General features: G+C 38.3%; 2 protein-coding genes across 2 annotated transcripts in view; one reads left to right on the top strand and one right to left on the bottom strand.

Annotated features, from left to right (window-relative positions):
* The first annotated feature begins 555 nt into the window (after window positions 1-555).
* LOC109398962 (hormone receptor 4) lies at window positions 556-82962 on the top strand. The gene is made up of 8 exons (XM_019671413.3): window positions 556-3172; window positions 51686-53988; window positions 62320-62472; window positions 62541-62796; window positions 62860-63563; window positions 63629-63821; window positions 63883-63998; window positions 78083-82962. The coding sequence occupies exons 1-8, from the start codon at window positions 3160-3162 to the stop codon at window positions 78161-78163; spliced, it is 3819 nt and encodes a 1272-aa protein (XP_019526958.3). The 5' UTR covers window positions 556-3159; the 3' UTR covers window positions 78164-82962.
* A 6926-nt stretch (window positions 82963-89888) lies between these two features.
* LOC109398993 (sortilin-related receptor) overlaps window positions 89889-121896 on the bottom strand; it is a 51913-nt gene continuing 19905 nt past the window's right edge. The window contains exons 2-14 of the mRNA XM_019671444.3: window positions 108509-108769; window positions 108289-108450; window positions 100424-100547; window positions 99965-100355; window positions 99623-99889; window positions 94801-97665; window positions 94579-94735; window positions 94205-94484; window positions 93432-94139; window positions 93100-93368; window positions 92699-92967; window positions 92466-92634; window positions 89889-92323 (exon numbers count right to left, since the gene is read on the bottom strand). Coding sequence (XP_019526989.3) covers window positions 92009-92323; window positions 92466-92634; window positions 92699-92967; window positions 93100-93368; window positions 93432-94139; window positions 94205-94484; window positions 94579-94735; window positions 94801-97665; window positions 99623-99889; window positions 99965-100355; window positions 100424-100547; window positions 108289-108450; window positions 108509-108769 — 6237 coding nt within the window. The 3' untranslated portion in view covers window positions 89889-92008. The remainder of the gene's footprint in view (window positions 92324-92465; window positions 92635-92698; window positions 92968-93099; window positions 93369-93431; window positions 94140-94204; window positions 94485-94578; window positions 94736-94800; window positions 97666-99622; window positions 99890-99964; window positions 100356-100423; window positions 100548-108288; window positions 108451-108508; window positions 108770-121896) is intronic.

Genomic DNA, 121896 nt, shown 5'->3' with positions numbered 1-121896 from the left:
TGAGAGATACCTTCCGTGGTTCATTCCGATATTCTTTTTAGGGTTTCTCCCGGGAATTTTTCCTGAGACTGGATTCCTGCAGATAATTTTCCCGAGATTTCTGTGCTGATTAATCTCAGCTGAGGTTGGAAGAGGTGGTGGATGAGTAGTGGGGGAAGCGGATTGTTCGAGTCATGAATAAAGTAGTGAAAAATATGCTTCAAGGGCCAGGAGAATGTCAAAAAATGATAAAATGAAATGCAACGCCATTTGTGGGGGATACCATTACGAAAAAAAGCCTTGAATCGGTCAGGAATCGAACCCAAACTCTCTCACCATAGTCTTACTGAATAAAAATTAAGTTTGAATTAGATCAAATAAGAGTGAAAGCGTGAAAGAGAAATAAGAGAAATTTTTGAGGTTGGTAGACCTTCAATATTAGAAAATTACGGGTAGGACTTATAAAAAAAACAATGTCTTCCATCTGAATTCTACACATCGTCCACCTCTTCCACATTAGTACATAAGTTTTCCCACTTTTCCGCAGCAGCCAGCAAGTCGTCCATCGTGACACGAACCCACTGAGTGCATCGTGGTCGTCATCATCGTCGGTAAACTGCATTGCCCTTAACGAGACAGAAAAGCAAACATGCAGTATATAGAACATTTCTCTCTTTCCCATCGAATTTCGCTTCCTGATCCGCACACTCTCACTGTCGATCGCATCGAATCGCGAAGCGCGCGCGAACCGGCTTTTCGCCAGTGCACCAACACATAGGAGCGCACTTGTCGGAGCGTAGCATGTGCTTTGCTCTCGCTCACTGCACCGCACCGCCCGCAGAGCACTGGGTTACACGCGAGTGGGTGGGTGGTGCCGGCGCGGAGAAATTTCCTCGCGCTTTGGGAAAACTCTCTCCCGAAAGCTCGCCCGTGTGCCCTCTCATCGCTCTTTCTCACGCGAATCCGTATCGCGTGAGCGTCGTCATCATCGCGTGGCGACAGAAACCGACGACGACGACGACGACGACCAGCACAGCATAGAAGCATAGAGCGTCGCCTTCTGCGGCGCGGCACAACGCTTTCAGACACGAGTGGCGAATGTTGTTGTTATTGGGTGGCTCTGTTCGGTTGTTCGGGCCCCGGTTGACTCAGCTTCGTTCAGTTGGTAACCTACTTTGCTTCGATTAGTACACGTTTTTTCCGACTCGCTCCGACGAAGATTCTGCAATTCCGTGCGCACGTTTTCTTAGTTTTCCCTCTGTCTGTTCCGTGAGGGGTCGTCGTCGTCGTCGCGGTTGTGGCAGTCCTTCCGGGATCCTCCTCAGGCTGACTTTTCGAGCTGAATCGAAAATTTTGGCGAACTATTCTCCGTCTTCATCATTTGGTGTCCTAGTTTCCGTGCTTCCCGTATCGTACTTGCAAATAGTGTTTTTTTTTTTTAAGTTTTGCCGCTATCTGACGGATTCTATAACTAGTGGTCCTCCGATTTGAATGCATGCGAAGATGGAAGGAAGTTCCAACGGATTTGGTTTGCAATGCTGATTCGCCACCCGAAAATTGAAATCCGGAAGTGGCAATGCTAATGTATGTTAATCATCGGATACGTATTGCAGAAAGCAGAAATCCTTGATGGTCGAATCTCGAGACCGATTCTACCGTTGGGGTTTTGATCGACATTGACCTTAAACCATCAGTCTCTTCTTTAGTGTTATTGTGCTTTACGGGTGTGGGATGAAAACAAAAAAATACTATCCCGCCTATGAGAAGTGCAGTTTACGAAAACAACATTATTTACAGTGAGTGTGCAAGTGCATCAAAGGACTATATCTACCGAGAAGAGGAAAACAAGCTGTGATGTACGGCGTAGAATATAAAAGTGTCTCGCAAGCGAAGGTAGCTCGTTAAAGTGCCAGCAGCTCGACAGCGGGAAGAAATTTCAAAATATGGATTAACATGAAGCAAACGGAAAAACTCAGCAAGATGCCGGAAACTTGTTGCAGGCCAGTGGATTTCTGGCCGCCGTTGGGAGCAGATCAACGTCGTTCTCGAGAGATGAACACCTAAATGTCTAGCAGATCTCACCAAGAAGACTGAATCCTGAATGTGATATACCAGTGCATCAAATATACATCACTAGAATGAAATAGTTACAATCCACATCTGCATCTATCAACAATCACTGCCAGATATTCAATGTGATCTTAGTGAAATATAATAAAAAAAAAAAGTGTCTTGTTATCCTGAAGAACCGTCCACCGTTCTACTTTTGTATTCATCACTGCCGACGCATCACTTCGACCGTAGCAGAATAGTGAAAGTCGCAAGCTTAAGTTCAGCATTTTACACACTAAGGATACCACAGAAAGTGATTCATCAACTACTGAGATCCCATCGACGGATGAAGAAACAGTGTTGAAAGAAGAAGTGCATCGCACTAGAGTATTTTTATCAGTTGTTGAACCTTGGAAGAAGCAACTGCATGTATGATTGTATAATGAGTAGTGAAGTAATCAAGAAGAAAACTGTCTATGTTTCTACATAGTAATATTTATTAGCGAGTGACCTTTCAATCGTACACAGTATCAATTGTGCGCCCTGGGAAACAATCATGAAGAGGGTAGAACTCAGGCGTCCGCGCGATAAGTGATTCCTCTCAAGTTTATCAAAATATTTACAAAGTGACTGCGCGAGTGCAAGGAAAATGTGCTTCCTGATACAGAAGAGAAAACGTACCAGAGAAGAGCCAATTAACCTTACTCCTCTTGCAGTGCGAAGTGAACGTATCAATTGAAGGTGGTGCAAACGGCGAGAGTGGAGTACATCTACACTTCACCCATTCGATTCGCCACACTTAACCTGTCGCGATACAATCCGCGGTGGATTAATACGTCGCCCTCTCCTTTGTGCTTGCAAGAAAATGACGTTATCGCAACTGTTTGAACCTGATAAAACTATGGAAGCGGAGACCAGCGCGGCGTACTAACGTGTGTGCAATCTCGGTTCGAAACGGTGTGTTACGATAGCTGCTGAACCTCTCCACTTTCAACCCGGAAGAACTCAGACGGAGAAAATCAGCGGAACTGTTCAAACCGTCGTTCGGTCGTTCGGTCGCTAGTGACCTGTTTATAATTTACACTTTCTTCGACTCTCGCGGTTAGAAATCCAGAATCCCAAGCGAAAATGACGTCTCTAGGTAACCAAATTTCAAATTAAAAACTTTCATTCCGTATTTCGTTTCTAATCCTTTTGCGTTGCTCTTTCCGTCCTTCTATCTTCTTCTTTTCCATCCTATGTATATATCAGAATTATTTCCGTAATTATTCCAATTGGCTTCCACTATTTTGGCAGTACTTTCTTATCTTTTCTGCATTTTTGGTTTTTGTCTTATGTTGTACTTTATGTTTCCTGATTAATTCCGGTTGATGGGTCTGGTTTTCTCACACTGGACAAGGAACCCCGCAACGATAGTTTGGACACAAATGTACTAATAATAACGGTAGAGGAAGTTGGATCCAAAGAAAATTCAAGTTACTATTAGCCTGGCATACGTTATCCGTACGGGTAGAAACATTGTTGAGTGCACAGAAGGGCTAACATGTAAGTTGTCGTTTATTTTTATGGTTGTTTTAATCCGTAAGTTAAGTTAGTTGGTATATAAACAATCATTTGTTTCGTAGTTACAGCTGAAGGCCGGGATATGGCTTGGATTGGATAGACTTTTCACGCTTGGTAATTGCTGTTATATTGAATGCGTTCATTTAAGTTTTTTTGATTTTATTTCTGTAATAACCGTATACTGAACTCAGAGTTGAAGTGAAAAAAGCATTTGTGCAAATTTAGCACATTTTCGGGTTGTTTTACTATAGATCTTGGATGTATTTTCTAACTGAATTTGTATTGTTTCAGAAGTTGTGTTTAAGTAATCAATCTTAACAAAATGGATGGGTTTGATTGGTGTATTTCTATGATTTAAAAAAAAATCTACAAATAGCGTGCACTAAAACCTTTTTAAGCGCACATAAATTATGACTCAGACATGAAAATATTTTGGAGGTCTTCAAAGAGTTCTACGCTAGTGATATAGTTTTACACTGCCATGATGGAGCCTCGTAGCCGTGCGGTTAGGGTCACCAAGCTTATAATCGCACCGTGCTATGGGGTGAGGGTTCGATTCCCGCTTCGGGCGTTGAAACTTTTCGTGAGAATAGTTTCTTCCCCGTTTCCACTGGTGCATGCTCCGTTGTCCGTTGTCTAATGTTAAGTTTAAAACAGTCTGTGCAGCCGAAAGCTGAAGACGTTGTCCTTGTCTTTTGATATAATAATACATGGACCTAACCATTTTTTAGACGAAATCATTTCAATTCTAATCAGTACTGAAAATGTCATTTCGGTATATCTAAATCCAACCACACCCAGCTCATTTTAGAAGCGCAACCAGAGAATATGGTATATGAAAAACTTGTGTGGCTAGACCAGCTCTACAAGAAAGTCATGGAAAAGCCTATCTTTTCCGAATATGATAAACTAGCTGTCTCCGGAAAACTTTGTCTTGCCTACTGCGTTTTTTGACGTTTCAAGTCCCTAGCCAAGTCCAAATCCCCATTCAACATGTATGAAAACCCGATTTTCAAAAACTCAATGTTTCCATGTTTTTTTGCCTCATAAACCTTCCTTGGGTGAAAACTAACAGAACAAAACTCAGACGACCCAAATCGGACCAACTGTTCGCAAGTTATGCATTTTTATACATATAGAAGATGTCATGGTGACTATCAATTGGCATTTTTCGAAGGCAGTTTGTGACATTCTGATTCCAACTAACAGGGCCTTGCAATTTTACCCCTTCTGACCCAATTGTTCACCGGAATTGAATTGTCCACGTGGTTCCAAATTTTCAATCCGTAATGTTTCATCTAAAATTTCATGAAATATTTCAATAAGCAGATAATCATGCCTTACACAGTTTAGTGAATCCCTATGTTGAATTTTGCGCACATGCGAGTGCACTATGTTTTATTTTGTGCATTTCTAACGCTGTTTTAGTAACCGATCGTTTGTTTTTGCAATATGATTGACTTCGAAGAAGTATCTTCAAAAGATGAAGCGTATCTTTTGACATGAAGAGTTGGACGATCAATTCATCTATAAAGCCTGTATCCGCAATAATCGGGACACAGAAGTACGGCTGCAGCTATGTAATAAATCGGTAAAATTGCCCAAATAATTGACTGGGAACTCTTTGGTGTATGTTTATTATCTGTGCCAAATTTCATAAAAATCGATGCTTTACTTTTAATTGTGGATAAACAACAAATAGAAGTGGTTTAAAGCATTTTGTACAATCATGACCAATTTTCATTCGCATACTAGATGGTTCTTTTACGCTACAGTTCAAAGTTCTGTGATGATAATTATGAAATTTTGTTAGCAGTAATGATACTTATAGAGACACTTTCTTTCAAAATTTCATCCTCTTTTATCAATTGGTTTGAAAGCTACTGGTGTTGATAGGAGTGAGTGTTAGTGAAATTTTTTCGTGTTTTTCATATGCGATGTTTGCCTATGCATAACTTTTGTATTTCTCTGCCATTTTTCATGAAATTTTCACAGAAGGTAGTTGATTATGTGTATATTATGTCTGCAAAATTTGATGATTATTGGTGTAGTACTTTCAATAGTACAATCGAAACATAAAAGGGTGCTTACTAATTGCTGTCTGAGGGGCTAAAATCACGTTTAGTCCCAATACATGTTTCGACTATACAATTGTTGATAGTGCATCGATTCTTTTTTAATTTTGCCTATGCTACGAATTTAGATTAGGAGGTTTGTGTTCAAAATTTCAGCCATTTCCTTTGCCAAATTCAAAAGTTAAAGCGCTGACAAGCAAAACTAGAGGCTGTACAAAATTCAATGGCGCACAGTATACTCTTTTATTGCTACAACAAAAAGTACTGCACCGATTCACATGGAATTTTGTAGGTGCAATTAACACATCTTAAGATGTTATGAGGCCGAATTTGAGCAACTTTAATGTATCTATTACAGAGTTACAGCTGCATTTCTGTGTCCCGATTATTGCGGATACAGGCTTTAAGTGAGATCAAATAATATTTAACAAAATGCTGGGAGATCTCTGATGTAATAGGCAAAGATGTGGAAAATCAAACTTTGAAAATTTTGTCGGAGACAAAGCAAATGAAATTTTGCTCATGTATGAACTTCTATTCAAAAATGTGTGCTATATTCTTCACCAAAGTGTTCAAAAGGGCATATGAAAAACTGAAGTTTCGTCTTGAAAAAATAACCTGAAACGGTGTTTTCGATTGAAAAGATGTCTGAAGATTTAAGGATATTTAAGGGACTTTTATTTAAAAAAAAACACTAAGAATAATACTCATCACTCTTTTATGTTTTGTATTCATATAATTTTAATTTTCCAAATACCTTATTTTTCTTTTTTTTTCTGTAAAATGTTATCTAAAAGTTTTGTAAAAGTTAAAATTTACTTAAAACCCTTGGATGGACAAATACATGTAACTATTTTTTTTATCTAGTTTTAGATTTTTATCAATTTTTAAAACAAGCTGAACTAAACAATTCTTTTATGTTTTTGATTTCAAAAATGGATTCTACACACAATTTCCAATGAAAAAAGTATATTCTTCCACACCGAACCGTTCTTAAGTAACAAAAAATTTAAAAAAAAATGAACCATGTCAAACATTATTCGAGACGGTAATTGATCATTTTTAGATAAAACAATAAAACAATAAAAAAAATCTCGAATCACACTTCACTAGGTCTCATATATTTTTCTTAATTTATTTTTCGATGTAGCTGCAACTTAAGTACAGTTGGATGCAAGAAAATAAAATATGCATACTTTTTCATTGAAAATTGTATGTACTTTTGATATCAAAAATCATAAAAATTGTTTCCTTTTGCTTGTTTTAGACATTGATGCAAAACAAATTTCGAGAAATAATAGTTTGAAGCATTTGACCATCCTAGACTACTTAGCAAATTTTTTAGGCTAAAAATCAGATTTCTACAGAAAAATAAAAAAAACCGAATGGTTTTTGGAAAATTGAAAGTATATGACATCTAACACAGGTCCGCGATGAATATTACTTTCAGTGTATTTTTACTAAGAGTCCTTCAAATATACTGAAATATCCTCGAACACATCATTTCAAATCCAACAAACCGTTTCCGAGACACAATTTTTGGAAGCAGAAAATAAGGTTTCTTTCATACGTCCTTCTCAAAATGATGAAGCAAAAGAAAATGATTCGCAAAATCCAGCGCATGAACAAAATCACATTCAAATTGAAAAATATCGAGTCAAAAATAACATATTTTTTTCGTAGTTTAAGCTTTACATTGAAAATCACTCAAAACTCGTTTTTATTTTTACCAATCATGTAATTTTCAATTGCGTAAACTTCGTTCTAGTTGTCGGATTACAAATAACATATGTATTTTGCGCAAATGAGCGACCTAGTTGGGAATTTCGATAAAAAAAACTTGGAAAAACCGGGGATTTGTAAATATAGTAAAAAAAAAAAACAAGAAACCTAGGGTGCCTGTACCAATTATGGCACTACCTAAGGAAGGCTATTTATACAAAAATAACGAGAAGACCAACGAATGTCATCAATAAGTTAAAAGACAGCTTAGTTTTCATACTTCACATGAAAAATATAGAAACGGAGCCAAAATTACTTTTAGTATTTATTACAGCGTGTGCCAATGATAGGAACCCTGTACCAGTTACATTTTTTAACTTCAGTTCCTATTCGCACTATTTGCATGCATTCCTTATGGGGTTAGCCATGACTGGTACAGTATGGCGAAACAGGGTGCAAGGAAGCTGAAATTTTAAGGAAAATGATTTATTTCTACCACGATTTGAGCAAAATGTGGAGTTTAAATGTGTGCGATCATCTTTTGTGAACGTGATCTGTTGTTCACAATTTTTTTCTTGTTGATTTACATCGTTAAAGGGTGAAAATCAACTATGGCGAATAATTGGTACTATAGCCATAATTGGTACACTTACCCTATGCCTATTAGTGTTAGCGATAAAAAAATAATCTGCTTTTTCCGCAGCAAAATTTATTTGATTTTTATAAAAACTTTTGAGAAGTTATAATAAAAACTGTTGGGGAATAGTTTGAGCATTTTTGGATTTCCTCTTTTTACTTTTTAAAATTTCTGATTGATTGTTAGGATCGTTATGCATATTGCAAAAAGGTTTCTAATATCGTTTTCACCTACCTACAACTGTTTCTTGAGAAATCACAAGAATTTACATACGCATTTAAAAATCGTCCCAATCCATCACAGTAAGGAGTTCCATTATTTTCTTAAAGGTCTCACGAAAAATAAAATTTTTTATAGAAAAAAAATCGAAATATTACAAGAACAATCACCAAAATTTAAAATGTTTTCATCTCAAAAATCAGAAACCCAAATATACTTTAAAGAATAACATAAAAGTATAGAGAAGTTCAACAATAAAAATTAGACAAACTAAACTTAAAAAAGTCGCGAATAAAAAAAATCAGCGTCCACAATTAATGGAAGGGTATCAGAAGAATATAAATGGAAGTGGTGTAAGACTGACGGAATTCCAGGATGGATATTTTAAGCTGCACTCATGGCAGAATGGCTGCTACTATTTCAGCGACTGGATGTGGCATTTGCAGTGCAATTGAATTTCGTCTTTTATTGAACTGCCGTTCTACGCCCAATTGTCTCATGTTATAAGGAAATCCCATATACCATGCCTTCCTTGCATGTGTTTTGCTTGCAACGTACAATATTTCAATAGGGCATAACTGCTCCTCAAATCACTACCTTCACAAAGCACTATCGAAAAGAGGCGGGTTTTATCGATATACTAGCTGTCCCGGCAAATGTCTTACTTCCTGCAAACTATAGTTTTTGAAAAGGCAGCTCCATAGATAAGTGTCCGCTAAATTCAATTGCCAAGAGTATGCAACACTTCTGAAAGTGAAGCTTCAAAGGGTCCTGTAGGAAGCTTTGGCATAGATTTCTTCAGAAATCCATTAAGGTTGTTGGAAAAACAAAAGTAATCATACAGAGGCTAAGCAGGAGTATGTTGAGGTCTTAAGAACCAGTTTGAAACTTGTGGCAAGAGTTTTTCAATGAGCCTGTTCAGGGCCTCACATGAAAATTTCCAGAAATAATATCCCCAGCAAGAAAACATTCTGCGTCACTCGAATGAAACTCCGACATATAATAAAAACAAAATGCAAGTCAAAGTCAGTATCACATCTGCGTGGGAACAACTATTTCAAAATCGAGTGCATGCACATCAGAGTCGCTTTGAAAAATACGACAACTTTTTTTTTATCAAATTCGACATCTCACTCTGAACAATAATTACCAGGTGCACCGCGTAGGGATTTATCTAATCTAATCTAATCTAATCTAATGCAAACGCAGCCAGTACGAGAAAGCATCCTGGAAAATAATAGGGTTAGATTACGCCCAATTATTTTTCTTATCAGTATTGATGTTTGCGGCATATCAAAAATATGACACAAGCGTCAAAGCGGCCAGGCCTACTGCGTTGCATTTACCGCAGAGATGATTCTTTGAAATGCGTGGACATCAGAAGGTTACGCCTTGAATGGCTACATCATTCGTCAAAGCAATTCTCGAATCTACAGGGGTGGAAGGAATGCGTGGACATACCGTACCAAACGCTCCAGATTCAAATATAATTGGTAATGTGGTGAATATCAAATGTTTCATATTGGAAAGATCTCACCCATGTGTAGTGCAACGTATGCAATCCTTTGATGTGCTGCCGGATCTGTTGACAAGTGTTTCCTCCGCCTGGCTTCTTGAACACAAATATTACAATTCTTACATTCCAAAACACGCCGCTTTTATAACTTCAAAACGCTTTTCCCGGCTATGCGCTGCACGAATCAAGTCGAATCCGCTCCATGTAACGGTATTTGGTGTGGTTTGCGACAACTCAATACACACACTATCCCTAGCAATGGGACACTTCGAACAAAAAGACTTTTCTTCTTCGATTTTTTTCTGTAGTCACATAGTTAACTACTCACATAACACAATAGTTTCGGAATTATTTCAGATTATATTTGTACTTTTTTTAACTTCAAATAGTTTAAATTCTTCCAGATTATCGCGAAAACAAGCGGAGAAAAAATTTGCTGTCACGAAAACACGTCCACTCGCGAGCACCGCGTAGGGATTTATATCCAAAAAGTGCACCACGAGCCAAAAGGTCTGAAAACCCCTGACTTAGGCAATCTTCGATTATTTCATTCGGAATTTCATGAAGTATTTCAATATTCAGATAATCATGGCTTACGCAGTTATTTAATATGTTTAGTGAATACCCTCCAGTGTGTTGATTGATTGGAGAAATTGAGAGATAAGTTTGCGATGGTGTAGGATCGAATTTAGTTTGGCTTTCTATTCTATTCTATTTCAAGCTGTTCTGTGGTTTGGTTCGCTAAAGCGCTCCTCTATCGAATACGGAGCGTTTGGTTCGAATCCCGCTAGAACGCGATTTCTTTTTTCGCAAGTTTATTTCTCAATATGCTAAAATTTGTCGAGTTCGTTATTAAACCCAAATTGAAACGGGATCGGCATAAAACGCGTAAGCAAACGTGAAACAAAATTCAGCTCAATCGATCCTAAGCTGGATTAATATCGAAAATAACTAGTGTACGCAGAATATGCCACCGCAAGCGAAAAATAAGCAACAAAGAAGGCACGGCAAAAACGCTTTGTTTTCTCGTTAGCAGATAATGACAAAATCGCTCCTGAGTTTGTTCACAACAAAAACGGTAGGAATATTTATCTCGATCTATTCACATCGTGATTTTCGCATTGTTTTACATCTGAAACTCGGCTCTGAGGTTTGCAAGGGTCTTATTTCGTCCAAATACTTATGAATTCGATAATGTATGTCGAAAATTTCAGCAGAAAAGCCGGAATATCAGCACACGCACAGCAAGCGATGTTTGTTTTATTGCTCTCATCGCCTGACATGCGTTTGTTGCGGAACGCCTTTGTTACCAACATGCACCGCTTAGGACAAAGCGTTTGTTTTTCGGCGTAATCCGTTTTTCGAACCCTGAAAATAACATTAATCTTCTAATTACAGGCAATCTTCGATATAACGTACCCTCGAATATAGCCAATTTGATATATAGTTATTTATGCAACAAGTTGCAAAATGTTTTCTTCAGCACGAATCGAGTACTGAAAAAATCGAGTTTTGCAATGAGTTGCATACAAAATGTTTTGTCATTGCGAATTGAGTGGATAACTGACACTGAGGAAGATTACAAGTGGTAGTCGAAATACGCGCATCTGTCTAAAGATAAGCAATTAGGGCGGAATTAAAAGGTACGAAACTGATTACACTCATTCGAAGAGGGTATTCTGCTTAGAGGGTTCGAAAAGTCGGTACAAGAGCTTTCATATATCTGCCATTTTTACCGCAAGAGTAATGCATATGACAGTTCCATTATCCAAAACGACGCTTCCAAGAATTACACGCTTACTGGAATGATCAATCTCCCGCAACGCTATTTCGATGTCTTAACAAATAAGTTTATGTTTCCTACCTTCCTGTAGGTGTTGCTCCACAAGTTTTGTTCTGGGATTCCTCCAGGAAATGCTATAGAAATTTCTTCTGAGATACTTTTAGAAAATCTCAAGGTTTGTTTTCAATGCTATTACTTGAAACTTCTCCAGAACTTATTTTGGGATTCCCCAAGAAGTTCATTCCGGTGTTCTTCTAGGTTATCATGTATCATTCCGCTAGGTTATCTCATTGAATTCGATGAAAATTTTTCGAAAACCTTCTTCAGGAATTCCTACTTATATTAACCCTGATGTGCCTTTTTAAATTCCTTATGGAATTTCTTTGCGAATTTCTTTGCGAATTTCTTCAGAAATTCCATCAGAAATCGGCACTCGCTAAGAAAATCTGAGTTTTAGAAGATATCCTTTTGAAATTCATCCAAAAGTTGATTTTGAGATTCAAGACTTTCCTTTCAAAATTCTTACAGGAGTTTTTTTTTCAATTTTCCAGAATCTCTTACGGGAATTCTTCTAAGATTATTTTCTGAAATCCCTCTAGAAATGGTTTTCGAGATTCTTCCAGATTCTGTGGTTCCCCCAGAATTCCTTCCTGAGATTTTTTCAAAAGTTTTCCTAGGATTTCATGAAGAGTTCCTTCTGGGATTCTATAAAGATTTTCTTCTGGTGTTTTTCCAGAAAATCCTTCTGAGACTCATCCAAACATTTCCTCACTAGTTCTATGTAGGTCTCCTGCAGAAATTCCTTTTGGCATTTGTGGATCAGGAGTTCCTTCGGGAACTTTCATTCCCGTCCCGTCATTCGTCTTGAGAATTTCTCCATGATTTCTTACTGCGTCTTCTTCAAAAACTCATTCTGGGAATCTTCCAGGAGTTTATTCTAGGAATCCTGAAGGAATTGCTTCTGGCAGTCCGGGAGTTGCTATTGAGAATCCTACAGGAGTTCCTCCTGGGAACCCTCCCGACAGGCCTTATTGAACCTTCCAGGAGCTATTTCTGGGAATCTTCCAAAAGTTTGTCTTGAAATTCCTTCAAGAGTTCTTTGTGGAAATCGATAAGAAGTTTTTTCTAGGTAGGAATCCTGCAGGAGTTCTTTAAACAAATCCTCCGAAAGTTCCTTGTGGGAAATCTTTAAGTTTGATGTAATTCCTTTGAGATTTTTTCAAGGAATCCTTCAGGAGTTCATAGAGAAATTCCTAGATCCCAAACTAAACTACTGCTTTTTCAAAGGAATCAATTCCACACAGACTAAACTCTCACTCCGTGAAAAGTCGCCTTCGTAGCTCTCTCACGACTTTGGTTTGCGTATGCTACACTTACCGCAAAGTTTTCGACAAAACTACAAAGTAAAAGTCCTCACAAATGTGAGTTTTTCCTTTGCTAATCGACATTTCAAATGTCGACGTCTTTTGACATATATCCTTTTTTCTGAACTGAGGTAGCACCTATTATGGAGCTAGTGTGGAGGTATAATTCGTGCAAGTGATTTATTATCGAAATCTGAGATAAACGATAGATTTAATGCTTTTCCAAGCAAATTGAAATAAAAAACTAACGTCTCGACGCGACGCCTCGACACTTATAATATACAAATCTCAACATTCAATTATCTGATCTAACTGAAAACTTAGTCGAATATTCACTGCATGTAAGCATACAAATGAACAAGTTTACAACACATTTCATACAGTAGAACATGAGATTTGCACCCCGAGTTTAAGGCTTTTACGGCATCATCGGCATCGCCATCCATGTCGGATATGTAAGATTTTTTGAAACTCCAAATATTTGTGTATGACGCGTAAGATTTCTCCTCCCTTCATGGTGACCACATTTATGGCGATTACTGTATGGTAAACAGGTATAATATGCCCCCCTTAAGCAGAAATGGCAATATATCTAAAACTGGCGCCTTATTCCATCTATTGTCCACTGCAAATCGTTGTTCCTAAAGTCAGTGAAGTGTTGCATGCGAACTTTGTCTTTGGTAGGGCAGCTAAGGAAGCTTTGAAGCATTTTTTGAAAACGTTCCAAAATTTGCCTTTTCAAAACAAACGGGGCAATACGCCCCCAAAAGAAAAACGTCCAGCCTCGTGATAAAACTGTGCCAGGGGATAATTCCACCACATGCTTATCCTAGGAGGGTCTTTTAACAAGTGCTTAACTGCATAAAAGTTGCAAAATAACACAAGCGAACACAACTAGCTCCGTTTACAAAGAAGTCAGCTCACAAGAGGTAAAATATTACGCCTAAAAAAAGCCTCGATTTCAGACTTTTTGATATTTTTATTGCTTTTCTGTACCAATCAACTAACGGTCCAGATTGATGGCAACTATTCTTCAATATTAAGGATTTCTAATCGATCACGCATGCGAAAAGCGCTTGAATCGCTAGAAAATGAAAGGGGGCGTTTTGCCCCGTTGGGGCGCATTATACCCTTTTACCCTACTATAAGGACCGATACCTAATCCTATTATCCGGACGCGGAAAAATCACTGTTTTCTCAGAGTCTCTTGTTATAATAATCAACTGAAAGACGAGGGGAGCTTTTCATCTCTGTGTTTGGGATGCAATCAGCAAATGTTCGTGTTTCCGAGCTTTGCTATCGCGAATTTTGAACGATCGCTCCCCTTCGGATTCGGAACCACTCGGCTCGACACTTGTCGGCTATTCGTTTTCTCTCCCCCGTTCAATTCGCTCTTTCGCTCTCTCGGCCTCTCGCTCGTCGTTACATCAGCTGCTCGTCGGCGTCGTCACGACTCACGACGACTGAGGAAAGCTTTTATGCTTTTTTATTATTTCCGACGACAACAACCCCCACCCCCGAAAGCACGTGAGGTAGAGCTTGTCAGCATCGGAGTTCATTGAACCCTCGTGCTCGTCGTGCCGTGCGCTGGCTGGGTTCGCTCGAACGTTCGTCTGTTGTCGTAATAAGCGTCGCCGTCGCCGCCGCCGCCACTGACTCGATTACTCCATTCAAGCTTTTCATTCCTCTAGTGCTATTTTTCACCCTCACCCATACAGTCTCGCGTACGCGAGAGCTTGCCGTGAGAGGGATGGAAATTATTTGTGAATGGGAAAAGCGTTGCTGGCTCGTCACGTCACTATGCTGCGGCGCGCTGCCCACCAGATGGGTGTGTGCGGAAGAGACTGAGTTGAGATCGTCTGCCCGAGACTGCGGCGGACTGGGGGTTGAGTTGAGTTGAGACTCCGATGGGAAGCTCTGAGCATCGCGCAATCGGATGGTTAATGTGAACAATGTACGACCCACGAAGATGTGGGAACATAAAATATCGGGAGAGGATTGCATCGAAAAAGCGACAATACGACACTGAGGCAACACGGTTGGTTGGATGATATTGATTGCGTAATTCCTAGTGTGATGTATATCTATGCATCTCCGATGAAGAGCGAACTTGGTCATTGCCCTCGATTTTTCCTATTTTTTTTTATTTCCGTCATTGCAACACTTGTTGAATTATGTTTATTGATTTTCTCAGAAACGAGCCAATGTTTGCTCGATCAATGCAAAATAAAAAGAGAAGGAGAATACATATTTATTACTAGCTTACCATGCTACATTCGTAGGTACGTTTTAGGGCATTTTTAGTTATTCAACTCAGGATAAGCCTTAGGATTCCTTAGGCTAGCTCATCCTATGTTGAACGATTGTCGCTTATTGTTGAACGATTCAAGCTTTGTTCGTAATTGATGATGTAAACCCTACATTGGCCTGTTTATATTTTGGCCACCAAACCCAACATAGACCCAACAGTTATTCAATTTGGGTCCAACAAATTCGATAAAATTTGACCCGACAACCGAACATTTTTCTTTTTGGCGGTTTGTTTCGGGCTTTCGCGCTTTGTGTCCGGCAAGCTACCCATTTGCGTGACAATTCATTCAAATGACAAGGAATCGCTTCTCATTTAAACAGAGCTCTGGTTGACTGAAATCGTTTTAACCCTTATGCTGACAGGGTACCCGGGTACCTAGCGCCCATTTAAAAAGCATAGTGTAGAAAAATCAAAAAGTTTGTTGAACGCATAACGGTTAAACATGACTAGAAGCAAAAATGACCGATGAAAAGAACGCCTTTGAAAGCCCCTGGAACGCCCTAAATGGTACTCTCTCAACCCCCTTGAACACCGCTGGAACCCCTGGAAACCCCTAGTGCTGCTCCTTAACCCCCCTGGAACGCCCTGAAATACGCTTGGGACCCCCTTAACATTATGAATCCCTTTGGAACACCCCTGGAGCGCCATTGAAACCCCTTGGAATAAATATTATTCGGATTCAGCGGCCCAAAATCTGTTAAAGACACAAAAGTTTGCTCTTGAGACAAACAAATGTTGCTTAAGATTTCTGCATACATTTGGCCTTACTTCAAGCCTGTTGAGCGCCCCCTTAGGCTTGACCGATTTTAATCAAATTTTGAACGTAGCTTCTGGGAGTCCAAAACAACTGAATCCGGTGTAAATACTTGGTATTTTTCTAAATTTTTGTTTTTCAAAGTGGGGGCCACCCTAGGGGACATCTATTTCACAAATAATACACAGATATCTGTTTAATGTTATTCTGTCCTTTTATTACGCAGGTTATAATTCTGGCTACTCATACTGCTCACTCCATCTGAGATTTTTCCTTCTTTTAAAAATAGACTGTGCTTACACTATACAATGTTGCGTATTTATTTGACGGCCAAGCTACTAAAACCTTTATTAGAGATTTTACCTTATTATCACACACATGTATACATATTCAAGTGCACGAATGAAACGATCAGCGTGATTTTGACAAGGTGCAAATCGATTTCAGAGTGCGCCATGGCGGTATTTCAATTAGAAATGATTGCGAAAATTCTATGACATTTGAAAATTGTTAGAATTTTTTTTTATAATCACACCACAACCTCCCATGGGCAGTACAACGTTTGCCGGGTCAGCTAGCACAAAATAAAAATTATTTTCCACAAAATTTTCCGCAGTTGAGGCAAATCGGTTGGAAAAGTCGGAAAAACTATTTAGGAAGTTCTCCGTTGAGTTATGAACAATTTTGTGTAAATTGCCCAGATGTGCTATATGAACCGTTTGTTTAAAATAAAATCATAACTTAAGAATAAAGCATCGTAGACACAATGTTTTTTTTGTGAAATCGTAAGCAAATTTTCTCAGCAATAAAAAAATGCAAAATGAAAATTGGGTTCTACAAAAATTTTCCACTGTTGAGGAAAATTGTTTGGGAATGTCGGAAAAACTATTTAGAATATTTGCTCATGATTTTACAAAAAAAAAAATGCGTATACGATGCTTCGTTCTTGAGTTACGATTTTTCAAAGTTGGTGGTGTCTGTGGAAAATGTTTGATTTCCACTGGATTTTTCCGGAAAATTAGGCGACCCTGATTTTTTCAATTTAGTTTCTGTTCATATATATGTGAACCCTACCTGTGAAAAAAATTCTGAGAACCTTCGTACCAATTTGTACGATAATAAAAAAAAATCCCCATATGGTAATTTTTCTACAAAAAGGATCGAATTTTCGAATGCCGTTTTTCAGGATTTGAAATATGTAATACTAGGGATTTCACTATGCATCGATGTTATTAAAGCCTGTATCTGCAATAATCGGGACACAGAAGCACGGTTGTAGCTCTGTAATGAATCGGTAAAATTCTGAGAACTCTTTGGTGTATGTTCATTATTTGTGCCAAATTTCATGATAATCGATGCATTACTTTTAACTGTGGATGAAAAACAATGAGACGTGGTACAGGTCGGACTCGATTATCCGGGGGTTCAATTAACCGGGGGCCCGATTATCCGGGGCTCGATTATCCGGCAAAAATGGCTCGATTATCCGGGGAAAAGTTTGTTTATGCTTTGTTTATAAGATTTAAGGTTATAATATGTCAAAAAATGTGATAAACATCAAATACAACACCTGTAAATTGTATTTAACCTATTTGAAAATTGTTTTTATTTTTTCACATTTTTCAGCTAAAATTTCATTTTCAAAAAACATGGTTATAATAATACCTGACGTTAAGTTTAGGCACTAAAACGTAATTTATGTTAGCTTATATGTTTAACGAACAGTTTTTGATTGAAGAACATCAAAAATAAAAGAAAAGAAGCATGGCTCGATTATCCGGGTGATTCGATTATCCGGGGTGAAATAATTTTGGAGTCACCCGGATAATCGAGTCCGACCTGTATTAAGCATTTTGTACAATCATGACCAATTTCCATCCGCATAATAGATGGTTCTTCTACGTTACAGTTCAAAGTTCTGTGATAATAATTAAATTTAGTTTGAAAGCTACTGGTGTTGATAGAGGTGAGTGTTAGTGAAAATTGTTCGTGTTTTTCATGTGCGATGTTTGCCTAATCATAAATTTTGAATTTCTCTACCAATTTCCATGAAATTTTCACAGAATGTAGTTGATCATGTGTATATTATGCCTGCAAAATTTGATGATGATTGGTGTAGTACTTTCAATAATACAATCAAAACAATAAAGGGTGATGACTAATCGCTGTTCAAGGGGCTAAAGTCACGTTCAGTCCCAATACATGTTCGACTATAAAATTGTTGATAGTGCATCGATTTTTTTTTTTGAAATTTTGTCTATGCAAGAAATGTAGATTGAGAGGTTTGTGTTCAAAATTTCAGCAATTTCCATTGCCAAATTCAAAAGTTACAGTTCTGTCAAGCCAAACTAGGGGCTGTACAAAATTCAACTGCGCGCATTCACTCTTTTATTCCTACAACAAAAAGTACTGCACCGATTCACATGAAATTTTGTAGGTGAAATGAACACATCTGAAGATGTTAAATATTAGGTCAAATTTGAGCAATTTTAATGTATCTATTGCAGAGTTACAGCTATATTGCTGTGTCCCGATTATTACGAATACAGGCTTTAGTGGATCGTGGTGGATTCCTTGTGAAGTATTACATTGTATAATACTTTTTTTTATGGAAATTCACATTTTTTTTAGGTTTTTGGCTGTTTACTAGGCCTGTATAAAAATGTTCTCAGATTCTCAAGTCCACCCTCATATATTGATTAGCATCCAAAGAGAAGTAACTGGTCAAAATTTCAGCCAAATCAATTTGAATTAAGAGATGCATCAAATCAGTTTGGTGTTTTACGATTAGTTTCGAACTTCAAAAAATCATAACTACACTAAAACTTGTCATAAATGAATTATTTTTCCAAAAAAAAAATGAAAGGTAAAGGTGCTACAAGTTCTCCGAACAACGTATGCCAATCAAATTAAAGGAAACATATGTAATTATCACATTTGTACTCCGATTAACCTTGAAAAGTTTAAATTTTGATAACATTTTTCCATTGTAAAACTATTGCAGCGACACAGCACCATTATGTTGGTTCGTGCCGAAAAAGCTATTACTCATAAATTTCGACAAATGTTCAGCTTTTTTATTTATTTGTCGTGTTTAGTCACAATTTGGTCACTTTTCGGCATTCTCTATTTGGCGACTATTTCCAAAAACTTGGTCCCTAAAACAATTATCACTTTTACCCACCAGTCCAGTATGTTATGTTCTATGTGCACTGAAAACCCCGGAACCATAATATGAAAACAAAATACTGCAATACTATGCCTACTAGTGTGGGTCATCGGAAGTGTTTGCTCAAATCAAAGCTTTTTTGGTTCCGTTTCAGGTCCTGAGTATCTGTGCAAAATTTGAGCACGATCGGTTGTGTCTACACTTTGCGCATTGCAATTGAAATTTGTATGGGATTTTGTATGGGAAAACATACTTTTTTTGCATTTTAGCCATAAGTTGAAAAATTTTGTCTGAAACTTTTTAACCGATACTGTAAAATAATAGCCTAGGATGTTCTGAAAAACTTTGTTGAAGACCGCAAAGCGATCCGATGCTTGTGAAAATAGTTATAACCAACGAATCGCATGTATGTGTTTATGTTTTAACATGTAAAGGAATAACAATAGCAACAAAATCATGCTGTTTCGCTAAGCAATGCCAACGCTATAACTTTTTGCATAAGCATCAGATCACTTCGCGGTCTTCGACAAAATTGTTCAGGACAGCCTAGGCTATGTTTTCACTTTAAGGGTTACACGGTTTTAGAAAAATTCGAGCTTGTTATGAGAGAAATGCAAAAAAGTGTGTTTTCCCATGTAAAACCCCATACAAACTTCAAACGCGATGCGCAAAACGTAGACATAACCGATCGTGCCCAAATTTTGCACACTTATTTGGGTCCTGAAATGGAATCAAAAAAGCTTTGATCTGATGGGATACCATTGAATTTTTCACTTTTCCATATAAACGATGATCCACTCTAATGCCTACTCTGAATATATGTCCAGAAAAGATGCTGCATTGCATCACAGACATTCTGTAATGCTTAATAGGGCACTGCATTAAATTCTCTCCTTCTCTTTCATTCTTACAGAAATTTTGTAAACAACAAGGCCAAGAAACGTCAAAATCTCATACAAAATCTAAACAATGCTGCACCCTATTACATGACCTTGATATACAGTAGACATTCGACAACTGCAACATGTCTACGTTTCGCTCATCGAATAAAATTTGAAAATTGCAACAATCAACAGACATCGGTAAACTATCAGGTGCTGCAAAATGTTGCCAAAGTGCATTCTGTGAGAGCATCGCTGTACAACAGTGCATGTGAATGCATCGCATCGCTGTTGACGTTTTATTTTGAAGGATAGCGATACGACCCGAGCAGAAGAGAATAACAACAGCATAACAAAATGCGTTATTTTGGCAAAATAACTGCATAATGGAATTAGTTATTTTTATGTTATTAACATAACATATTGAGTTATAAACTTGTCTGTCATAAGCGGCAAAATAACAAGTCACATAACAAAAAATTGTTCCTGAAAAATCAATTTAATAACATATTTTGTTAGTGGCAATAACAACTTAATAACAGTGAATTTGGGAAATATTTCAAAAACAAGTTTTGATATTAAAGAGTTATTGATAACATCCCGAAAGCAAAACTAGTTATGATATTAAACAATCGCACATGCTGTTGAATAGGATGCTAAAGTGGAGGCGATATGCGTACGCTTTACCCGTGGTTAAATGAAATCATGTACGCATATGGCCTAAACATTAGCATCCTTTTCTACATCATATATGTCTTCGTGTTGGCTGAGAATGCTACACATATGTAGACTAGCATGTGAGAATGGCGGAACAATCATTGCGAACTTCAGTTTCTCTCTTCCCTCATAGGCGTATTTTCAACTATTCATGTAATCTTTTACCACAAACAGGTAGATCCGACTTCATCCTCTGGAACGACAGGGAAAACATGTGAAAATATAAAATATTTCTCTTATATTTTCAGCATTCGAATTTCGGTCCCCATACAGAGTACCTCGGATAATTATCATCGTTTGACGAATTCTTTTCAAGATTACGGCTCAGCTATGGATTATTTCCGGAAGAGCCTTTATTTAGTTTTAAATATTGTTTATAATGTTTTTCGAAAAGATAAAGAGGTTTTGTGCCTTTTTGAGAACGATTTCACGCATAGTTTTCGAAATCACTCAAAGGGGTTTTTCCCTCTTCCCAAATTTAGAGTTAAAAATAAATAAATAAATAAATAAATAAATAAATAAATAAATAAATAAATAAATAAATAAATAAATAAATAAATAAATAAATAAATAAATAAATAAATAAATAAAATATTTCTGAAGCATAACTCGCGAAATACTGTAAATAACGTTGTTGAATGACGTATCAGAAGGCCGGCTCCAGAGGCACGTTATCCTCCATTTGGGACATTTGTGCCATTAAAAATATACATTTTAAATACATTTTTGCTGTATAAGAAGGGAATCAACCATTCTTAAGCAAACTTTAGCTTAAGAAACTGTTGTTCAGTTACTTCTGTTCCTTGGGATAGCATAAAGTATTTGCACACTCTCAATAATACAATAATAATCAAACTTGTTCCACAACAAAATGTAATATTGAAATGATATTTAATGGCTGTATACCAATAGCTTGGTCATAACAAAATAAGATTGTCCAACAAAACATGTTATGGAAATGTAATGCCTTGATAATACAATAATAACAAAACGAGATATAAAAACAGTTTTTGTAATTTCGTAGTTATTAATTTGATATTCCCCTCTGCTCGGGGATAACTGCAAAACTGTTGCTCAGTTAAAAAGCAAACTCAGTTAAAAAGCATTGCACACACGCGTTAATGTGTACCGAGCGAACGTTTATTGTACACCTTTCGTTGGAACTTCTTCTTGCTCATTAATGAGACATAGGGTAACGGTCGAATTTTGGACCCCTAGAGGACATTTATTTGAATTTAAGCTAAAATCAAACAAATTCAGAGGGTGTTACACATAATGATGATGTTGGTATGACCGAAAAAGCCTCCACTGTCCGTTAAAAATACCACAAGGTCATTTCTGGCTGAAAATTTGATGAAAATTACTGATTTTTGAAGCATCAGTTTGCACTATTTTGGACACCCCAATTTATTTTGGACCCTCTTACGTATATATTTTGAACACCCGGTGTTTAAACCCACTTGCAACTATTTTCGAAGAATCTGCCACTTGAATATGCTGGATCACATCCTAATTACTTGATTGCGCTAGCATGATAAAAGTTTTTGTTTACATCTGCAAGTTTCCCCAGCACCACTTTCTCTTTTCGTAAACATGCCGCTACACTCGCACGGATGACGAAATTAACAAAAAATAAGTTCAAGGCAAATAATGATATTTCCAGTGAGGAAATGATTGCTGCTCTTGCAGAACAATTTTATTAAGCGAATGATGCTAAAAACTTTCGTCATCTCTTCATTAAAGCTGTGAAAATTATGATAATACGACCTAGGGGGTCCAAAATATATGGGGGTCCAAATTATATTGGTTACCCTATCGTACTCTAATATCATATTTCATTTGTTTTATGATTCAGTGCAGACTAGAAATTTCATTACAGTTAAAAAAATCTCAGAAATTGATACTTCCTCCAAATTAAAATAGCCAGGAATGTTATCAGCTCGCGCATCAAGCAAGGTGCCGATCTTGCCGCAAACAGTTGACGCTCATTCTCGTCACTGACTAGGTATGCGCAGGAATTCTCTACTAACCCTAGGCCACATTCACAACAATGATCATCGGTCAGTACAGCTGTGGAAAATAGCACGATAGCAGAAAGGCGGCGCTCGTTCGCACCTCTCCTCCGCGGCTTCATGTGTAATACACACATCGACCCGACGACGACGATCGCGGCTTACTCGTCATTGCACAAATCAGGAAGTAGGGGAACTGCGGCCATAACGCCCATAGGGGGCAAGTTGCGCCACCCTTGTTTTTGGCAAACCACGTTATTTTCAGTACTTTTTTCAATTGCAATCGCTAAAATAAGAATAAAAATGCTTTTTGAAATTTGAGTTTACATATTTTTACTAAAAAAATTGTACAAAAACTTCGAAAAAAGATTTTGGTTACTTTTGATGTAATTTTAGCCTGTCAAATGTTTGCACTTTTTTACATCATTTAAAAGATTTTTTTCTCGCTATCCCCACAAACTGTTTTGCACACTCCCATTGTTTGTGTACCAAGCGGAAAAAGTATCAAATTTGACCTTTACAACTTTTTTACAAGGGTCCAAACCTCTGAGCTATATGTGGGGTAAAATGCCCACCCCTAGTTATTTACATTAAAATAGTCATTTAGATCCAAATTCTGGCACAACTTATATAGAACACAAGTTGGAACTAAGCAACAGCACATTTTTACTATTAATAAGTTCACTAATTACACAGCCATGCGTCATTTTGTAGTAATTATTGATAAATCAGCTCACTATGACGTTTACATGGAATTGACCCATAATTACAGGTGATCCATAATTATGTAATGACTGTATACCCTTCACGAGCAATAACAGTTGACAATAAACCAGGCGCGCAAGTATATGTACACAATTTGGCATCCTGGCGTTAGCTGTGGCTAGTGGCGCGTTTTACCCCGCATTAAAACTAAAATTCTGAAAATCAAACTTTTTTTCAAATTTGAATTTTTCAGTAGTAAAACATAAAACTGGTTTATGGTTTCATCCATTTGGAAGGAAACATGTTGGTGCTTCATGTTAGTGCCAAAAAAATGTGTATTATAAAGTGTTTCGAGATTAAAAATGGACTCTTCCTTAACGTGGGCGTCTTACCCCCAGTTCCCCTAGTTGAACGCCGTAGCCGCTGGCGATGCTGCCACTACATGCCTTCATTCGATCCATTATATGCAGCCGGTGTGGCCAAGCGAGCGACCAATAGAGTGGGGCAAACGCTTTCCATATGGGCATTTCCTTGTTTCAATCATACACCCTAGCACGACGACGATGGCGTCGACGGCTTACATACGTCATGCGATTATTGCAGCAGCTAGCGTTAGTAGTGCACCTTACACCAACGGTATACGTTAGGGAAGGTGGGGCAAAAATGTCGAACCTTAATAAACATTCTCCATAAAATGTAACATTTGAAATCATACATCGTATTATATTACAAGCCTAACTATTAAGGTGGCCCACACTTATATGAAAAACAAAAATTATGAAAAATGCCAAGTCTTACCTCCTAAATCAGTTGTTTTGGACTCCCAGAAGCTACGTTCAAAATTTGAGTAAAATCGGTTGAGTCTAAGGGGGCGCTCAAATCGCTTGAAGTTTGTATGGGAAAACTTGGCCAAATGTATGCAGATATTTGAGGTCTTCGAATTTTGCCGCTAGGTGGCGCTGTAAGCGTTCAATAATCAAACCCCTTGGTATTTTTGTAGGTGACTATATGCCAAACAACTTTGTCGAAGACCGCAAAGTGATCCAACGTCTATGAAAAAAGTTATACCCTTGGTGAAGTGAGGATAAACTTTATTGTTGTTTTCCAAATACATGTAAAGGAATAATATCAATAATTAAATCTCAATACTTTGCCTCACTTTGCCTAGGGTATAACTTTTTTCACAGCCGTCGGATCACTTTGCGGTCTTCGACAAAGTTCTTTGGCATATAGTCACCTACAATAATACCAAAGGGTTTGTTTATTGAACGCTTACAGCGCCACCTAGCGGCAAAATTCGAAAACTTAGAAAATTAGCATACATTTGGCCAAGTTTTCCCATACAAACTTCAAGCGATTTGAGCCCCCTTTAAACTCAACCGATTTTGCTCAAATTTTGAACGTAGCTTCTGGGAGTCCAAAACAACTGATTTAGGAGGTAAGACTTGGCATTTTTCAAAATTTTTGTTTTTCATATAAGTGTGGGCCACCCTACTAACTATGCAAAGCACTCTATGTAACAAACGTAAACAAAATTTAAATTTTCGTATGAAGAGGTGCATTTCGTTAAGAGACTCTTCATAAACCACGTGAATCAAATTTTGACTCTCTCAGACCCCCATCACCCCCTCGTATATTTGCTAATAAAAAATTTGTTTGAACATTTTCTTATCAGAATTTGGAAAATAGAATACAAACATATTTTGTCGCCATGAGTAATTTTATAATATAAAAATCTTACTCTCATGTTCTTGCTAAAACGTAACTGCAAAATTCTCCAAGAGTTTTGGTAGGTGATATAAATATTAACACTCTTAGAAATTTCTCCAACATTATCGTATAAAATAAGTATTTTTAGAGATTAACTTTGTAATTTCTTTTTAAATTTCCAGGATGTTTGCTAATCTATATATAAAAATGAGTTTGAAGTTCCTTTGAGGCAACAAAACTCAAGAACAGATGAACCGATCGACATGACTCTTGCACAGTTCGATTCGTATTCGTGATGGCTGTGTTTATATGTACAAAAAGTTACGAAAATCAACTAGAAAAGTAACAAAATTGATGTAGTACTGATTTTCCATGAGCTGGGAAGGAATTCAACACGACCGAAATGAAATCAATCTAGAGTGCGGTGCTATTTTGAGCTCAACAGTTGTCAAACCACCATAAGACGGCAAGACTAAGTTTGCCGGGACAACTAGTGAGTGATAAAAAAAAACTGTGAAATATGTCTGTAGTAGCATCAATTCAATGTTTTCTTGTAATTTTACGTAAAATTCCCCATAGAAATTAATTTACAGTGTTGGGCGAAGCAATACAAACCAGCTGATGGGCGAAACCAGCCTTTTTCATACGGCTTCATTTTTCATGTTCAATTTTTGAGAAATTACCACTTTTTATAATAATTCTCGGAAAACTCAATATCGAATATTCTTTCAACTTCCGAATTTCTCCAGTATTTTTGTATTTGTGGGCTTCGTGCCTGTGCCACTAGCGGCGTCAATCGTGGCTAGGCTTAGGGGGGTTTTAGGAAAAAATCAATTGTTCTTCAGGATATTCTTATTGACATTTCTCGAAGGATTCCTTTAGAAATTATTGCTGTGTGCATTCTAAATGCAAATATTAAATGCGGGAGCACCAAATTCTGTAAGGTTTTCTAACAAGCAACCCGATGTCATCAGGAGCTTTAGAATCCTAGGTTGGCGGTGATATTGACTATGGTTGCTATGTTGCCCTTGGAAGCATTGTGTTATCGCGTTTGAAGCGCACACAGCAATACTCCAGGGAGGCTTTCAGGAAGTTATTGAGGAATTTATTCAGAAATTAGTCTAAGGATTCTTTCCGATATTTTTCGAAGGATTTTATTGAACAATCTTCCATAATTTATTTAGAGTTCCAAAATTTTCCTCGAAATTCTTATAAAGATTCCTGTAAAAATATCTTCAAGGATTACCTTCTAACCCTTCAATAGAATTTTTCAGTAATTCCACCGTTTCCTCTGGAAATCCTTACAGGGATTCATTCAGAAATGGCTCTGAGTATTCCTTCTGACATTTTCCATGTCACAATCCATGTTCCATGTTCCATCTGACACAAATCTTCTATGGATAGATTTAGAAATTCAACCAAAGTTTCCTTCAGAAAATCATCCATAGATTCCTTTAGAAAAACGAAGTCTATCACATCGCTTAAAAAATCTTCCATTGATACCTCCCGAAATTGTCCATATGTTTCTGCTAGAATTGCACAAGAAAACCTTACATGAATTTCCCCGTAAAATTCCGGCAGAAAATCACATGTTTGGAATTTATTCAGAAATGTCCCCAGTGGCTCTTTACAAATTCTTGCAGACATTCTCCTCGAACTGCTCCAGAAGTTCCTGCAAGAATTACTCAATGAATTCCCTTGGAAATTCTTGCTAAAATTTCTCCAGGATATTCATCAGGTTTTCCTCCAGATATATTAGCAGGATTTTTTTCCTGAGATTCTTGCTCAATTTCATCCAGTGATTTCAACAGGAATACTTCCAGAAATTCCAACAAAAACTCATGTACAGATATCTTTAGGAATTCTTTTATGTCCATGGTTCGTCTAATGATAACTGAAAATTTTCTTACGGATCTACTGAGAAATATATTGACTAAACACTGGTATATGTTGCCCTTTACTATGTATGTCATAAACATACAAAAAAACTTTTGAAAAAACAACTCTCTCTCTCATTTGTAGTTATTGGGCACAAACGCGGGTGTGTTGTGGACTAGCATCTAAGCCGAAAGAGAGATGGTTTGTGAAAAATGGAGTGTTCATGGTGTGGGCCCGGGTTCAGTTTGGCTTTCTATTCCGCAGAACCATTGTTCTGTGGCTTAGTTGGTTAAAGCGCCGGTCTAGCGAATATGAAGTCGTGGGTTCGAACCACACCATAACGCGTTTTTTCACAAATTCATCTCTTAATTTGTCAATTAGCAACATTCTTTGTCTTCTTATTACAAGTTTGTCTGTATTTTGATTAAATCTCGAAAGAAACTTTTGGTAAATGTATTAGACAATTCTGGTAAAACCAGAAAAAAATAATGCATAATTAATGTTATATGACATGTCATATCAAATTAAGGTGCTGGGCTTAGTGAAATTCTTGAATGAGGGCATCCATTAAGTACTTAATGGAAACTCAATGTAAAATATGTTCATACTTATATCAGTATAACAGAAATAAATTACGGATAACTTTTACGCGACTCCCATTGAAATTCCTAAAGAAATACACGAATGAAAAACACTATAAAAATTGGGGGAATTTGTTTCGTCGAAACACCAAAACACAATTTTTAGACAAACCTTGAAAAAAAATTAATCTAGTCTAGTCTAGTCTAGTCTACACATACACAGCCATTCATTGAAAGAATCCTGGAAAATGATAAGATCGACTAATCCTATCATTTTTCTTGTCATTATTAATGGTTGCAGTGCATCAGAGATGCATTACAAGCATTAAAGCGGCCAGGCCTACTGTGCAGCGTTGTTATTGTTATTGAAATCAGAAAACGGGGACATCTCGTACCAACCGTTCCTTAAAAAGTGATAATAATGTACCGCATCGTTGGGAGTGACTATGCTAAGAATGTTAGTGTCACTCCATGTCCTTTGGAATCCAGGGATGGGGCAACGGTATTTACCCCGTATGCCCTGGCTTTTAAGCCTAGGCTTAAGCGCCTTTACTCGCTCTCTGAAACGAGATCAAAAGTTATGGTATCCAACCCTCCCCTAATAAACATTTAACTCTAATACTTGAATGTTACTGATATGGGTATAAATAAAAAAAAATCAGAAAGATCTCACCATATTGATTCTTATTGGAGCCCTGAGCATTGTCCTTTTATCATGGACAATCAGTGGGTTTATCCTCGGCAATACGGCAACATTTTTTCAATCTGCTTCAGATAGGATCAGCATCAGTAACACACTTTAGCAATTTCACCTTATTCAAACTCATCCAAAGACTTTTGTGGATGACAGATTCCTCTCATCAACCAAAATGATCACTTTGAAGTCCCCGTGCACTCAAACTTGCAACATTATTCAGTTTATAGGGATCCGGTAAAACTATCACAAATTTCGATAAACCACAAAATAATACACGGAACAGGATCACTTTTGTACGGGGGAAAAATACACGGTGTTCAATAAGTTCGGATACACAATTAAATTGAATTTATTTCCCATCTGTAATTCAGATTTTTAAAGTGAATGTATTAATTGAAAGCTCACATAATACTGATCAAATACAGCATATGTTTTGAAATATTATGTCCTTTATCCTTATAATAATAATTGTAAATGTGTCTCAAGTTCCTTTCGGCCGGCACGCAGGTCTTTCATTGATATTTCGTCTAGTTTTCATTAAGTAATGGTGTTAAGTTAAATCAAACTAGGTTGTTGTCCTCAGCATTAGTGGTAGCAACTATGGCCATACGAAATAATTTATAAGATTCAGATTGGGTGAAGTACGGAGTCATTTTTTCTTGATCCTTAAAATTGGTAAAATTGTCGCTATACCTGTTTTAATGATTTTTGTTTTGTAAAAAAGCAAGGCTGCGTCATATCTCAGTTTAATCCATGAATATCTTTTCCAAAACTTGATTTTATTCCTATTGTGGCAAATTTTGACCAAAATTGGCTTTATATAATGTATTTATGCATTTTTTCATAGATTTAAGCACATTTTGACTAAACTTGCAAATTTATCGCCATATCATCACTGAAATAGCAGTGTAAAATTTTTGTCTATTAATTTAGTTATTTTTATTTAGTATAGTGAGATGTAAACTCAAAAGTCAACGTTTTAGACTTCTGTAGCATGAGCAACTTTTCGAAAATTAATCCAGCGTGCCGGAGCTAACAAACTTTAGATACATCTAAGGCTAATAAAAAAAAGTAGAAAAAGACCTTATTCAAAATTATATGCATTATTTAATCACTGTTATATGACCTTTCAATAAATACATTTACTTTGAAAATCTGAATTACAGATGTGAAATTAATTCAAGTTATATGGTGTATCCGAACTTATTGAACACCCTGTATAAGCTTGGCATCAAACCGTAGCACCACCAGCCAAATGACAAAGAAAAAAAAACACTTCATACCACTGCCGCATAAACTCTTCTCAAAATCCACCGGGCAGAATCACTTCTTGGAGTAACAATTTTTTCTCTGCCGGATGGCGTAGCACCACCACAATTTTTTCTCATCTTTACTTCTTCACGGTTTGGTCAAAAACTTGAATCGGAAAACCACACGCACTATTGAGTCCTCCAATCATTTCAAACGTAATTCGCGAGTCTTTTTTTTTCTTTTCGGTATTCACAAATGCACTCAACATCAAATAAATCTTTCGAATTCCAGCACAACTTTTCGTCTCCAAAACACGTTTTGTTTCCAGCGCACACAACAGTCCATATCTCGAATATCATTTAGATCACTTTAACTACTCTTCCCGCAGGAGAATCTATCCGCTTTTTGATTGAATGCATCCCCAAAAGGACAACGGCACTGATCACAGCGAAATTATTGGTAAATTATATTTCACACCAGCCATTTCGTCGGCCGAATCACACGCGGATACGAAGTAAAACTTGACAAGCGTTTTCAAAACACATCCAACCGCGCGCGCGGCCTACTGCGATCTTCCACAAACCTTGAAATAAAATTAATGAATATAAACTTTAGCAAATTAGCAATGTCTAATTGTCGTGGAACCTCAACATGGATACTTGTCAAGGGTGCCAAAGGGACCAAGCTACAGCTCTGATCACAAGTTGTGTTACTTTGGAATACTTCTTCTTCTTCTTCTTGGGGCAACATTTCCAGTGGGACAAAGCCGGATCATCGGATTTACACAAATTGTTCAATGTTGTATCCGACGTAAAAAATGGGGAATCAATTGGTGAAGTTGATCAAACTGTAAAATGCCTAATGTTGTGAAGTCTAGTATCTCTTAAGCATACCTAATTACACCACAAATTAGGTGGAAGAATTTATATATTGCTGTGTGCATTCAAAATGCAAAATGCGGTAAGATTTTCTAACAAGTAACCCGATGTTAGTAGGAGCTTTTGAATCCTAGGTTGGCGGTGCTATTAACTATGGTTGCTAATTTGCCTTTGGTAACACTGTGTTACCGCGTTTGAATCACATGTGGGCACCGTTAGCATCTTGAATGTACACAGCAATAGGGCTCTGCACGAAATTCTCTCCCTCTCTTTCGCTCTTATTGAGATTTTGTAAACAACAAGGCCAGGAAATGTCAAAAACCCATACAAAATCAAAACAGTGCAGTGCCCTATATAGAGCAGCGTTTCGCAAACTATGGGTCGCGACCCACTGGTGGGTCGCGAGCTGATTTTTGGTGGGTCGCGAAGACTTTATTAACTTATGTCGAATGTTATTGCTAGCCATTTTCTAATTTTCAAATACTTTCTTGGAGATTTATTTTCTAGAATTTCGGTTTCCCCTTAATTCTATTCAAAATTTTGTATGTCTTATAAGTCATGTCTGGAGTGTATTGAATATTTATATTGAACGCAGACATTAGCGTTCTGAAATCTATTCTAGAACTATGAGTTTTCAATAGGAAATTTAAAGATTAGAGTAAAATTATAGATTTTGCTTGTGTTCTGGAAAAAATGAGTTTAGGCTGTTGCTTGCATTCAGCATTTTTTGTTGGACTTACATGCCAGTTTGAGCAGTTAAAATATCAAATAATTTAGTAATATCAAAAATCATCAAAAAGTTACTAAACTTCAAAAAGAAACCTTAACTTTGCCGAACATCAGTAAAGGTAAACTTCTGTGAAATTCAGATGAATGTTGATAATCTAAACTTTAACGGAACAACTGAAAAGTGATTTGGATAAAAAAAGGAAATATAATAAGTGTGTATGAAGGATATCATTAAAAAATCAAGAGAACTGATCTGACCATCCAGCCGTACTTCAATTCTAAAAACTACTTGATGTTCACCCACTTGCTGTGAATATCTATAGCATTTTCAACCGACGTTTAATTTTCAAGTAGATTTTGAAGTTCTGCGGAAGTATAAGACTACCACTATATCTGGAGCCAGACTGGTTAAATATACTAGAAACTTGGAATCTCATCTCAAATTTTTAAAACATAGAGTTAACTGGTGTTGCAAACTTAAGCACCTTAACCTTTCTTAGACTTTTCCAAAATCTAAAAGAGCACTATAAATAAACAAAACTAACTTTTTTTATGTTTGAGGGCTACGTAACGTAAGTTAATTACAACATATGAAAATGATAAAATAATTTACAAATTTGCAAAAAAAATGACTTATTTAATAAAAATATGTGCTGATGGGTCGCCGAGTTCTTTGAAAATCAAAAGTGGGTCGCATGCTCAAAAAGATTGAAAACCCCTGATATAGAGTATCGAAAAGATGATAAAAAAATTATATGTTTTGCTCCAAAAGTTATTTTATTTTTATAAACAAGATTATTAATCCAGTGCTAGTTCACTCGGGACTCATGGCTTTACTTCCCTTTCGAAGGAAGAACCCACAATTATGTGAGTATGTCGGCATTTGGATTCGATCCCAGGTCCTCGGCGTGTTAGTCACGGGCTTTAACCATCACATCAAGTCCGCTCCACATGCTCGAAAATCTCTCAAAATCCTCATCAATATATATTCAGAAATGGTGGATAGAATGATTTTTATTTATGAAAAGTAAGCAGCATTCTGTGCGGAAAAAAAACTATGATTTCAGTAGATAAACTTTGCTTGGCCCACTCGAACTTTTGCCCCACCTCACCTTACATTTCTTTGGACATAGATACCGAGCTACATCCTAATAAACTTTTGCCCCTTCTACTGTATAGATTATTCGATATTGGTGCTGATCGAATCAAAAAGCTTCCAAAGTACCTAGATCGAACATACCAGAAGGAGGGATTTTCGCAAGCATTTCTACCACTTATTATCGCATGTCAGACTACCCGCGAACCGGGTGGAAAACTTTTTCCACACATCCTCTCTCTCGCGTGTGGTGCATTCGATCTGACGCCACTACTGACTGGCTGACTGCTGCCGTTGCCGTTGCTGCAGGCCCAGCCAGCCAGGAGCTGATTCGAACGCTCTGTTAATGCTGGGCCTGGGGTGGAAGGAGGTGCCGGTGGTTGTGTGGAAAAACGTGTGAAACTGGCTGAAAATGTCTGCCGACAACCAATCGTCCGTCTACCCGCCCGGTCTCTCGCTCTCTCTCTCTCTCTCACTGTGCTCTGGCGTGAGGTGAATGTAAGCGTTATGTAACCGAAAAAGGTGAAATCGCGGCCGTGTTTTGCGCGAAGTTTATGGTTGAATTTAAGCGGGGCTCCACAACAGTCAGTGATGTAACCGAACCGTGCTTCGCACAGCCAGCAAAGTCAATGACCGAGATGATTTCTGTTTGGCGTTCGGTTTTTATTTTGCGTGGCCCGTAGCATTAGGTATCTGTTCCGTAGCTGCTTGCTGCACCAGAGGAGCACCATCAGGGGAAAGGGTTGTTCAGAATTACATCAAACTTCGAACGGGTCATTGACTCCAGGAAGGAAACTCACAGTGGTGAATGTGTTAGCAAATGACAACTTCTCGATAGTTCAAAGTTTCTGCAAGATTCGAGCGGTATAACTAAAATGAAAGACTTATTATTCTTTTTTTATGTAACGTCCCCACAGGAACTCAGTTACTAACTGAGAGCTTTCTCTGTTAATGACCATTTTGAATGAATATATCGTATGACAGGCACAAAGATACTCTATGCCCATTTGGCCGTCCCTTATTTTGCATAAATTGGAAATGTTATAAGTTCGTTGTTGGAAAATGATCCTTTTAGCTAAGAGATGATCGTGTCTTCAGTTATTACTCCTTTTTCTGGTTTCGAAGGGTAACATCAGGGCCGGATCTAAGGGGGGGGGCCGGGAGGCCCGGGCCCCCACATTTTAGGGGCCCCACAAAAACCTGTTTTGGTTGCTACACACTTAGCCAAAATCACCGACTTCGGTAATATTTTACCGAAATCTCAACCGTTATGTTTTTTACCGGAGAAATTCGGTGACGTTTACCGAACTTCGTTAAAATTTGACAGATAAACGATAACATTTTACCGAAATTTGGTAATTTTTACAGAATTTCGGTAAAAAACCATAACCGAACGTTCAGCTGTTGAGATTTCGGTAAAAATTACCGAACGCGGCTAGCTGTGTAGCATTAGCTATATGTTTCATTTTGCTCAAGTACTGTTCCTGTTCGAAAATAAGGAAAAACATTTTTGGTCATCTCTCCGAGAGGCCTCTACGATTTTAACAGCCTTTTTAAGGTACATTGCTGATTATTTTTATGATGTTTGGTGTTGAAGATGTAGGGTCTAGTACCATTTGGGCAGGTGTACCTATTTTGGGCACTTACCGCTATAACTAAGTCAATTTCAAACCAATTGAATTGAAATTATGTACAGAGTTAGGCACGTACAGTATCTAACTCTGTACAAAAATTCAAATCAATCGGTTTGAAATTGACTTAGTTATAGTGGCAAGTGCCTTAAATAGGTACACCTCCCCAAATGGTACAATACACTACTTTACCGTTTTTAATACTTTTCGTGTTCCCGTGCTAAACTAATCCATGGATATTTTTTATATTTATTAACGAGATTTTTAACCCGAAGCTAGTTCATCTCAGGACCCACGTTTTACTTCCCTTCCGAAGGAAGGAATATCCATGGATTAGTTTAGCACGGGAACAGTGTATCAAACAATTGTCCGTACAGCAATTTTTTGGTCAAAATAATGTTTCATTCAAATGATCAAAACTTTTTTACACATCAATCAAGTACACTGAAATTTTTATCAATCATGAACCATATATCAAAGCTCCATTGGTAAAATTTTGAGCGAGATCGGATAAGTTTTCTGAAAGTTATAGAACTTTTAGTAAAATTTATAAGATTTTAGAACACATTTTTAAAACATTATATCTCAATATGAACTCGATGAAATTTTTTCATTTTTTTGTGATACAGCTTATACCTAAGGCTTTCATATGCAGCTTCGTTTGAGGTTTTATATTCACTACAAAAAATATGAAAAATCTGTATATGTTCAGAGTGCCATTTGGAAATTTACCATATTTGGATCAATAAAAGTGCCAAGTGTTTTCAGCGATTTTAAACTCTTTTAATGTAATATTTTTATACAGGACCTACTAAACTACATATGAATAGTAGGTCCTATGTATTTTTCATTCAGTTAATACACTTTTATTGGTGGAAAACGTTTGGCAGATTATATGTGCAAAATATGGTAAATTTTTAAATATCGTCAACTGCATAAGCACATCTATCTATCTATCTATATATATAAAAATGCAGTGGCATACGTGGGACCGCGCATAACTTGCGAACGGATGATCCGATTCGGGTCGTCTAAGTTTTGTTCTGTCAGTTTTCACCCAAGGAAGGTTTATGAGACATAAAACATGGAAAATTCAAAGTTTTTGAAAATCGGATTTTCATACATTTTTAACGGGACTTGGACTTGGCTAGGGACTTGAAACGTCAAAAAACGCAGTAGGCAAGACAAAGTTTGCCGGGGACAGCTAGTTATTCATATTTTTTGTAGTGAATATAAAACCTCTAAAGTACCTGCATATGAAAGTCTTAGGTATCAGCTGTAACACAAAAAAAAAGAAAAAGTTTCATCGGGTACATACTGCGATATAATGTTTTAAATATGTGTTCAAAAATCTTATAAGTTTTTCTAAAAGTTCTATAACTGTCAGAAAACTTATCCGATCTCGCTCAAAATTTAACCAATGGAGCTTTAATATATGATTCATGATTGATCAAAATTTCAGCGTTTTTGATGGACGTATAAAAATATTATAAATATTTGAATGAAAAATTATTTTGACTTGCTGTACGGACAATTGTTTGATACACTGTAAATAATAATTGATCATTGTTGTTAGGGGTTGTTCATAAACCACGTAGACTTTCTGGGGGGAGGGGGGGGTCTGGCCAAAGTCTACGCTCTATACAAATTTTAAAATTTTTGTATGGACAAAAGTCTACGAGGGGGGAGGGGGGGTCTGAGATGACCAAATTTTGGTCTACGTGGTTTATGAACAGCCCCTTAGTCAACAGTAAAAAAATGTCAAATAACATTTTACATGGTCCCATATATTTTTCTTTTTTTTTTTTGAATCCTTAGTAGTAACTTAAGAAAAATGAAAAGGATGGGTAAGATTTTTGAAAAAAATAAATTATATGACGTCTAACATAGATCCGTGATAAATATTACTCTGTGTTTTTTTTCTAAAATTCCTTCAAATATCTTGAAACATCTTCAAATGCATCATTTCAATCCAACAGTTCTATTATTTCAAAGCAAATCAGTGTTTAAAATAAACAAGGATTCAAAAGAATTCAAAACGTTCACACACATTTGCCGAACCTCGGCACTTTTCTGTGCTTTTATTCAAGATTGGCAAGGCCTAGCGGTCAGCGAGCGTTTAGTTTGTTTGCTAAGATTTAGAATTTGTTTTACTTATTCGTTTATTTTTTGTTAAAAAATAGCAAATGATTTAGGCTCAGTTATGCCCTTTGGGCGCTCGAGCCTTTCAATCGAGCGGCAAAAGGGCATAACTAAGCCGAAATCATTTGTTATTTTTTTCGGAAACGTCTTGCCGAAAAACACCCATAAACATATTTTTTCCGAGATTCTGTTCATAATTTTGCAGATTACACAACTTGCGTGTACCCCTAGTAAAAACAACAGGGTTCGTAATTTTCATTTCAGCGATACGAAATATGCTATTCTCACGGTGACGGGAGAGCTTATTTTCATCATTTTGCTTGACAGCCACTTTTCCTCTGCACTTCTTTCACTAGTAGCGTATAGTGATAACTGAAAATCGCTTTAAACTGCGGATAATTTCTTTTCGTTCTGTTAAATTTTCACTCATTAAATTCTCACGAAAATCTTTTCAAAGCATAATTTGCAAAATTGTGCCCGCGACGGGATTTGAACATCCGCGATACGCGCACTCTATCCACACCACCACGCCAACCACAAAGAGGGAGGAGAAAATTTACTTCATAAAACCAATCATCGTCGGCGTCATAGGAGTCAAGAAAAGACAAACGAAATTCTCGCAGCTTGGGCAGTGAGTGAAAAAAAAAATTCACTCTCCTCTTTGTGCGGAAGTTTTCTCAAACCAGATTTTCGCTGAAAATTGGCGTGAGAGAGAATTCTATTTTCGTGAGAATGAGCGAAAATTCCGAACGCTGAAAAACAATATATTGAAGACCCAATTTTGTCTGCCCTTAGTAGCATTTTGGGATGACAAAAAAGGATGCCTGACAGAATCGGGACATTTTTTCAAATCAGTTTTTACGCATAAAAATTGTTCTGAGCTTGTCAACCATGATAGTTGCCGGAGAAGTATGCGAGAGATCATCTGGCTCTGTTCTCGCTGCTTTTCCGCCTTTGGTTTCTAGAGTTCTAGCCGAAAACATTACCTGCCCAGGTGTCCATTACACACACTTAATATTGGAACTGGTCATGCCAGATATTCATAAATGAAGTATATCTGTAAAGGAATCCCTAGAGAAACCTCTGAAAAATACGAAGGGGAATCACTGAAAAAATCCTTCGTGAACTCAGTGGCGATTCCCTAACCTCAAATCTACCTGTTCAACAAATGTAAATTCTTGTATTTTCTCAACAAATTAGCATGTAACTTGTAGAAAATGACGAGAATAGCCGTTTCCATCAAATTTCAATTCGATTCAGCACTTGAACTCGCCGCAATTTCAAGTTTTAGGGTCGTTGAACAGGTAAAAAGTGAGGTTACGAGACGCCACTGCGTGAACTTCAATTTTTAATTTCTGGAATTCCAGGAGATATTTTTCGAGATATTATTTAACGAAATCCTACAAGAATTTCTGAAGAAATCCCGCAAGAGTCTCTAGAAGAATTCCCGGTTAAGCCCTTGAGTAATTTCTTAAAGAATCATTATAATTTCCGAAGAAAATGATTTGACGAATTCCTATTGAAATCTCTGAACTCCTGTCTGGATTCCAGATAAAATTCCTGTTGGGATTCCAGACAATTTTCCAAGAAGTAATTCCTGCAAAATGTTCTGGGGGATACCTGGAGCAATTCCTGGAAAATGCCAGCAGAAAAGATTCGAGAAATTCTGGCATGAATTCCACGAAAATTCCCACTTAAGGACACGATTGTTAGGAGTTCAAAAATGATCGCCACAATAACCGCCTTGCAATTCATTCCAATTTTCAAGAGCACAAATATGATTATCTAGTCTAGCAGTAGCAGTTAAACAAAACTGAGAATGCTACTTGTTGTTTACTCACTTACAAAGAGCATTAAGCAACATTTTCAGCGCGCCTCGTTCGACGGATCTCTAGACTTGTGCTCGCAAAAACGTGAGGCAAAATGCAATATTTAGAAAAAAAAAACTCCAAGGACCTTAAGGAATTCTGGAAGAAAACACATGAGACATTCCTAAAGCAATAATAAAATACAAAGCACTAGTAAATTTTTATCTGTATTAACGAGATTTTTAGCCCTGGGCTAGTTTATCTCGGGACCCACGATCCCTTCCGAAGTAAGAACTCACACTTTGCGAGTTTGTCAGGAGTGGGATATGATCCCAGGTCCTCGATGTGAAAGTTGTGTGTATTAACCATCACACCAGGACCGCTCCACTCCTGGATGAGTCCCAAGAGGAGCCCCCAGGAAATCCAAAAAGAATCCCTATAGGGAAATCAATATAGGTATCCTGGAGAAATCACCTTAGGAGTTCCGGGATAAATTGTTTGAGTAATTTTGGATGATAATACTGAAAGCATCTATTACCATTTTTTTAGGAAATCCCTAGAGGTATCCTGGCAAAAACCCCTGAATGAATCCCCGGTACGATTTCTAGAGGATTCCCAACAGGAATTCTTGAAGAAATCCTAAGAAGAAATTCTGGAATCCCTAAGTTTTCCGCCTTAGCGAAAATACCAACAAGAATATCTAGAGGATTTTATTAGCAGTTTTTGAAATATCTCAAGAAAAACATATGGAGGATGTTGGATCATGAGGATTGCCTTGAAATAGTTCCCAAGTAACACACTTGTCACCGAAGAGTCACAGCGGCGCAGGTTTTTGTTACGCAGAAGTTACTATGACTTACTTCTAACAAATAAATACTAACTTGCTAAAAGTTAGTCGCAGTAACTTCTGCGCAACAAAAACCTGCGCCGCCGTGACTCTTCGGTGACAAGTGTGTTACTTGGGTTATTTATGTAACGAGTTGCATAAAGTTGATTTTTTCAGCACGAGTCGTACATACGTCGTAAATACGAAGAGTGCTGAAAAAATCGTGTTTTGCAACGAGTTCCATACAAAATTTTATGCAATGAATTTTTCATAATGCAATCCATTTGAGTTGCATAATGTTCATAATGCAATCCAATTGAGTTGCATAATGTTCATAATGCAACTCATTATAGATGCATAATGAATTAGTTCGGATAAATTGGTCATTATGATACCAAAATGAGTTATATAAAATATAAATTATGATACTGAATTGCATAAAATTATTTATGCAATTCAGTATCATATATATAACTTTAATATTAATATTTTTATATAACTAATCATAATGGCCAATTTTTCCCAACTGGCTCATTATGCAACTGAAATAAGTTGGCAAGCTCGTTGGATAAATGTACGACTCGTGCTGAAAAAATCAACTTTTTGCAACTCGTTAGATAAATAACTATTATGTCCTTACCATTTGGGCACTTGCTGCTATAACTAAGTGAGTTTCATATCAATTCAAGCCTAACTTTACCAAACACCGTATGCAACATATGTAAACAAAATAGAGGTTTCCCATGAGGCGCTGAATTTCATTAAGGACTTCTTGTATCACTTACCTTTGGGGTGATTTGTGAAAAAATAACCGGATTTTTTACGTTTCTGAAATGCTCAATGTATAGGTTGCTATGGGAACAGCGAAATTCTCCTTCGATTTTCTCCGTTCGTGGATTTTGTTAGATACGGTGTTTGGTAATGTTAGGCTAGAATTGAAAGTATCAATCCACTTAAAAGCGTGTACTACGGTAGGGTTAGGTACTGTACGTATCTCACCGTGTGCCAAAAATTGAGTTATTTTATAAAATTGACTTAGTTATAGCGGGAAGTTTTCAAAATAGGTACGCCTGCCCAAATGGTACAATACCCTATCTGAAGGAATTCTGTAAAAAAACAGAGGAATTCCTGGAAGAACCCCAGTAGATATTCCTGGAAGAATTCCAGTAGAAAATTCTGAAAGAATCACAGCAAGAATTTCTAAATGAATGTTACAACGAATTCCTGAAGGGTTTCCAATGGGGCCTCTGGGAGAAACCCTAAAAAGAATTTGAGATGTAATCTCTAAGAAAAAACCCTGCCAGAAATCGTTGGAAGAAGTTTAGAAGAAATCCCTGGTAGAATCCCGGCAGCAACTCCTAAAGCAACCGCAGCAGGAAATCCACCACATAAACCTATCATAAATACCTGTAACAATACCAGCAAAAGGACCATTTTTAAACCTGTGGATCACTTTTATTGTAACCTCAGACACACTTTCAATTTCCTTGTTCAAAAAAGGCTGACAAAATTGGGTCACCACTATATAAAGACTGATTTTTAAGAAATGTTTATGGTATTAGCTACGCATAATGTTTCCTGGACAAAAATCAGCTGTTTTTGTGCACGCAATCAAAAGTTATGCATTATTTTGTGTGTATCATTTTTTTTTCGAGTCCAGTCTTTGCATTTGTTTCATCACAGAAATTTGTATGTTTTGTCACACTTAATCTATACTTTATTTGTTTTGTTAACCAGTGAAAATGTTTGTGTTTTTTTTTTGTTTTCAAATGAAACAAAATACTTTCGAGTGCAATCTACCTCGCCATTGCACTGCACTAAGGGCCAGAATCACAATCTAGCGGAGTTAAATTAATTACTCCAAAACGAAGCATTTCCGACACATGGTGTCTTCGACAAAGTTTTTTGCCGTCAGCAGGGGCATCTATTGCTTAGAACGTAATAGTTCGCAACTCGTCCGCATAGGTGGCGCCACCATCCAACTTCTTTATTTTACGTCCTAGAGACTTGGCGTCTTCAGCAAAGTTGTTTATTTTGGCAAAATAAACAACTCTTTCTTAGACGTCAAAATTCCACAGCCTACTGTTTTCGAGTTATTTAAAAAATAAAAACCAATCAATGAAAAAACCGTTTTTTAAGCTTATTTTGACATTTTTACTAGAACCCACGTGAGTTTAATTTTTTTCCTAATGCATGTGTGTCAAACCAAACACATTGTATGGGAATATGTTGAATATTATCATTAAAAACTCAAAATAAAAATACAAATTCGTAAAAATAGTGTGAATTTCAAGCCTTAATATCTCACAAAGCGCAAAAAATCGCAACTTCAAATTTTCAGCAAATACGAAGCAATACTAGGTGAACATACTGTAAAAAATTTGGAGAGGTATTTTTTGGTGTTTTTGAGATAATAGCTTTTTAGTAACAGTATAAATATAAGTAGTATCAGCATGTAACTTTTTACTGTTACACATTAGAGAGTTCATGTCTTCGAAAAAGTTGTTCATTTTGACTAAATAAACAACTCTTTCTTAGACGTCAAAATTCCATGGCCTACTGTTTTCGAATTATTGCATATAAATTAGATTATATTGAGAAAAAATGACAAACACATTTTGATGCCAAAGTATGAACTATTTTTATTGTTTTTACTTTTACGATACATAGTAGGTCATGAACATGTCAGTTTCGTGGAGCTACAGTTTCACAATCTTCGACCAACGTCCTTTCCATCCAGGAACAGATCCACGAGCTTTTGACAAGATATTTCGCGCTCTAAAATTTAAAAAGGTTGACAAAATTGGTTAAGCATAAAACATTTTGAAAAAGACATGCCAAAAATTAAAAGATATCTTGACCTATGCTGAAATAGTAAACTGACATTTGCTTGACCTACTATGTATCGTAAAAGTAAAAACAATAAAAAAAGTTCATAGTATTGCATCAAAATGTGTTTTAATATAAGTTTTTATCAATAAAATTTAGGTTATATTCAATATTTCGAAAACAGTAGGCCGTGGAATTTTGACGTTTAAGAAAGAGTTGTTTATTTAGTCAAAATTAACAACTTTTTTGAAGACATAAACTCTCTAATGTGTAGCAGTAAAAAGTTAAATGCTGGCACTACTTATATTAATACTGTTACTAAAAAGCTATTATCTCAAAAACACCAAAAAATACCTCTCCAAATTTTTGGCAGTATGGTCACCTAATATTGCTTCGTATTTGCTGAAAATTTGAAGTTGCGATTTTTTGCGCTTTGTGTTATATTAAGGCTTGAAATTTACACTATTTTTTTAAATTTTTATTTTTATTTTGAGTTTTTAATGATAATATTCAACAAATTCCCATACAATGTGTTTGGTTTGACACACATGCATTAGGAAAAAATTTAAACTCACATAGTTTCAAGTAAAAATGTCAAAATAAGCTTAAAAAACTATTTTTTCATTGGTTGGTTTATATTTTTTAAATAACTCGAAAACAGTAGGCTGTGGAATTTTGACGTCTGAGAAAGAGTTGTTTATTTTTCCAAAATAAACAACTTTGCCAAAGGAACCAAGTCTCTAGGACGTAAAACAAAGAAGTTAGATGGTGGCGCCACCTATGTGGACGAGTTGCGAACTATTACGTTCTAAGCAATAGATGCCCCTGCTGATGTCAAACAACTTTGCCGAAGACACCATGTGTCAGAAATGCTTCGTTTTGGAGTAATTAATTTAGTTCCGCTAGATTGCGATTCTGGCCCTTAGTGCACTGTCCTATTTCCCTTACCTACATTAAATATTGCAAAATATCGGATAAGTCTACACAACACTGAGAGTGCTTTCAATCTCGCGCCCGCCCGTTACAACCGATATTTATTCAAGCCCTTCCGTCACACTTAGAACGGTTCACGATCACGCGTGTGTGGTGCATTCACTCACACAGTTGGTAGAGGTATGCATTGCACAGGCGCACCATCTATTTCCCAATCGACAAGTTGCCTTGAAATAGTTAAGTGGGTTTAAGTTTTTATTAGCATTATTACACTACTGCTCTGATGTGCCATGCCAGCTAGTCACAACATCACTTCGTCCGCACCGGATTACGTTGACTATAGGGATAGTGCCGGCAGCGACCGGCGAGACGAAAAATCATAGTCTATTCTCCCCTCATGGTACATTCATTGCACAATTATGGGTCACACACAATTATTAGTCACTTTCCACTTTAATAGATAAATACTAATTAATTGCAAGCTTTTGTTAGCTATTATTATTTTTCGCACATAAGTTGATTTGTTTTGTGTCACTATACGTATCGCACACGGGTTTATACATCAAAACATACATATTTTCAATATTTTTTTGTTTGGCGCAAAACTAGCTGTCAAAGTAACGCTTCGATTGTGAATATCGGACAGTGCGTGCGATTCTTTCGTAAGCTCTGTTAAAGCGAGATTTAGTGATTTTCAAGTGCGAAATGGTATAATTTACGTTCTAAATGTAGAAATTCATGTAACTGCAGCTAATTAAAGTTTATTTCAGGCAAAATTTAAGTGACTCATTATTGTGCCAAGGAACACCGAAAATCACACAATTATGGGTCACTTTTTGTGCAGCATAATATTGACAGTTCTGCGTACATGGACATTGCATACTTTTAGGCGTTTATCGGTGGTTATGTTGGAGAATGTGTCCCAATTTTGAAAAATTGATTTCAAATCGTGAAAACACGCTTCGTTAAGAGGTTTGAGAGCAGTTTTGGATTCTACTATAGTTGATATATCGAGAATAAGTGATCATTCATTGAAAAAAAAATAGACAAAGCATTATTTTTGAGACGATTTCTCTTGGGTGACCCATAATAGGCAACAAATTGACCCATAATTGTTACACAGCCAATTTTGACCCATTATTGTGGTTTTCATTATTCCCCAACATTTTAGTAATTTTCACCGCCTAAAGTGAATTTTACAAGCAGATTTTTATTTAAAACAATAAAAAGGGGTTTCAATGAAGAGAATATAAAATAAAAATAATGAGAGTGTTATTTTTGTATGAAAAACGATTTATATTATGAAATGGTTATCCCTTGAGTGACCCATAATTGTGCAATGAGTGTACCATAACTCATTTGTTCAACAAGGAATGGTCCATGGAATTTAGTTAGATTCGCATGAAGAAGTGAATTCAATGATTGCATACTGTGAATCTCAATCAACCGATTTCGAGTTTTCTGATCAAAAACCGCTTTCGAAACAAAAGATAGCATTTATTTGAAGATTTTTTTTTTATGTTAACGTTATTCTTTGAAAATTCTTCTAAATAATGGTCCACTGCACAAATTTATTCTGGCCTGCTTACTCTCATCGAAAATTTTGACGTTTGAGCGGTGCCGCTCCTCTCAAACGTCAAATTTTCTGTGAGAATAAGCAGGCCAACATAAATTCGTGCAGTGCACCATCTGAGCCAAATTTTCAGAATATCATAGAGTGATACTCTAGTCGGTTTTAGTTGAAATGTATCTAGCAAATCTCTTGAATTTCAGCTTTTTAAGAATGTTTGTGTAGTAATTTAACGACAACTGGAAAAATATGTGCGGGTATTCAACAAGACCATGCTGCAGGTGATCGGTTCGATTTCCAGTCGAACCACTTTTTTTTTTCGAAATAGAAATTTCCTTGATTTCCTTGGGCAATATCCTCGTGCCTGCCTTTACGATGTATACATGCAAAATGATCATTTGCAGAGGTAGCTGTCAGTTAATAACTGTGGAAGTACTCATAGAATACTTAGCTGAGAAACAGGCTTCGTCCCAGATGGAGCAGTACGCCCTTATAAAAAAGTTCTTGCACCGCTTTACTATCAATTACGATTTTAAAATACATTTATTACTAAGTGAAGTGAAATTAAACATAGACCACTCACTCGTCCGGTCGTAAACTATGTGATCAAATTTCAGCCTTCCGGTTATGACCAACCTCAATTTTAGTGCCAACAACAGAAACAAAACCCCTCAACTCGTCGCAGTAATGGCACGCCAGTTTATAATATTGGTGGTTACGGTTTGGCCAAACAAACATCACTGCCATAACCGCGGCCGTAATCCACTACGTACCGCCAACGAATACAGCCCCAATGTTCTAGCTATGTGATAAATAGATACAATCTTGCCATGGTAGTTTTGGGGGAAACTGGAATGAAATGGGCATTATGGGTAAATAAGGTGAATAACGGATGACTTGTAGGATGACTAGTGTTATGTCCGAAATGAGGAAAAAATCATGGCAAGGTTGGTCGAAAAATCCAAAATCATTTCGCATTGTCAATTGACCTAGATACGCTAGTGGCTACCGTTTTAATTCGTATGTAAAAGGTCCTGGGTTCAATCCTTGACCTGTTCCTTTCCTTCTACTACTTTCTCCCTCTTCTCTACATATACAAGTCATGTATATTCATATGTTCATAGTCATCGCTAGAACCTTAAATGTGTTGAGAAAAAAACCGCTTCCCTTCCTTCCAGCTTCGCAGCACAGTGTCAATTTCATATCAACAGACAATCAACCTTTACATCTAGCATCCATGCACTAATGTGAATCCTATGCCATACAATCATTTCCCAAAATCACTTCGATATCCGGTTTAACTTATGCAGACGCAGTGATATATATAGTCTGCCGTGGGCAAGCGATTGCAATCTTCTCCTTCCTCACATCGACCTGCACTTGGTATCAGGTATCAGTAGGTCGGCTCCAGAGGCACATTCTCCTTCATTTGGGAAACATCTACTTGAAGGATAGGGAAAGGAATAAAGGAAGAGATGGGTAAAAGGGAAGGATCATCACCTTTAAAGAGGGCACTAACACGTAAGCTTACCACAATGTGTTGAAACAGCGTCATGAAAAGGGCACTGTAATAACGCAAGAGAGTCCCGAACAACAGAACGTCCTGAAGATTCAGGTTTCTGAAGTCAGTTTCTTTTAATAAGTGTGCAAATACTGGACAGTTACATCACAGACAAACAGACGTAACACCTTGAACGATTTTCATGGAAATCCATCGTCCAGTTCACACTACCATCACCTGTTGGAAAAGTTGCACGAATCACTATGTTGTGCAATATCGTCAATAGAAGGCGCTAGTGTGAAACGTCAAACGCATATAAAAACGATGCGCGCCCCTCTGGTTGTGAAAGCCACAACTTTGAAAATTTAAAACGATCGTTAAACGTGTGGTCGATGGAAATTTTGCAAGTGTTACGTCTGTTTGTCTATCAAATGATACGAAGTTCAATCATTTGATTCACAGTTATCATCACATACAAATGAATCAGCCTGCTGAATATTTGCCATGTGATGACTGAGTCGGTAGGGTAATTGTTCCCTTCGTTGTGGTAGTACCTAATGTTGCGGTAGTGGCAATTGAGCACTTTTTCGACTGACATGTTACCAAAAGGCATTTTTAATTTTTTAATAGATGTATTATGCTTAAATTATGAGATTGCACCATTTGTGTGCTTAAGATTTGCCCAAAAAACTATTTAAAATAATTATTTTCCTAAAAATTTTTGCTGTTGTGTTCCTATTGTTGCGGTAGTGTTCCTAATGTTGCGGTATCCCATATGATTTCAATGGGATACCGCAACAATAGGAACCAAAATTAAATTTTACCTCCATAATAGGAACAGTGTGCCTAATGTTGTGGTAAGCGATTTATGATCGAAAACAGAGAGAAACGATAGTTTTTATATTTTTCCAAGCAAGTTTAGATAGAAAACTACCAACTAACGTTTTGCAACCCTTTATTAGATGGCACGATCATTGTTTTTTAAATGAATTTACCTAAATACCACAACGATGGGCACACTTACCCTAGTAGCCAGTCAATGCATTGACTAGTGCTGCAATTGTGCAACTGGCAGCTCAGGTATCAATCTGGAGCTTTACCCTACACTTCGATACCGGAACGGCAGGCTCAGGAGCAATAAAGTCATGTGATGCTCCAGTACGAGCTATCTCAGCAGCCAATTAGCGATAGAAGAATAGCATTCCGCATATAAGAGGAAAGATTTCAGCCTGAAAACGGTGCAGTGTCTACCAAGTGCGTAAGAACGATGTAGCCTTAGCTCACAAGAGTAGGCACCAGCACCGGCTCGACTTTCGAGAAGGGAGCCATCAGCATAACATACGATGCCGTCTGAAACACTGCTCTCCAGATGTTCAATCTTCCCGGGAAGGTAATTTCGTAGAAAACATCCTATAAGGAAATTACAAGCAATTGTGAGATCACTTTGCCAAAGGACAACTTTGTCATTAAAAGTGGAAACAACGAGGTGTGTGTTGATTTGCGGATCACAGGAGTTTCCTCTAGTGAACCGAGTACCCGTAGACGGTAAGTGCAAGAAAGTGCTCCTTTCCAGACATCGCTTTTGATTGGATTAATCTCACTTCACCCTTTTAACACCACGCCAGACATCCATAATGGTCGAACAGCAGTATTTTAAATCTATTTGATATACATATTTGGGTTTAGACCTCAATGATTCAATGTGAGATGTCCATGAAAGCTTGGAATCAATAATAACTCCAACGTATTTTACCTGTTCAGTCACATCGGTTTCAGAATCAAAGAGACGCAAAGGTCAAACGCCATCACGGTTTCGCCTTTTCTTGAAAAGAACAATAGATGTTTTACTCGGATTAACCGAAAGGCCATATTGGCAACACCAACCCACAACTACCTGAAGGGTGCTTTGCATCAGGTCGAAAAGGGTGCTGATGCACATACCAACTAACAATGTTAGGGAGTCGTCGGCAAAACTATAAGTAGGAAAACCGCCATTATTGAATTGCCTAAATAGCGTATCTGCTAGGAGATTTCACAAAAGCCGATGTGTGTCTCCCCCTTGGGGGCATCCACAAACACTCAATTTCCTAATCGCTGCTAGACGCAATGTCGAGAAAAGATATCGGTTTTTGAACATTTGGTGAATTCAATTGGAAATCTTTGGAGATAAACCATGACTCCTTGCGGCTTCCGAAAGGCACATTGTCAAAGGCACCCTCAATATTTAAGAAAACACCCAAACAAGATTGTTTTTGAGTGAATGCTTTCTCGATATCGTATACAACCTTGTGTAAAAGAGTCACAGTGGAGTTACTAGATTGGTAGGCAAGTTGGTTCACATGAAGAGGCACGTTGGCCAGATGAACATCACGGATGTGTTGATCCACAATGCGTTCCAAGCATTTCAGAAGAAAAGAGGTCAAACTGATAGGTCTGAAACTCTTTGTTTCTTCATACACCGCACGATCCACTTTCGGAATAAACTTCACTGTAATATCCCGCATGTTTGAAATAATCAAATCCTTTCTGAAGCAACTCTGCCACAAAAGTTCAGCCTATTGGACGCAGTGGCTTAATTTCCCCAACAGGGGAGGAAAAAAAAGCAAAATAGGATAAATCCCATCTGCCCCAGGAGATTTGAAAGGAGCAAAGCTATTTAGTGCCCACTCAATCGATTCTATAATTACAATACTCCGCGCCGAAGCCAGAGAATCATAACTACAAGAAAAAAAATCTGGTTCATCCGAAGATGTAATATCGACACATCCGGGGAAGTGTGTACTGAATAAACATTCCAAAATATCCTCATCAGAGGTAGTGAAATCGCCATTTGGCAAACGAAGTTCGTTCACTCGAAAATCGTTAGATTTTGCAAGGATTTTGCTTAACCGACTGATTTCACTCAAACTGGAAATATTAGTAGAAAGGTTTTTCCAGCCGCGCCGTTCAGCAGACCGGAGAGCTTTCTTGTAGGCCTTGCGAGCCGACCTGAAAGCCTCCGAACCAGCCGAAAGTCGTCTGTTCAAACTCTTTCTACATTGTTTCCTGAGCTTCGCCAGATCAGAGTTCCATCAAGGGGTTCCTCTTGTGGACTTCACAGACCGCAGAGGGCAAGCTTCTTCAAAAGCTTCCATGATGAAGGTCGTTGTAGTATCAACGGCATCAATCACTTGGAGTGCCAATGGATGGTGAGTATCTATGAAATTTATCCGCAACCAAATCAGCAAAGAAATCCCAGTTTGTTGACCGGGGATTCCTGAAACTTTAAGTTTGCGAAGTAACATTTAAGTGTTCAAAAAAGATGTGGCGATGGTCACATAAAGATTCTTTATCTGACACATGCCAATCGGTCAGCTCGTGACTAATTCTACTAGAGCAAAGCGTTATGTATAACACTTCCTCTGTAGCAGATACTATTAAGGTTGGGCGGTTGCCTATGTTAAGCAATCCAAGATCTGTAGTACAGATTCTGTACTACTTAAATATTTCATCATACTGGAGCCTCTCAAGTTAATGCCTGAGCTGTCGCAGATGAAATAGTGAGCATTAGCATTACTGCCAACAATCAGCGGAAGGCCTTTTGAAGTACAGTATGTGATTACTTGTTTGAAAGCATCCGTAGGGGATGGTTCATCATACGATAAATAAACCGAACAATAGACGTAGGTATTTTCTGTTGGGGTTTTCAACGGATACAGTTAAGTTGGAGTCAACGGTCAATGGTCAACGGATCAAGTTGGATACTAAAGAAGGGCAGCTGGTTGTCTCGGAGAAACACAAGGTCCACTGCACCATTGCTCCGGTTAGCGCAGTAAGGGCAAAATACTGTGAAGCCCTAGTACTCCACAGGCTCCTTTGGGGTTAGGTTTTTATTAGACCCCCATAACCATTCATTCCATATAGCCCATAGGGCCCATATAGCCGAGGCGGTAAACGCACGGGTATTCAGCATGACCATGCTGAGGGTGACGGGTTCGATTCCCGCTCAGTCCAGGATCTTTTCGTGAAGGAAATTTCCTTGACTTCCTTGGGCATAGAGTATCTTCGTGCCTGCCACACGATATACACATGCAAAATGGTCATTGGCAGAGGAAGCTCTCAGTTAATAACTGTGGAAGTGCTCATAGAACACTAAGCTGAGAAGCAGGCTTTGTCCCAGTGAGGACGTTACGCCAAGAAGAAGAAGAAGAACCATTCATTCCTAGTAACGGTAAGCATATAGCCGCAAAACACCATCAAGTAGGGGTCACCTGATTAGTGGACTCGTATTGTGGTGCTATTCTTAGCCAGTTGAACCAATCCAACCGATACTAAGTGGCTATCAAGGCTGATCTGGAAAAGAAGTTGATATTGATAATCAACTTCTAATGAGCCCGATCAGCCGCAAAAACATTCATAAAACCGATGATCTTCTGCAAGCACCTAAACTATTCAAGCAACGCGTGCTAAGGACGCTATGTGATGCGTGATTTGAAAAGCGTTGTGGATGACCAAAACATTGGCATTGCGACCGCGACCAGCACTGTATAGCGTAGAATTGTGACGAAGTCCAATCTTCCCAAAGATAAGGGAACCAAGAAATGTATGTAATAAATGTTCGGGTACAATTCACTTAGCCCCAATCTCCTCCTCCTACATATATTTCTATTTTCCTGGTGCATTCTTGATAGTTTGTATTGATGGGGCATGTTGACGAAACGTCGTGACCGCATTACAGCGCTCGTCACACGATAGAACGAAAACATCACCACCTCGCAGACTGTATGAGTAGCCTAGTCATTCGGTGCAAAGAGTGCAAAAATTTAAAAATAAACACATTCTCCTTCACATGGTGTAGTAGTCGTGAATGTGGTCAGAAACCTCTCGTAACGTGATTCCCGCTCCCACCAGCAGCCACTGTCTACTAACAACAATCGCCAGACATGCGCCATTCCCACCGACTGTGTGTATATGGGTTAAACTTTGTGGTAGGTTAGGGTTCTCAAGCAAACAAACATTTAAAACTTCGCCCGGCAATTATAATGCCACATTATCGCACATGTCTGCATCCCAGTACAACTGCGAAAGTCAGCACGAAGAAAGGGAAACTGCCGTTCCGCAGACAGAAGCGCAAACATGCTTTTAAGTATACCCGTATACACATCTATACTAATCAAACGATTCGCGACTGCGGTGGCTGCGGTTTACACTATAGTGCACTATAGTGCCTATAGGCAGGGCTTGCATTCAGTGCAAAAACGTATTACGACACCTCGTAACAGCTGCACTCACCGTTCACGTCGTCTCTCGTCGTCGTTACTTTATAGGCGTGTGTGCGCCGAACGAATCTCAACTGCATGACCTTCTCCCGCCAAAGCGAGACATTCTTGTTGAGGTAGGATTCGGTGTTATCATTCTTCAAAGTTCGCAATGCTGGGTCGGTCGTTGGCTACAGTGGATCATCGCTGCGCTGACACAGCAGGGGAACGTGGTCAATAATGAAGCAGAGTGAAACCAGAATCAACCAACCTTTGACAAAGAATGTTCGACTTCAAAAACCTTCAAGTTTGTCAGGAACATCACAGTTTTCCTTATGGTACAGGTCTGAACTTCTCCACATTGTAGGTCAAGAAACTGAAGTAGATGTAGCTTTGTTGCAGCTTGTTAAGGTTAATTTTACTTAAGGTGACGATATGACGAAGTCACATCTTGAATTTTCAAAAGCACACATCTGAAGAACCAAGTAAAAGTTTGCGCTGAAAAGTTTGGTTACATATTTAGATCAGATTGTTGAGATCCGCACAGCCAAATAACCAATAACCAGTCGATTTAGCGCAATAAACCTGAATACTTGGGCACTGCATTTAGCATTAACTCACCCGCCGGCTTTTTCCCATTGTATTCTTAATCTATCTCATTATACCTATAAGTCGCAACAATCGCACTAATGTGAACAACAGTTCAGAACATGCACTGTGGGATGAGACAGGCTGTTATAGTAAAGCATGGCATTGAGGATAATCACTTGTCTTATCAAATGTCAACAAACGCGTGACGACGCGAATCGTTCTATCGAGCGATGCTACATTTCCGCTTCTCAGTAGTACTATAAGCTTAACACCTCATACCGATTTTTAAAGCAATCGACTAACGGAAAGTTTGTATCTTCTCTCTGCTTCCTCCACAGGAATTATGACACTGAGCCGTGGACCTTACAGCGAGCTCGATAAAATGAGCCTTTTCCAAGATTTGAAGCTGAAACGAAGAAAAGTCGACTCAAGATGTAGCAGCGATGGAGAGTCTATAGCGGATACCAGCACTTCATCACCAGACCTTCTGCAGCGTCTGTCACCTAAGATGTGCGACCAGCAGCAGTCGGCAGGCCAATTGGAGCTGGACGATCCCACCGAACTCGAGGATGGCTCTCCAGCTCCAACGGCTGCTGCAAATCACCACCACCATCTTCAGCACCCCCCAAGTCATCACCACCTGCATCATCACCATCATCACCCCCATAGCAACAATATGGAGAATAACAACACGTTAACAAGTAACAATAATAACAACGACTGTTTGACGTCACCAAAGCTAGAGCATGATGGCAGCCGCATGATGAAGGACGATGATGGCGACAGTGAAAGGGCGTCACCGGATTCACCGGGTTTGCTGATTGATGAACGTCCACCTTCGAGACTGAAACCTTCGGATCCTGGTGGTTGTACGCCGGGAGCACTTCCTAATTCCTCCAATTGCGGTGGGGGCGCTAGTGTGATACGTTCGGTGGCGGATGAGCGTCCCCGGTCTTCAAGTCCGCCAAACAGCCATAATTTAGCGCTAATGAATTCCATTCAACTCCTGCAGCAACACTACAGTGCGAGCGGTAACGCTGGTAGCAGCAGTAGTAGTGGTAGCTCTGTTGGTGCTGCCCATAGTGTGCCAGGTCACCAGCAACAACAGCACGTGACCGTACTTGTCACCCCATCTCGAATGAAACCAGATCAACCGACAACGCTGGTAACGCTAGGGATGCGAAAACAAGCGCCACCGTCAATTAATCTAGCAAATACCAGCAACAACACCAACAGCAGTAGCACTAGTAGTAGTAGTAATTGTAACGGTAGTAATAGCAACGTCGGTAGTAATAAGAACGAAGAGCCTAATAGACTTACATCGACACCGCAGAGTTCAACATCGTCATCACCTTCATCTTCGTCGTCATCTTCGAACTCATCATCGAATTCGTCATCAACATCTGCTGTATCGCCAAATCAAGCAAACCAACAACCAGTCCACCTTCAGATGTTTCAACAGCCTCCCGTTGGCGGCATGTCTAAATTTTCTTCTAGTCAATCGTTGTCAAACAATTCGAATATCCAACAGCAGCAGCAACATCTCGCCCAGCAACAAATGCTGCAAGCAATGCAACAGCAAATTCGGATAAAAAAGGAACGCATGCCCCAATACACGATAGTGAACCAAAATCCCAACATGTCAATGATGCCTGGTAGTCAACTCCGGCAACAGAACATCCACATGATTCCTAATCCACAACAACAGCTGTATGTGAAACGTGAACGATCGTTACCTGGCCAGAGTCACACAATCGTCAACATGCCGCCAGTATCAATGGCTGGTCCTGCTAATCACCAAAGGCAACCTCCAAGCAGTCCTGTCCAAGTCTGTAATAGCACATCGCCGATGCAGCCACCCATGTCCCCAAGTCAACAACATCAGAACCGACAGCAAAGTCCTGTGCATATGGGATCCACCAACATGGGTCAATCACCACATATTATCATCAAACGTGAACGGCATGCACCTAATCAAAGTATGACGAATGTTATGCAACTCTCCCCAAACAACCAGCGGTTACCAAGTCCTATTCAAGTCAGTCCTACCACATCTCCGCTTAATCCCGCCATGCAGATACGTCACCCCATGCGGGACGCTGCCATATTATTTCGTGTAAAAAATGAAGCACAAGTACCAAATCTCATGCAACAGCAACCCCCCGGTATGGCTCACAGGATAACCGTTTGGCCCGGTGGCCAGCAGCGCATCAATGGCGTCAAACCGGAAGTGATCGGTGGCCCTTTACCGCCGCTACGAAGCCAAATGTCCCCACAACAGTCCCCGCAGCACCATCAAAGCCCCAGTCCAATCGCCTCGCAAACACCACCCCGCAACACTCCGACGGTCATCATGGGCGAGTCGTGCGGTGTTCGGACCATGGTCTGGAGCTACGACTCTCCACCGCAAGTACAAACCACTACACCACCAATAGCGCCATCGTCGGCGACAAACACGACCGTAGGCTCGCAGGGTCCGCTTGGTCCTGGGTCGTCGCTCGGGATGGGCACCATTCCGCCTTCGCCGGGCAACCACCATCACCAGAACAGCAACAGCAGCAGTAGCAGCAGTAGTACCAACAACAACGAGGAGGCGGCGCATCTACTTCTAAGCTTAGGACAAACCGTAAGGCAAAACGAGGTAAACTTCTTCTACTCGGGGGCACTGAGGCCCATAAACACATGTTGAATCCCATCTGTGACAAGCATATTTCCTTTAAGGAGTTTTAGCAAATGTTATTGCAAGTTTTATAATATCAAGCCTAACTTTACCAAACACTGTATCTAACAAAATTCACGAACGGAGAAAAACGGACTTCTCGCTGTTCCCACAACAACTCATACATTGAGCATTGTAGGAACGTGAAAAATCAGGATATTTTTTCTCAAATCATACCCAAAGATGAGTGATACAAGTAGCCCTTAACGAGATTCAGCGCCTCATTGAAAAACTCTATTTTGTTTACATATATTACATACTGTGTTTGGTAAAGTTAGGCTTGATATATCAAATCTCTGAATTATTTCTAGCCTGATGAATTTTCCGTGGACGATTGTTTTAATTTTCTTGGAGGTCTTCTTGGTTCCACAGTTCAGATACGATGAATTCTAAAATGAAGGCAGAATTTTCCGCTAATGGTTTCATCAGATATTCCTTCATAACCATAACCAAAAAAATATAGATTCAAACATTTTGAAAGTTTTGTCTAGATACTTCACCGTAAATTTCTCCAAGTCTTAAAAACTTCTTTCGAGTATTTGCCAGAAAGTTTTTTGCAAGATTGTTGACTGTCGCAGTTTCTACCAGAGGATAACGAAAATATTTCCTAGGAGTAAAATAATTTGTATGATTCTTTGGAGTTTTTGAATTATCATATCAATTAACTTCTAATTAGGGGTAGGTGGGGCAATATGGACACCCTAAGGTTTTTGCCAACTTTACCTGGCAAGATGTCAAAAAAGTTTATTTCTTTGCTACATGTATCCTTTTAAAGTCTATTTAACATCTATTGCATAAGAATGCTTACGAAGAAAAATGATTTATCCACTTCAAAAAATGTTATGAAAAATGTTAGTTTTTTATGACCGTCTTCGAGCATACGGGGCAGAATGGACACCCCCATGGGGCAATATGGACACCCTCATGGGGCAATATGGACACCATGAGACTTTTACGAATTTCGTACATTATTTACACCTATAAAGTCATTTCATTACAAAACAACTATTATGGATGAATAATACGCCGAAGTAGTTCATTTTTGTTTAGTTAATTTTAATTCAGGCTGTTTTGGATAAAGCTCCGTTTTTGTCGGCAAGTATACCTGCGCCTAGAACAACTATTTTCCACTGCTGTCGTTTTTTGACCAATTTGTTTCACCCTATGTCTACTATAGTGAACATTTAACCGAAAATATACTGAAATCGAAGAATTTGGTTAGTTTGTGATTTAGGTTATATTTTTCCCTTGCCACTTCTTTAAAAAAGGTGAGTGTCCATTTTGCCCCGCCAGCAGAAGATAATTCCAAACTTGATTTTTGATATAATAAAGAAGAAAATATAAACATGTTAAGCATGTAGATACAGCAAAACTACTTGCATGTGTTCTAGAAATATCAGGTTTCAATCGACCTGCAATAAATTAATCACTAAATCTTATTTTAGATGGTGTGAAAATTATAATTTCCATGCACAAAAAACGAAGGACGCAACTTTTTCGTGTAAAATCAAGTATAATTTTTATTTCGAATGTTTTTTTCCTGAAACTAAGTTTTAGACAAATGGACTATATTCTCCATTCAATAAAAGTTCTAAAAAGTTCGCATATTTCAAAACATTGAGGGTGTCCATTCTGCCCCGGGTGTCCATATTGCCCCGCCTACCCCTTACTTCTGTTTTTTTTTTATCAGGAATTCATTGGGTGAATGATTATACATTATCACAAGTTTGTTTAGCAAGAACTTAACTTTGGTACCTGAATTTATAGTAAATTGTTTTTTTCAATAACTTCTGTTATTTGTTGATATTTTTTCTTTGTATAAATTAAAAGTTTGAATTGTATAAATTAACAAATTTGATAAATTTCTTAATTCTAAAAAGAAAATGGGATTGAATATCAAGCATCTGAGCTAGGGGCAAGACACTGTGCAAACGAGAGCAGCTCTGAGAATTTCTGAGTAACTCTTTTTGTCGATGATCGACGAAATTTATTGAAAGACATCCCCAAAACTGCAATTTTCATTCAGCACACGCAACACTTTGCAGTTTGGCATTGGTGCCAGATCACACTTTGGTATAAATGGGAGAAATTCTGAGGAACTGGGAGGAATTGTGAGCAACACTTCGAACACAGATTTGCTCTCGTTAGATCTGTCCTGCCCCTAGCATCTGAGTAATGCTCGCTGAGACCGGCCCACTATTTACACCTTGTCTTCAAAAATGTTTCAGGTGGCGATATTCTGATAGTCCTTGCTAAAAAAATAAGGAAAATGAATTTGGTTACTCAAATTGATGGACCCCTCGTTAGTTAGAGCCACAACAATTTTTGCAGACCCCTCGATTTTGGTCAAATGGTGGCTCATTTAAATCGTTATAACTCGAAAGTTTCTCCAAAACCCACCTCAAAACAAATAGTTGTTGAAAAGAGGAAAGATAGAGCTACTTTTTACAATTATGAGAAGTTGGGTCGGACAATTTAGATTATTTATTTTATTTTATTTTATTTTATTGATGCACAAGGGGGGCATAGGGCCAAGTCTCCAATGCAAGTCCGAGAACTTGCATAAGTTGGGTCGGACAATTTAGATTATTATAGATTATTTAGATCATACCATTTTCAATGGTATACCATTTATGTCCCTTCAAAATAAGCATAATATCTCAAAAAATGGAAATGAATGAATGAATCATGATAAATAGCCAGTAGTGTGGGTCATCGGAACCGTTTTCTCAGATCAAAGCTTTTTTGGTTCCGTTTCGGGTCATGAGTATCTATGCAAAATTTGAGCACGATCGGTTGCGTCTACACTTTGCGCATTGCAATTGAAATTTGTATGCGATTTTGTATGGAAAAACATACTTTTTTGCATTTAATCCATAAGTTGAAAAAGTTTGTCTGAAATTTTTTAACCGATACTCTGCCCCTCTTTGCATGTCAGTCCCATGTTGTTTTTCAAAGTGCCTACGTTTTGCACTATAACTCCAATTGTTTTCGAAAAAATGTATACAATTCATGCATAAATTTTTCGTGGAACTTTGAGCTGTGAAATGCGGCAAGAAAAATATCAAATTTATTTTAAATGAGCTCGTGAGAGACAAAAATATGATTAGACACGCATTAGAAACGACATGAGACTGACATGCCAAGAGGGGCAGTACTGTAGAATGATAGCGTAGGATGTTCTGAAAAACTTTGTTGAAGACCACAAAGCGATCCGTTGCTTGTGAAAATAGTTATAACCAACGAACCACATGGATGTGTTTATGTTTTAACATGTAAAGGAATAACAATAGCAACAAAATCGTGCTGTTTCGCCAAGCAATGCCAATGCTATAACTTTTTTCATAAGCATCAGATCACTTCGCGGTCTTCGACAAAGTTTTTCACGACACCCTAGGCTGTGTTTTCACTTTATCGGTTACATGGTTTTAGAAAAATTCGAGCTTGTTATGAGAGAAATGCAAAAAATTGTGTTTTCCCATGTAAAACCCCATACAAACTTCAAACGCAATGCGCAAAACGTAGACATAACCGATCCTGCCCAAATTTTGCACACTTATTTGGGTCCTGAAATGCAATCAAAAAAGCTGACCCACTCTAATAGCCACGCATTATCTTATCTGCATACCTATATACTTAGAATTGGCAATAGTTAAAGTATTTTAATTTTGATCAGAATTCACTTAAAATTGCAAATTTGAGGTTGTAGTCGATTCGGGGCGAAATGAACACTGGCAATAACTAATGCATGAACGCGCATTGCATACTGTTAGGCGTTTGAAATAGTTCGAAAAAAAAAATCAATCCAATTAGCATATGATACTCCATCTTAGATAAATTAACATAACCACAAAGTTAATTATATAAACTTTATGCAATTCAGTATAATAATTTACATTTTATATAACTCATTTTGGTATCATAATGACCAATTTTTCCGAACTGGCTCATTATGCAACTGAAATGAGTTGCATAATGAGAAACAGTTGTATAATGTTCATAATGCAACTCATTTGAGTTGCATTATGAACATTATGCAACTCAAATGGGTTGCATTATGAAAAAATCATTGCATAATAGTTATTTATGCAACAAGTTGCAAAATGATGATTTTTTCAGCACGAGTCGTACATTTATCCAACGAGGCTTGCCGAGTTGGATAAATACGACGAGTGCTGAAAAAATCGAGTTTTGCAACGAGTTGCATACAAAGTTTTTTGTAATTGCATAAAAATACCCATCCAGTATAATCCTTGGTATAATCTTGCTACACATACATATATCAATACGAACCACGTGGCAGCATTCATGCGCGTCAGCGTGGTGCTTTTGTTTGATCAAATAGGCTATGATAGGGTAGGTGTCAGAAATTTGCAAACTCCCGTCGTCGTCGTCGTACCGCAACCGCACCTTGGGCAAGAGCAAAAGTAGCTTCAGCTGCTGCTTCTACGCCTGATCTGCAGTCTTAATCTGAATCTGGATAGTCCTGATTCAGATTCGAGCTCATTAGAGGATGTAGAAGTAGTAGCTGTAGCTACGGTAGCCTCAAAAGTTATCGAAAAGTGGGCTCTGGCAAAGGTGCCGAAAAGTGCTACTTTTCAGCACTCTTAAGAGTGCCGAAAAGTAGTACTTTTCGGCACTTTTGTTTTAGTGAAGAAAAGTAGGCCGTTTCAACGTTACAACCGCGAGTGAAAAGTAGGGGAAAACGCAACGCAATTACAAAAAATTTTGTATGGAACTCGTTGCAAAACTCGATTTTTTTCAGCACTCTTCGTATTTATCCAACTTGGCAAGCCTCGTTGGATAAATGTACGACTCGTGCTGAAAAAATCAACTTTTTGCAACTCGTTACATAAATAACTATTAATTAACTTTGTGGTTATGTTAATTTATCTAAGATGGAGTATCATATTTGCATTATTGATCTCTGTTGGCAAATTACTTAACTGGTCGGTGTAACACTATAACTACGCTCTATTGCTTGCCCTATTGCTCTATAGGGCACTGCACTGTTTTGAATTTGTATGGGATTTTGACGTTTCTTGGCCTTGTTGTTTACAAAATTTCTGTTAGAGTGAAAGAGAAGGAGAGAATTTCATGCCGTACCCTATTTCCTAAATCCCGCGAACTATTCATTAAGAGCGTGAAAATGGGAAAATAAACTATTGTGCAACGGCTGGTTCATCCCTGAGCTAGAATAGTTATTTATGTAACGAGTTGCAAAAAGTTATTTTTTTTTCAGCACGAGTCGTACATTTATCCAACGAGGCTTGCCGTGTTGGATAAATACGAAGAGTGCTGAAAAAATCGAGTTTTGCAACGAGTTCCATACAAAGTTTTATGCAATGATTTTTTCATTGTACAACTCATTTGAGTTGCATAATGTTCATAATGCAACTCAAATGAGTTGCATTATGAACATTATGCAACTATTTTTCATTATGCAGCTCATTTCAGTTGCATAATAAACCAGGTTGGAAAAATTGGCCATTATGAAACCAAAATGAGTTAAAATAGAAATTATGATACTGAATTGCATAAAAGCCTTTTGTATACAGTCGAACCTCCATGAGTCGATGTACCTTGACTCGATATCGACTCATGGAGGTAATTTTTTCCATACTGAAAAATAATTTCTGGGTTACCATGATGGCCCCCCAGAAAACTTCTCGAAGGATTTTTGTTCCACTACTCGATATTTCCTTGAGTCGATGGTCCCTTCACGATTGCCAGTGCTTGAAATCGAGTGAATATGAATGGTACGATCAGTTATCAGCGCCAACCATCACTACGAACGAACACGCACAGGGAGCAAAGAGAAACCGAACCAACCGCGACCACTATTCCTCATCGGTCGGTTGGCTGGTGAAGCATATTGACTGGTAACGATTATTTCTCACTTGCTGCTGTGAGGCTGAAGATGCGTAAATGATTCAGTGGATTTATTTTTTGCTCAAAACTAGTAAAAACAATCCATAAGAGAATGATGGACGTGACTATTATAATCGATTTAATTCGAGTTTATGTCATTTGCACTGTAATAAGGCTGATACAAATTATATTTTGACTTTTTGTCTCCCCCCCTTCAAAAAATTTTGGCTGGATTTTGCATTTTGAGGGGGCAGATGAAAAAATATTTATCAAAATTTCGGGGTTTGGTGAAAATTCTTTAACAAATCCGATGAGTTTTAAATATTTTTCAGATTAAATGCTTTATTATTTATATCCCCCCCCCCTCGACCAGCCAAAGAGTGGTGGGACAAAAAGTGAAATAAATATTTGTAACGGCCACGAGATAAAAAATAAAGTATATTCATTGCCGTATACACCGGCGAAGAGAGAGATTCAGAGAGCCGCACGGCGCTGAATCGTCGTTCCTCACTCTCACTCATATTTTTTATTGCTCCCGCTCCCACTTGCTCCAGAAGCATGTTAGCCAATTCGCCTTGACGGAGGCTCTCTGAGAGAATTGGGCTGCGCGTGAAAACATTTTTATGCAATTCGGCAAGCCTCGTTGGATAAATATACGACTCATGCTGAAAAAATCAACTTTTTGCAACTCGTTACATAAATAACTATTTTTTAACATGGGAAAGAATAGGAGCTGCATTTTCAAATGCTTCTAATTCTTTATAGGATTTTTTAAGCATTAAGCATAATGGACACCCGGGGCGAAATGGACACCCCTGTTTTTGCCGAAACCGTTGATTTTTATGTTAAATTTTTAATGCATTAGTGTAAAGAAACAAGTCATGGTTCTATTTTTCAAAAGTACCATTTATATTGCTCCAAAATAACCAAAATATCATTGAAATTGAAATATGTTCTTCATATGGTGAAATTCTTATAATTCCGGAGCAGCAGCAAATAAGATATTACGAGTGTTGGAGTGTGTCCACCATAAAAACAAATGAACTGTTACCTTATCTACATGTATACGGAGATTTAGCAATGGATGAAGTATTTTACAGTAAAACCTCCATGAGTCGATATTGAAGGGACCATCGACTCAAGGAAATATCGAGTAGTGGAACAAAAATCCTTTGGGAAGCTTTTTGGGGGGACCATCATAGTAACCCAGAAATTATTTTTCAGTATGGAAAAATTTACCTCCATGAGTCGATATCGAGTCAAGGAACATCGACTCATGGAGGTTCGACTGTATTTTTGATCAGAATTTACTTAAAATAGCAATTTTAATGTTGTAGTCGATTCGGGGCGAAATGAACACCGGCAATTACAAATGGATGTACGCGCATTGCATACTGTTAGGCGTTTTAGATAGTTTGGAAAAAATCAATCCGATTATTTTAGCCTAAAGTTTACTTAATTAACTTTGATGTTATGTAAACTCATCTAAGATGGAGTATTACATCTGTGGCATTGATCTCCGTAGGCAGATTACTTAACTGACCCATGTAACCAAAGAATTAGCATAAAATATGCAGGGGTGTCCATTATGCCCCGATGGGTGTTCATTTCGCCCCGTACCTTTCCTGCCAGCCCTAAAAAACACACGATTCAAAATTCGTTGTTTCTTCACAATAAAGACATTCTACCTGCTGTAAATGATTGAAATACGGAAGAAATAAGTTAAAGTTGTATGTCAACTGATAATATGTTAAGTTTTTCTTCGTTATACAGGTCTAACGTACTCATTTGCTTAGGGTGTCCATTATGCCCCTAATCCCCCTACTGTGCAGTTGTCACAATTTTTCAAAACTGCGTTCAGAAAGCATCAAGAAGTTGACCAAAATTGAAAACAGTGCTGTAATGGTTCATTACGCAACGCAAAGCAGTGCTGTTATGAACCATTACAGCACTGTTAATTTGGTGTGGGAAAGTAGGCCTTTTCCTGTCAGATTTGCGTGAGGTAAAACAGCCTATTACGATGAGAAATGTTTTCACGCACAGCGCAATTCTCTCAGAGAGCCTCCGTCAAGGCGAATTGCTACCGCTTTGGGTTGAAAAGCGCCGGTCAAAGAAGAGCAAATCTTGATTCGTCTGAGGTAAAACGCTTCAATTTTCAAGCGCTGGCGACTGCCAGAGCTTAGAAATTCCTGTTACGTGAAGAATCCACAATTGAATCCAGCACGTATGTTGGTTAAAAATATGGGATGTATAAGTGGTTATAGGCAGCGTTAATTTTTCATCAATTTCATAAGCAGTTCCAACCGATGCCTGATAAAGAAGTTACATTTTGCCAATTAATACCGCGTGTACCCTTCTTTATACGTTTCTTTCTCTCTTGAGGCTCAACCATGGACTCCCAATCGATCCGGTCTACCGCTGAACATGGAACGGTTGTGGGCGGGAGATTACAGCCAGTTCCCCACTGGACACCAAATGCATGCTCTCAATCTCACCTCGCAACAACCGTGGAATATGCCATCGGGTCCAAAAAAGGCAAGAAATTTCAAATGAATGTAAGGTTTTCCCAAATTTTAAATATTGAAATTTTTACTCTCTTCCAGGAATTGCTTGAGGACATGCCCCCCGATGAGGACGAACAACCGTTGGTGTGCATGATTTGCGAAGACAAGGCCACCGGGTTGCATTACGGAATCATCACCTGCGAAGGTTGCAAAGGCTTCTTCAAGCGAACCGTGCAAAACCGAAGGGTTTACACGTGCGTCGCGGACGGTACCTGTGAAATAACAAAGGCCCAGCGCAACCGCTGCCAGTATTGTAGGTTTAAGAAGTGTATCGAGCAAGGAATGGTGCTTCAAGGTTGGTTTTGAAGGGAAAGTTTAGGAGAGAACGGGATTTTAACTTTTAACATGTTTTTTACAGCTGTTCGAGAAGATCGCATGCCGGGAGGACGAAACAGTGGCGCGGTTTACAACCTGTACAAAGTAAAATATAAGAAACATAAGAAAAACAACCAGAAAGGTAACAACCACCAAAAGCTCGGCCTGCCCGGTGACAATCCAAAGTCGATGTTTTTGACGTCGTCGACGACGCCGCCGATCAAGTCCGAAAGTATTAGTCTGCCATCGCACCTGGTCAACGGAACGATACTGAAAACCGCCCTGACCAATCCAAGCGAAATCGTGCATTTACGCCATAGACTGGACAACGCCGTCAGCTCATCCAAGGATCGGTCGATCTCGTACGAGCAAGCCTTGAACATGATACATACCCTTATAGACTGTGATGCTATGGAGGACATAGCGACCCTACCGCATTTTAGTGAATTCCTCGCCGACAAGTCGGAAATTGGCGATAAGCTCTGTAATATAGGTGATTCGATTGTACATAAACTCGTTTCGTGGACTCGCAAGCTGCCCTTCTACATGGACATCCCGGTAGAGATCCACACCAAACTACTGACAGACAAATGGCACGAGATATTGGTGTTGACGACGGCCGCCTACCAAGCCCTGCACGGCAACAAAAGCATAGGCAGTCAACTGCAATCCTCGACCGGCGGGAACGGTCCGGGAGGTGGAACCGTTCTTGCGCCGGACAAACACGACGCAGAGTTTGTCGAAGAGGTAAAATGTTATTCAAATTTAAGTACATAATCCATATAATATAACCCCCTTTCTCTTCCCTACAGATCACAGCCCACCTGCATACGTTACAATCCTGCCTAACAACCCTGATGGGTCATCCAATATCGATCGAACAGCTAAAAATTGACGTCGGTCAAATGGTGGAGAAGATGACCCAAATAACGATCATGTTTCGACGGAGTAAACTCAAGATGGAAGAGTACGTCTGTCTCAAGGTTTACATTTTGTTGAACAAAGGTACATTTCTGGACAAAACAAAATTTTTTCTGAGATTTTACCCATTTTCGTCCGATTACAGAAGTCGAACTGGAAAGCATACAGGAACGGTACGTTCAAGTACTTAGGACCTATCTACAGCACACCGTACCGCACAGCCCGAACCGGCTGACGGATCTGTTAGCCCATATACCTGAGGTAGGTGAAAAATCCGACTTTTTCAAACACAATGTCCAGCAAATAACTGAATTTTTTTTGAAAATTGAATTTTTACTGACCTTGACGCCTTTCTGCCCGGAAGATCCTGGGAAAAGCACTTCTTCCATCACTTTTCACTCGCGAGTCGCGACGATCACTTCTTTCGATTAAATTGATCAAATTTATATTTTAAGAGCATTAAGAGACCATAAAGTGCATAATAGAAATTAAAATCAAACACTTTTCTTAATTCTTCACTCTTGCTAATTTTCTGCACAATGTCTTCACTTTTTTACGGAATAATTAAACTCACGAAGATATTTTCGCGTCCGGTTCTGTCAGGCACTCGATTCGAAATGGGCAAACTGAAATTTTCAAAGTGCTCGATTGCTTCGATCAATGCAACGCAACGGTGGAAAACGATCGCCACGTGGTCATGCGTTGTCATAGAAATGAGGAACCGCTGGAAATATCCTTGGGAACGGAGGGGAGCGATTTGTTTTTGACATTTTTGTTTTCTTTCGATTTAGCAATATTAGATTGCTTTGATAGATGAAAAAAAATGTGGTAGATGGTGGCTGACATCCTCCACGTGCTCGCAACAAAACTTCTAGAAATCACAAGTGACCATGCATTCTGCTTCTACCGAAACAAACTGGAAAATACCTGGGCTGAACAATGAAAAAGGATAAGAACCAATGGCCCGAGCAACGGCCAATAATGTTGAAGGGCAGGGCCTCACATAACACGTCGCTACGTAGCCACAGAACGGTTCTATCGTTGTATGCTTTGCAGTCATGAAACAGGTTTTGCACTAGGTCGTCCTAGAAATTGACTTAGACCTTTCCAAACAAATATTTTCATAATTCATTCATCCGACATGTGCACTATGTGACCAGCCCACTAGGGTCTGCCATATTTTAAATGCTCTATGATATTCTACTCATTTGCTAGCTGGGTAGAAATCGTAATTTACCTATCCTGATATCTGCACTATAGCGTAGATTTACTCCAGCGACGAGCATATAGTAAAGCATTCACAAGACGCGACGCGAGACAAGACAAACACTTATCGTTCTTACAATCGTCAAAGGGTTTAATATTTACCTTTTCTGTCGACCGGACATAAAAATGAGTGTTCATATAGTAAAGCCCTGCTTTCATCGGTCTTTGACGACGTTCCTTCAGTTTCCTTGGACTTTTGGGGTCGCCAGGTCCTCTACAACCGCGTTGTGGACAGCGGGCTCGCAGTCATCCATGAATTCGCTGATCTCTAGCTTATTACCTACAGAGTATTGTTCTTGCAATATTTCTTCCGCCATTCGCACTATGTGACCAGCCTACTGAAGTCTGTACTATTTTATACAATTCACAGTATGCGTTATTTTTTTTAGTTTCACACCATGAACTGCCTGCAGCACTTTACGCTCAAAAACTCCGAAAGCTTTTCGGTTTGCCTCTTTTAGCGTCGCCTCGTGACCAAAGAGGGAAAACTAAGCTTGTCTATGTGCCTATCTGCAATCATGTTGAGTTTTTTTGTGAAACCAATCCTCGCTGTCTCCAACTTTAGAGAAGCAATTGCTAGCTCCACTGCTATATTGTCCACCAAACCGAGGGGAACGTGGGATCGCGTGATACTTACTTACCGGTCAGACTAAAGCCTGAGTGTTCTCTGGTGTACGAGTCGTCTCCATTCTACTCGGTCCATGTCTGTGTGTCTCCAGTTCCGCACTCTGCGAAGGGTCCGCAGACCGTCCTCCACTTGATCGACCCACCTAGCTCGCTGTATCTTGTAGGCAGCGCTCAGTAGTGTGATCGCGTGATAGTTCCTACAATCCAACTTGTCGCTTTTTTTTGTAGATGGGACACACGATACCTTCCATCCATTCCTCCGGTAATGATTTCTCCTTCCAATCTTGGTGATTACTTAGTGTTGTAGTGCCACGTTTAGTGCTTCTCCGTCGTATTTCAGAAGCTCGCTTGGTAGTTGATCTGGTCCAGCGGCTTTATTGTTTTTCTACCGGTCAACCTCCTCCCCAATCTCTTAAAGGTTAGGGGCCGGAAATCTTTCGTCCTCCGCACGTACTTCTAGATCTGTTACCACGCCACCTTCGGTGCTTGCATAGTCGCCATTGGGATGCTCATCGTAATGCTGCCGCCACCTCTCAACCACCTCACGCTCGCTCATGAGAAGATTCCAGTGATTGTCTCGGCACATGTCGACTTGTGGTATAAAGCCTTCGCGCGAGCGATTCAGCTTCTCGTAGAACTTCCGTGTGTTCTTAGCGCGGTACAGCTCTGCCATCGCTTTGCGATCTCGTTCTTTCTGCTGGCGCTTCATTCCTCCGGAAGATTGAGTTCTGTCTATTCCGTGCCTGTCTATAACGTGGCTCATTCGTCTGGGATCGGGATTCGGGATCTTGTGATAGTTATGGTGCTTTTTCTATACACACCTTGTTTCGAAAGGCATTACTCCAGTTTAACAGCCCATTAGTTAGGTCATGTTAGGCCTCATTTCGCTCCGTTATACCCTCATCGGTGCGAGCTGTTTACATCCTTCTCCTAGCTCTTAGAGCGCTATCCATAAAATAGGGGGTTGTGGGGCAAGATGGCCACCCTAAGCTTAGGCGTCTTGGGAGCATATACTTTCAATAGAATATGGCTATTTATCACTCATCCCCTTTGTTTCATGTCTTTTCTATCTTATTAACACAAAAAATCATTTTATTATGTACTACGAATGCAAAATAAATTCATTTGAAAAAAATTACTTTCGACATAGAATTTTTGCCATATGGGGCAAGATGGCCACCCCATCGGGGCAAGACGGCCACAGAGCTAAATGTTTACAATTAGTGTGCTTTAATCCCTAAGCAACGTTCAATAAACAAGGTCGAATCATCCGCAACACTTTGCCTACGAATGGTGTGTGTGGAATTTGCCAACATTTTCTTTATGATAATGTTTGAAAGAAAATTGATAGAAATTTATTTGGAAATGTTCTATGATTTGGTCTATTTTTTCAGCAAACTTGTTTCTCTCGAAACGATTTAGATACATTACTACTCTTTTCATGCATTATACTGTAACTCAACGTCTCGTAACGAACCCTTATAGCGGTTTAAGCTACGATTTTCCATCCCTGTGCCAAACTATTCAATGAAACCAATCACCGTTCAACAGCAAATAACTTCAAAGTTTTTCTGAGGTATCATCTCCATCGTAGTTAATTTTAACAGCTTCAACTAATATGAAAAGCAATTTTCTGTGGTTTTGCAGTATCTCTAAACATCAATAACAGTTTTAAGGCAGCTTTAGATTGATTCTTGGATGGCGACATAGGCCTTACCACAGGTGGCCATCTTGCCCCGAATGATTACGATATGTTTATCATTTTTTATATGACATTTTTGATTTAAAACATTGACATTTTATTGTCGAGGCTCAACAACAGTCATATATAGACACCATTAAAAATTAAAAATAATATTTAAATCGATGTTATTTCATTACTAATCCTTAAAATCAGATGACCTGATACTATAAGAAAACACTGTTTTTGAACACTCAAACGTCAAACACTATTTTATAGCAGATTTTTCAAACTAATAGTAACTTTTTTGCACATTATAAACATAAAGCATTGTTTATAATCACAACCCATGTAGAAAATATTTTTATGTTGCGAATTAATGCTTAAAACACAGGGTGGCCATCTCATACACTCCCCCTCGTAGAATTTTGATCATACAAAATTTTTGGCAGACCTGTCTATGCCCCTTATGTCCCCTTATTCCGGAACACTCGTATTCTCCGATGTAAATGTCAATAATCACCATTCTAGTGACGACGCATAGCACATCGTGTAACACGGTATGGTACGCGCTCGCAACGTTCAGGCACATTAGCCTACAAGTAATTTCCAGCTTAACACACGTTCCTTACATCCATAGAAATCCAGAGTACTACTAAACAGTAGCGAAACTTCCACCTCTTACACTGGTGCGCTATCTCGGCGGGCTTTGTTATCGACCTCCCTTTCCGGAAGCCGAAGTACTTACTCGAGAGATCCTTCACTCGAGACTCGAACACTCTCCACCGTGCCCACCAAGCGCATTTGTCTATTATGCCGATCGTTCTTCTGGTAGTTTCCCCGCTTTTGGCAATAGTACCAGACTGCCGCTTCCTAACCTCTGAGAAAACTCTCTCGCCCAGGCATTTCAGCATAGCAGACCTGAATATCTCGGGAACCTCTGTGTAGGTGATCCCCTCCAACATCTCTAGAAACAACTCTGTAGGAGCCATTACACTTCTTGTCTCTTGTATTGGTCATCATGATCCTGTAGGGCGTAGGCATCACTTCACGGATTCGCATTGGCACTCTGGCAGTGACCCTCAAAGCAGGCCTTTTTGCTTGCCCTTATCTTGGTTTTAGAGCGACTTCAGCAGTGGCGAATGTGTTCGCCTTGGTTGAGTTTATTTGTCTAACTTATCCTAGCTGTCTTTCACTTCAGAGAAGCAAAAGCTTACTCCTCTGCCCTACGACCGTTACCGATGAGATCAATATCGTTCACCAAGCCGAGAAACACGTGAGATTGTGCGTTGATTGGGCTACTTCTATGCACCCCAGGCCCAGGGATTCGTGTTGCTGCCTGGAAGAGGTTATCGGAGAATCTCCTTGTTCTGGGACATTGTGCTCATGCTACGAGTCGAGTGGCGTGACCAAGGATTGGATCATTCATTTGCAAAGAATTACATTCACTTGTTACTATCTCAATTCAGAAGCATGCTATCAAAAAACAATGTATGGATGAATTTAACCTTGTAGTTTTATCTGAAAGTTTGCCGAATGACATTAGAGGAATTCCACGGAGTCATGTCAGTCGATCCTGAGCGACCATTTCAAAAATATCTGAAACTTTGCACAGTTTTTCAATTTCATCTAAATCGTCATTTTTCGATATCAAACCTTCATATTCACTCACGACTAACTTTTCAGAAGGGTGTATGCTAAAACAGCTCAAAAATATTCTAAAAGCTGTACAGCAAAAACGGATTTTTCGATTGTTATGAATTTTTCAGCTAAGTTAGATAACTAAATGATGATTCCTTAGAAAATATACACTGTAAAAAATTTCTTTTTTTACTTTAAAAAAATATGATCTTTGTCTCAAAAACTCAAATATCTCAAAACCCTATCTTTTTACCAACGTCAATTTTTTAGGGGAAATGGCCCATTATATCAGCTATCTACCATAAAATTTTGGTGATGGTAAACTGATAAACAAAAAAGTTATGACATTTCAAACATTTCACAATTTTTACATTTAGTAACAAAAAAAATTTTTTTTCTGTGTAAATTATTTTGAGAATTATTTTTTGATGCTGATTTTATTGTAAAGGCTACCGCCTGAATTAAACAAGTTGTTTTCATGATTCTTTTGTTTGATTATTCATAATTTCTATAGTATCTATTTGAAACTTAGACGCGATCCAGTGTTTTGATCAAAAATATTGAGAGTGTCATACTTTTTATTGTACGTGACTGGTGAAAAAATCCCTTGATAGTGTTGAAAAGCTGTTGATTATAAGAAAAATGGAATTAAACTTATTTTTAAGACAAAAGCTGTATAATAAAAGTTTTATATACGCGTATACGTCTAGTTTATCTTCAAAAAAATACCTCTTAGAGAACAGACTTTATGATCGGAAGAATGCGAGTAACTTCAACAACAACAAATGCATGAGAGTTACCTACCACGTGAAAATCCATCGCCCAGTTCACACTACCCCCACCTGGTGGAAATGTTTCACGAAATACTGCGATGTGCAATATCGTCATCAGAAGGCGCTAGTGTGAAACGTCAAACGCAAAGAAAAATGATGGGCACTCTTCTGGTTATGAAAGCCACAACCAAGATTCAAAATGATCGTTAAAGGCGTGGTCAATGAAAATTTCGTCAGTGTTACGTTTGTTTGTCTGTATACATACCATGACAATGCTCACGAAAAAGCAAAAAAAAGAATACTACCGCTATGGATATTAAATAGTAAATTTTTTCTTCAGCCAAGCAAACAACACCAAACTAGTCAGTTAAAACTAATAAGTGATTTTGTTTATTATAATCTAACGAACAACATGAACAGTCGCTTTCTCAAAGGTCTTCAACTCAACTCTCTCTTGTAGACCGTTTGATGAAAAAAAAAATGATCAAAGGAGTTACGAAATCTCACCGAAAGCACCATAGATAATCTGAAAGAGACTGGTTATGCCCAAATTGAATCCAAATTTACGCATTTGCACGTCCTGCCGTCTAGACTTTGACAAACGAGCCATCTGTATATCATCGGTAAAGCAGGGCGTAGGAAGTTCGAAAACGACAACAACTGAGAAATTGCCAGAAGTGCTAAGTGCAGAGAGTCATGTCACCGTACCATCAGCGACATCAGTTTAAACAATTAATCACGCCCCTTTTCAAAAATGCTTTGATATATACTTCAACATCTATACCCATTTCAATATTTTTAACGTTGCAAAACACGCTTTCAACATTCATTTTGAAGAAGAGGGAAAACTTGTCCTCAAATGTAACAGCAAATAATGAATAAACGACTAATGCGCGGAGGGCGTGATAAAATCGGAACATTACTGTACATATAATATACATAATACATAATAAAAACAGCTTGTTTTACTCACGCAAGGCCATTAACAATAAAATCAGCATCAAGCTGCGATTTCCGGCCGAAATAATAAAAAAAAATTATTACTAAATGTGAAAATTGTGAAATGTTTGAATTGTCATAACTTTTTTGTTTATTAGTTTATCATCACCAAATTTTTATGGTAGATTGCTAATACAATGGACCGTTTTCCCTAAAAAAATTGCGTTGGTAAAAAGATAGGGTTTTGAAATATTTGAGTTTTTGTGACAAAAATGATATTTTTTAATGTTAAAAAAGATTTTTTTTCACAGTGTAGGGTAATTCGCCAATTGTTGAACGGTTAGTACCGGCATTTTGGTTTTCGTTTGTTTTTCCGTGCATAATTCCACTTTAGTTGAAAAATATCCAGTGAACGTCTAGATCTACTTATCCCTTATACTGCCCATTTAATTTGTATTCCCTTAAATTCCATTTTTTAAGAGAAAATAGAACATTTGTATGGGAAGTCTGTAACCCAAATGTTGAACGCTTCTTTAAGCTAGCTCATCCTAATGTTGGACGGTGCTCGCCAATTGTTGAACGGTTGAAGCTTTGTTCGTAATTGATGACGTATAACCCGACATCAACCTATCATTCACCTGTTTTCATTTTGGCCACCAAACCCAACATAGACATGACAGTTACCCGATGTGGGTCCAACAGTGGTCCAACATTTGATAAAAATTGACCCGACTTTGACCCGACATCCGATATTTTTTCACCCTGGCGGATTTTTTCCGGGTTTTTTGTGTTTTGTGCCCAGCTAGTCCGAGCAAGTGACAATTCATTTAAATGACAAAGAATCGCACATTTGAAGAGAGCTCTAGTGGACTGAAATCGGTTTAAAGATGATTAGATGCAAAAATGGCTGAAAAGATTTGATTAGAAGCGAAAACGTTAGAAGAAAGTACGCCTTTCAAAGCCCCTGAAACTCTTCTGGAAACCCATGGGACCCACTTAACCCCCAAGAACATTCATGGAACGACCCTGAAATCCCTTGAAAACCTATGGATTGCTCTTAAGCCTCCTGGAACGCATTGAAATACTCCTGGGACCCTCTAACACTCTGAATTCCTCTTGAAGACCTCTGAAACGCCCTTGAAACCCATTGAAAACCACTGGAATCTTTCTGAAGCCCACTGGAACATTCCTAGAACATCCCTGGAACGCCTTTGAAACCCCACGAAATGTACGGTTAGGTAAACTGAAAAAAAATCTAGCAGTCATGCTAACATCGTAGGTTATGTCAGTGTTCAACAATTGGATCATGGATGCATAATGATAGTGTGATAAGAAAAATATTTTTTTCAAATTAAACTACAATGAAAATGTGATTTTAAACAATGTAAAACTGTTAATGACATCCTTCCAGTTCTTGTAACTATGGTGTGCCTTCGATATTTGTGGTCGATTTGCCCGCAAAGCTTAGTTCGTAACAGCAGTTTCTTAAAATTAATCTTAAGAATTGTGCAGTTTTCGTGTCATCACCAGTACAAAATTTTCAATCAATTTTTTTTGACGAAAAATATGTATAATTTTGTAACTTAATTAGAGCAATATAGTGACCCACATGTATATGCGTCTACATCATACGTTTACGTTGGATGAAAATTACTTAAGTAAGATTTATAATAAAATATTCAGAAACTGTTCAACATTTGGGTAGTGTTCAACAATTAGCGAATTACCCTATATTTTCTTAGGAATCACCATTTAGTTATCTAACTTTGCTGAACAATAAAATCAGCATCAAACTGCGATTTCTGACCGAAATAATTTACACAGAAAAAAATATTTACCAAATGTGAAAATTGTGAAATGTTTGAAATGTTATAACTTTTTTGTTTATTAGTTTACCATCACCAAATTTTTATGGTAGATTGCTAATACAATGGACCGTCTTCCCTAAAAAAATTGCGTTGGTAAAAAGATAGGGTTTTGAGATATTTGAGTTTTTGTGACAAAAATGATATTTTTAATGTTAAAAAAGATGTTTTTTTTCACAGTGTATATTTTCATAGGAATCACCATTTCGTTATCTAACTTTGCTGAAAAATTCATAGCAATCGAACGAACCATTTTGGCTGTACAGATTTTTGAATATTATTGAACCATTTTCACATACACCCTTTCGAAAAGTTAGTCGTGATTCAAAATAAAAATTTGATATCGAAAAATGGCGATTTAGATGGAACTGAAAAGGGAAGATTCAAATATTACGTCCATCGTTTTTCGGGATTTCTAGACCCCCCCTCCCCCCTCTGTCACGCACTTTTCCTATACCCAATACACGTACTGTCACACTTTTCTAGACCCCCCCCCCCTCCCCCAAATGTTGGACGTAATTTTTGAACGTTCCCAAAACTGTGCAAAGTTTCAGTTCAATAGAAAATCATGAATTAAAAAATTTCCTTAATTTTGATGCTGTTGCTTGGAATCGCTCATTAGGGTCGCACACGCATACCAGAGTCGTGAGCGAGCTGTGAAGGCGTTTGCTGGTTTCTGTTGACTTAATTATTGATGCTACGCTAGTACATTGTTCTACAAAGTTTTAGGTAAAATAAAAATGAAAATGTGTTCCATACATTGATTTTTGCTACGATGTTTCTGAAGCGAGTTAACAGTAGTAAGTGAATGTAACTGATTGCAAATGAATGATCCCATCCTTGGGCGTGACGCAGCAAGACTCGCACATCGAGATGAGAGAACTCGACTCGAATGAAGTGACTCGCCGTGTTAATCAAATGGAGAGTCACTTCATTCGAGTAGAGATTTCTCACCTCGATATGCGAATTAGAGCTGGGTCGACTCACCACCAGTGATGGGAACACTCACTTGTTATTTTCTCAGCTCAGAAGCGTGATATAAAAAAAAACAATGTATGGAGGACTTTTACCTTATAGTTATATCTAAACGTTTGCCGAACAGAGCAAAGGTCGCATACCAAAGTGTAATTTACATTCACCTCATGGAAAGTCGCCTTTCTAGCTTTCTCACGACTTCTGGATTCGTGTGCGACCCTTGCTCTATTCATACTTTTAGATATAACTATAAGGTAAAAGTTGTCCATACATTGTTTTTTTATGGGCATGCTTCTGAGCTGAGAAAAAAAGCCCTGCTCACCACTGTGCAGCATTTTTGCATGCTTCACCCTTATGGCCCAAAAATCATGGGTCATAAGGACCCCAAAGAAGACTTTTTTCAACTTTGCTTATTTTATCTATCGAACTGAAATGGAAGACTGCATTAGGAGATTTTTCGAGTGTTAACCCTCTCCTTCCCACGACTTTGAACGGATATTTCTATGCCAAGAAAGCGATTCCAAAACAAGTGCTTGAACAAAAGTTATTGCGAATTGGCCAAATTTTTCGAATTCAACGAAAGAATTTTTAGTTGTAAATCAATAGTATTTGATTGTTTATCAATATTTGCACTATTGAAACAAGTAGTTGGATGTGGGGTTCACCCAATGCGATTACAATCATATTCTAAAAACTATTGTATCATATTCATCTAATTCCGTTTGTCTCGAGTTCTTCGAAAATCGATGCTGCTCTAAAGCAACCGTGGCAGTCGGGGTATTTTGAGCACCACTGGGAAATCACCTAAAATCTAGTATTTTTGCAAATTCACCTTACAGCTCTATTACTGGTCTGATATTGGAGCGATTGAAACATTAGAGCGGAGTAGGGGTAGGCGGGGCAATATGGACACCCGGGGCAGAATGGGCACCCTCAATATTTTGAAATATGCGAACTTTTTTGAACTTTTAATCAATGGAGAATATAGTCCATTTGTCTGAAACGTAGTTTCAGGAAAGAAACATTCGAAATAAAAATTATACTTGATTTTACACGAAAAAGTTACGTCCTCCGTTTTTTGTGCATGGAAATTATAATTTTCACACCATCTAAAATAAGATTTGGTGATTAATTTATTGCAGGTCGATTAAAACCTGTTATTTCTAGAACACATGCAAGTAGTTCTGGTGTATCTACATGATTAACATGTTTATATTTTCTTCTTTATTATATCAAAAATCAAGTTTGGAAATATCTTCTGCTGCCGGGGCAAAATGGACACTCACCTTTTTGAAAGAAGTGGCAAGGGAAAAATATAACCTAAATCACAAACCAACCAAATTCTTCGATTTCAATATATTTTCGGTTAAATGTTCACTATAGTAGACATAGGGTGAAACAAATTGGTCAAAAAACGACAGCAGTGGAAAATAGTTGTTCTAGGCACAGCTGTACATGCCGACAAAAAGGAAGCTTTATCCAAACAGCCTGAATTTAAATTAACTGAACAAAATTGAACTACTTCGGCGTATTATTCATCCATAACAGTTGTTTTGTAATGAAATTACTTTATAGGTGTAAATAATGTACGAAATTCGTGAAAGTCTCATGGTGTCCATATTGCCCCATGGGGGTGTCCATTCTGCCCCGTATGCTTGAAGACAGTCAGCAAAAACTAACATTTTTCTTCGTGAGCATTCTTATGCAATAGATGCTAAATAGACTTTAAAAGGATACATGTATCAAAAAAACTAAACTTTTTTGACATCTTGCCAGGTAAAGTTGGCAAAAACCTTAGGGTGTCCATTAGAGTGGGTCAACGTTGTATGGAGAAACTTTAAATTTGATCGTACCAACCCGGAACAAAGCTTTTTCAATCAATATTATCGTCCAAAACAACTGTGCAAAAATTGGGAGCAATTGGTTTCGTCCCCGTATTCCGCATTGCGATTGAAATTTGTATGGAAGTTAGTGTGGGGAAACGTACTTTTTTGCATTATGCTTATATGTTGAATTCTTTTGTCTAACATCAGGTAACTAATGACGTTAAAGTATAGCCTAGGATATACCGAAAAAAACTTTGCCGAAGACCGCAAAGTAATTCGACGCTTGTGAAAAAAGTTTTTCGTCTGGTAACTTAGGCCAAAAATTGAGATTTTATTATTGATGTTATTCCTTTACATGTCAAATGTTAAGCACCACTGGGCAATCAATACGTTATAACTTGTTTCACAAATGTCGGATCACTTTGCGGTCTTCGGCAAAGTTTTTCGGCATACCCTAGACTATACTTCAACGTCATTAGTTAGATCATTTTATTCGAAAAAAAATCAATTTATGAGAAAAATGCAAAAAAGCAAGTTTTCCCATACTAAATGTCATACAAATTTCAATCGCAATGCGGAATACGGGGAAGCAACCAATCGCTCCCAAATTTTGCACAGTTGTTTTGGACGCTAAAAGGAATCGAAAAAGCTTTGTTCCGAAAAATCGACTTTGTTGACCCAGTCTAGTGTCCATATTGCCCCGCCTACCCCTACACTCTGAAGAATTTTCACGTCCGATTTACGTGAAAAGATGGGTAGTTTTCGTCCACCATATTTTTCACGTCGCCTTTACCGGAACTTCAGGTAGCTGAATAAATGTGAGCTTCGCTCATCGACGTGGTGAGTCAGGTAAAATTGACATGCATTGTACGTATCGTTTACGTAAAATGTGGGTGAGTGCTACCGGAGTCACAGGTAACTTTTACGTGAAAACATGACTAGCTCTACGTGAATTTCACGTAATTTGTGCATCATTTTTGAATGAAAATAAAGCAGCAGCACCAGCTTGCAACCTGAGACGAGACTCGCGAAGACGGTCTTCTTTTTCTACAGTTTGTTATTTTTTTCTTCTTCCTATCTGTGTTGACATTATATTTTGGGCTGGTGGTTCAAACACGTACGTGACTGCATCATCTCACATGCAGTGTGACTGAATCCCATTCACGCACAAAATCATGTTGAGGTAAAATTTTGCATCGCCAACAATCGCCAAGCAAAGTAATTATTGGAATATTTTGTTTTCAATTTTTTTTTTGACAGTACAGGAGAAGAAAATGCTGCTCGGAGTGAATTTTTGCTTCAGAATTTATCTCGGGTAGCAATACTTTTCTCGTTTTAGGTAACGTAATCAAACGAGCTACAACTGACAGCTCAGTTGAGCTACACTTGACGTTGCTTTTTTTCCTCTTCGCGAGTCTCGTCTCAGCTTGCAACGTATTTGAAGAGGCAAGAGAGTTTAAATTCTTACAAAATGCAATAAAAAGCATTACTTTTACCCGACCGTAAAATATATCATTACATCATATAGAGATTTAAGAACTCTTGCCTCCTCAAATACGCTACAATCTGGTATACATAACAATTAAACAAAAAATATTTCACAATCTTTTATTTTTGAGTATTTACTTAATCTATACTTACAACTGTGTCGCATACACATTGATGAATCATTATAACTATTTTTAAATGTACAAATTTCCAATACGGATGTCGTGAAAAAGTCTTGATACAAAATCTTCGTAGTCCAGTTGTTTAAAAACACTCGCTGAACTGGGTCCTTCGTCACCGTCAGGAGACAGCTGAAAATGTTTAAAATGAAAAAAGTTTACTGCTTATGTAATTATTCACAATCTATTGCTTTAAATAATTAATTTACCGTTCAATACTTGCAGCAACTTGCTCGGGAACTACATCAGCAAGCAGTTGTGGTATCAACTTATTTTTCGACGCCATATTGAATTTATTTTTGCACACCTGAAATTCACGTAGCTTTAGTTTCGCGGAAACTTCCAAGTCAGAAGTTCACTAACACAAACGCATTCAAACGATTAACGTGAAAATTGGGTGGATTTTACCAAACAGGGCGGTGTATACGCCGTGATTATCGGGTGATAGTTACTGACGTCAGGTAACATTTGAGATTTTGTGAACAAGGAGGAGCTACGTGATATTTCACGTAAATCGGACGTGAAAATTCTTTAGAATGTAATTAAATCCCATAGAAAATTAGAAAAATAAAATTTAAAATTGTTGGCCAAATTACACCGACGAGGGCTAACCAAAAACGCCACATAAGACTTCTCTTGTTTAAATACCTTAGATGACTTTCAAATTATTTTGTTTTCCATATACTTCAAGTCGATACTATATTATTCAATATCAAGCAAAGTAAACAAAGTTTCAATTACGTTAGACAATATAAATTCTTCATTGAAAATAGGGTGCTCTGCTCATATTACCCCTACGATTCAAAATCGACGCAAAAACAACCCTTTTTTAATCATTTTTTGGGCATACATATAAACACGATTGGACTATGATATTTTTATGCAACTAGTATAGTATTATCAGAACTATTCTGGCCATACGATGTGCGAGAAATTCAGAAAACAATCTTTAATCGACTTTTGCTTGAGGTGGCCAAATTACCCCGATTTACCCTAGAGGGTTAACGGATTAATATTTGCATGGGTCAATAATTTAATTGTCAATATTCTGCTAAAAAATATCCTATTCCACAATACTTTTCCAGATCCAAACCGCTGCCAGCTTACTTTTGGAGAGCAAAATGTTCTACGTACCGTTCGTTCTGAACTCGGCCAACATTAGGTAGCAGATGATCGAACAAGGAATGATTGAACCTTTCCAGCATGAGCTGCAGCAGCAGCACCAGCAACAACAACATCAACAGCAGCTGCAGCAGCAACATGACTCAGCTAATGAAGAACAACAGCACCAACTGCACGACATTGATTTCGCTAATCAGCCTCATGACCATCAGCAGCAACATCCGTTGACACAAGTGGCGCAGCTATCATCGCAGCACGTCGCGAAACGTCCACTGCCATCAACCACAACAGCAACAATCGTCAAACAGCAACAACAGCAAATCGTTCAGCTGCAGCCGCGGCAATCACACCATACACTGCCGAACTCCCCGAACAGCAACAACAACAGTGGTTCTGTGACGATTTTCGTCATCAAAACAGTGTTACCTGACGAGTGATTCTGATTTCCGCCTGATTACTTTTAAAACGTTATAAGTCCCCAGTGATGAGACTCAACTGAAATGTTTGTGTTTCATTTTTTTTACATTGAAGGTAGATTTTTTATTTGTTTTAATTTGTTTCAAAATCGAGTCGATTCTCGTTTTGTTTTTCATTTTTATATATGAACTGTTTTTACCTTTTACTGATTACCTTGTTCTTATTTTACGATTTCTCGTTGAGCGTTGAAAGTGTCGTAAAATAGAGAGGTGAAAACAATTTTTAACGTATAAACAGAGTAGTTATAAAGCATTATATACAAACACATACAAAACTGAAGTAAATAGAGAGAAAGTAAACATTTTTGCATATACACAAACACCCACTCATTATATATACAGAACAGAATAAAAATCTTGTCACTGATATGTAAATGGAAATATACCTAATGTAATGAACGAAAAAGTTTCACTCTAAACCTGAATGTTTTGTGCATTGATGCCTCGGGCGATTAAATGTAAATGGTCATTCTAAAGAAGTAGAGTTCGCTTGCGCGTGATGATTGCTGCAGAAAAAAACATCAAATTGAACACAATTAACTCACACAATAGCATGGATTCACATTCGAGGAAAATGCGAAATTTTCCGCTACTAGGAAGTCTGAAATTAAATGCCTTCTATATTATAAATAGAGAAAATGAAGAAAAAACACACGAACGTAGGAGTAAATGATAAGGGAGATAAATTCATCAGAAAATGAAAAAAAAACTGAAAGGAAAAATTCTCATTTCAGAAATATATTTGAACAACAGCAACAAATATTCGTATTAAAGACAAGAATAACATAGAACGCCCCGAAGATATGTCGTGCATAAAGTAAGCGTATATAAACACATATATTTTTATATATTTAATTGATCGATTCATTGTTGTTCTTCTTATCAATATTTTTATTAGCTAATTTTACAAAACCGAAAATAATAAAAGTGGAAGACGTAAATTTGGCCGTAGCAAGAGAGGGCAACGGATGTGTAAATGTATATTTGCCCTTTGAAATTCGTTCGTTTATCGGAAACGAATGGAGCTAACTTCAAATATAACCGATATAAATATTGGACTGTACATTGTCGAACCGGTTTGAAATGTTTGTATAGAAAATGTTTCACGAGAGGACGCACTGAACGCTAAATTTAACCTCTAATACATTGTAAATATCAGATATCCGTAAGCTATGCTTTTAGATGTTTTTTCCCTTCTCAATGCATATACCTTAGTACTGCTAGAACGGTTTAGTTGCCTAAGTAACTGGATGCTTTTAACGTTTTGTTTTTCATCATTGTAAAAAAAAACATCTCGGACGCGATTTCCCATGTAAATGCATCTCTGTTTAGGTGATAGCACTTTTCGGATAGTTATTTGAAAACGCCTTTAGTTGAGTGTTTCTCGAGAAAACGTTGCGCTTACTTTGCAAATGTTAATAACGTTCATTAATTCGTTACTAAATGGGTTTCAGTTAAATAAAGTAAAAATACATCATCACGATCAAATGGGGATTGTTACGGATTCGAGAATAAATTTAAACGCGAAAGGATGTCGCCATTCCACTCGTAATCCGTTTCGAAAAAATCGCCAAATTTGCAAGTTTCAGCATATTATTCTATTCCACGATGGACAACTGAATATTAGTTGGCATGTGTATTAAGCCTTCATAAAACAGGTGCCATTTTTTATCATTCTCAGGGTCTGGTCGAACAAAGGTCGAATAGACAAAATCCTTATTGACTCTTGAAAAAAGCGAAAAAGCTTTTTGTAAATAAAGCCTTCTCTCGATGAATCCTACACATGCCCACTACAATTTTTATTATCACCATGTAGATCAAAATTATCTTAAGAATTCAAAATTTCAAAGAATCTTAGGCCTGAAGTACACACACAGGGTCAAATATAAGAAAATAACTCGAGAAACAACATCAGTTTGACACTAATGAAAATTCGATCAAGTCAAACAAGATGTTTGAGCATTGCTTTTTTTGGACAAATATTCGACCCTGTGTACTGTGTACAGCTTAAGAAATCATCGAGAGCTTTATTCTTAAAAGCTTTTTCGCTCTTGTTAAGACTTAATGAAGAAATGTTACAGGGCCGACCAAAGGTGGTTTTAGTATAGAAACCAAATAAACCCAACTTGCGGTGCAACTCGAAAGCTCTTTATTTCTCTGTTGTTGAGCTATTTTATGGTGTGTGAACAACTTGCAGCTATCTTAAAATTCACGACTAAAAATATCAAAACAAGTCCGTCTGCTACCAAACGCATACAGTTTTCTTTTCTAACCAACACACATTTGAAATTTATACTATTTGTTTGAATTTCCACATCTCTGGTTTTAAAACCGAAATATTCTCTTCATACCTAACCGTTACAAAACCAACAATGATACTAGGGTTGTCCATCCTACATAATTTCGAGAAAATAGCCAGCCTGTTTTTGTCACTGAGCTGGCCGAAATGGCTGGCTTTTTGAAAGCAAGATAATATTATAATTCATCATAATTCAAGAAATATCCTAATTCGATATTGTATGCGTTTGTGTGGATTGATTTGCATTACATATTTACTTGAAATGATTAATTTATTATGAATCATTACAATAACTGCCGAACTAAATGGTCTAATTTTCTATGCAAGCCGATAACATTAAAGAAATTTGAATCTATTAACATTTGCGTAGTAGGCAATAACATATCTAAACTCGAGGAGGTTATTATTGGACGGTGGATTCTTTCGACTTTCCTCCATTGGAGCAAGTACACGTACTATTTACAGAAGACGGACGATAGTGGAGATTAAGGCTCCGCTTATCCGACACATCACAAATATAAGCAACGTTTGTTTTTATCTCGACTAAGATAATTTGTTTACTAGGTTAGAAAGTGAAGAAAACGACCAAAACTGATACAATGATCCTCCTTTTTAAAGCTAAACTAAGAGACAAGAAAATCCTCTATTTTTAGGCAAATTATTTATCCAAACTGTTTTTATATTATAGGTGAACAGGAGAAAAAAAAACATTAACAAAACGTACGAGAAATTTACTCATTTCGAAAAGTTTATGAGACTCGTTTTTATTAAAGTAACTTAAAATTTCTCTGATAAGTATTTATGCAAAAATATGTTTTGTTTTCGACGTGGATTTTTTTCCAATGCCAGAAGCTACATTTTTTAGCTAGTACGTGCGTTTATGGAACGATATGAAACCAAAAATTTAGGAAAGCTAATATTGTATTTGTAAAAAGAAACTGAGTAACATTAAAAAAAATTCTCATCACCGTTCGTCAGGAGAAGAGTAAATTGTTTTCGCATCATAAGCCTTTCGCCATCTCTGTTATCTCTGTAATAAAAAACAAATGCACACACCGGATTTAATGACACACATACATACTCTTTACATACTTACGAATCATGCACCACTTTACAACACATTTTCGCATCTATGCCACTCGCATTGTTTTCCACAACAGCAGACCACTACCAGAAACAAAAACAACTATTCGTACTATCCCATGTATGGAGCCAACCAGAACTCAATAGTCACGTGTATTTGACGGAAAAGAATCAAACTAACCTTTGTAAATGTGTCTGGACGTTTAATATTTCGTGAATGGAACGCAAAAATCAAAGTAAAATCCCCTTATTACGGAAACCATTGTTACCAGTGAAACCATATTACTTATATTAATTATTGTGTAATGCACGACGAAAGAACTGCAGAACCCTGGATGGTGAAACATAATAGATTTAAACGAACAGCTAATGCATTCATACAAAATAGTCCATAAAACGAAGCATTCAACACATAGCAAACAAACACTGGCACTGAGAGCAAGCTAAAAAACAGTTAATACAGAAAGACTAAAGTATACAACAGACATGTACACAAACACTGAAAAATAAACAATAAAAGTTACCCTCAAAGCAAACTAACATAGAAATACCGAACACTGCCACGTGCTAGGATAAAAACAGAAGCAAATAAAAATAATGTGCAGAAATGCATACAGGAAAATAAAACAAAAAAAATAGAAAAGTAAATGGACAACTAACGAAAATAGCCGTTAATTGTTTACCAGTTGTTGGTACAATCGCAACTCAGATCAAGTGTCAGTAATGTCAGTTAGAAAACACTCGTTTCCATGTGCTACATTTTCCCATTTCTAGATTTTATCGTTTCCCTTGTGATAGTAGATTAACGATGAGTTTTTGTTCCCTCGCTTCCCGTGAACTGTCTGGAACTGAAAACGACGTTTAGGATGGCTAGCCATTTGAGCAACGTAAAGATTGACATCTATTCGAGCAAAGTCCTATCATTCGGCCTTTCCCGAATAACATCTTTAGTAGTTTGACCAAATAGTCAGTTTTCTTGGTACGTTGTACACGTTGGAAAGGAGATGTGCGAGGTAGGGTTGATCAATTGAAATGTTTCTCTTGAAACTATTCCATTCTATAGAAACTTCCAAAAGTCCCAACAAACGGTGATACTATCAAAATTTCACACTTATCCATTAAATTTAAGCTCGTAAAAATTTCGTTGTAAGATTAATCTACATTTTAATACACTCATAAGTATATAGGTAGTTTAATATATTACTGAAAGCAAAGGTGGTTTAAAGTTACCAACAAGAAGATCATTAAAAATAACCATTGCAAACTTTTTAAAACTAGATTCCTCATTAGTGCGACCAGTAGAAGGATTTCCGTGTAGTTCAGGCCTTCAACGTATCACCGTTCCTCCACCTCTCCTATCCTTTGGCTTTTCACGAATCTAAAGACTTTTTCCGATTGACCTAACCGGACTCGAAATAGTTCAACAAATACACTGCCAGGAAACTACCTTAAAGTCCATTTACATCTAAATGTAACCATTTCCGTTACAAAATTCATCTAAGAGCACGCAACTTACTCGATACACACTGAGTTATGCCTTTTTATAACTGCAGCAAAACATAGAGGTAAACCACACGTAAAATCAAACCAAATACAACTGAAAACTGCCACCTGCACTCAGAATAGGAAGCTAGCAGAGCTTCGACCCACTCCAGAAAACTACATGTCTAAGTTTGTTGACTGCTATTGTTTTGTTTTCCATTCCTAGAAAAAACGATTTATATTCCTCCTAGAAGGATCATCGCAATCATCTTCATCTTTAAACACAACATTGTTGCCATCATCATCGTCATCGTTTTTTTTCTATTGTCATCATTCACATTCAGCATATACGCAGATATTTTCACAAACCGAAACCCATTTCATCATACGCATCGTGCGAAAACGTGTTATCTAGAAAAGAAAATGTAATGTGTAAATTTAGCCCGCAAAGCAAACACAACCATTATAACAACAACACTGCCGTTTCTCAAGTAGGGATAACCACGTGCCGCAATTGCAGCCGGGCTAATCCCCACAACACACAATAGGAGGTAATAGGACGAGAGGAAAGAAAATGATTATTGTAATTTGTAAGACCTATTGAATAAATGATGATAAAACAAGTAATTGAAAAAAAAGTATAAACTATAATTACCTAACTAATGACTAAGAGTATGCATACAACCACACACAGTAAGGCAAACAAACCGTTAGAAATTGTGTAAAAGAAAAATGAATGAAATAAAAAACGCAGAATCAGAAATGTATTTGTCATCGATATTTACTTATTGATTTGAAAGAATGCATTAAAAAAACGAGAAAATGGACGGTCCCCAAGATTACGATTTAGTCTACGATGGAAGGTATTCCCTCGAAAATTCTATGGAAAATCTTGTTGAAATCCGGATCATACTAGAACTAGAATATACCTTTCCAAAAAAAAGTACTCTTCAGGAATCACTCCAGAAGATTTTCTGAGATTCCTAAAGAGATTTCACAGAGTTTCTCTGGGAGTTCCATACGAAAATCTTGAAGCAACGCCAGAAAAAGTTCTTGGAGGATAGAATACAACGTGGAGCAATAAAAAAATAAATGCTGGACGGATACCACAGGGAAGTTTGACAGAATTGAGGAAAAAAAATCTGCTGATTCCCGGGAAAAAAATCCTCCAACAATTTCGGATAGAACTTGCACTAAATGAATCCCAAAGGAAACAACTCGTGGTGTAATCGCATCGGATGAATGCGGGAACTATGGGAGAAACCCTATAGAAGAATTCGAAAGACCCCCAAATGTAGAGGCGCTAGGTGAGATAAGGTAAAAATCGTTTGTTTACATCGAAAATTCAATTTTTAGTCTTCAAAATTAACTCATATTCTGCCTTGGTGTTGAGTTGCTATTTTCCAATGGCAATGGCTTATATTATCATCATTCTCGATGCCCACGCCGACAGACAACGGATTGGCTAACAAACAAAAAATCTGGAATATTGCCCGTCGGAGGCATAGCAAGAGTTCTTCAATTTAATCACATAATTAGTTCGTAAGTACTAACCGAATCTAAGCGCATCTGAGAGAGAGTTAAATTTTCTATCCAAAAAGTGTTCGTTTGGTTACGATGCTGAATTCGATGATAAAAAGCGAAAAAAGTGCACTTTGCATATGCTACGCCTAGCACTTTTTGGCGGAGACACTGTTTTCGTAGGGTTCTCATTCCTGCCACCAGGGATGCATTCCGCACTTAAAATGTGCACAGTGCAGATCATTTTCATATTGAAATCGGGTCCACTTGCACACAAACTGAGGAGCATGCCATCCCTGCCTGCCACCAGATGCGGAGGGATCGTTAGCTTCCGTCAAATAAGCCTATGTAGGAATCCTAGAAGATGTTAATGGAAGATTTCCTGATGAACGATCAAAAGTTTCTTCCTGAACTCCTCCAGTAGTTTAGCCTGGGATTCTTCTTCGATTATCATCGAAGATCAACCAGAAGTTCCTTCTTGGATGTTTCCAGGAGTTCTCTTCGTGAATTTCTTTGGGGTTTCCTCTAGGATTTTAGGCTCCTCTCGGGATTCCTTCAGAATCGCTGTACATGGCTGATTTTCTTCGGGATTTTTTTTTTCAAGATTTCTCTACACGCTAACATCGCTCAGCACTAAAGTGCATAATTTCCAGACTACACCAAAAATGTGTAACCCTTGCACATTCACAAAATCAGCTCCTGTGTCCGCAAAATCGTTAAATTCGCAAAAAAAATTGTACAGCAATCTAGTTAGGTTTACTAGTGACCTTGGAAAACAAAAAAATATCGACATTTCGCATCTAGACGAGTGTACGAGCTGTTTTTGAGAATGTGTAACTGTAACACATTTTTTGTGTGGTCTGGAAATTATGCACTTATGAGTAGGGCTTACACATTTTAGTGCTGAGCGGTTTTACTGTGTAGAAACTTTTTTTTATCTGTATTAACGAGATTTTTAGCCCTCGGCTAGTTCATCTCGGGACAGACGCTTTACTTCCCTTCCGAAGGAAGAACTCACATTTTGCGAGTTTGTCGGGAGTGGGATTCGGTCCCAGGTCCTCGGCGTGATAGTCAAGTATTCTAACCATCACACCAGGTCCGCTCCACAGGCTCTAGAAACTGACTGGTGGGATTTCTTCAGATTTCTCCAAATTTTTCTATTATTCCTTTGGAATACTTTCAAATGTTTCAAATGGAAGTTCTAGGAAATCCTCGAGGTGTTAATTACGGAACTTCTTCAATTCTTTATGGAATTCTTCATGAAATTATTCCAGAGTCCAGGCGTTCCGTATGGTTTCTTTTTTCGAGTTTGTCATGAAATTCCTTGGGGAATTCCTCCAATTTTTGAATGGTTTCCGTACACGAGTCCCAACTGAGTTTCCTTCGATAGTCGTGACAATTGGTAATCATTTTTCTAGTACAATAGATACGATTTACAACAGATCTCTTCCAAAATAACACTATGTACTGTAATTTTTCCTCACGTTTTCGAGCTCATACAAGACCTATAATACCTAGCTATGAATAATGTGCCGTATGAAACGCAATACCTTACTGGGAGTTGAAAACCATACTTCGAAGGGCTGTAAACCCAATATCAAAGAAAATCGCTCTTCAGGGCAGGACAAGGATGACAAAGGTGACATGCATACGTAAATTCAGTGTTTACGAAATACAAGATACTCTCTCAAGTTTTATGCCGCCGTCTATCACCCATTGCAAGAGAGTTCGTGGGGCAATATCAGGCTGGATTCATGGGTGAACGTGCTACAAAGGATCAGATGTTCGCCATCCGCCAGGTGTTGCAGAAATGCCGCGAATACAACGTGCCCACACATCACTTGCTCATCGAATTTGAATCAGCGTAGGGTGCGGACACCGATTTTGGCCAGTCTAAGAGAAATCATTTTTATAAAAATAACCAACAATCCTATGGAAACAACCAATGCGTCAAATATGAGGTTTATATCTATACTTCATAAGAAAAATGCAGAAATCAATCAAGCTAATACTTGATTTTTGTATTAAAAGTGGCACTGGTTAAAATAGAAGCATTGCCGCAGTTTTGGCCATATTGTCAACTTTTGTTTCTATTTTAGCCAATCACGTGTATTTCTTATGGGAGTGGCCAAATTAGAAGCACCCTGGCCAAAATAGACATGTGGGAGCTGATTGTTTAAGGAAAATTATTTTTTTATTCTAGTTTATAATCAAAATGTATGGTTTTCACAGCTTTAATTATCATATTACATTAGAATCTACTAATAAAAAATAAATAAAGTTATTCCGATTTAGATCGTAACAGGTTGAATACCGCACTATGGCCAAAACTCCGGGCTGGCCAAACCTGAAGCTTCTACCCTATGATCAGTATTGGTAAAATCACACTCAAGTCTCACTCAAGAACCGCTCCTGCGTGACCAAACTCGTGCGCGATTCTGAATCATTTTCTCACGCGCGAAATTTTCATGCAAAATCTCGCTCTCGCGAGTCAAGCGCCGAAAACTCGTTCGCTTGTAAAACGAAACCAAATCAAATTAAGGTGAAACGGGACGCCGTGTTATTTTTCCTATCTTGCCTCTCTTTCTAACAATTTGCCTCGCGATTTTGAAGATGATAATCTCGAGTTCTATCGCACTGAAGATGCTGAAAAACAATCAGCATATGCACTGTAAGTGAGCATACACAGTGATAGGTTTTTGTTGCAAAATATGAAGTAGAATCTGAGATTACCATCTTAGTAGCAACAGAGCAATGGCGGATATTTCCCCGACCGTCCCGTCCGCCCTTAAACGACATTTAATGTTTTTACATGCAAGATATGGTCTCTTTCTGTCATACAACCGTCAACACTTCGTTGCAAATACAGGAACTCTTCGATATAACGTACAAAAAACTTTTCTCTTTGTACGTTATATCGAAGTGTACGTTATATCGAAGAAGACATTTTTTTTATATTTTTTATGCTAGTATTGATGTATTCGTTTTTTGTGCTTCGATATAACGTACACAAAAATTTTCCCCAAATTGCGCTAGTTTTGGGTAACAAGGCTAATACGGCAACACAGCATTGATTTGAGTGCTGTCGTAGATTATCTGGTGGTTATAACTGGAAAAAATGAAATTTTTCAATGTACGTTATATCGAAGCAAAATGTACGTTATATCGAATTCGCTACATCGAGGATACGCTATATCGAGTGTACGTTATATCGAAGAATACCTGTAATAAGCAAACCGAGAAATAAAGCAATGAGTAAAATCATGAGTCAAATCATGCTTGATTTTTGCGGCAGTGAGTTTGGCGAGTCAAGAATCGCGCGTGAAAAAACTCAACCATGAGTTTTGAGATTTTGAGTTTTTACCAACACTGCCTATGATACAATCGTTCGAGACCAGCTATGGCAGATTATGCACGAATACGGATTCCCGGATAAACTGATACGATTGATCAAGGCAACGATGGATCGAGTAATGTGCCTAGTTCGAGTTCCAGGGTCACTCTCGAGTCCCTTCGAATCTCGCAGAGGGTTAGGCGAGGTGGTGGTCTTTCGTGCTTGCTGTTCAACATTGCTTTAGACTAGAGGGTGTAATAGAGAGAGCGGGGATAAACATGAGTGGAACGATTTTCACGAAGTCCGTTCAGCTGCTTGGTTTTGCTGATGATAGGTATTGACATTATTGCTCTTAAATTTGAGACGATGGCTGAAACGTACATCCGACTAGAGAGTGAAGCGAGGCGAATCAGATCAGTAATTAATGTGTCGAAGACAAGGTACATGATGGCAAAGGGCTCCGGAGGAATCACCGCGCCCGCCACCCCGAATTTCTATCGACGGTGATGAAATCGAGGCGGTTGAAGAATTCGTGTACTTGGGCTCACTGGTGACCGCCGACAACGACACCAGCAGAGAAATTCAGAGACGCATTGTGGCAGGATATCGAGCTTACTTTGGACTCCGCAGAACTCTATGGTCGAATAAAGTTCGCCGTCACACGAAGTTAACTATCTATAAAACGCTGATTAGACTGGTAGTCCTCTATGGGCATGAAGCATGGACTCTACGTGAAGAGGACCAACGTTCGAAGTTTTCAAACGGAAGGTGTTGCGTACCATCTACAGCGGAGTGCAGATGGAAGACGGGACTTGGCGAAGGCGAATGAACCACGAGTTGTATCAGCTGCTAAGAGAACCAACCATCGTCTACACCGCGAGAATCGGGAGGCTACGGTGGGCGGGTCATGTCATCAGCGTGTCGGATAGCAACCCGACTAAAATGGTTCTCGAGAGTCATCCGACCGGTACAAGAAGACGTGATGCGCAGAGAACTAGATGGATCGATCAAAGGGAGGACGATTTGCGGACTCTTCGCAGAGTGCGGAACTGGAGATACAAAGCCATAGACCGAGTAGAATGAAGACGACTAATACGTACAGCAGAGGTCACTCAGGCCTGATTGGTAAAGTAAGCCGTATATAATCATTATATAACAGTTGAAAAAAGACTGAAAAGAGCCACCCGAAGATTTTATAGTTGGTGGTTACCCAAGAGCCATGACAAAAGCTACCCTTTCTCAAAATATGGTTACGACTTACCAATTCAGTCAGTTTTCGTCCTTCTTTCGGGTAACACGGCGTCACCATTGAGTGCTGATTATTCCACGGCTCGTATCGCTCCAATGAAGGCTGCTTTCGTTGTTTGAGTTCTAATGTACTGCAACATGCCAAGAAAATCATCAAATATATAAAACTTTTCAGAAATTCATAATTTAAAACACCTGAGCACCGAATGTTGGCTTAAATTATCCATATGAAACCAACAGATCATCACCCGGCTACGGAAACAACGACACTCAAGCGTTTGACTTGCTTGATCCAGGGCTGTGATGAAAATTAAAATATCGATGTCTGTAGTTTCTCATGTTTATGTTTTTATGATCACGTCACATCAGTTTTATGGATCATGAATTGTTACATTACAATCATTATTGAATTATTATATATCCTTTCGCTACTTATATTTATTTCACCTTTTCGGAATCACTCACAATAATTAAGGAAAACAACCAGATCAAATAGCAGGAAGATTTGCGATGAAAAAATCAATATGGAACATTTTTCTTTGCATTTGGATGCCTCACTCAAAGTTTATCTACTCATATTACCTTAATCCACACCAAATATTCAACAGAAATCACGAGGAAAAACACAGATTAAACACTTGCGATTACCCTTTTCATGTTGCTTATCATGTATAGTAACTTATTGTAATCGTTATTATTATCAACTATCATTAATCTTTGTCTTTACTGTTTTCTTCCATTTTAGCACATTTTACGAAACCCTAGCGGTTCGAATTATAGTAGACTTCAAACAGAATTGCTTTTTCCTCGGAAACATTGCTACTCACTGGTTAAAGCTACTTGAGATACAGTGAACAAAAACTTATGACATGATGTTCCTGAAACATGTTTTGGTTTGAGTATGTGAATGTCGATCAAAGAATCTCCATACAAATGCCGTGGACTATATTGTAGACATTAGCTATAATTCATCCAAAATCGTATAATCTTACTCGCTAACTGAATGGAGAAAGTGCTGACTTGTGTGTTTGTGTGTGTCAAGAAGCCTCCTGTCAGCAAATCTGTTCTCAGTAAAGCTGTATTTCAATGGTCGTTTTTCTTCCTCCAATCGTCTAGCGTCTTATCAAATTACACAGTCATTATACGAATCTTCTGTGTTTAATATACAGGGTGGCCACATAGTTTAGAAAATCGAATTCAAAATATTTGTCATTTTGCATAAAATTTTACTAAATTTGGAAAATGGAAGTGCTAAGCTGATTGCAGCAAATGTACCAAGTGATAGGTACCATGGCCGTCTGATACGATTTTTTTTTTATTTTTCGAATACCTATTTAATCAATAAGGCGAATCAATAAACTACCAGAGACAGTGATATTTCTTGGAATTTCAATTCACAGAATAACGTTCCACATAATGTTCCGAAAGATGGGTCGTTCCGCGAAATGGCATTCTGGGAAATGGACTTTCAAGCAATGTGATAATATTACCAACACAACTGTAGGAATTTATTATTTCGTAAAATCTGTTTTTACTGTTATTGTTGGCAAGCACAAACAGTAGGTGAACATATCAAGTAATTTCTAGCATTGGGAATGCATAATTTTGCATAGCATTTGATTCCTGGTTATAGAGCGAAGTAAATTGGTTTATTGCTTCATTTGCTTCAAATTGAAATGTTTTAACATTCAACAAACAAAGCGCAACTTTGTGTTTGTTTGTAGTCACAAAAAATGGGCAACATGACTAATGAAATATGAAATGCTATGATAAATGTGACACGATGATTCGCCATAACAGTGGAATTATATTACTTTGAAGGAACTTGGGGTATTCTAGACGTTGTGGAGAACCATATAGTAATTTAGGGAAAATACTGATAAAACAATTCATTTATTCTTAGGAAATCAGTTGTATGGCCACCCTGGGTAATATCTCCAGTTTGTTTTATATCGACAAATATACACACATATGAATGCCACTACTTACTACTTCTTCCTCCGATTGTTCCATGTAACTCGTTCACTCTTGATCTCGATCTCACATTGCTTGCTAGTCTTAGTTTGTTTATTTCATTTACTGTATATGATACAAGAAATTTTCTATACAAAGTAAACAACCTCGAAAATGTACAATGGAACTAAATAAACCTATCAAAATAAAATCAACATAAATACACAATTACTAGTCTTTTGTTTGTAGGACTTTAAACTTCGTTAATATTTAAAAAAGTTATATGCAATGTTCACAGACAAAACGAGCCCAGCGTCTAAAGTGAACCGGACCCGTGTGTAATAATTCGTTTTCCTATCGTTCTAACTTATTACAAATTCCCTTCCGTCTTCAACTAAATGAGCAGAAAGTTGCACAAGCGTTTTTCGTCGTTTACTCTCCTACACAGTTTCTACGCGTAAAAAACTGGAAATTAGTGGTCTTGGCCTCCCACTTACGCTATGACCAGCGGTTCATCATCGGAGAAACTTCGTGGCACCTCTTGATGTTCGTGTTCGTCGTCGTCCAAACTGTCGCCAATACGCGTCGCTCCCGTCCGGGTATCGTAGTGTGAGTTGGCGAATCGACTGAACGAACTCTGCAACCGCCGATGCCTCTGTACCACGTACACTACGGTCAGTGCTAGCACCAGCGCTATTATGGTAGGCACAACCCAAAGCCACGCACTGGAGAACGAGGACTCCTGCACAAGACCTTGGTAGTTGTGCTTCGCAAAGTATTCCGTTTCGACTATGTCGGAATAGTATCCCTGTAAAGAAAAGTTTAACAATGTAGCTTATACTTTAAGATTTCGCAATACAAATCCCAGTAAAACCGAAAGCTGAATGTTTGTTAGTTAATATGCTCTGTGCAGGGTGACCGGTAATTAGTGTTCAAAAACAAGTACTCACATCAACTGTTTTCAGCCTTACGCCAATGGTGAACATACTGTCCAGCGGTACCGCAACAAGGCGATCCGGGTTAACCAATAATGGCGGCTCCTTTCCATCCAATGTTACCAAAGGTGGAATTGTTGTATTGATGCCCTTTCCTTCATATAGCACCACTTGATAGGTAAACCTTGAAACGAAACAAACTGTTAGTATAATTCCCTCTCAGGGACCCTTTTTTCTCAATATCTTACGGAACATCTTTGAAGTCGACCACCTGCTTCCAGTAGACAACGTAGCTGCCATTTGCTTCCGGCCAAACCTGCAACCGCGAGGGTGCCGGCAGGGGCGCAGAATAGGCAATCGCTGATACCACCTGTGCATTGGAAACGTTGGTCGAAACTGATATCTCGTAAGCAGCACCACGGGGAATGCTGCGGAACACATGCACCAGGGTTTTGTTTGCCGATGCTGGCACATTCACTGACGATGTGATATTCTTTGTAAGTTCTCGAACGGTGATCTGCGGATAAAAAAGTATAATATAAAATAGTGGAAAAGATCATTGAGTGTTTTTTTGTTATCTGAGAAAAGTCTGTGCAAAACTCAACGCATAAAACATAAACTGAAAAATAAATGATGCTCATATACTTACAATGTACTTTGGATAACTGGACGACTCCAGTGCACAGCTATGCTTCCACTGGATAATCATTTCTGACGAGTTGTGACTAGTTCCGCTAATATCGACTGTCAATTCTTTTGGCGGCAATGTATTGTTGTAAGGGGTGTCCAGTTTCAGTGGATTCCGTCCCAGTGGGCCAGGACCGATGGGTCCTACGATTCCAACACTAACCACGTATGATTCGCACGGTCGCAGCTTTGTCAGCTTGTAACTGGTAGCTGTCGTGTTGACCCTGGATGCTATAAACATAGAATGGAAACATAAGCTTTCTTGATGGATTAAGTTGCCGTTTTCCGTTTTACCTTCAAATAGTTGATCCATATTTGTGCCATAGTAGATTCCGTAAGTCAACTTGCCAAAACCTCCTTGCGGTTCATCCCATTCCAACAGAGAATATTCTTGCGTCTGTTCCTTCAGTCGGATGTTAATAGCAGGCAGTGGTTCTCCACCAAACTGAATGACCGTTGTTTCATGCCGTCCAACGTATTGTTTTACATACGCAGCTACCTTTATAAGATACTGTGTACCAGGTACCATGTTATCCAGCGTTACCGTAGAGTTCTTAACCCAAATCGTGTTCAGCAGTGGATACGATTGAGGTAGAATAGGCTGAATCATGTAGCCATCAGCACCATCAACTGGCTTCCATTCCAACGTGACAGACTTCTTGGTCTTGTTCACCTCTTGAATTTTGTCAATCTTCGCAATATTGGAGGTACCATCAAACTTGAGCTGCACCATGTTCGATGATACGGACTCGTGCTTGCCATTACGTGCCTTAACCCAGAACTCGTAAACTACGTCTGGTTTGAACTCACTTTCGATGGGGTAGGTTGTTTCCGTTGCTCCAACCTTTACGTTTTGCGCTGGACCTACATTCTTCGACTGAGAACGATAGTTAATGGTGTAACCCTGAAGCTGACCGTTTACTTCTTTGGGTGGCTGCCAGCTTACTTGAATCCGCGAACCATTAACCTGTACAACCGACACGTTTATTGGTGCACTGGGAACTGCAGAAAAGAAAACAAGATTTAAGAAATCTAAAATTTTAACACCAGATTAAAGCTGCACTTACTTCCTTCACTAGTAGCGATTTCATAATAAACGAACGGGGGAGTGATTTTGGTTTGATTTTTCACTCTCACGTATGTCGTCACATTGTACAGAGTGTATGGTTTCAAATTTGTAAATCGGTAATCCGTTTCGTTGATCCAATTGCTGACATTTTTCCACTCTCCGTTGTAGTAAATTGATGGCAAGTATTCCAGAGTAACGCCCCGCGGCAACGGAATCCACCAGAAAATTAGGAAGCTTGTCGAATTAAGCGAACGCTCATCAACTCCGATTTGTGTAACCTAAGGGTCAGGTGGGTGTGAATTATGTATATGTTTATTATTGGAGTCAAGAGAAAGAAGCCTAAAATCAAACACTTATAGCAATTCCACCTACCTGATGATGTTTGATTTTCATCTTTTCGCAGTGTTCCTCATCCGTTCCATCGTAACAATCAGGTTTTCCATCACAGAGAACCATTAGAGCGAAGCAAGTGTTGTCACAAGCGAAAACACCGGGATTGTTGGTACAATTGTTTCCGGCGATTGTAGAGCTATCAATGCAGAATAATCAACATAAGTAATGTTATTACAGTTCCACACCAATTATAATACTTACGTGCTTGGTTTAAACTTGCAATCCTCGTCACTTTTATCTGCGCAATCCACCACATTATTGCAATACTTTTCCATTGGTAAGCACATGCCATCGCTACGACACCTGAAATGCTTATTGCTGCATTGCTTCTGCGTTGGACAGTTATCCTCATCTTCTCCCTTGCCACAATCTTCATATCCATCGCAAACAAATCTCTTAGAAATGCACACTCCGTTATCGCAACGGAACTCGTGCAGTCCACAGTTTCGTTCCTTCTTTCTGGTTGGAATGGGTTTCACCGTAGTGCTAGTTACAGGTTGAGTCGAATTACATCCAACTTCATCCGATTCGTCTCCACAGTCATTGACTCCGTCGCATTTCCACCAATATGGCACACATTTATCGTTGGCACATTTGAACATCCAATCATGACAGGAATCCCCCGGGAGGAAGTTGATTCCGGGTTTCTTTGGCACCTCCGTTGATAGGCTACAATTTTTCTCATCACTTCCATCCTTACAGTCCTTCTCACCATCACACTGCCATGTCTTATAAATACACCTCATATCGCTTGCACACATAAACATCCACGGTTCGCATTCCTTTTTGCTACAATTCATTTCATCCGATCCATCGTTGCAGTCCTGTTCCGTATCACATCGCCAGAGTTTCGGAATGCAAGTATTTGTCCCATTACACCTGAATTCGTCCGCTTTACATTCAACGACAGTGGTGCTATTCTTGTTACAATTCCTCTCATCGGTTCCATCGCGGCAGTCATCTTCCCCATCGCAAAGCCAGCTCTTATTAATGCACCGCCCATTGCCGCAGGTATGTTCATCCGATTTACAGGAAGCAGGCTTACAGTTTTGTTCATCAGATCCATCCAGACAGTCGCGATCGTAATCACAAACAAAATATTTGGGCACGCACTGCTTGTCGGATTTACAAGTGAACATGTACGGCGGACACGGAGGTTTATCGGATGGACAGCCCTCTTCATCCGATCGGTCACCGCAATCATCGTCTCCGTCACACTTGTAAGTCAAAGGAACGCATACGTTATTTTTGCAATCGAAAAACTTTGAACCACATGTGCTTCCGGAGCGAGCACAGGTATTGTTCGAAAATGGTGTTCCTCCACCGGGACAAAGGCACTGCCCTTGCGCGTTCTTCTCCATACCATCTGGACACAAACAACTGTAACCGGAGTTCGGAGCACCGACACAGATGTGTGAGCAAGTGTTTTTAACTGAGCACGCGTTAGAACCTTCCTGAACTGAATGACCGTAGATCTTCAGGTCCATGGAGTTCATCATTTCCTCGGCAATGATGTTGATCATAATTCCGTGATCCTTATCGGCAGAATAAACTGAGTTCATTTTCCAATCGTCCCAATACATGAGATCTTTCAGCACAGCCACAGCAAATGGATGTGCAACACGCGAATCTTGTTGAAGAATTTTGATGAAATTCTTTCCATCCATGTCACTGCTGGCAATGTAATCCTTGCTGGCGTCAACCCAATATAATCTTTCAGCGATGTAGTCGATGGTAACTCCGTTGGGCCAGACGACTTCGGGTTTCGAAAATAGAACTTTGATGTCGCTTCCATCCAAATTTGCCCGAGAAACCGAAGGCTTCAGCGCGTTCCAATCTGTCCAGAAGAGATAACCTTGCAAAGGATGCACAACAATTCCGCGAGGTTTGTTCAAATTGGGTGCCTCAACTATCGTTCTCCTCATTCTGCCTTGAGACGGTAGACTGGTTTTTACAGCTTCAATCTTCAATCGCATACCATCCACGAAATACAACATCTCCGACACCCAATCGTACGACATGCCCTCCACTGATGACAATCCGGTATCTATCAACAGCTCCGCCGGCTGATCTCCATTCAAACACTGGCGACCAATGACATCAGTCATGATATCGGCCCAGAACACACAGTTATGCTTCATGTCAAACTCTATCGCAATCACGTTCTTCAAGCCAGTAACTGGGAACACCTCCTTCGTTTTGTTATTCAAGTTGATGCGGGAGATCTTATCTCTTTGGGCAATTACCAAAAACTCGTTGCTTTCCTCCATCGGACATGGAATCGATTGTGGAACATACTGTGACAACTGTCCCTCTATGCAAACATCTCCCTCGATCTTACGGTATCCTTTGGTTCGTTTATAAAACTGACCCGGTCGGCAACTGGTTGGAATTGCATACGGGTCATAGTTTGTGACTGTTTTGTTTCTAATACATGGACTATTTGTGGCCCCGGTTCGGCTAAAGCCAAAATCACAATCGAAATCCCAGCGACTGCATTTGCAGATTTCCTGTCGAATAGGTCGCTCATAATCAACACCATTGTAGCAATTGGCATGTGGCTTTCTACGCTGGTATGTCTCTTGTAGCCCAAGAACGCAAGGCATGAGCGTTGCGTTCGTTCCGGGAGCCCAGAATTTGTAATCGTCTTCGGTACAATTCGATGTGAAAGCATTCTTCAGGTCAACCTTAATAATCAACCACCGGTGCTCTTCCTGTTCCGACCCAAACAGAGTGAAAATGGTTGTATTGGTGTCCGGTTCAGTCATCAATCCGTAAACCTTGAGGTTCGTCGAATGGAACTCCTTTGACATCCATTTTTCACCCTCGTCCGTAGAATACAGAATTTCGTTCGTCTCGCCCTTGGACTTGAAGTACTTCACGGCAACCAAAATACCACCGTGATCTCCCATGTTGAAGAAGTGGTAATCCTTCAGAATCTGCTTCCACGTTAGACCTCCGTCACGAGAAATGTACACACCAGGATGTCCCTTCAGCGATTTGCCAACTACACCGGATGCCATGATGACTCCCGGTGCCGATTTGGAACTCATGATGCTTACCGATCTAAAAGAAAATAATGAAAATTGTATTTTTTTAAATAATTTCGGGGCGTTTTCAACAGAGGCATCGGTGGACCATCTATTCTTTTTTTTTTTTTTTTTTTTCATAGTGATTACGGCGGTAGCACACTGTGCTGATGTTCTACACCGCACCCTTTCCCAACGTTTGCTTCTATGAGCCTCTATTTTTGTTTCAACACACAGAAGTACGTAGGCATATCGTGGCCCAAGTCGACACTGTTTTGGCCTGCGTTGAACAAAAATAGTTTTAATAAAAGTTTCCCATTTATTGCCGTTTTCACCATGTGTTTTTGTATGCCGGACCGCGTTGAAAAGCTAATCAAGAGTATTGTGTTATTCGATGCTGTGCATGCATTGCTCCTGTATTTGATGAGTATCGCAGCATTATCGATCGCGTTCGCCACTGTCTCGCGCGGGAGCAAAACCAATAGATACGCGGGTGTTTAGTATTTAGTATTGTGTTGTTCCTGTGTCTGTAAGTGATGAGCATCGCAGCATAATCGATCGCGTCCGCCATTATCTCGCGCGGAAAAAATATATAATTTTTTTGCTATGTTTCTAGCTGCACTCTGAATAGAGTTGAAACCTCTACATTAGACCTGAAGATACGAAAAGAGTACGTAATCTTTCAGAAGCAGTTTGTCAGACGTACGCAGAAAATTACATTCATTAAGACACTGTTGCAAACTGTCTCAGAAAGTTACGGTAGAAGATTGGAAAGTTTTCAATTGGTCAGTCAGTCAGGAATTGCCTATGTAATGTAATAATGGTCACACGGTTTCTTGTTTGGTTTTGTAGTAAGGTTCAATATGTTTTCCTCCTCGTTAAGTCAGTTGTCGTATGTTTGTTTTTTATTTCATCGAATCAGTCGAACCCCGTATGTTAAAATATAGTCGATCCTGTGTCAAATTGTTTTCTTGATTTCGCTAATCGTTTCCTATTTCTCTGTGTTCATCTTTTGTGTCCTTACATTGTCATCGGTCCAAAACCCACAGAAGCATGTAACTGAACTTCTCTTATTTTTCTGTTGTGTCATAATACCATCTAAGAGATAAACATACGCCAAATTGGTCAGTTGATTGCAATAAAATTTTAAAATAATAAAGATTGCTTGTCTGTTATGTATTCATCCCACTACAAATACTATGAAAAATATTCGAATTCGTTCAATTGTCCTATCGGTCCTACCTAGATAAACCATGTCATTTTCTCAATTGTAGCCTAGAAATGTCAACATAATCATACACATGTAACGTTGTTCAGTTAATAAAAGCAGTCAGTTTTTGTTCAAAATGTCACGTCGAACGCATTGACGTCAACAATGCGTTTAAGTGTTCGCACGTTAGCTTCGAATCTATCAGCACAATTAAGTGCTGCAAATCTCCTTCCCACTATTAGTTCTTCGGTCGATTTTAATTGCTTTATTTAAAGAAAATATGACCAACTAATATTGTAAACATTCAAAAAAGCGACTATGACATCAATAAATTACTAATCAAAATCAACCGAGAAACGTGGGAAATAGAGCCCAAACAACATTTTGAAGTCAGCTGGCTGTAAAAGGTTCCAAAACCTGTCACAAATCCTATAATACTTTTATTAGGATTTGTAACGATCATCAAAACCTTCTCAAATCCAACCGACTTGGAACTATTGCTTGGGAATAGACTCTAATGAGCCCCGGCGGATCCTCCATGTTTATCGAGCATGTCTGATGCATATGATCAGCCATACTCCATCTGCAGCAGCCGGTTCGTGATGAACCGTTGGAGGCGCATTAAAGTGTTAAAAAGGTGATATGTTTCACTAAAGAACACTACATTACAATAATCAAAATGAAACTCCTTCACTTTAATACCGTCAACCCCTGCGAACTTGGCCAGGGATCGGTGGACCATCTATTCTTGGAACAGTATTCTATGAGTCCAAGCTCAACATACCTGGTCACCGGGTACAGCGAGCTGAACTTCTGGGACAGATGCAAACTGCAATCCTTGGCACAGTTGTTGATTGGCAATCCGTCATCGTCGGTGGTTGGCGCGGTAATCGAACGCCAAGTTGCACCATGATCGAACGTAATGAGCGACACCAATGCATCTGGAGAAATGGTTTCGCTCAACGGAATACGATTGATTTTCGACGCGATGTAGATACCACGCAATCCTTCCACCTTGTACAAATCCGTGAATGCACCGTCAGATGATTGCCTGAAATTGTGTAAATCAGATTTTATCATGTGTGTTCTTTCTCGATACTCGAAAAACAACGAAACGAGTACTCACACTAGCCAGCTCGACCGCCAATTCAACTCCGGTACATAGGTAAAGATGTTCTCCAAGCTGGGGACGAACTTGATCTCCGTCATATCTGCGTTTGTCTCCGACACGTACAAATGCGAAATCCGTTCCGTGTGCACCACAGAGATCATAATTCGCCGTCCCTCAACGTCGGCCACGTGGTAACCCTTCATGTCCAATTCGGTTTGGAAGTCTGCCTTTACAAACTTACCGCGCTTGTAGGAAATGAGCAGTTGCGTACTGTTTGGCAACCGCTGCGACGCGAACATAAAATCTTTCTTAATATGAAAATCCTCCACCTTTTCGATTAAAACATTGAACTGATTGCTGTTGTTACGCAGCGTGGCTGCGTTATAAAAAATAACGGAAGAAGTATCTGAAAAGGTACACGATGGAATATAATGAGTCGTTTTTGAGGATATCATTGAATAACAGATAGCTTACTGGTAGGTTCTTTACGCTCAACGTAAAGATGGATGGGAACTCCTTCGCCAGATGACCAAATGTAAGACTTCACATAACTTTGCAAAAGTGAAAAGGAAGCACCGAAGTCTGTCGAGTAGTAGAGCTGCAAAGAAATCCAATAATAACATAGGTATCTTACTTTCAATCTTGAACGTTATGAAACGTTGAAGTGGCAATACATAGATAGAGTTTGATTGACGGCTCGTAGATGCAACTCCATAGTATCGCCACAAGGAATCGAACCAATGAGATGAACTGCTTGGGGTTGAGACTAACAGGCATCTTAAATGTGTGAGTGGTTGGTGATCTTCTATTTTTTGAGCCGGAATGGTGCCTGCTACTTCAGGTTGCAGGTCAATGTGGGAAATTAAAGGGAGTGCCGATTTCAATCGTTTAGCTACACCTTACTTATATACCGCTGACTGCGTATGCACAAGTTCATCCTGGTATGATACGGCACAGTTCGATGGTTGCACAACTTGTAGGCGAAATATGATAAATTATTGACACTGTTCTGCGAAATTTGAAGGAAGCGAAACGACTTTTTAATCCGTTTCTGATTCTAGCGGCGGCTATGAACGCATGTGTGCACATGAGTTGCATATGCAGAGAAAAGAGAGATAGTATATAGAAAGATACAAAGAAGGAGAAAAGAGACGAGCCAGGGATTGAACCCAAGAAAATCTGCATACGACTAAGATGCTGTAGGCCAGTACTAGCTACTAAATCACCAAGCCAGTTTAAACGGTGAAGCACCTAGTCGTAGAATGGATTTAGAATCTTAAAACATTTTGCCTCAAGGAATCCTTGTTTTAGGATCAACGATCATAACAACAACTTCTTGCACGGTAATCTGTTTTATGAAATATGGATTTACGGAAAGTGCGCAAAAATTACACGCAGAGAATTTCAAGCTATTCGAAATTATTTGTTGCAGCAAAAAATAAATATTTATTACACCAAAAACGAAAAACAAATGAAAATTAAAATCATACAAACAAATAAAACATAATTTGATTCAAAAACTGGAATGAAATATTTTGAAAATGAATTTCGTTAATTTAAATCAAAGCCAATTGTTATTTTTAAAAAATAAACAGTAGGTATAATTTCATTGATGTATTTGTTTTAACCCTTTAATACCCAAATTTTTGATTTTGATCTAAATATCATTTTTCGTCATCTAAAATCGATTTAAACATGTTTTGGAAGATGATTCTTTTTAATTCTCGATTCCGTGAATTTCAGTTTTTGATTTTTCTAATTTTTATTTTTGAACATCCCCACACTTTTATATTTTTCCTGGAAGCCAATTTTGGGAACGGATTTTTTGAGATGAGAACATTTTGAGATTTTATGATTATTGTTGAAATATTATTATTTTAAAATTATTTCACAGAAAATTTTATTTTCCGTGTAATTTTAAGGAAAATAATTTTAGAGTGTATTCGATTCCCTTAAACTATTAAACAAGGATGGAATGATTTGGGAAAAAATTAAAATATGTTAATTGTAGCGATTCAATACAAAACAAACAATGACTTCTTAAAGGTGGCTAAAACATCAATTTTTCAATGATTTTTAAAAAATGTAAAAAAATTAGTGGTAAATCAATAGTATATTGATTGTTTATCAATAGTTCCACTATTGAAACAAGTAGTGACTAATAAGTGTTTTCTCCTCCCGCTGAAGGGCCGTTTTGATGATTAGTTTTATTGAAACTTTTAATTGGGTGCATTGTGTTGCGTAATTTTATCATTTTCCTACTCTCTAATAAGCGAAAAAATAAAGAAATTGAGGAAAAAATAAACAACTGCAAGTGAATGTATGTAAAATGAATAGCGTTGCAGAATTCGTTCGAAAACCCGCAGTGAGACCGTCATCTCGGGCTGTACGAATTGAAAAAGTCATCCGAAAGTTGCTCAAGGTTAAAAGTGTGAGTGCGTGTGTACTGTGCAGTGCTGTAATTTTTCGACAGGCCTTTATGATAGCGATATTTTGTTTATTCATTTTCTCCGTTTTGGTTTTCCTCTCAATGTTGTCTTCCGATCAACAACACGGGAGCGAAATGAAATAGGTAGGTACTCACACTCGCACGCAGCGTGCTGAAAGCGAGAGCTGACAGGGCTAAATTTCCATTCAATTTTCTGTAGTTGAGTGTTTTCACCCGTGGTAGCGTATAGCGCACTCACTTCCACAAGCCACCGCTTGACGTTGAGCACATAGTGGCTGAGGTGCGATGCAAAGAGATAAGAGATCGGATAAGCGTCGAAGCACACTCTGTGGAAACTATATGCAGAACGCATGAACCGTACATAGTAGATGAGTTGCGATGAGTGCGGAGATGCGATGGAGCTGCTTCGACGCTGGGACGGGACGTGACAGCTCATTGGTACAAGCCCTCTTATTCTTTTTGTTACTGTTCATACGGGGGTTGCTCTAGTGTTGCCAACACTTTTCATATGCAAATCAATCAAAACTTTTTGACTAGTTTTATTTAGCATTCTACTTTAAAGAATAAGTTAGAAAACAATCTGATCTTCCTCGTTTGGATCTCACACACAGACTTCCATCCCTTGCCGGCAAACCTTCGGATTCTTCGAAAATTAGTAAAAATGAAGCCCAGAATGATACACATCACTGCGCCCATAATGTATCGTTTTGCACTTCATTTCACCATGTCAAGTTCCGGATAAAAACAGCACAGAAAGTGAGAAAAGCGATTAATGTTGTTAGTTATTAATTATCAATCATACGAGGTTTAAAAAACCCGTGACTACTAGCAACACGGCTAACTCAACAACAGAGTGCCCTCTTGTAAACGAACGTAACGCGGCGCAACGCTGCTTTTGTCAAATCGACCAATCAGAAGTGGTCTTTTTTGACAGGCAAATGGTTTCGTATTTGCACTAGCACCTGACGGGTCCCGTCCCAGCTTCGACGCATGTGATCGCAAGAGAACCCAAGAGAATGCTTGTCGGGTATGGATTTTATGATTGCGCTCGTTGTGTATGCAAAGCAATGCGAATTTAATGTGTTGGGAATGCTAGTAGGAAATATAAAATGCGTCAATATGTTGTTTTTTTAAACATAACTCAATGCTTTTTCACATGACATGCATTTTGATGGACCGGACGTAATAAAAATCTATCATATTGTCTATCGATTTCTATGTAAAATAACATATTTCATGGCATATAAAATAGTATTCCATCAAATCGTTAAAGTTTTTTACAGCATAATTTTGTTATTATATGTGTATAAGAAAACATTTTATTTTCTCTGTTCGGGATTTGAATCAAGTGATCAATGTTTGACATGGTCGTTTGTTCAGTGCATGTTTTTCATGTGCAAGTTAGGAAGTTTATGGTTTTATGGTATTCAACTTAATTTCTAAAAGGATTCTGATTGAAAAGTTCTGCTTTTTTCTTTGTCAGGCAAAACTAGATCCCTTAACGAAAATAGTGTGACATCAATTTCGACTGATATTGCTAATTGAGAGAAAAATTTCCATTTTCCGGTAGATTGAAAAGCTACCGCAGCTGTCAGACCACTGATTGCCACTGGAATATCATCAATCGGTCCAAGGATGTCTTGGACACGACCAAGGTGTTTTTTACTTACCTTGGATACGACGCCGATGATCATTGTTTGTTGTTGGTTTTCAGAGCAATTTACTTTGCAAGCATGCTTTGGTTTGGCCATTAGTTTCAATGATATGATGATTTTCATGGCTGCGGTAAGACTTTGACAGCTGCGGTAGAACTCGGCTGCTACCGCAGAATGGAACTTTTTCAAAAAATCCGCAATACTCTTTTACCTAATATACTTATGATGAATATTGTGTACTTATTAAAGACATCTTTTCTCGTAGATATCGCCGAAAATTTTGTGATTAAAAAAATACCCTTAACCCTCTACTTCCCATGGTTGCTCTAGAGCAGTGGTCCTCAGGCGTACTATCTACGCGGGCCACAATTCAATTTTACTAGAAGGTTGCGGGCCGCAAGGCATTTGAAAACTTATTTTGATCAAATTTTAATAGAGGATTTAACTTCGACATACAAGTCATCCTTTATATCCTACACAATAATGTTTTAGAGTCAAAATATGTAAATGACTTTTTTATATTTTTGGGCATAATTATTTTGCAGATGCAAATGATTTTTAACTATACTGATTTTTGTTTATTTATTTTATTCCCTTTTTCTTGGGAATAATAATTCTTTATTTCTTAAAAGGGATTTGATAAAAGTGTTGCTTTTAGTATTTGAAATCTTTCTAATATATTCCAAAATCAGATTGCGGGCCGCACTAAACCTTCTCGAGGGCCGCATGCGGCCCGCGGGCCGCAGTTTGGTGACCACTGCTCTAGAGCACCATCGATTTTCGACGAACTCCGGACAAACGGAATTAGATGAATATGATGCAATAATTTTTAGAATATGGTTACAACCTCATAAGGTTAACCCAACTACTAACTACTTGTTTCAATAGTTGAACTATTGATAAACAATCAAAAACCTATTGATTTACAACCAAAATTTTTTTCATTGATTTCGAAAAATTTAGCCAATTTGCAATAACTTTTGTTCTACCACTTTTTTCGGAAAGGCTGTTTTGGCATAGATATAGTCGTTCAAAGTCGTGGGAAGGAAAGGGTTAAATAATACATACTTGCCGAATTTTTGTTTCTTTTTGCCTAGGTCAGCACAATCAAGTACTGTTTTAATGCCGAAAATCAGTATAACAGTCTCATATTGATTTAAATTGAAATCAACACTCAGATAGCCCAGTTCGGAAAGTAAAAATATGTGTATACATAAAGACATCGCTCACGCGGATATGATTACATGTTATACATTCTTTCCTCAAATAATTAATTCAATAATCTCAATCTTGTACAGTTACACCAGATTTTTATTTGAACTGGTCGGTATTTGCTATTGCAACAGGATCTAAACTGACTAAGTTATAGCAAAAAAAAACTACCGGCGCAAAACAAAAAGCGGGTGCATTTTATCTTTCCGCTCTTATAGATGAAACGATCGTTCCACTACCCACATCCAAAGAAGCGCTTCAACATACAAGCGACTTCAACGATCAAATCACGCGAGTCGTTGATGCGCACGAATTAGGCGAAAAAGGATGTGAAAACAATATGGGCAACCTCATTGAAAACCTCATGCACTATGGCCTATCAAACATCCCTCTTCTCATCTCATAACTTATCGCATCCGATCGCATCTCACCTTAGCCACTATGGTCACAGCCTGAGACGGATGACCTGTCAGCACGAGTAGTGTGTGGATGATTGGGAATTGACCTTGTTGGGTCGCTCACGAATGGAACTCTCGGACTCTGTCAGTACTCACATCGAGGAACTGACAATGACCGCCGCAGTCATTCATTTTCGGCTGAAAAACAGTCACTGACACTGATATTTAGCAGGCCTGGTACTGTGTACGCGTGTGATCTGATAACGTTCACCGACCCGGTGACAAATCTTGGAAGGAGGCGTAGAGAGTGTTAAAGAAGTTTGTGTGGACGAAACAGTGGTTCCACATTTTTGTATACGACGTTTCCTGATACATATTACATACATTTGTATGTAGAGATAGGAACTTTTCTTCGATGATCCGGTGAGCCCGTTGCATTATAAGGGTATTATAATAAATAGAGTATTTTCCAAAAATAAATATTGTAGGTTGAACATTACTTTTTCATTATATTTTTCTACAACTAACTGATCCTTATTAAATTCGTTCTGGAAAAAGAGAGGATCGGTAAAAGATAGACGGGGAACTATGCGGTAAGATCTATCTGATTTGTTTATCACGTGTAATTTTGTTCATACTTGTGAATCGATCGAGTTCGGAAACGAAAACAACAGATGCGTGGGTTTTTAGAGGTGTTTAGTATTGTGTTCTCCTTACTTGCGAATGCATAACTTATGTGGGACACTTATGGGTTTTAATGCATAAAAGATCGCGTTCTACGTTCAAGGTTCAGAAGGCTATTACTTCGAGAGCGCATGGTTAATCGTGAATCGAAACATTACATTTGTTTACCAAGATGAAATCCTCAGCACATCTCCCTTTCCCCTATCCAAACTCCTAGTGATTTCTCGTAGTAACGCAGATAATTCCTTGGTTATTGACCTAAGCGATATTCACGTCATCACTTCCTTCCCTATCCTCAATTGACCTGCATTCGGACGCGGCCGGCGCTGGTATTGCTTTATGAAAAGTGTTCCAGCATTTACACAATGAGGAGAAAGCTAATCCCAAGCATCATCTGTTGGTTTTTTGTGTAAATGTAGTTGTCCTAACAGAGGAGCAACCATGGGCGGTTAATCATGCTCATGCTCATGCTTAGTTCCACTATAGAAACAAGTAGTTGGCAGTTGGATTTACCTAATGAGATTGCAATCATAATCCAAAAAATATTGCATCATATTCATCTAATTCCGTTTGTCTCGAGGTAGTCGATAATCGATGTTGCTCTAGGGCAACCATGGGAAGTAGAGAGTTAAAAAAATGTTTTGTAGAGCTGCGAATAACCCAGCTATCAAATTCAAAAAATATTTTTGTTGATTTGAATTCATGATGGGCATAGAATCTATTAAAGCGTATTTTAGGACGACAGATAATGCAGAATTGTCGTTGCAACAATACATAGGGAATCGCGCCACTTGGGCGGTGGCTTCTATATTCGTATGTTTTCAACTATAACTCAGTCAAATTTTAATCAATTGACACAACTTTTGGAATGTGGTGAGATAGGTATAGTATCTACCCGTGTACAACATTTCAAGTGAATTGGTTTAAAATTGACTGAGTTATAGTGGAAAACAGACGAATATAGAAGCCACCGCCCAAGTGGCGCGTTACCCTAGTTCATTCAAGCTTAAAACTCTTTTCTCTGCGTGTAAGAATACAGTGAATAAAAAAAACGGTATCAAACCACTACTTTCTAATCTCAATGCCAATTGACAGCGAAACAAGTTATCATTGCAGTTTTATCGAGCAAACAATAAACAGTACTAGTGTAATGATTAGGACATTAAAAATATTTAAATTTAGTTGATGTTTTCCTTATATTACAAAAATGCACACGATATGGGGCATTGCGCAGATTATAAGCGCGGTTATAAGTGCGGATGATACACCAACTCGATCTGACGTTATCATGCACATGCGACATCGAACTTTTGGAGTGGTTCAGCTAACAATGCAACTTATTATATGAACCAGATCACATTTCTCTATGACGCAAATGGGCTTCCCAGAAAGACTGCTTCCTCTGCGTTAAATAACTAACAGCAGCATATTAATCTGAACTGGTGCACACATAATTCTTGGTACTAAACCGTCATGCATGTTTGATGCGCTACCAGTAGAAAAAGAAGAAGAATCAACAGTTTATTCGGGCCACACCAGTTGAACGCTTTATGACTCACAATTTGCTGATACGGCAGTGTAAACAAAAGCCAGGGAGTGTAATGCTTCAACCGGGAAGACTTTATTTTTGCAGCGATCTTTTAGCTTAGCTTGTTGTTTTCGGACTGCATATGATTAAATGGCTTTCCGATTTATGTGATCCGAACAGTGAGTCACTGTTTTAATCATTAAAATTAATATTTACAATGACCAGTGAGGAGTGCGTTCCAAGGAAGTTTTTTTCATTGTATGATGTATAGTTATATGCAAGAATTAATGACAAATGATCCGATTACTACAATCATTTTAGAATGTGTGACACATTGCACAAATGCGGCAATTTGTGTATAAGAAATCGTAACCGAAGGAATTACACTTATCTGCAAAACAACTGTGACTTACCTTACGTTCCGGATCTTTCTTATCAAGAATGAGCATCATTTTGGTATCGGATTCGTAGAAAGTCACATCTGAGGGCGTAAAGTTGAGCATTCGAACCGTAACCGATTTGCCGTAATCCTCCGACGTAAATATCGCCTTGTTTCTTGGGTCGCTGAAGACAATCTGCCAACAAGATTTCGTTAAGAGTAACAGCCTACAGATATGTCGAGTAATGTCTCACCGTGTTGAACTTTGGATGGGTGAAAAATTGCTCCACGGTTGAGTTAACCGTAGTTCTGTTGATGTTCAGCGCAAACATTGCCGTTTGGTCGTCAAAGGTGTCACCGTAGTCCTTTGAGACAAATATCCTCGATGGCTGTGGGGGTGGTGCTTTGGCATCGTTGTCAGCGGGGGGCTCACGGGCTAGGCAAATCATAACGCTCGTTCCTTCGCCCAGCCAGTGCACAATCAGTTGAGCATGTGAATCATTCAATTTGTTTACCTGAAATGTATAACGAAAACAAAAAAAAACTGATTAGAACGATGTTTTGAAAGAAACTAATTATTAAGCGTTCACCGACAGATAACACTGTAAAAGAAGTGCAAATGTAGACGAAACAACGTTGTCTCTGTTGATATGGGTCATAGGTATACCATAGGACCCCTATAGCTACAGCTGTAAGGGCGTGGGTATTCAGCATGACCATGCTGAGATGACTGATTCGATTCACGGTCGCTCTAAAAACTGTTCGTAAAAGAAATTTTCTTGACATCCTTGGACATAGAGTATCTGCGTGCCTGGTACACGATATACACATGCAAAATGCTCGTTCGCAGAGGAAGCTCTGAGTTAACAACTGTGGAAGTGCTCATAGAACAGTAAGCTGAGAAGCAGGCTTTGTCCCAGTTGGGACGTTACGCCAATAAGAAGAAGGCTATACCTAGCATTATTACCGCCTCTCGTACTGTTGAGATAGATACGGCATCCTATCTTCGAACTCCGAAATAGTTATTTACTTTGAGGATCATGTAGCTGCAGGTTACAGTGGAAAGTGGGAAAATCGTGTTTTAGGTATAGTAACATCCAATGTAAGAACCCAATTCTTTTTAAATCTGCCAGTTATTTGTCGTTGATTTCCAAATCTCGAGTAATGTTTTACAATGTTGTTATGTTCTGTCCTATCAGTAACTTAGTCTTTGCTTAGGTTTTAAACATTTTATATGGTTCGTGAACTAGTTATATCTCTTATGTTAATAATGTTAATAAAGTTGGAACATTATTTACTTTGTTGTAAGAGAAAGAAAACGCTACAAGTCTACCAAATATCACAGCCCAAAACTAAGCCTCCAAAACGATCCATAGGTAAATGAGCCAAACTTTTGTCCAGGGATGCAAAACATTCTTGCATTTCTGTTTATTTATCGCTTATTAAGTTTACAGAAACAATTATTTGTATAATTAAAATGTTATCAAGATTAGCTCAAATAATAGCCGCAAAAAAGATTAGGTGTGATAATTTTACAATAGAAAAATGTTTGAAGTTATTCAATGAATGATCGAAGTCAACTTTGCTAGCAGTTGCCGCATCAAAACGAAAGAGCCACAATATATGGGGTGGGCTTTAACAGTGCGACAGCAGTCGAGTTATGTCAGACACACAAGGCTACAGTGGCGCAATCTGTTCATTTCATACACTCAGGCAAATAAACCTAAGATTATCATAAGGTCTAACTTATGAAATGGCCTTTAAATAATTCATAACGGTTAGAACGATTTTCATAAGGTCTATCTATGACGCAGAATCGACTCACAGTTTGGCTTTTATACACATTTAGCAACACGATATTCTTAAGCGTCGTTAGCCGCGTGGTTTCGACTTCTAGTATAGCTAACTAATCGTTCTAAATAGTAGAGGACGAAAAAAAAACTATTTGTTTTTACAAAGTTATGATGATCCATGCTTAGGTGACCAATCTTGCCCCGTTCCACCCTAACATAACATCATTAATCAATAACAGTTATAGTGTCCAGACGATAGCGAATAATGTGCCATAAAAGTCACGCGATACATTTCTTATCGACACATTTTCACGGTCAACCGAAGCCGATGATGATATGATCAAGAGAAAAAGACACAATCAACGATCGCATAAAAAAACGAGGCGCCAAGAGACAGCTGAAAGACGTTTAGTTTCATTGCAGAAACACATTCATCGAAGAGCCACAGTGCTGTTGAACCGAACCGGCTGTCCCAGAAGCCGGTTGAAACAGGTTTTGGTAGAAGAACATTGTTGTCGGATGTAAACAAACTATTAATTATAGATGTAGCATCGCGGAAATCAAAATAAACCGTTTAGCGCCGGAGGCATTTGCATAACTTCTTCATAAATATAAAATAAAAATGAAATGATGTTTGTAGGTCACGTTTAGCCGTGGGAACGGGTCATCGGATTCGCAAAATTCTTTCACTGTCGCATTCATGCAGGGCTTCTACGTAAAATATAAGCAGCCAAGAAAAATAAGAAAATTTGAAATTCCATTTCGAGGAGGACTTCTTTGTGGAACTGGATATAAACGTCGTTGAACAGGACTAATGTTTGCTACAAACAATTTAAAACTTCACTACACACGAATCATTTCTTGCACCTTATCAGCTTGAAGAAACCTACTGACTTGATTTTCCTTACACGGCTAGTACTGACCGTGTTTCCCTGTGTACAAATTTTCATATAAATTGGTTGAAAATTGACTGAGTTATATGTAGCAAACAATACTACCCGTACAATAAAAATCGAGTGTATAAAAAGAAGCGTTTTAGGAAAAAAAACAACAGCTCTATAACTACCATAATAAATATAAACAATCGCTGTGCTGTGCATATAATAGCGCGTTACTCAAAATTTAAACCCGCTAATGCATATAGTGTACTTTTCAGATCGTGAAGAATCAGTTTTTATGACTACAAAATCAAAACTGTTTGATGGTGGGTGTACTACAGTGGAGCAATATTTACAACGCCCATGAATATCGCAATGTAATGCTTAAAAATCTTAACGCGCACGGTTGATGTTCACAAGAAAATATTAAATTAAACAAGTAAAAAAATAAAAAGCAAACTGCATGCACATATGCATTCTCAAGCCAGTATAGTTTTCCACACCAATCGACGCTTATCCGTGTACCATATTTCAACAACAAAGAGATGCAATATAGCTTATATGTGCACTGATTTTCAACGCTTCTTCAATGCACCTCTATGTGTGCATATTCTCTTAAAATAGATAGGCGTTATAATGTATCCCGTCATCCACAGTGCCAGCATACCGGCAGATTTCGGTCAATTATCGTCAATTGTCTCATCATCTAGGTTATCAGTGTTAAACATCCAAGCCACTCCAGGGCAGATGGTGTGTCCACTGTCCAGTCCATGATGTGTCACATCATCTCCATGCTGCTCTTGCTGTCGGTAAGTGGTACAGCAGAACAGCATCCAGAGGAAATGAATTATCAACACCCGTACTTGTGAAGAATCCAGTAGAATCACGGTAAATAATACATTCGGGTTCTTTATTCCGGGGAAGTCCCTGGGAATGAAGATATGGGGGTAGCATGAAAACGAAAAAAAAAAAACAAAGTGTCTACCCACCGTAAGTTCGCCATTCACCGACTTTTCGGAATGAATATCTATTAATAGGATACAATCTGCGAAGTACTAGACCCAGAACATTTTTAAGAAATACTCAGAACTGGATCATCACGTTATATTCATCAAGGAAATACTGACGATAGCATTTTTAGTGCTTTCGAAAAGAGTTACTGAAAAAATGCTATACAATTTCTGACCAAATCTTGAGAAAAAATAATCGTTTTTAAAACATTTTATCAGTTAATGAACTATTATTGGTGGAAAACGTTTGGCAGATTATATGTGCAAAATATGGTAAATGTTTAAACATCGTCAACTACATAAGCACATTTTTCATATTTTTTGTAGTGAATATAAAACCTCAAACCTAGCTGCATATGAAAGCCTTGGGTATAAGCTGTAACACAAAAAATATTGAAAAAAAAATCATCGAGTACATATTGAGACATAACGAATTTCTATCGACGGTGATGATATCGTGGTGGTTGAAGAATTCGTGTACTTGTGGTGACGCATTGTGGCAGGAAATCGAGCTTACTTTGGACTCCGCAGAACTCTACGATCGAACAAAGTTTGCCATCACACGAAGTTAATTATCTACAAAACGCTGATTAGACCGGTAATCCTCTATAGGCATGAAGCATGGACCCTACGTGCAGAGGGCCAACGCGGCCTTGGAGTTTTCGAACGGAAGTTGTTGCGTACCATCTACGGCAGAGTGCAGATGGAAGACGGGACTTGAAGAAAGCGAATAAACCACGAGCTCAAGCTACATCAGCTGCTGAGAGAACCAACCATCGTCCACACCGCGAAAATCGGTAGGCTACGGTGGGTTGGTCACATCATCAGGATGTCGGATGGGAACCCGACTAAAATGGTTCTCGAGGGTCATCTGATCGGTACAAGAAGACGTGGCGTGCAGCGAGCTAGGTGGGTCGATCAAGTGGAGTACGATTTGCGGACCCTTCGCAGAGTGTGGAACTGGAGACAAACAGACATGGACCGAGTAGGGTAGGACGGGGCAAGATGGCCACCCGGGGCAAGATGGCCACCCGGGGCAAGATGGCCACCCGGGGCAAGATGAGCACCCCTCTGTTTTACTACTTTTATGTAGAATTTTGTCCAAACAACTTCATAATCCGTTAGAATAAAGTTCATCCTGTTTGTAAACCTGATAAAAGGTACCTCACAACGAACGAATTGAAAAATATCATCAAATTAGTCAATAGCATGGATTTTTTGCATTTTCTTATAAGAAATCATCAGAATGAAATAAGGTTTTTATGTAAGAATCAAATTTTTACCATAATTTTGATTATCAGCGAACATTACTAGTTTGCTGCAAAGCATTTTAACTTGCATTAGGAACTATTTTCTTAAAACAAACGGTAAAATTTATTCAATTTTAGTTTTTTCCCTTTGAAGGGGCAAGATGAGCACCCCTGATGGGAATATAGAAAATATTTTGAAATTGTTGTAATCCACTCAATACTGCCGAACATGGGTTTGGTTGCGTTAATTTCTAAAAATAAGCCACTTAATAATCGTTCATTGCTTTTCGGGTCATTTTGTATAAAGTTATAATGTTTATAAAACCGCCTTTTTTTAATAATCGAAAAAAAAAAACTGATCATTTTTGAACGTGATACCATAGCAATGAACAAGATTCACTATTTCAATCACTGTACGGCCAATTTATAGTTAAAATATTTTGATTTTAATGATGTGCTCTTCTTGCCCCGTAGGGGTGCTTGTTTTTCCCCGCAGCATGTTTGAACTGACCATAAAACATCTTTTTTGTTTAGTCAAATAAATCATCCTTATTGTGAATTTTGAACCCTGCCATGTTTATGGGTGGTAGAAAACATGATATAGAAAAGAACGATTGATCTAGAAATTCATCTGGGGATTTCTCCAGATATTTCAGTAGGATTTCTTCCAATGATTCCTACAGAAACTACTTCAGGAATTCCTCTAGGGATGTCTTTAGGGAATATTCCAGAGATTTTAATGGGAATTCCTTAAGGGATTACTAAAGGGATTTCTTCAAGAATTCCCTTTCAGGGTTTCTTCAGGAAACATAGGGTTCTGTCCTGTAATTCCTCCGGGTAATTCTCCAAGATATTTTTCCAGGGATTTCAATAAGAAATTCGCCGAAAAATTATTCTAGGATTTCCTTATGGTTTTCTCCAGTTATTCTTCCATGAATTTTCTATGAATGAAGAGAATTTGCCTGCTGTTGAGATAAGAGTTTCGTTTCTAACGTAATCGCTATCAGTATGGCTTTAGAAATTGAAATGGGAAGGCAGCGGAATTGGAACCAGTTTGAGCAGTGTAAGATATAAATATACTTACTTGTCGATCAGATTTTGGATCACTTTCATTCGTTGACAGCTAAAGCTGGTGTTTTAATTCAAACTGTGCTATACAGTTCCGCTTATGCTGCCATATACTGTCTTCTGTAGACAACAAATAATTGTAAGCTGTAGGAAGGCTGTGTTCCAGTATGATGTCATGACAAGAAAAGGACAGAAATTTAATAGATTTCCATTTTTTAATAACTACAAATTTCCATTTTATTTTCGGCCCTTAACACCCACTCCAATATTTAAATATAAATCAATCCCTCGCTCTCAATCAAACACACTGCTAATTTGTTAGACAAACTCACAATCTTTTTTTAGAAAAATTGATAAAAAAAATCAACAAATCGACAATGATTTTTCATAAGGGCCTAACTGACTTGATCGATTTCTCTTCGTCGACTCTCTCTTTCGCTAATAACTTCATTATTCTTTTTGTTTCTATAGCAACATATAGTCGTCTTCTTCGCGTTTCAGCCAAAAAAATCTTTGGGAAATTTAACATTCTGTTATAACACAAAAAGAGAATCGATGAAGAGAACTCGAAAATGTCAGTTAGGCCCAAATGAAAAATCATTGTCGAAATGTCCTGATTTTATCAACCCAAAATAATACAAGGGGTTGATAAAATCAGATCTTCACTGTAATCGGTAATCAGTCGTTGTCTAATAAACTTTCAATGAAACCGTCACTGTTTGGTGCAATTAATTATTTTTTTATATTTTTTCAACGCATTAGATTAATCCAACGCAATTTATTTGAGATAATACCGACATGACAGAAGAGATGGAATATTCTTGATACTTAAATTTGCGTCTTAAACCGACATAATATAAAATATGCAAAATCACCCTAGCTTCACAGTAAATAAATGATAAGGCATTGTCCACTTAGAATCCGGACGGACAAAATCACGTATATCTCAGGGATGGAATAACAAACATAAAAGGTGAAGCCCTCAAAACAAACATCATTTATTGTAGTTTCATGGAAAAATTACATTGAAATTATTTATTTTTATTTCAAATACATTTTTTCACTTTTTCCGTGTTAACTTCCTTAAAAATCTGCACAACGGTGGTAAATTTTAGAATCAACCCCTTCGGCATGTTAGTCCAACAATCAGGTCGTCTATGCAATTTCCTGAGTAACTTGATTAGTCTGATTAGGATTCCGAAGAAAAAATTCAAAAAGTTTTTCTTATTGCGAAATGAGAGGCATTTTGGTGAATAGAGTGAACGCGAAATTTGAGTGTTTTTTTCGTTGATAAACACTACCCATCCATGACGAAACCACTGTACGGCCCCGGCTGCCGTGACAGATCATCGAAATAGATAAATCCTCTATAGATCCCTTGTGTGCGCTTTTGAAAAGCAGCACGCGGTTATTGAGGCTGTCATCCTTGTATAAATTTGTTCTCATAATCTTGTTTTTAAAAAACGATGCCCAGAGTTCGTGCTTCTTGCCAAATCTTCGAATTCCAAGCAGATTAATCAATGAATCCAAGCTTTAATCCTCTGGGGACACTTCCTTATGCCATGATTAACAACATCTATGCACAAAACACAAAATGGTTGTGGAGATATTAACATTTTTTGGACTGCCGTATCTGACCACACTAAATTTTCAACGTGTTTGTGCAAGATTTTTTTCCTTCTCTTGTCTTCAATCTAAATTAACTTTTCACTCGTTGCAAGAAAATCGATGAAATTTTCACCGTTAAACGAGGACTAGTGTAGGATAAGACTGCTGTAAAAGAATGAAGATTGTGATCATTGAGAGCGCCCCTAGAAAATATGCCATGCGTCCGGATTCTAACTGGACAATGCTTTATGAGACGAGAGCGATAACATTGCAAACAAAACGGAGCATCGTCCGTCACCAAGAGTTGATACGGCGACGAACGACCAAGATGAAAGCAAAATGCGTACTTTCGAGTTTCGAGAGAAAAGGAAATCCTTTCAAGAATGGGAAGCAATCATTATCGTCACTAGGTACACGAACTGTGCTACTTGCTTTACGCAAAGAATAATAGACAACGAACGGAGAAGACTGCTTACAAAGGTGATAGGTACTCGCACTCTGTTTATGGATGTGGAAGGTGTAGGTGCTTGAACCAACGTATTTACAAGGGATTGGTTTTATGTATTTTTATCGTTTTCACAACTAAGAATAGCATGAATTTGCGTTCTAAAATCTAACTTGTCATTGATCATTTCAAAGTCGTGTGGGACGGTGAATTCGAAATTCCATCAGTCAATTAGATGACATCGAATTTTATCAATCCGTCTAAGTGGTACAGTGACCCCACAATTTATGAATCGGCAAAAATGACCACAGTTTATGGATCACTCCATTTGATCAACATGGTGATTCATAAATAGTGTACAAAAATTAAGATGATTTATCGGTGTGGGGTCACTGTACACGATTCCAGCTCTATCACGTTCCATTGTGGTGTGGTATATACCACACACAGAGGCACTTGTGCAATGTAAGGTACAATATGTGCATATTAATGAATTATTTTTTAATATGTGGGAAGAAATAGGTAAATTTCGCATGAATAGTGATGTAATGATATATTTTTTCTGGTGTAATGTTGTATGACGATCATACGGTACTTACTCGTCACGATGTTGTCACGTAAACTTGATATAGGAATTTGTCATAGCGCAGTTACTTTGATTTAGACTACAACTTCTAGCGAGAAGCGGTTTCCATATTTTAATTCTTAAAAGTAATTTGAAATGATTTTTCGACCCGGTTTTTCCAACATCATATAGTTGAATAGACCAACACAGTTTAGACCCCTTCTTGGGCCTCCGATAAATCTACTAGATTACTCGGCTAGCAATCATTTTCTTACAGAAAAAAAATATTATTTCAGTAACAAATTTTGAAAACAACGTATAATCAATGATGTAGCATTGATTATACGTCGTTTTCAATTTTTTTTACTGATTTATCTTACAAAGCACTTTAGGTGAATTAATGTACATCAATTTGTCCCTCTCAAATTACATAATGGTAGCGACCTTCCCGTACGCGTTGTTGAGACATTCCTCGTTCATCCCGTTTCTGAATATTCCGCTCCGTCTGGCACACTTTGGCATCTGTCGCAAACACACTACTGCACAAAGCAAAGCCATCCGTGAGCCGAACGTGAAAGAACTTCTACAAAGCATAAGGAAAAAAGCAAGGTCTCTGGAATTACGTTGATCCTCCTCGAAGGCATGAATTTGTTTATTTATGCATTACCGCCTCTGGGACCAGGAGAAAATGCGTTGAACGTGTTATTTTTCAATTTGAATAAAATCTCTTCTGTTCGTTTGGCGTTAGAACAATGACAACGGCCGAAGCAACAGATATACGTTCCCGTCGTTCTGCGCAGATTGAATGTAGGACAGACCGGGGTGTGAGTGATGGTAGGTGAAAGCATATAGGAGTGCATATAAATCGATGTTCTTAAAGAGTGTATAACAATCAAGATTTCATTGATGAGCCGATTGAATAACCCGAGAATATTATGTTCAGCAGGACAGGCATAATTAACCACCTTATGGGCATCGCTGTGCCCTGCTGGGGATCGAGCCACTACATGTCCGTGAAACATTTAAACAACGATTGTATAGAATGCGTAGATTAAATTAGGTAAGTTTTTTTATTCATTAAGACCATGGTGTCAGATGAAATAATAAATAAATAATGATAATAATAACAATAATATTCGAACAGCAAAATTCTTCCTTACCCTGTGTACCCTACTTGTAGATACAGAATTTGTGCAATATAGAACCAGCAACTTCACGCCGTTGCATTGTTCAGTGTTGATCAGAGTAATTTTAAGATAATCGTCGCCGGACAGGAAAAGTGAAATCATCCGATTGAAATATCCGAGCCATGGCATGCATTGTGATTGTGCGGAAAATTACGGTGAATCACCGACCATACGCCACCCGACAGATTAAACAGTATAATTACCGATGTGATAAAGTGTGGTTTGTTACCGTAGATCATTGATATTCGTTCAAGTGCGTAATTTAATATGTTAACATCTAGAAACGCAATTGTTATACGTAAAATGGAAATCTGTACAATACACGGTAACCAAATTAACTCATTGTTTTCGCAAAGTAGGACAACTTGGTTGGTCTGCCGGAGTTCAAAAAACATTTGGGAAGATCGTGTTACCAGCTCTGGTGGGGACTTTGGTCGCAGGCGGACAGAAAATAGGGAGTTTGCTTCCGCAAACCAGACTGTCTTTTCTCTATGTTAGGAGAACTTTACTGCATCGGTTCCTCTCGTTAGAGGCCGATAATTATCGTCAAAGTGTCAGTTAAAAACTCTGCAAAACTGTGCACTATAAACTTCCGGAAAAGAACAGCGAGTCAACCTTAAACACAGTTGCTATGTAGAGATAACGAACCGATGACCAACTTCGTCCAAACGACAGTGCTGTCGATTGCGTCTCTGAAAACTATTTCGATTATATTCCAGCAGTCCTCCAAAGGGGTCATATCGGGGTACGTAACGGCACCATCCGGTTGTTTAGTTACTCGAGGTCATACCATAGCGGCCGTCGGTCGGTACCATACATTGTTGATGAATTAGAGTTTTGGGCGCAATTTGACCATTGCCAGGTAGTATTTAGTCTGAGTCGATGCTAGCGCCACGATGAGTTCTGACGCCGTTAATGTCGGAGAAGTGCTATCCATCAATTAGAATGTGATTGATTTGCAGTTCCGTCTGCTGTGGTACTGGTGTAGTGATCTCTAAGTATAACGATAAGAGAGAGTCTGTTGCAAGAAGGTGCTACAGCAACCAATTGGGCTCAAAATGACAAAACGATCCATGAAAAATCGTCAAACTATCCATTGATAACTTTTCAAAATTTCATAGAAACATATCAGAAATCCATAAAGCTGCCCCAGCTCACGAGTGGTGCCACTTCACTCAGATGGTAATGAACAATACTCCTCCCGTTGCGCTACGATTACGAACCCGTGATCCTCAAGTAAATCATGAGTATGTGGCTGATTCCGTTGAGTTCAAGAGATATGCAGTAGAGTGGGTCATCGTTTATATGGGGAAATGAAAAATTCAATGGTATCCCATCAGATCAAAGTTTTTTTGATCCCATTTCAGGACACAAATGTGTGTGCAAAATTTGGGCACGATCGGTTATGTTTACGTTTTGCGCATCGCGTTTGAAGTTTGTATGGGGTTTTACATGGGAAACCCGACTAGAAGATTCTAATAAAAATATAACATAATTATAACAAGCCATGATATGTATACCTCATTGTGATATAACACTGTTCGACAAAAAAAAACTTTTGCCGTGATCAGAGATCCCATTAGTAGGGTATAAAAGCGCATGGAAAATGTAGAAAAATGCCATTTTCAAATCAGTTGGAGCACCCCTAGAAACTTTTTGAGATGAGTTTGAATTTTATTCATTTTTGAAAGTTCGACAAGAGCTTTAGAAATCTTCATAAACACATTTGAAATACAATATCTTTGAAATGCAGTTTTGTGCACCGCTGAAATTTTCACAGATCTGAGAAGCAACTTTGATAAATAACTAGTCAAAATTTCAGCCTATTACGACATTCCGTTTCATTGATACATATCCGCGAAGGCTTAACTCTGACTTATATATTGAAAATCTTTGATGTTGCTTTAATCTAATCCCATAAAGCACGCCCATATTCATATCCACTTAAAGAACTTCTATGCGTCAATGCCGTGCAGCGTCAGTCTTTCGGATACTTCGAACGCCTCGGAATATTGGATGGATTTCCGCTCCAGGAGGAGAAAACGTTTCTTTACAAGTTCTCCACTAGGACACTAGATGTGACGTTCGTTTTCTAGTGTTAATGTATTTTTCAGTCTCTGACTGAAGAAGATGAAAATTGTATTTCAAGCATCTGGTTTAACTAAGTATGATTCTGGAAAGCTATACGAGAAATTTTAGGATATGTTTACAAAAGATCCACAAGAAGAAAGTTAGATTAATTCATTGAGGTCAGCATGAGTGTTTTAAGGAAAAACTTTTCCAAATAAATTTAATGTTCCAATTGCAGTTTTCAAAAACTTTTTTGTCGCTTATGAAAATGAACAAAGTTTATTGTAACATTTGACATCAAATGTTACTTTCATAATCATGTTTAAATACCAATAAACTGCGATTTTGAATGCGATGGGTAAGGATCACAATTCAGGCAAAATACACTTACGTCCACTTAATTCAGGGAAGTATTTTGTTTTGATCGAATTTCGAGTCGTACCAAAATTTAAATATCCATATATCGCATATGGATGAGAATGCTTTTCAATGATTTGGTGTGAACCTAAGTAACCGTCCTAGATTGCTTGACCTGGTGGATATCAAGCAGTTCCATTTTCTTAAAAATTTAAATACGATGCGGAAAATATATTAATTCAAATTCCAACGACCTCTGCATTAAAACAAATTTGGACTTAAGTAAATAAATTTTATTAATTCGTCTTAGTGCTCCTGGACCGACAGTATTAAACACTATATCAACAAATAGGGTCTAGGACCATTTAGGCAGGAGCAGCTTTTTTAGGCACTTGCTGCCATAACTCAGTCAATTCCAAATCGATTGGCTTGAAATGTTGCACATAGCTAGATACTGTGCGCATCTGATCGTTTCTCAAAAATCAAGTCAATCGGTTCTAAATTGACTGAGTTATAGACACAAGTGCCCAAAATAGGTGATCCTGCCCAAGTGGTTCCAGACCCTGTGCCGCTGGAACTTATAAAGCATTTACAATCGTGGAGGACATTATTGAGCTTGAAATTAAGATTGGAAATATTTTACTACATGACAAATTCAATTGATTTCATTAAAGTGTCTTCAATGGTAATGCCCCAACATACACATTCTTTATTGTGAAACTAACTAAAATGTGATGCAAACAACAGTGCTTGTACGATTACTAATAGTAAATGGAGAATGTTCTTTTTTTGGCTTGCATTTTTTTAGTGTTGCATTGTTTTGAACAGTCGTGAACTTAAACCATGTTTTCTGCGCAATGCCAGCTTCAATTCATTGTATTGAAATAGGTTTGTTTTATTCAATAAAGTTATCAATTTTACCACCTTGGTATGGCTAGGAGGTTCTTCGAAACATTAAGATAATATAGACAACCCACGAAAACACTGGAAACGTTTTTTTTGTACTGATCGCAAAATATAAATGTATTAGATTTTTTTTTATTTTTACACAGGCTTACCACGTTAGTAATTTGAAAATTCGACCGGTTTTTCTACTTGTAAATTTGAATTCAATTATTTAGATCATGAGTAGGGACAATGGAAATTCGCGATTTCGCGGAAGCCGCGAAATCCGCGAAATCGGGCGATGGTCGCGAAGTTTAAGAAGTCCCGCGAAATGACGCGAAATCTGAGGAAATTTAGAAAATAACCTCAAAATTCCGCCAGTTTTAATTTTTTTTATGAAAATTTGCTGATAACTTTTCAAAGTGTAAAGTTATTCACGATTTCGAATCTGGCAAAATAAAAGTTTAATGCATTTTACGCCTACTTCGTTAATGATTTTTCATCAAATTTGTTACTTTTTCTGTGA

Source organism: Aedes albopictus, chromosome 3 (genome assembly GCF_035046485.1).
Source record: "Aedes albopictus strain Foshan chromosome 3, AalbF5, whole genome shotgun sequence".
Lineage (NCBI taxonomy): Eukaryota > Metazoa > Arthropoda > Insecta > Diptera > Culicidae > Aedes > Aedes albopictus.
The sequence above is the reverse complement of the archived record's forward strand: the minus strand, read 5'-3'. Positions and strand labels throughout refer to the sequence as shown.

Coding starts and splice junctions, on each gene's coding strand:
- LOC109398962 (XM_019671413.3), top strand. Junction 53,989..62,319: donor AAACCGTAAGGCAAAACGAG/GTAAACTTCTTC, acceptor TTCTCTCTTGAG/GCTCAACCATGGACTCCCAA. Junction 62,473..62,540: donor TGCCATCGGGTCCAAAAAAG/GCAAGAAATTTC, acceptor ACTCTCTTCCAG/GAATTGCTTGAGGACATGCC.